At 43.2% G+C, this 144,179-nt stretch overlaps 1 protein-coding gene across 1 annotated transcript; it reads left to right on the top strand.

Annotated features, from left to right (window-relative positions):
• The first annotated feature begins 45,015 nt into the window (after positions 1 to 45,015).
• LOC132887035 (collagen alpha-6(VI) chain-like) lies at positions 45,016 to 111,696 on the top strand. Its single transcript, XM_060922342.1, has 39 exons — positions 45,016 to 45,094; positions 45,837 to 45,924; positions 46,232 to 46,840; positions 46,954 to 47,538; positions 47,645 to 48,262; positions 48,509 to 49,117; positions 49,234 to 49,791; positions 49,881 to 50,468; positions 55,863 to 56,438; positions 58,652 to 59,236; positions 59,551 to 59,915; positions 60,114 to 60,192; positions 60,409 to 60,554; positions 61,050 to 61,142; positions 76,579 to 76,632; positions 76,859 to 76,930; positions 77,030 to 77,056; positions 78,079 to 78,123; positions 78,271 to 78,324; positions 78,455 to 78,517; positions 78,800 to 78,865; positions 80,410 to 80,463; positions 80,563 to 80,598; positions 81,062 to 81,124; positions 86,933 to 86,995; positions 87,082 to 87,144; positions 101,738 to 101,800; positions 102,143 to 102,193; positions 102,304 to 102,339; positions 102,568 to 102,630; positions 102,722 to 102,784; positions 102,866 to 102,901; positions 102,988 to 103,024; positions 103,116 to 103,127; positions 103,236 to 103,729; positions 103,848 to 103,941; positions 104,095 to 104,763; positions 104,877 to 104,997; positions 110,426 to 111,696. The coding sequence occupies exons 2-39, from the start codon at positions 45,849 to 45,851 to the stop codon at positions 110,547 to 110,549; spliced, it is 8,010 nt and encodes a 2,669-aa protein (XP_060778325.1). The 5' UTR covers positions 45,016 to 45,094; positions 45,837 to 45,848; the 3' UTR covers positions 110,550 to 111,696.
• The last annotated feature ends 32,483 nt before the right edge of the window (positions 111,697 to 144,179 follow it).

The raw sequence follows: 144,179 nt of genomic DNA, 5'->3' as shown, positions 1-144,179 counted from the left end.
TCATTTGAAATTTCATGATAGCAACACATCTCAAAGAAGTTGGGACAGGGGCAATAAGAGGCTGGAAAAGTTAAAGGTACAAAAAAGGAACAGCTGGAGGACCAAATTGCAACTCATTAGGTCAATTGGCAATGTGTCATTAACATGACTGGGTATAAAAAGAGCATCTTGGAGTGGCAGCGGCTCTCAGAAGTAAAGATGGGAAGAGGATCACCAATCTACCTAATTCTGCGCCAACAAATAGTGGAGTAATATCAGAAAGGAGTTCGACAGTGTAAAATTGCAAAGGGTTTGAACATATCATCATCTATAGTGCATAATATCATCAACAGATTCAGAGAATCTGGAAGAATCTCTGTGCGTAAGGGACAAGGCCGGAAAACCATACTGGGTGCCCGTGATCTTCGGGCCCTTAGGCAGCTGGACCATAGAAGGTTCACGCTGCACGCTGCATGCTGCACGCTGCACGCTACACGCGTGTAAAGAAAAGTGGACAAACGTAGCATGACTTGCTCTGGGCCATAGAACGGCGTTCACGTTGCACGCTGCACGCTGCACACTTCACGCGTGAAGCGAGAAATGAACATGCACACTTTTTTCTAGGCGTGAAGATGGAAATTCCAGTCAATGCATGCGGTCACCGCCGCGCCAGCCAATCAGAACGGGTCTAGGGAGATAACTCTATGCTTTCAGGGGAAAACTTCAGAAAAAATATAATTGAATGGTATAATTGAAAAATAGTTCTTCATCGGGATTGTCAAGCAGATTATAGAATGTTCGGTGAAATTCACCACGGGTTTCTCTCAGAAGGAAGTGTTCTCGGCTCCAAATTCTGTTCCTTTTTCTCTTCCTCTGTCTCAGTAAAAGCAGAATGAGGCAATCGTCGTCATCCGAAGAGTCCATATTGTTGGTTACTCGGTCAAAGTAGAACAGGCGCAACACGTGAACATCCAAGCATGAAGTTTAATGGCCCAGGGTCCGGTTCTTCACGTGAACGTGTAGCATGTAGCGTGCAGCATGCAGCGTGCAGCGTGAACCTTCTATGGCCCAGCTGCCTTAGACGACACTGCATCACATACAGGCATGCTTCTGTATTGGAAATCACAAAATGGGCTCAGGAATATTTCCAGAGAACATTATCTGTGAACACAATTCACCATGCCATCCGCCATTGCCAGCTAAAACTCTATAGTTCAAAGAAGAAGCCGTATCTAAACATGATCCAGAAGCGCAGACGTCTTCTCTGGGCCAAAGCTCATTTAAAATGGACTGTGGCAAAGTGGAAAACTGTTCTGTGGTCAGACGAATCAAAATTGGAAGTTCTTTATGGGACGCCATGTCATTCGGACTAAAGAGGAGAAGGACGACCCAAGTTGTTATCAGCGCTCAGTTCAGAAGCCTGCATCTCTGATGGTATGGAGTTGCATTAGTGTGTGTGGCATGGACAGCTTGCACATCTGGAAAGACACCATCAATGCTGAAAGGTATATCCAGGTTCTAGAGCAACATATGCTCCCATCCAGATGACATCTCTTTCAGGGAAGACCTTACATTTTCCAACATGACAATGCCAAACCACATACTGCATCAATTACAGCATCATGACTGCGTAGAAGAAGGGTCCGGGTACTGAACCGGCCAGCCTACAGTCCAGATCTTTCACCCATAGAAAACATTTGGCACATCATAAAACAGAAGATATGACAAAAAAGACCTAAGACAGTTGAGCAACTAGAATCCTACATTAGACAAGAATGGGTTAACATTTCTATCCCTAAACTCTGGGCTGCCAACTCTCACGCAATGAGCATGAGACACACGCATTTGATTGTCTTCACACGTTCACATGCCATACCTCCGATTTCTCATGCTAGAAAAAAATCTAGTTTATCTATCTAATCTAGGCTACCCATTGCATCGCACCAACCACTCACGATCGATCAATTACGCCTTATGCACGGCTAAACAGGCAGAGAGGTGTTCCCTTCTGTACACACTCCCCTATGGTAGGTTGCGCATCTAATGATGCTGTACTCACCAGAAGTTGGACAATTGCCTACCATCAATTTAGAGGAAGAGGAGAGAGAAGAAGGTATCCGAGTTGAAGACGGGTGTCTCAGACAGGTTTGTACATATGCACGCCAATGTGTGGTGTTACTGGCGTAATTATGAACTTATATAAAGTTTCCTAATCCTTTTAGCCTATAAGTGTTGTGAGAATATTTAATGCCATATCGAGAGCTGTGTACTAGGCATGCTAAATCATTATAGGCCTACTGCCATGCCACAGCCTCTATCTTCCCCAACAAGCAGCACGGGAGAGCACCTCCTTAGCACACGTTTATTAAGGCGCATTTTTAGTTTGTTTACTGTATGTTATCATACTTTATGACTTTATTTGAAGCCATACTGGAAATGTTGTAAAATAAAGCAAGTAAGAGATAATATTACAAATGCAAGAAGAGCCATTAGCCACCATACCTATTGTTTATTTACAGGGTATTTATTTTTAATTATTTATGATGTATGTAATTGCTCAGTTAAAGTAAATAAAGCATGGTCACCTGTAATATCAAAGAACTTGAACTTGTGAATAATTAAAAAAAAAAGACAGAGAACAATATACTGAGGAGACAGGGTTTCAAAGAGGGCAAGACAGGTAGAGAATATTTGTCAGATAACAGGCCCTGACGAATGCTCTATTATTAATAAGAAACATAGATAAGAAATAAATTAATAAGAAATATATTAATATAGCTTGTTTAAGTCTCATCTCATTATCTCTAGCCACTTTATCCTGTTCTACAGGGTCGCAGACAAGCTGGAGCCTATCCCAGCTGACTACGGGCGAAAGGCAGGGTACACCCTGGACAAGTCGCCAGGTCATCACAGGGCCGACACATAGACACAGACAACCATTCACACTCACATTCACACCTACGGTCAATTTAGAGTCACCAGTTAACCTAACCTGCATGTCTTTGGACTGTGGGGGAAACCGGAGCACCCGGAGGAAACCCACGCGGACACGGGGAGAACATGCAAACTCCACACAGAAAGGCCCTCGTCGGCCACAGGGCTCGAACCCGGACCTTCTTGCTGTGAGGCGATAGCGCTAACCACTACACCACTGTGCCGCCCGCTTATTTAAGTATGACCAAAATTTTTAAGCCCAACTTTGTGTGCACATTCCCACCTATGGCCAAGGTTCAGCTTTTTGTGTTTCAATACTGTTCAAACTTAATCATTTTAATGTTTCTTGTAGCACATGCACATTTTGCTTACTGTTTAAGCATTTTATTTGTTCTTTTGCTGTTGATATTTTTCCCCATGCCAATCTTCTGCTGAACCCAATGGTGGGGAAAGCCCTTAAATGCATAATGAATAGTCAGTGAGGGACAATCTTATTTTTGCAACAGTTATTAAAAACTTAACATTTAGTTTCAATTCAGAAGGTGTTTAGGCTTAGCTGATGAAATATTTTCAAACATGAACTTGCCTTTAAATCTGAAACACAGGTCTATAGGGCTACAGGAACATTGGCGGTCATCTGTAGTTTTCTAGTGTGGGGGCTTTTAAGCCAAAACTTGGTGCTTTTGTTGGCCACAAGCTGAAGGCCTGGCAAGTCAGGGTGTGTAAGAATGTAGGTATGGCAGAGCAGGCCACTCCAAAAATCCACCAGAATGCAGGAACATCTACTAAATCCAAAATCTCACACTCCCCCCCCCCCCCCCCCCCCCTTCATTGTCCATCTCCAGCTGGCCAACCCACAAACAAAACACCAGAATGCAGGGGGACAAGTGAATATCAAACTGAATACAAAATTCCCACTTACTGCGTGGTGTGCGGAAAAAAAGGGGATGTCTCACAGTGGTAAACATGGCCTTGTCCCAACTTTTTTGAGATGTGTTGTTGTCATGAAATTTAAAATCACCTAATTTTTCTCTTTAAATGATACATTTTCTCAGTTTAAACATTTGATATGTCATCTATGTTCTATTCTGAATAAAATATGGAATTTTGAAACTTCCACATCATTGCATTCCGTTTTTATTTACAATTTGTACTTTGTCCCAACTTTTTTGGAATCTGGGTTGTAAATGAGCTGGATGCAAGACGGATTTTACAGAGGAAACAAAGATATTCAAACCAGATTTGACGCTTTAGTAGCTTCCAGAGTCAGTGTCATTCATGCCATGACTCTCAAAAAAAAAAAGAAAAGCTCGGATTTATAGAGTGCGGCACTTCACACTGCCAGTAGTCTCTGTAAACCTCTCACCAGTAATGGTTTCCTTCGCAACACTGACTGCGTTAAAGAAATGATGCGTACATTTTATGAGTAAATACGGCGTGAAACCCGAATTAAATCCGACCCTTTCTGCAGTGCTCAGTATCCAGCTGCTGCCAGCTGCTGCCAGCTGCTTCTCGTAAGTCTCTGCCTAATAATTCATGTACCATCGGTTGTCAGAATAGATTTAGCACATTGTAATTATTCACATTGAAATTGATGAGTAAGCTGAGAGCATTACTGTAGGTGCGCTATATATGAAATGTGTGTGTGTGTGTGTGTGTGTGTGTGTGTTCGTGTTCGTTCTACTTTTTTCTCTGATTTCCTAGGAACAAAATGAAGGGAAAACAATATACAATCAAATATGTTTAAAACACGTAGATTACCTGCATTTTACTATTAAAGGAGGCTAAAATAAATGAAATTCACAAGTCAAAAACATAAAATTGCTTGCAGAGAAAACTATCCCTTTCATGTCCAGCTGTTGTAAAGACAGTGGAAGTGACAGTGTTTCCCACATTTACAGTTATACCAGACTACACTTTCCTACAACGATTTCTGGATTTGTAGCCTATAGAGTTTACCTCAGAAGAATAGAAAAAAAAAAGTCCTGAGCCGATTTTTAAAAAGGGACAATGTGCATTAATTAACATGAACACTCTGATTTGTCATGTAAATGTGCCAGATTTAGCCGTACAGGCTCATTTTATCTGCAGACTCTGACAGGTTGATGGCATAAAAAATTAAAGAAAATATTAAAAGCACATACAAATAGTAACACAATAACATAACCATATGGTAGGTAGAAGCCATTAAAAATATACAAAAGCACATATACAGACAATTAATAGAACAATGTCATAGCCACTATTTATGACAGTATGATTGTCCAGTAACCAATGTATTTAAATATACAAATATATGCAAATACATTAAAAGAAAGAGTTGAAAGACCTAACGTTCCTCACTTCTATGGGTATGGTGTTCCTGGTATGTGCTGTGTGATAGGAAAAAGCTCACTGCTACGACACTGGTACGTTTTCTATATGTAGTATTTTACAATCCCCTCTGGCAGTAGCTGTGGTAATAAGTTTTGAGCTCATCTGCTGTGGCTCAGTAGCTGTGATAGTCAGTTCTTAAATGTGCACTCCAATCTCAAAATCCTCTATATTTTTTCTCTCATGAGAATGATTTGTTGTTGTTAGAACAAAGACACTGTTTTGAACAACAGCTAAATAGGGAAGAGCAGGGAGACTAGGGACAAGTTTTCAGCTTTTGTTTTGTGAAATTCTTCACAGGTAGCAATCACATTCATATTGCATTAGAGAGTAGAGTATTACTATATCCTTTTACCATAACTTTAATTTCTCAGGTTGTCACATATACTGGCCTTCAGGCTTCACTTTTTCTGTGATTTATTTATTTATTTACTTAATTTTTATTTTAATATTTATTTATTTATTTATTTAGCAGGAAGACATGGGACATTATGTTGGTAGATTTGTGACATAGTGGGGAGACATGGAACAAAAATAAAATGCCTAGGCCTACATATTTAATTTTTATTTATTATCAAACTTGTAACATATGAACTGCATGAACACACAGTGCTGGTACAGCTATAGAAAATGTCAGTTTCCACAAACCTGACTAGTCAAAACAATTCTATTCTCAAGAAGGAATGAAATAAGCTTAATCCTCATGTAGATACACTCACATTTTTAACAAATATTTGAAAAACAATTTTATATTTGTAAACCACAAGAAAAAACTTGTAACATGAACTGTCCCAACTCTCCCCATCTGGCCATTTTGAGGAAAAACTCCTTATATGGTTTTCCCCAGAATTTAAGTTTAATAACTAATACTATATATCAGGGCTGGAGTGGGCCCTGTTTTCAGTCCGGGAGTTTAATTCACATTCAGGCCACTTTGAAATGGAGGAGGAATTTGAGTACATTAAAAAAGATAAAACAAATAACTGTTCTTTCACAATGCTTTTTATTTGGTTTAAATTCAGGTAGTGACAATGTATGTTGTTCGTCGTTCTCTGCATTACTTTAGGGTTAATAAAACTTCCATTACGCGGTAGTTTAATGACCACAAACGTAATGCAGAGACCGACAAATGATTTCATCTAGTATGAGACGGGGCTCCACTTAAAATTGGATGGTGTGTGGCCGCATGTCTAATCCGCATATACATTTATCTGTGTCACCAACATGTCCCAAAGTTCCTTAGTGAAAATATTTGAAAACACATCCAAAGGACATGCATCTTCAGAAATCGGCATCTTCGGCCCGGGTGTGGGAATGAACTTTTACGTCGGGGGCGAAATCCTGCTGACTGCCACTCCAAATAGCAAAGCAGCGAGTATGGCTGATTTTTTCGCGTTATTTAAGACGAATTACACAACACATTTTTAGTCACATAGTCTTAAAATAACGAAAGCACCCATCTCGCGTGCATTTGAACCAATGCTTGTGCATTACATGCCGCATACGCCTCGAAAATAATGGCAAATCAACAATGCTGGGTACTCAGCAACCGGCAGATAAAGCGTGAGGGCGCATTAGGCAACTCAAAAATGGTTAAATGAAATGTAGGCTAAAGCAAGTGTTCGATTCTGCTTAGAATATTGGCATACGCATACACCTCTTCTAAGTTATATATTTAACAACAATTACAGTGGTGCTTGAAAGTTTGTGAACGCTTTAGAATTTTCTATATTTCTGCATAAATATGACCTAAAGCATCATCAGATTTTCACACAAGTCCTAAAAGTAGATAAAGAGAACCCCGTTAAACAAATGAGACAGAAATATTATACTTGGTCATTTATTTATTGAGGAAAATGATCCAATATTACATATCTGTGAGTGGCAAAAGTATCTGAACCTCTAGGATTAGCAGTTAATTTGAAGGTGAAATTAGAGTCAGGTGTTTTCAGTCAATGGGATGACAATCAGGTGTGAGTGGGCACCCTGTTTTATTTAAAGAACAGGTATCTATCAAAGTCTGATCTTCACAACACATGTTTGTGGAAGTGTACCATGGCACAAAAAAAGGAGATTTCTGAGGACCTCAGAAAAAGCGTTGTTGATGCTCATCAGGCTGGAAAAGATTACAAAACCATCTCTAAAGAGTTTGGACTCCACCAATCCACAGTCAGACAGATTGTGTACAAATGGAGGAAATTCAAGACCATTCTTACCCTCCCCAGGAGTGGTCAACCAACAAAGATCCCTTCAAGAGCAAAGTGTGTAATAGTCGGCGAGGTCACAAAGGACCCCAGGGTAACTTCTAAGCAACTGAAGGCCTCTCTCACATTGGCTAATGTTAATGTTCATGAGTCCACCATCAAGAGAACACTGAACAACAATGGTGTGCATGGCAGGGTTGCAAGGAGAAAGCCACTGCTCTCCAAAAAGAACATTGCTGCTCGTCTGCAGTTTGCTAAAGATCATGTGGACAAGCCAGAAGGCTATTGGAAAAATGTTTTGTGGATGGATGAGACCAAAATAGAACTTTTTGGTTTAAATGAGAAGTGTTATGTTTAGAGAAAGGAAAACACTGCATTCCAGCATAAGAACCTTATCCCATCTGTGAAATATGGTGATGGTAGCATCATGGTTTGGGCCTGTTTTGCTCCATCTGGGCCAGGACGGCTTGCCATCATTGATGGAACAATGAATTTTGAATTATACCAGCAAATTCTAAAGGAAAATGTCAGGACATCTGTCCATGAACTGAATCTCAACAGAAGGTGGGTCATGCAGCAAGACAACGACCCTAAGCACACAAGTGGTTCTACCAAAGAATGGTTAAAGAAGAATAAAGTGAATGTTTTGGAATGGCCAAGTCAAAGTCCTGACCTTAATCCAATCGAAATGTTGCGGAAGGACCTGAAGCGAGCAGTTCATGTGAGGAAACCCACCAACATCCCAGAGTTGAAGCTGTTCTGTACAGAGGAATGGGCTAAAATTCCTCCAAGCCGGTGTGCAGGACTGATTAACAGTTACCGCAAACGTTTAGTTGGAGTTATTGCTGCACAAGGGGGTCACGCCAGATACTGAAAGCAAAGGTTCACATACTTTTGCCACTTACAGATATGTAATATTGGATCATTTTCCTCAATAAATAAATGACCAAGTATAATATTTTTGTCTCATTTGTTTAACTGGGTTCTCTTTATCTACTTTTAGGACTTGTGTGAAAATCTGATGATGTTTTAGGTCATATTTATGCAGAAATATAGAAAATTTTAAAGGGTTCACAAACTTTCAAGCACCACTGTATTTAACATCAAATATGACTTCTAGGCCTATGTGTTCATAACCACAATGTGCGCACGCCTGTGGAAATGCACGGTGTGACAGCGAGATGAAATAGGCTGGATGAGGAAATAACGCGCAACAGCACATTTGGGACCTGTTCATCTAAAATTGTTAATAACTGGGATGTAAAGCAATGTCCGGTTCTTCTTAGAATTAAGACATACACCACATCTATACCGTGTAAATTGCGAGATTTCACATGACAGCAAAAAGCTGAATTGACATCGCAAACTATCAACACATTATAGGCCTAGCATAGACTGATAAAATCGAAAAACAGGGTTATCATACTCCATATCTTTCGTAACCTACCAGCTGGTCTTGAGAACATATCTGTCAATTTGGCACATTTTGCTGCCACCTCCTTCCTTTTTTTAAGCTTCGCCCTTTCGGTTCCACCTGGCCTCTTTCTGCCCTCCATCACTGACGCGCGCTGTTTCGCGCCAATGTTGTTTAAGTTCCCCGCAATACAGAGGAGGAGTCTTGGACCAAACCAACTGCAATAGAGGTGAGGGGAGAATTTCCTTATTTGGTAGCGCCTATTTAATCTGCTGCGATGCTGTCGGCGTCTGGGCTGCCATGTGAAAATGCAGAGTGCAGTTGAATTGATGATTAATGCAAGAATAAGATCAGTGACCAAAATTAGTGAAAATTATTTTCCCCATGCTCCAAACAGGCCACCATTGATGGTTTGGGCCGGGGATGGTCCCGGCTAAATATAGGGCCACCCCGGCATTGCTATATATGGTAACTCTAGGCTACATAATTTAATTCCTAATAAATCCCTAATTCACCAGCATACATTACACCATGGAATGGAGGTGAATTGTGAAATAGAAAATTCAAGTTTTGGTTGATAAATATTTAACTGCACATTCTTTGCTGCAGTGTTCAGCTTATGGCTCCAAAGGAAGTAGGTCACTCTAAGGGGCAATATGTAAATTCTTATGTAATCTAAAACCTGATTGATTGAAATTAATTTATAGGAATACAAACTGTCCCAAGTCTCCCTGCTCTCCCCTACACTGTAGAGTGGTCTAAAGCATGCAAAATTGTTCTGTAAATGAACTGCAATACATACTATAGATGTGCGTGTTTGTCTGCTGAGAGGTGGACAGGTGGATGTACAGTGGATATAAAAAGTCTGCACAACCCATGTCAGATCTTTTTCCACTTTTATTGTGATACTGCAACCAACAAAATTCAAGTGAAAAACAAATTAAACATTTGGGGGGAATGGGGCATGAGCTCAAAATTAACTTGAAAAGCATTGCTCAGGTGTGGGGTGCAGCAGAATTTTGATAACATTAAATGTACAATGGAACACCATTAAAGCCATCGTCTACAAGTGGAGAAAGTGAGGCACCATAGTCAAGTTTATTTGTATAGCACTTTTAACAATAGACATTGTCACAAAGCAGCTTTCCAGAAAATTAAAAGCTTTAAACATGAGCTAATTTTATCCCTAATTTATCCCCAATGAGCAGGCCTGTGGCAAAGGTGGCAAGGAAAAGCTTCCTCAGACGACATGAGGAAGAAACCTTGAGAGGAACCAGACTCAAAAGGGAATCTATCCTCATTTGGGCAGAGGTGGAAAGAGTACTAAAATATTATACTCAAGTACAAGTACTGTTACTCTGATGAAATTTTACTTAAGTACAAGTAAAGTTACCAGACAAAAAATCTACTCAAGTAAAAGTAAAAAGTAGATCATTTAAAATGTACTTTGAGTAAAAGTAAAATGTTACTTTTAACAATGGGTGTTTTCTGCCTCCATTGTGTTGTGCAAAAATGAAAAAGAAGAGAAAACAAGGATATATGTACATCTCAACCCAGATGTTTTATTTAAAGGAAGTGTATCAAATTGAATGCTTAGGATAATGCTGCATTAAAACTGAGACAAACAAAAAAGGTCAATACACACAGTCATGTCGTTTACATCGCCCTGACCACACACAAAGCATTGTACACGAAATATGAAAGTGAAATGTTGCACCGAAATCTCATAGCTTGCCTGTGTGCACTGTGTGTTATTGAACAATTCAATTCAAACATTATTTGTTTTGCTTAGTATTCCTTTCTGGCCTGTTGGATGTAGAATGGTAGGACTGATCACGTCAGGTTGGCGAGCTAACTTGCTTGCATGATTAGCCAACCGAATAACAGACTACTTACCATTATGTTACAGTACCAACAGGTTGCTACTTCAACATTAGCAATGCCATCCACTATTTTTGGAATATAACCAGCCTATTGTCGGTTTTACTATGGAAAGGAAACATTATGATCAGGGGCGCAGATACGTTTTTTGAACTGGGGGGGACAAAAAACTGGGGGGGACAAAAAACTGGGGGGGACAAAGCTGCCAGCAAACCAACCCCAACCCCGATATGCCTGTCAAACTTGTTGTGGGTAACCATAGCAACCAAGCTCGAGCTCGCAACCTGTGCAGTCTGCGCAGCTCAACCAACCGAATATCAGTCTTTGTTTTGTTTTATGTGAGTTGTTGCAACTATGTATACACTGCTGTGCACCTCAATAAACTGAATGGTAATTAGTCTTTTGATTTTTCCGTGAGGTTTGCCTTATGCAAAGAAAGACAGCATAGACGTTTTTTCCTCCCTATAAGTGGGGGGGACCGAACGAGGTGAATTTAAATCTGGGTGGGACGAATCCCACCCGTCCCACCCTCTATCTGCGCCCGTGATTATGATGCCAATGACAATACTTACCTCAACATGCTTGCGCAGATTAGACGTTGAATTTTTGTATGCCGCAATGGTTGTCTTCTTGGGCACACATAATCTGCATTGCATAATGAAACTGTCACCCCTTTTCTCTACGAAGCTGAAGTGATCACGTATGTAGGGCCAGGGGTGCACTTCATTACTGGAAGAAATTGCGTTTTCTGCAGGGTCGTCCACCACAGGTTCCTCGGTCTCCTCCATGTCCGCAGGGGCGCTTTATCAACACCTGTGGCCCAGGGGCTAGGCCCCTCATAGGCTACCTGTCAACCCTACCCTTACCGTTGGCCAGGAAAACACTCTTATTTTATTTGCAATACGTGTCAAGCATTTACAGTGTAAGCGTGTAATTAGCCTAGAAGCCTACGATAGGTTATGTTTGGCTCAGCGTAGCTGCGCAAGGCCCACGCTCACATCGCTCAACACATCCGACCACAGAGGGACAGAAGAACGCGCGCATTATCATTACAGAGCCGGTTCTGATTATTACCACGGACAGGACAGTGATACTGCGTAACTTTCACGCAGGGGCATGGCCAGAGATAACCACACAAGCGCGCGTGCGCTAATGTAGACCTATGTGTTGTAAACATAAAACACACACACCTACAGACAAGTCCTTTTAAAAAATAAAATACATAAAAATAGCTCGGCGGCATGAAAACAAACATTCACTGCAAGACAAGGTGCCCTTGAATCGCCATCAGTTTTTAATATCTATATGAACTTTGTTGTCAGGATTGCACAGCATGAGATATCAAAACTGTACCCAGATACAGGCTTCAAGTTCAGATATTGCATTCCAAATGAGGTATCCATAAGAGAAATGCGTACAAAAGCACGAGCATCAGGAGAGGGTTGCATAACAGAGATTCTATACGCAGATGATCAGGCCATACTCGCTGGATCCATCGAGGAGCTTCAGAATATTCTTCAGTTGTATGATAAGACCTACACCCACTTTGGTTTACAAATATCATATGTCAAAACAGAAACAATGGCTTTTAACGTCAATGAGGATATCAAATGTAAACCAAGTATCATTTCCCTTGGCGGCACTAATATTAAAAACGTCCGCACCTTTAAATATCTTGGTTATAATGTCAGCAACTGTGATGAATCCTCACACTTCCTGCATGCTAGGATAAGTGCTGCATTCATGAAATGGAATGAACTGAAACACGTTCTAACCGACCACCGAATACTACTAAAAACCCGTATAAAGTTCCTAGTGGCATGCGTTCGATCTCGTCTCCTGTACAGCACACAGGCATGGCAACTATCATCCAGTGAAATTCACAAAATTGAGGTAGTGTGACATGGCTTCCTAAGGAAAATGATTAAAGGTGGATATAAACGAAAGAATGCCCCTGACCAAAAGAACACTATAAATGAAGATATAGACTGGAGCTACAAGATGTCCAATGCTGACCTCCGGAAACTGACAGGAAGCCAGGATATAAAACTATCCTGCTATGTACAACAACTAAAATATATTGCTCACATTTGCCGGATGGGCAATAACCAAGTGCAAAAGCAGCTCCTGTTTGACAAAAATGGTTACAAATGGACGAAATGGGAAAATCTGCTGGGCATTGACACCCAACAGATAAGACGTATGATGATGGACAAATCAAACTTTGAGCAACTGCTGCAACTGCTACAGCAGAAGCACCCCTAGAGAGTTTAACTTTTGACAGGGGAACATGATGATGATGATGAAGGTACTTGGCTCGGCGGCCACATGAAACGTAAACACCATGGACAGCGGCCAAACTCATAACTCTACAGACCAAAATACACGAAACCAAGTCCTACTAGGGTCTATTTTACCGATCTATGTTCAAGCATCATGCAAGTCTTCCTTCTCCTTGAATAAGACCGTGCATTCAACTGCCTTTTTGACATGACTGCATAGAAATACCACTTGCAACAATATTTCATGCGCTCCATCAAGAAAAAAGTTAAACATGATGAACACGGGCATACTGTTTTGAGCATACGATTTTTTAAAAAGAAACTAGCTACATCAAAGTCCTTCAATAAACCCATCCTTTAGCGCAAATGAGCTTAACCTAGTTCAAAGCATGACGCTAGCAGTAGCTGCATAAGGCAAAATCATGTGGGCCTTTCGTCAACAACAAGCCACGGCGGGCAAACAATAATCAAGTGTTCTTACCTTAAAACGTTGTCTTGACCACAGAACTTCTCAAGTATTTCACTTAAATCCACACGGGTTAACAACACACCCAACACAGCTAGCGAGAAATGTGGATATGCGCTAGCTTTGTATTGCTATTCCCCTCAGTATGCTTACTCTGTCTGCTGCCCGAACTGTGAAAATTATAGGCTACAATCTTTTCATCAATTTCTTCAGTAGATGCCGTTTTAGACAGGGGCGTCAGAAGCATTTTTAATTTGGGGGGGACACACTGGCGGGGGGTCCTCCGCCAGAAAATTTTTAATTAATTTTCAACAATAAGTCCTCATTCAACTAGTCCATATATTCATCAGCCTGTTTTTAAACCCACCGCTACGCCTAAAATAATGAGATGAATGTGACACAATTTATCACCAACAATGACTTTATGGGTGCATTTTACTTTTTATTTTGTGTTTTTTATTTAGTTTTAGATGTAACACAACATGCCACTGGGCCAAGCAATAGTGACACTCAACTGCATGTTTAAAAATAAGAATATTCATAATCTCACACAATGAACAGGCATGACATGGCATCATGCAAACTTCATAACACAAAATCACACTGTGTCAAGCAACGGTGACACATAAAAAATAACTTGACACAATGAACAAGTGCAGTTTTGTCAACCTACATGCAATGGTGGTACTACAGTAGCATTTACAGATTAGTATAACAAATAGATTTATAGATATAACTCTCTTATATTGGTGCCACCGCAATTTCTACCACTTCATAACTTTTATCCCCCTTTCCTTCACAATCCACCTGGAATAACATCCATCTCTCTCCATCGCTTTCCTCTCTACTATTCCTTCCCCATACACTGATTTCCCATCTTACTTTCCAGAAAACTGCCAAAGACCAGACAAAACAAGGAATCAATAAATATCATCAGAGCAGACTTGACCTCATTCTTGGCATTACAGTAAGGCAGGCCTACTGGGTTTGAATTAAATGATAGCTAACGTTAAGCTAGCTGATACATCTCCTAACACTGACTAGCCAGCTAACTGCACTAACATTTCCATTGGGACAAAAAAACCCTGTCCTGTGGGGAAATTTTGACTGACTTTCCGCTTCTTTGTAAAGAATGTCCTTATGTCCATTGTGTCTGGGGAGGGAGCAAATACTGCAAACAATTTATCATCAACCAAGAATACCCCATTAGGCTAAGCTTATTTCACTGTTTAGTTGAATATTAATTTAACGTGTCCTAGGGTTAATTTTGGGGGCAGATAACAAAAGAATACGGTTTAAGCAAAAGCTAGACATTGTGAGGTTGCAATGGGGCTGACGTCACCTCCTCCACTTTCCAGCAGCTGCACCAACATTTCTGTGCTCGCGCTGAGATTCACTTCACTCGTGCGCTGTGAGCTGTTGTCGGTAACGCCCGGAAAACCTGGAGAGGATTTTCAGTGGTCTGTGTATTCTCTTATCGATCAAGTGGAATGGATCCTTTCACGAAGCAATAGAAACGGCGCTGGGTTAACTAATATTTTATGTTAAATGGGGGGGGGATCCAAACGAAGAATTATGAAATGTGAGGGGGACATGTCCCCTTCACATTCAATGGTGGCGACGCCCATGGTTTTAGACATTTTATTATCCCCATCGAAATATGCTATTATACTAACAGGATTATAACTCAAATCACACGACACGTATTCAAATCACAACTGATTTATTTTACTGTTGGACAGATCATAGCATATCTAGCCTAGCTACACATAGCCTAGCTGCTGGTAGGCTGATAATTGATAAGTAGCTGATATTCTGAACAGATTGGTGATCCTTACCTTAAAAAAGTCTGTGACTTTAGGCAACGATTCTATCATTACCTGCATCTCTCTTTTTTCCTTTTATGCGCCCCGCTAACATGTGAACGCTTCATCTTTCAAAGCCTCTAAATTTGTGTCTCTGCAGTCTTTGGCGCGCTTTCGTGCGTGACGTTACATTTTGTTGCATTTTATTCTGGTACAGTTGTGGGTGTTCGTTTCGCGAACCACATCCACCATGTCTCTTACAGCAGGCTACTGTGCGCTCATTTACTTCTAACCTTATTTCTATCCGTACATTAATGTAGGCCCACGATTCCGACAGTTTATTATATGATTAATATTACAAGGCCCCTGATTGGCTGTGGCCCAGGGGCTTGAGCCCCCCCTTAAAGCGCCGGTGCATGTCCGCCATCATCTGTGTGAGACTCGTGCGCGCGCCAACTGTCCTTCCCATGATTCATTTCCAGAACCCATTTCCCCTTCTCCGTTTTAGCCTTTTTTATTTATTTATTTATTTATTTTTTACTCAGTAACAGTTGTGATGTAAAATGTACTGAAGTACACTACTTAAAAGAAAACATACTTAAGTAAAAGTAAAAGTACACTCTTTAAAAATTACTTGAAAAAGTATAAGTACACAAAAAAGCTACTCAAGTACAGTAACGCGAGTAATGTAATTCGTTACTTTCCACCTCTGCATTTGGGTGATAACAGATAGCGTGATTATAAATAACTCACTTCTATAACTGTGTTCTACATAGTCAAAGTATAACTGTGAAAACAGGAAAATCGTAGTTTTAACATGAAGTCTGTTTTGTTGAAGTTATAAACTGTTCATTGATGGAAATTAGTGCAAAACTGTTCATGACATCTTCAGTCCTAAAGTTAGCAAGTCAACTGTAGCCCTCAGACATAAATGCATTCCTGTAAGTGTCCAGCGCCATCTTCCAAGTGCAACTTTCGACTTTCCATATGGGGCCGTCCTCCACAGGAGCAATGTAATGAGACTCCAGCCAGACGTAGGTCATCAGGATGGATCAGGCAGGTCCGAGGATCAGAAGAGGTCAGCGTCTTTCTGGTGTCTCAGGATCAACATGTAACTCAGAAGGACAGACAGAGGGAATGGGGGGGAGAAAGAGAGAGAACACAGGCTGTTAGGTATGCCCAATGTCACCTAATGAGTAAGAACAGGATACATTTTGCACTGAGTACAAGCAGGGACTCTGGCAAAACTAAATATGACAGTATGGACCCTTTTCACGTGACGTCACGACAAATGCAGCCGCCATCTTGGACATGTACTACCAGTAGTTTACCACAGCCAACATTGAGGAACGGCAGCAAAGAAAGTGTTTATTTTCAGCAAGACTTCCATCATGCCACTATGTTGTTGTGCACCTGGATGTAGTAACCATCAACAAACAAGGCAAGGGTTATCATTTTATCGGATCCCGGTAGATGCTGACCGACGGAGAAGATGGATAGCGGCATACCAGCGCTTGTGTAGTGACCACTTTGTTGGAGGTAAGAGGAATAAAATTAGCCAGAAAAGGCATTACATTGCTGTTAACATTCCATTCTAGTTTACTGTAATTATGATCTGGCAGCTATTTACACCGGATCCAGTGTAAATAGCCGCCGGAGCCAACGTCCGAGGTTCCGGAGCGCGCTTGCTTGTGGCCCGGCCGGAGCCGGCGGCTGCAGAGCCGGCGCGCGCTCGCTTGCGGCCCGGCCGGAGCCGGCGGCCGCGGAGCCGGCGCGCGCGCTCGCGGCCCGGCCGGACGTTGGCTCCGGCAGCTATTTACACTGGATCCGGTGTAAAAGCTGCCAGATCATAATTACAGTAAACTAGTAAATACAGTTTTCTGCATCTCGCTCCTTTTTCTTTTATGTTTGTCGCCTTCCTCGCATTCAAACCGATTTGAGCCGAAGTCCACTACATGTCCAAAATGGCGGTTGTGTTTACGAAGGTCACGTGACTGAAAAGGGTCCATAACTAAAAGGGGAGAGCCAGAAGGTAATGCAGACATGAGGGCACCCTGGGACATAAAGCAGCCAGCCACTACACCATCAACAAACGTGAGTGAGTGAGTGAGTGAGTGAGTGAGTGAGAGAGAGAGAGAGTGACAGCAACCATACATCCCAGTTTACCAAAACACTATGCCTGAGGATCCTCAAGATCTACTCTACCTAATAAAAACTATTAACAAAAGGCTTGACTAAAAATATATGTTTTCAGCCTAGACTTAAACACTGAGACTGTATCTGAGTCCCAAACACTACTTGGAAGGCTGTTCCATAACTGTGGGGCTTTGTAAGAAAAGGCTCCACCTCCTGCGGTAGCCTTCACTATATGAGGTGCCAGCAGATAGCCTGCACCTTTTGATCTAAGTAGGTATGGTGGGTCATAAAGGACCAGAGGTTTGCTCAGATACTGTGGTGCAAGACCATTCAGTGCTTTAAAGGCCAGTAGTAGCATTTTATAATCAATATGAAATTTGATTGGGAGCCAATGCAGTGTGGATAAGATAGGGGTGATGTGGTCATATCTTCTACGTCTGTAAGGACTCTTGCTACTGCATTTTGAACTAGCTGGAGCTTGTTTATGTACTTATTGGAACATCCAGACAGTAAGGTACCGTATATATAATAATCCAACCTAAAGGTAACAAAAGCATGAACTAGTTTTTTATCTTAGCAATATTTCTGAGATGAAAGAAAGCTATCCGGGTAAAGTTATTGATATGAGTTTCAAATGAAAGACTGGAGTCAATGACCACACCAAGGTCTTTTACTGCTGCACGTGAAGAAACAGAAAGGCCATCCAGAGTTACTGTGTAATCAGAAAACCTACTTCTTGCTGCATGTGGTCCTAGTACAAATACTTCTGTCTTGTCAGAGTTAAGCAGAAGGAAGTTAATAAGCATCCAGTGTCTAATGTCCTTTATGCATTCCTCAGTTTTGTTAAGCTGGTGTCTCATCTGGCTTTGCATAAACATACAACTGTGTGTCTTCAGCATAACAGTGGAAACTAATACCATGCTTACGAATTATATCACCCAGAAGTAACACATATAAAAAAAAAAGCAGTGGGCCTAAGACAGAACCTTGTGGAATGGCAAACTTTACCTCAGTATGTCTAGAAAAATCACCATTTACATCAACAAACTGATAGCGATCAGTCTATCCAGGAGAATGGAATGATCAATGGTGTCAAAGGCTGCACTATCCATCCATCCATCCATCCATCCATCCATCTTCTACTGCTTATCCATATCCGGGTCGTGGGGGTAGCAGCCTAAGTAGAGCAGCCCAGACTTCCATCTCCCTGGCCACCTCCACCAGCTCTTCTGGGGTAATACCGAGGTGTTCCCAGGCCAGCCGAGAGATGTAATCTCTCCAGCATGTCCTGGGTCTGCCCCGGGGTCTCCTGCCGGTGGGGCATGCCCAGAAAACCTCCCTTGGGAGGCATCCAGGGGGCATCATAACAAGGTGCCTGAACCACCTCAACTGACTCTTTTCAATGTGGAGGAGTAGCGGTTCTACTTTGAGTCTCTCCCGAATGACCAAGCTTCTCACCCTGTCTCTAAAGGAGAGCCCAGCCACCCTGCAGAGAAAACTCATTTCTACCACTTGTATCTGTGATCTTATTCTTTCGGTCACAACCCATACTGTAGCTTGTGACCACAGGTGAGAGTGGGAACGTAGATGGACCAGTAAATTGAGAGCTTTGCCTTTTGGCTCAGCTCTCTCTTTACCACAACAGACCAGTTTAGCGTCCACATCACTGCTGATGCTGCCCCAATCCGTTTGTCCAACTCCTGCTCCCCCCTACCCTCACTCATGAACAAAACCCCGAGATACTTAAACTCCTCCACTTTAGGTAGCAACTCCCCCCTGACCCAAGGTAGGCACTCCACCCATTTCCAGCTGAGCGCCATGGCCACAGACTTGGAGGTGCTGATCCTCATCCCAGCTGCTTCGCACTTGGCTGCAAACCATCCCAGCGCATGCTGTAATTCACAGATTGATGAAGCCAACAGGACCACATCATCCATAAAAAGCAGAGATGTGATCCTGCTGCCACCAAACCGGACACCCTCCGCCCCTTGGCTGTGCCTAGAAATTCAGTCCATAAAAGTTATGAACAGAACTGGTGACAAAGAGCAGCCCTAGCGGAGTCCCACATGCACCGGGAACAAGTCCGACTTACTGCCGGCAATGCGAACCAAACTCCTACTCCAGTCATACAGCATTCGAATGGCCCTCAGTAGTGGGCCCTGAACCCCATACTCCCAAAGCACCCCCCACAGGGCACCATGAGGAGCACAGTCGTAAGCCTTCTTCAGATCCACAAAACACATGTAGACCAGTTGGGCAAACTCCCATGCACCCTCCAGTACCCTTGCAAGGGTAAAGAGCTGGTCCAGTGTTCCACGACCGGGATGAAAACCGCATTGTTCCTCCTGAATCCAAGGTTTGACTATTGACTAGACTCTCTTCTCCAGCACAGGCTTTCCCAGGGAGGCTGAGAAGTGTGATCCCCCTATAGTTGGAACACACTCTCCGGTCCCCCTTTTTTAAAAAGGGGAACCACCACCCCAGTCTGCCAATCCAGAGGCACTGTCCCCAACCTCCACACATGTTGAAGAGGCGTGTCAGCCAAGACAGCCCAACAACATCCAGTGCCTTCAGGAACTCAGGACGAATCTCATCCACCCCCGGAGCCCAGCCACTGAGGAGCTTTTTAACCACCTCAGCAACCTCAGCCCCTGTAATGGGTGAGTCCTCCCAAGCACCCTCAGACTCTGCGTCTTCCTCGGACAACATGAAGGTGGGATTGAGGAGATCCTCAAAGTATTCCTTCCACCATCGGATGATGTCCCCAACTGAGGTCAACAGCACTCCATCTGCACTGTAAACAGTAGGGAAAGAGCACTGCTTCCCCTTCCTGAGGTGCCAGACGGTTTGCCAGAATCTCTTCGAGGCCAACCGAAAGTCACTTTCCATGGCCTCACCAAACTCCTCCCACACCTGAGATTTTGCTTCAGTGACTGCTAGAGCCACATTCCGCTTGGCCCATCAGTATCTGTCAGCTGCCTCTGGAGACCCACAGGTTAACCAAGCCCGATAGGACTCCTTCTTCAGCTTGACGGCTCCCCTCACCACAGGTGTCCACCACTGGGTTCGGGGATTACCACCATGACCGGCACCAACAACCTTGCAGCTGCAGCTCTGTACGGCTGCCTCAGCAATGGAGGTGCGGAACATGGTCCACTTGGACTCAATGTCCCCATCATCCCCCGGTATGCAGTTGAAGCTCTGCCAGATGTGGCAGTTGAAGAGCCAACAGATGGGAGCCTCCGCCAGACATTTCCAACATACCCTCACTACACATTTGGGCCTGCCAGGTCTGTCTGGCCTCCTCCCCTGTCATCTAATCCAGCTCGCCACCAGGTAGTGATCAGTTGACAACTCTGCTCCTCTCTTCACCCGAGTGTCCAAGACATACAGTTGTAGATCAGATGAAACGACTACAAAGTCAATCATCAACCTATGGCCTAGGGTGTCCTCATGCCACATGCACTTATGGACACCCTTATGCTTGAACATGGTGTTCATTATGGCCAAAACGTGCATGGCACAGAAGTCCAACAACTGAACACCTCTTGGGTTCAGATCGGGCAGGCCGTTCCTCCCAATCACACCCCTCCAGGTCTCACCATCATTGCCCACATGAGCATTGAAGTCCCCCGGTAAAACAATGGAGTCCCCCCATGGTGCACTGTCTAGGACTCCAAGGACACAAGGACTCCAAGAAGGCTGGGTACTCTGAACTACCATTTGGCACATAAGCACAAATGACAGTCAGAGACTGTTCCCCGGCCCATTCTCTTAACTCCCACAACATTTTCTAGTCTATCCAGGAGAACTGAATGATCAATGGTGTCAAAGGCTGCACTGAGGTCAAGCAATACAAGCAGAGAGACACAGTCCTGATCAGATGCCAACAGTAGGTCGTTTACTACTTTAACTTGCACTGTCTCTGTGCTATGATGAGGTATAAATCCTGACTGATACATTTCATGGATGTTATTCCTATGCAGATAGGAGCATAACTGCTGTGCCACAGCTTTTTCTAGGATCTTGGAGATAGAGGGGAGGTTTGATATTGGCCTATAATTGGATAGCTGACAGGGGTCGAGGTCAGGTTTTTTAATCAGGAGTTTGATAACTGCTAGTTTAAAGGATTTGAGTACATAGCCAATTCTAAGGGAAGAATTAATCTTTAGAAGTGGTTCGATTGCTTCTGGCATTATCTGTTTGAATAATCATGTAGGTAAGGTATCTAGTACACAAGTTGAACATTTTGATGTGGAGATTAATTAAATTAGTTCAATTTATCTAAGGGGAGTAAAACGTTCTAATTGCTGATCTGATAGAGTTATATTGTTAACTACAGGTTTACTTAAATTGTCTGGCAATATTAAATTTAAATTAATAGTTTGAATTTGTGGGATATTTTCAATTTTGTCACTGAAAAAATTCATGAAGTCATTGCTACTACATATTGCAGGTGTGCATGTGTCTGTAGTGGTCTTTTTCCTAGTTAATTTTGCTACAATATTAAATAGGAATCTAGGATTATTTTTTTATCCTCTATTAGGGTGGAGAGATACATTGATCTAGCAGCACTAAGAGCTTTTCTATACTTCAGGAAGTGCTCCTTCCATGCTAATTTGAACACTACCAAATTTCTTTGATGCCATTTACATTCTAATTTTCAAGTGGTCTGTTTTAAAGTGCAAGTGTAATCATTATACCAGGGTGCTAATTTTTTTCTTTCTAATCATTTTTCTTTTAAGTGGAGCTAAATTATCTAAAGTATAGTGGAACGTTGACTCTGAGCATTCAGTTGCCTGATCAAGTTCTGTGGGGGCTGACAGTGATTCAATCAAAATTGATAACTCTGGGAGATTATTTATAAAACTGTGCAGTAGTTGACATGAATGTATGCTTAATACAGTAGCATGGTGAGGTGCATATATTATTGCTCAGATACATTTTGAATAAGATGAGAGGTAATTTCAGACTGTGGAAGTGTGACTATATTTTCTATATTTAACCCAAATGTTAGTGTTAGATCGAGACTGTGACCACCATTGTGGGTAGGTCCTATGACGGTCTGATTAGCCCCTACTGAATCTAAAATGGGGGTGGCACGGTGGTGTAGTGGTTAGCACTGTAGCCTCACAGCAAGAAGGTCCTGGGTTTAAGCCCAGTGGCCAACGAGGGCCTTTCTCTGTGAAGTTTGCATGTTCTCCCCGTGTCTGTGTGGGCTTACTCTAGAGGTCGGAGGTCGATCGATCAGCAAACAGAGCAGTGCAAGGCAGACGAGAAGACAAAGTCAAAAATGAACAGGAACAGTGTTCGTAAACAGAAAGTCAGTCAGTAAACAAACGGCTTGGTAAAGTCAGGGACGGGACACAGAACAATACTTCATGAGTTGTGTTTGTGACTGCTGAGCTTATATGGGGTTGGTGATTGCAGGGTAATTGGCTGCAGGTGAAGTGATTAGAATTCTGATGATGTGGGGTGCTGTTGCTCTTGGGAAGTGTAGTCTGGAGTGGTCATGTTTGGCGGCTGCTCCAAACTCAGGTTTTCAGTGCTGTTACTGACAAATAATCATTATAAATAACCACGATACCTTCTCCTCTGCCAGTTAGACGAAGCTGGTGTATATAACTGTATCCAGAAGGACTAGCTTCATTTAATGCTATGTATTCATTTGGCTTAATCCATGTTTCTGTTAAATACAGTACATTAAACTCCTGATCAGTAATAAGTTAATTAACAGTTAGTGCTTTATATGTCAGAGATCTAATATTTAAGAGTCCTACCTTTAGATCAAAGGTTCTGGCAGTGGCTGTACAGTTAGTATGATCCAACTGTATATTAATTAGGTTACTAGAACAAACTCTGAGTATTTCTACTTTTTCGTTTAGCTCAGGGAACAGACACAGTCTCAATATTATGGACCCTGAGTGACGACTCTGTGCAGCTAGCAGACAGTTGGTTTAGCCTGTTCATCTGTTCCCTGGTCTTGGTTCCAGATTGTCAAAAGTTAACTAGGCCTGTTCTGAGACTATGAACTATGCTGCAAGAAATGAGAGCAGCACCTTCCCGAGTGGGATGGATACCGTCCTGCCCTAACAGGCCAGCAGTGCCCTCAAAATTAGTCCAATTATCTATAAAGCCCACATTGTTTTCAGAGCACCACCTGGACAACCAGCAGTTCAGCAACCATACCCTGCTGTAAGCTACATCGCCATGCCACACTGGGATGGGGCCAGAGCATACTACATACACCATAGTGACATTACCAAAAAATCCTCAAAAATGGATGAGAGGACAAGATGAAAACTTATCAAGGATGTTGCAAAGAGACGTATGACAACATTTAAGGAAATGCGGGACTTAACTTGGTTTGAGGGTGCTTGGCCACCATCATGTGATCATAGCAATCAGATGCCTATAGATTTGGTGATCCTGAGATGAGGAGGTCAGCCATTGGGTGTACTTCTGTAACCTGGGACATCCAAGTGAGATGAAGGCATCCCGGGAGTGACAACAGCCCTCTGAAGACAGACAGGGATCTGCAGTGAGCACTCACTTCACTGAAATCTCATCCCAACATGCAAGACATGGCCCAAAAGCTGAAATCTGCCCCTCTTTATGGTGATGGATAGGGGGGTAAGGTTGCCCACTCTTGAATAGACCTCATCATTTGTGATGTGGTGGTACCAGTGGATACCAAGGATGTAATGTAGGCAGGTTCAGTGGTAGGCATCCAGACAGCGACTGGTTGTAGCAGAGAGGGTCCATGTTTCACAGATGTAAAGAAGGACACAGGAGTTGAAGATGCAGATTTTGGTGGCACCGTGGATCTTGCCACTGCACCACACTTGGACAAGTCGGCTGTTGGCCAATTGGAGACAATGGTCAGTCTCTTAGATCTTAGATCCTCTAAGACTTTGATCTTACAGCTGAAGTAGACAAACTTGTCAAGTACCTCAACTTCCTAGGTGTTCACATAGTTCACCTTTTATGATGGTGGCAGGAAGTCAGACAGGGACTGAGGTTTTGACTTTGCCCAGCTGATGTGAGGCCCAAGGGCAATGCCTCCTCCCTGAGTATGTCTAAGGACTCAATCAGGATGTCCAGAAGTATGGTGAAGAGCACAACATCTTTGTATAGCAGAGATCATAGAAGTGGAAGTGGTACTTTTAATGCTAAGATCAGGGCAGCACTTTGTCATCCTGTTCAGCAAGTAGACATTGAAAAGCTTCAGTGTGGTGATGCAGCCCTGTCAGGCTTCAGAGGTGGTAAGGAATGGGTCCACCATTCTGCCCTCTACTTGCACTCTGCAAGTGGGATTGGAATAGAGGTTCTGGAGAATTCTGTCTTTTTTTTCGGGGGGGGGCTCTGACACCCTGGAGAAGGAGCCAAAGGGCATTCCTGTCAAAGGCAGCCTTGATGTCCATGTAGGACATGTACAGTGGCTGGTGGTACTCCTTCCATTGTTGTGCAAGGATTCTTAGAGCAAGGATGCAGTCTGAGGTAGAGCACCTCAGTGTGAAGCCAGCTTGTTGCCAAGAGCACTTGGCTATCAGTAGAGGCTGAATTTGTCTGAGGACAATGTCTGTAACAATCTTAGAGGGCATAGAGAGCAGCGTGATGGGACGATAGCTGAAGGTACTCTGCCTGTCACCCTTGTTCTTACAAAATGAAAGGATGGTGCTCTCCTTCTGCTTAGCTGAGACTCACTCTTTATGTGTCCACTTTGTGCTGGAAAAGTTGTTGAAGCTGAGGGGCAAGTAAATCAGCTGCTGCCTTTGGCATTTTCCCTGAGATGCCATCCACACCTGGGGCTCAACCAGGTTGGAGCTTCCTGATGGTGGCCCTGATCTCTCTGATGTTAGGCAGGTCTAGTGTGATAGATTTGTCAAAGGTACCTGAATTAGCAAACAGCTGCAGTCAATCAGATGGAAGTGGTGGAGGCTTCCAAAGTGTGCTGGAATAATGTTGGCATCAGCGATGTAGCTTGGCCAAAGATTCATTAAGCTGAGTGCCTTCATCTGCAAGCCAAGGGGATCACTGATGTTGGTTGTTGGACTGGCACAGCTCTCTGATGGACTTGTAGGCAGGCTGAAGAGTCCCTGCCTGAAAGTTGACTTCAGCAGCATCTGTGATCCGATGGAGCCAAGTACCTTGGTCCTGTTGCAGGCTAGGTCTTCTTTGCCTGTTCAGCACACAATAGTCCTCCACAGATCCCTGGAGCCTAGCTTGCTGGCAACCATCTACTAGGTCCAGGGAAGCATCAGGAATATCCTTCTTTTTTTAGGAGTGACATTCACCAAGCACCTCTGCGGCTGCGGGGATGAGGATGAAGCGGATCCAGTTCCAGTCATCCTTGAGACGCTGGGGCTGATTGAGTGCAGCAAAATGGTTGGTGACTTCAGTTGAGTAGTGGTGGGCAAAGAGAGGGTTATGAAGCTTATCAATATCAAGAGTGTGACAGAGGGTGGGACCCAGAGGAATGTTTCTGTGAAGGTGAAGATGTAGGGTGGCAGCAAGAAGATGGTAGTCAGTGCTGCTCAGCTCAGCACTGCAGTAAACCTGGCAGTCAGAGGCAACCCTCCAGAGTGCACTGATTAGATCTATGGTCTTGGATGTAACCAGTGTTACTATTCTAGGTGGTACAATGGAACTGACAATGCTGGAACCAGGTGCCCATGACCTTCAGTTTGTGTGTAGCACAGAGCTCCAACATGCAGTTGTTAGTGGTGGTGACAAAGGGGAGAGGGTGTGGTCCAACGATGTGCTGAAGACCAATATGATCAGGGCCAACTGTGGTATTCATACCCCCGAGCATGATTGCAATATCATGCTGGGAGATGTGCCTGAGCTCGCTATTCAGTTGGTGGTAGAAAACATCCTTAGCTTCGTTTTCAGTGATGTCCATTAGGGCATATCATAAAAAGACAGAAATATAGTCTTGGGAATGCTTCAAGCAAGCATAGAGTATACATGGGCCAAGTGGCTTTTAGGAGGCGATTGACAATGCATGGCAGTGGTGGATGGTGATGACTATGCCTTGGGTGCAGAAGTGGTCATGATTGCTCCATAGCAGCTAGTATCTATTGACATCTGTCTCATCACTGCCAGCCCATCTGACATTCTGAAGTTCGGCAATGGAGATTTCAAGATGGGTGAGTTTGGCAGGAAGAAGCAAGGAAGGGCCGAGTGTGTTCAGGGTAAGAATGTTCCAAATGGCTATGCGGAGAGGAGGGACCCCTTCCTTACAGGTTTGGGGGCAGTTTGTCATTGCGCCTACATGGAGGCAGTCAACAGAAGCTGAAGCCAGGACCATCAGACTAGATTGGACAAAGATGGAGACAGCAGCCAAGACCGATGTAAATGGCAGGTGATAGTGAATGATCTATATGCTCCTCAAAGGGGTGAAGAGATTAAGTCAAGTAAGTCAAGTCTGTCATTATGCCTGCTTGTGTGCTTCTGTGGGGGGTGAAGCTTGTTTCCAGGATTGTAGGAGCCAGGTCGTTTTTGTCATCTGATGTTCACAGTAGTAGGTTTATAACAGGAGAATTGGGTTGCTAGACCCATGACCCCAGGCTGAAGCATTTGCACTGGTGACCAAATCTGGATACCTGATGGGATCAAAGTGGGGATCCATGTTCCACCCTTTTCATCAGAGGCTGCACCAGCCATGTGACACCTATGAATGTGAAAATATCATGTATTGTCTCATATTGTTGAAGCCCTTTCTCACCAAAGTAAAACCTTTTGGGCATAATTCAAAAAGATATGTTTTTCATTTAAAAAATGACAGGATATCATCCAGAAAAAAAACAACACTACCCATGGTTAACCATGATAATGGCAGCATTGTACTATGGGCTGCTTCTCTTCAGTTGGGACTGAAGTCAAGATAGAGGGAATCATGGATAGCTCCCAATACAAATCTCTTTTGGTACATAACCTGCAGACTTCTGTTGGACAGCTGAAGATGAAGACAAAGTTTACCTTCCAGCACAATATTCTAAATCCAAGTCAACAAAGGAATGGCTTCAGAATGAGAAGATCAGCATTTTGGAATGACCAAATCAGAGCCCAGCTTTAAATGTGAATCAAAAACCTGTGGAATGACTTGAAGAGGGCTGTGCACATGAGCTCCCCTAGCAATCTGATGGATCTGTGGTATTTTCGCTAGGTAGAGTGGAATAAAATTGCCAAATCAAAAGATGTGCTAATTTGGTTGATTTTTACCCTAAAAGACTGTGTATTACAAACAAAAAGTTGCTTCAACAAAGTAGTAATTAAGGAGTGTGCATTTGTGTGAAAATGTTTTTTCCTTAAAGCATATACGCAGAGCCATGGCCTCACTTTTGTTTATAAATGCCTCAAGACCTCAAGAATGGCACAGGAATAGTTTTAAGCATTAACAGTAAAGCTAATATCATAATTTTTATGATTAAAGTGATTCATATAGATAGAGGTCTGAGTGAATGACCTTGACGTCCATAACGTCACAGCAGGAAGTCTATCGGTCTCATCGCCATTTCTGCTATACTAAAACACAGAGCTGACTGCAACTCCGATCCTCCATTTTGAGCTAATTTATCGCCATGCCACGTAGATGTGTTTTTAGCTGGTGCAGCAACACGACAGAAGGTGGATTTATGTTGCATTCACGGCCCAAGAATGTTCAAACTGCAAAGATTTGGACGCATTTTGTGAGAAGTTCACGGGCACATTGGGCGCCTACGAAGTGGTCTCTCCTCTGCTCTGCACATTTTACTGAAGACTCGTACAAGACCTCTGATCTGTTGAGGAGCGTTGGCTATAAGCCGTATTGAAAGAGGGTGCAGTACCAACAATTAAAGAAAAAGAAAACAGAAAAGTATTTATTTATTTATTTATTTTTAAAGTGAGTTCAGTTGCACCAGTTCTCCCAGAGCATGAGCCGAGTGGATTGTTGGATTGTGGAGTGGTTGTTGGTAAAACCCGGGACAGAACGGGACGGGACATATTGCTTGGGCAGTGACCTCCCCACAGTTGTTGCTAAAACCGGTGACATCCCGTTCAGTCCCAGGTTTTAGTAATTGCCTGAGCCGAGCAGTAATGGCAGAGCACTCCGTATGGAGTGAATGAGTGGAGCAGCCATCTGATTTTCTCCACTGGATATTGCTGCCATCTCGCCCTTACGTGGAAGAAGTGAACGAACAGAGAACTGAACGAACAACTGAAAGTCAGATTGTTTTGAAACAATCAGCCACAAGATCGGCCTTCAAGAAGCAAGAACACAGACGGGCAGAGGCGTAGCACCAAATTCTGGGCCCTATGCACAAGCAGTGGCCATGGGCCCCCCCCCCCCAAAAAAAAAGCTCAGCAGTTAACAATGCTGAAAGTATCTAACAACAAGGGCATACTACCAGTCTAGTCAGTTATGTAGCCACACATTAATCGAACAACTCTTAAAGGGCTGATGACACGTTTTTGACATCTTTGGCGATGTTTTATAACATAAAAAGTAATTCCCGATGATCCATATATTAATTCACGAAGGCGCCTATTTTACAAGTTATGATAAAAAACGCGGCTATTTGGGCAAATTTGACGGGGCTGCAGCACCCAGGAGACGAAAGAGGAGGAGGGGCTATATGACGTCAGAGAAAGAATCTTCCTCCTAACTTACCAGTTTGTTGTTGATGCGACAGGTGTTCAGTTTATCATTATTAGTATTATTATTATTATACATTATTATGCATTATTATAATATATATATAGTTATTATGCCTTCGCGTTGTGTTGCCGGCTTTTGCTCCAAAACCCACAAGGATGGGGTAAGTTTATTCAAGTTTCCCAGAGATCCCGAGCTGCATGTGAAGTGGGTGAAGCAAGTCAGGCGCACTCGTGACAAGTGGGAGCCCTCACCAACATCCGTCCTGTGCTCTGAACACTTCGATTTGGATTGTTTTGACACCCTTCCCAGCTTAAAGGAATCTCTTGGGTGTTCAGTTCAGCACAAACATGTGCTGCTACCATCAGCAGTGCCTACAGTATTCCGGAGGGGGTCTACTAGTAGCTATGCCGGATCCAGCAGTCGCCTGGGACAAGGCAACTCCTCCAAAGACAGTCCTCCTGTCAGAACATGTGTTGAGAAATGACATAAGATAAAAGGTACGTAGAGCTATAGAGTGCTCCAAGATGATGCTAAAAATAGTAACCATGCGGTCTGCGCGGCCATCTTGGAAGTGACTCGCTCCAGAGCGCTCATAGAGTACACATCATAGAGTACACATTCATGATAATCATAAATGTAATCATAAAGTCGGCGTGATATCAGTCATGTATTTGCTTGTGAAAGCTTGCACTGTCTTCGATGGTGTTGGATGGTTTGTTTACGTCTTCTTAGTACTAATACAAAAAAAACTGATCTATGGGTATGGGCATCATATCGCCTAGTCTTCCTCCTCACTTGCTGGTTTGTTGATGTGACAGATTTGTAGTAGCAGTTGTAGTATTTTGCCTTTGCATTGTGGTCTCTTATTGCCAAGTTGAAATAATTTGTTTCTCAAAGCAAACACTGAGGGAAAGCTAACTTAGCCAGACAAGTAGGCTACAGATTGTCATTTGCTTACGCTGATGTAGGTTGTCAAATATTTTGCTTCATTCAAGGATAAAACTAAGAAGCCATAAACTAGAAGACGTGCCTGCCAATATTATCCTAAATGTATCACAGATCAGGCATAGTCGTAAGCTTATTATGTTAGCCGTTTGCATGCTCCATTAGGAACTGTATTCAGTGTAGCATACGGCTTACATGATATAAGCAGTGTTTACACATGCAAGACAACAATACACAATATTAAAATATTGATTCCGTAACATTTTGAACAAATACGGGTTGACCTACCAATCCTTGTTATCCAACCTTGTGGTGTTCAATGCTGGGCTGTCTGCCTGTCCGCTGTCCATCTCGGAGTCGGAGTCGCTCTCAGATTGCACAGTAACAGGTTCAAACCTGTACGGTTGGATGCACCTGTGTTCGTCATCACTTGATTCTTCTGATCTATCCCACTCACAACACAATTCTAGACTCCCAGAAGAGGAAGAGCTAGAGAGTTCACCGGCGTTTTCATGCGCCATTTCCATTGAGTAGACAGCCAGTGAACCGCAGCGTGTTCTTCCGCTGACGTCACAACATGCCCGCGAGCCACGGACCCAGTTTTCTTGCGCTGTGCAATTAAAAGTTGGATATTCACGTAACAACAGCTTCTTTTCACGTAATTATAACAGAAATCTAACATGTTTGCCATGTTGTATAGTTTATTTAAGAAATTGCATAGAGTCATGTTTGTGTCATCAGCCCTTTAAATGAATAAAAAACCCTAATCACACAATACTTCACTGAATATTTGTTTTATATGCAGAATGATTAAAAGTTGTAACAGTAAATGCCACCAAAGGTCACCAAATATAATAGGCCTGCATGAAAATTGAGCACCTTTGCATTGGGCTGAAGAGAACAGATGTTTATCTGTTATTCTATTTTATTTTTAGTCTCTTATTCTAATTAGGCTATAGCCAAACATAGGCTTCAGTAAAACACAGAGCATGACTTTAGTGTTGCTTAACACATTACAGTAAAAATAGCTAAAATGATTTGCTTTCATTTTAAGCTAAAGGCTCACCTTGTCTCAAATCCACAGTCAGAGGATGAGGGGTCTGTTGCTGCATCACCCTCTGTGACAGTCTCTGAAACTGAGTGCCATGCATTTCACAAGTTAGCTTTGCTACTAATTTGACAGCCTACCCTTATGAACCTATGACATTGAGACTAAATTAGGCTATTAGCCTAATTATGTTATGGCCCAATAATAAATATTAATTTAATTTTCGATTAGTATACTATTGCAATGCAAACAAAAAAGGCATCATGTTATTTCTAATTTTGTGTTGTGCAGTTTTTAGCACTGACAATCGTGGTGGTATTGAAGCATTTATAACCACGGGTGTTCATTTAATGTAGGTTATTTGCTTTCACATTTGGGCTCACCTTTCTTGGGAAAGAAGTTTGTGAGCAGTTGCTTTCCCTCATTTCTTTTCTTGTCTCTTTCCTGCCTCTCTTTTTGTTTCTGAAAACCAGATTTTGTTTTCTTGTGCATCATCTTTCATAGCACAGATAACCTACAATGTGCAGTGCTGCTTCAGCAGAATGAACGCTACGTTAGGCCCCGGTCACACCGCCCGAACTTTGCTGGAGCGTTCCTGGAGCAGTGAAAAAAATTCATCACCGCTCGTAACCGTTCACCACCGTTTAACAAAAGTTGGCCCCCATTAAAGCAACGCCGTATACGCTCGGCCACCGCTGATGTTTCTCGAGGGGCCCTCCTACCGCTCCGAAAGTTTTGAGCTGCACAAAATATTGTGAGCGGTGAGGAGGGGGCAATTTTCCGCCCCGGCAAAGTTCACCCCCGCTCCACCAACGCCCAGTCAAAGTTTGGCACCGCTAGACGCAAGTTCGTGGACGCTTGGGTCCGCTAGGCCAACGCAGAAATCTTGAATGCTGGACCACCGCTGCTTCGCCAGCGTTGCCCGGGCAGCGATTAAACGTTGCACAAACTTCGGTGGAGCGGTTGTAAGCATTTTACGAGCGGACACGGGGTTGCTGGAACGGTGTCGGGCGTTGAAGCAGCTATCCATGGCGGCGATGAACTTTGGTTTGGCGTTGGTATAGAGGTGTCGGCGCGGGACCAGAATTTGGCTATAAATACGGGGAGAAATGGACCAGGAGCTCATTTGGAATCGAGCTGCCGTTGAGTTCAGACCTCATCTATATCGAATTTGCTCAAAGTTACAGTAAAACTGTATCACCATGGATGCTGAGAGACTTGCTATGATTGGTGCTAAACCAACTTTATACCCCCGCCGAGCCAAAGCCCGCATGCGCAGAACGCCGCTATACCAACGCTCGCGTCACCGCTAAACCAACGCTCGCTACCGCTCACTACCGCTAAACCAACACTAAAGCAACGCTGGCTTCAGCGGTGCACCGCTAAGCCAACGCCCGTGTTTTCTATTTTTTTCCCATTTTGTGTGCGGTGATGAGCGTTGTCAAAATTCGTCCCCCCCTCCCTACCGTTCAAGGAATGCTCCAGCAAAGTTCGGGCGGTGTGACTGGGGCCTTAAATGTGCCTAGTTAAAAAGCCCAGTGAAATCGGACTAAACCATTTCGTGCAAAGGGTGGGGGGGGGCTGTCCCCAGACACTATATGTAGGCTAGGACACACAATTCAATCCATTAACCAAACAATTTATTTACCCAAAACATTACATTTACATTAGTTAGCAACATATATTGTGATCTTTAAATGGTATTGATATTTAAAGGAAAATAAAATTACAGACTCCTCAAGGGCCCTCCCCCCACTTGGGGCCCTGGTAACTCAGTCCCCCTTTCCCCCCACTACGATGCCCCTGCAGACGGGTAAGCTCCGACTCTCATTTGGATATAATGTCATGCTCCGCCCCGGACATCCACTCCAGAGATTATGGATCTCTCCCGCCAGCACCGATCCGGATCCTGTCTCGTCTCGTCTTGTCTTCATCCACTTATCCGGGGCCGGGTCGCGGAGGCAGCAGTCTGAGCATGGAAGCCCAAACTTCCCTCTCCCCAGACACCTCGGCCAGCTCCTCGGGAAGAACACTGAGGCGTTCCCAGGCCAGCCGAGAGACATAGTCCCTCCAGCGTATCCTGGGTCTTCCCCGGGGCCTCCTCCCGGGGGGACATGCCTGGAACACCTCCCCAGGGAGGCATCCAGGAGGCATCTGAAAGAGATGCCCGAGCTACCTCAGCTGATTCCTCTCGATGTGGAGGAGCAGCGGCTCTACTCCGAGCTCCTCCCGAGAGACTGTGCTTCTCACCCTATGTCTAAGGGAGCACCCAGCCACCCTGCAAAGGAAACTCATTTCGGCTACTTGTATCCGCGATCTTGTTCTTTCGGTCATTACCCAAAACTCATGACCATAGGTGAGAGTCAGAACGTAGATCAACCGGTAAATCGAGCGCTTCGCCTTTTGGCTCAGCTCCTTCTTCACCACAACAGACCAGTAAAGCGACCACATCACTGCGGAGGCTGCACTGATCCGCCTGTCGATATCATGCTCTATCCTTCCCTCACTCGTGAACAAGATCCCGGGATACTTAAACTCCTCCACTTGAGGCAGGATTTCTCTACCAACCTGGAGAGGGCAAGCCACCCTTTTCTGGTCAAGAACCATGGCCTCTGACTTGGAGGTGCTGATTCTCATCCCAGCCGCTTCACACTCGACTGCAAACTGCCCCAGTGCATGCTGAAGGTCCTGGTTTGAAGAAGCCAACAGGACAACATCATCCGCAAAAAGCAGAGATGAAATCCTGTGGTTCCCAAACAGGATTCCTTCCGTCCCCTGACTGCACCCAGAAATTCTGTCCATAAAAATTATGAACAGAACTGGTGACAAAGGGCAGCCCTGCCGGAGTCCAACATGCACTGGGACTTACTGCTGGCAATGCGAACCAGACTCCTGCTCCGTTCGTACAGGGACTGGACAGCCCTTAGCAAAGAGCCCCAAACTAGAGCCCTGCACTCCTGCGGGACTCCCGCGGGACCCGCGGGACCCACCGCAAAGCAGTGCGGCACGGGACAAATTTTGAAAGCTCATTGCGGGCGCGGGCGGGAGGGGGAGTGCACAATGCGGGTGCAGGCGGGAGAGGTGATAAGCTGCAGTCCCGCTAACTAAAAACGTGTTTAAAATAAAATTTATAAATTATTAATTTATGTCTATCGTATATAATTTGGGCTGGATATTTTATTTGGCATTAATAAAAACATTTTAAGATGCCTAAATTTGCGGATGTGGTCTAATCTCGTGTCCGTTTCCGATTCCTTTCTGCTCTTCCGTGTTTGAGCTCTCTGATCATGGCAGAAGAGCAGAGCTCCTCTAGTGAAGCTCACAGTGCTTCAGAAGTAAGTGCTGCTTTAAAAAGAGGTACATTTACTGTTAAAAAGTCAAGAGTATTAGTCCTAAGTATTAAAAAGTATTAAAAAGTATTTAAAAAAAGTATTAAAAAGTATTAACTAGTATTAAAAAGGACTGTGTATCGCACAGATTGTTCAATTTAAAGCTAGAAATAGACAGTGTATAATCTGAGGAGCTGGTTGTGGTTGAGCAGCATTTCATATGAGAGGAGAATGAAATCGCAGTTGGAATCATAACGCCAGAGACTTGGAAGTGGGAGTGCGCAAAGCAAGAGCTGTCAATCAAAGCGAGAGCTGTCAATCATGAGCGCATGCAGCACTCAACTTGGAATGTGTCAGCAGAATGTCAGAGTCTAAACAATAAACTTACAATAAATGAAGGATCGGTCAGTGGAGAGCTCAGCTAAGCTCAGCATGTTTAATTCCCCAAGCCAATGACAAGAACTTTCATGAGAAATAACGCAAACGTCTGCATCATGCGGGATTTGCGGGCGGGAGCGGGACAAAATATGGTAGGCACGGGTGGGATCGGGACTGAAAATCATAATTCTTTGCGGGAGCGGGCGGGAGCAGGACTGCACAATGCAGGAGCAGGCGGGAGCGGGACTGAAAATTCTGTCCCGTGCAGACCTCTACCCCAAACCCCATACTCCCGAAGCACCCCCCACAGAATACCATGAGGGACACGGTCGAATGCCTTCTCCAGATCCACAAAGCACATGTGGACTGGTTGGGCAAACTCCCATGAACCCTCGAGCACCCTATGAAGGGTATAGAGCTGGTCCAGTGTTCCACGACCAGGACAAAAACCGCATTGTTCCTCCTGGATCCGAGGTTTGACTATTGGCCGAATTCTCCTCTCCAGTACCCTGGAGTAAACCTTCCCGGGGAGGCTGAGAAGTGTGATTCCCCTATAATTGGAGCACACTCTCCGGCCCCCTTTCTTAAAAAGAGGGACCACCACCCCGGTCTGCCACTTCAGAGGCACTGTCCCTGACCACCATGTAATGTTGCAGAGGCGTGTCAGCCAAGACAGCCCCACAACATCCAGAGACTTGAGATACTCAGGGCAGATCTCATCCACCCCCGGTGCCTTGCCACCGAGGAGCTTGCAAACCACCTCAGTGACTTCAGCTTGGGTAATGAATGAGTCCACCTCTGAGTCATCGGCCTCCACTTCCTCAATGGAAGACGTGACGGTGGGATTGAGGAGATCCTCGAAGTATTCCTTCCACCACCCGACAATATCCCCAGTCGAGGTCAACAGCTCCCCACCCGCACTGTAAACAGTGTTGGCAGAGTACTGCTTCCCCCTCCTGAGGCGCCGGACGGTTTGCAAGAATTTCTTCGAGGCTGACTGATAGTCCTCCTCCATGGCTTCACCAAACTCCTCCCAGTTCCGAGTTTTTGCCTCCGCAACTGCACGAACTGCAGCATGCCTGGCCTGCTGATACCCGTCAGCTGCCTCAGGAGTCCCGGAGGCCAACATGGCCTGATAGGACTCCTTCTTCAGCTTGACGGCATCCCTTACTTCCGGTGTCCACCACCGGGTTCAGGGATTGCTGCCACGACAGGCACCGGAGACCTTGTGGCCACAGCTCCGAACAGCCGCGTCTACAACGGAGGTAGAGAACATGATCTACTCAGACTCAATATCCCCCGCCTCCCTCGGAAGCTGGGAGAAGCTCTCCCGGAGGTGGGAGTTAAAGACCTCCCCGACAGAGTGATCGGCCAATCCAGATCCGGGACAGGAATTCCTTCTCCCCTGAACTCACTTCCTGGTTTTCACTGCTGCTTATTTAAAGGCCATTCTCAGACTCTGTTTTTGCCAGAATGTCTCGTTTGCTTCTCTCGCCGTTTCTGTGCCTCTGTCGCTCCTCGTGGTTTTTCTATCTAGCGATTTTTCTCTTGTCCATGGTTTTTGCACTAGTGTTTTTCTGGTTCATGGTTTTTGTACTAAGGGTCTTTTCTTGTTTATGTTTTTTTTGCGCTAGCATTTTTGTCTTTGACTATCTCATGTTTTTGTCAAGTTGTTTTTTCTCATTTTGCCTGGACTATTTTTGCTGTTTGTTTTTCGTCCTGTTTGTTTATCTTTTGCCACACCCTTTCTTCCCTGTATTAAATCATCTTATTTATTGGATTACTGGCTGTGTTCTGTTTTTGGATCCTAACTTCACCATACCTCCACCAGCCCTAACATATAAAACAACACGTTGTTTACCTATATTTAGATTAATACATGTAACTTGGACTCTAAATTGACCGTAGGTGTGAATGTGAGTGTGAATGGTTGTGTCTATGTGTCAGCCCTGTGATAACCTGGCGACTTGTCCAGGGTGTACCCCGCCTTTCGCCCGTAGTCAGCTGGGATAGGCTCCAGCTTGCCTGCGACCCTGTAGAACAGGATAAAGCAGCTAGAGATAATAAGATGAGATGAGACATGTAACTTGTATTGTGTGTTTAAGTTACCGCTATAAGATTATTTAATTTGCTTCAGAATGTGATTGTCTCAGTTCATCTGATTATTTAATTAGCCTTTTACGTTTTATCAGTGAAAATGCATGCATGTACATGTATGTTGCATAAGTTATAACACCTATCCTGCTTTAATGAGAGTCAACCCACAATCAATGAAGTCAAATCAGTCTTAGTTGAGCAAGTCGGTAATGGTATTTCTTACTTTCACCATAAATTTTTATTTATATGACTTTGGTCTATAGCTGTAAAAGGCCTTGGCCATAAAACCGGTTACTGCTGTGACGTCACGCACTCACGGCTGGCTGGCTCAGCTCGGTCGATTTTAACTCTCAAAAATATATATTTGTTTAATTCTCATTTATGCAGCATACAAGAGTCAAGGATGGAGATACTATCCACTCAGAAATGTATTTAAAAATAAAGGTTCTGTGTATATCCTTTAAACATTTCTATTTGTATTTCATGTTTTGTTGGTTGCTATATATAACATTAATGGTGGAAACCTGGCGGCACAGTGGTGTAGTGGTTAGCAGTGTCTCCTCACAGCAAGAAGGTCCGGGGTTCGAGCTCAGCAGCCGATGGGGGCCTTTCTGTGTGGAGTTTGCATGTTCTCCACGTGGGTTTCCTCCGGGTGCTTCGATTTCCCCAAAGACATGCAGGTTAGGCTAACTGGTGGCTCTAAATTGACTGTAGGTGTGAATGTGAGTGTAAATGGTTGTTTGTCTCTGTGTCAGCCCTGCGATGACCTAGCGACTTGTCCAGGGTGTACCTCGCCTCTTGCCCATAGTCAGCTGGGATAGGCTTCAGCTTACCTGTGACCCTGTAGGACAGGAAAAGCGGCTACAGATAATGGATGGATGGTGGAAACCTTTATCTTGGTTTCATTTTTAGATACCTTTTTTTATATGAGATATATTTTATATCCACTGTAAAATTAGAGTACATCATATGTGGTGTCATTTACTGTTTTGGTTTCACATCTAAATCTGGCTCAGCTGTGCACGGCTTTCTTAAAGCTTATGACTTTACAAACAACCACAATGGATAGTTTAACTCTGTGAAGTAAATTTGTGAGGATTTTCAATACTCCATCTTCTCTGTTTTAACTTGGGAATCACATATTATTTAGACCTTGATGTATTCACACATTGTAAAAATTGTGAGAAAAGCACTTTAATTGCTATTTTCTACACTGTCAACTAAAATTGAAGTGAAGTTTTTTTATTCGAGAAACACTGCTGTTTTGCCTTTATGGAGTCATCCAGAGGGACTACTGAAGAACCCTTAACGGTTCTAAATTTTCTAAAGCCCTGTTTACGCTTGATTTTAAAATGTGTTTTGGGTGGTTAGACAGCTGAGTGGACAGCTGAGACACACTACTGTTTACACCTGTGTCTATCCTGCATCTCCAAGGTGTCCAGCCAACTTCTTGTGTTGAAATTTTGTTCCTGCTTACATCACTTTCATGTTACATCCTTGTTGTGGACACATCAGGACACAAAAGAAAAGTGGTGAAATGCATCCCAGACTACCAGAAAGTGGTTTGAATGAATATGTCTTCAATACTTCTTAGTGGTCATTTACACTTATGCCGCTTTTCCACTACAAACGCGGCTGAGTCGGGCTGAGCCGTGCCGTGCTGAGTTGGGCTGAGTCGAGCTGAGCGGGGCTGTTGGAGTTGCATTTCGACTACAACCGCGCTGAACCGTGCTGGCTGGAAGTGGGTGGACACATTGGGTGGAGTTAGCGAAAGTGGGTGGACGTCACGTGATGTCGTTAAGCAGCGCAAACAGTGACATCAGTGAGCTTTTAAGTGGTAGTCTCACGACCCGGATAGTAAACAATAAACATGGAGGACATGGAGTCGTTAGTGTTGCTGGTCTTGGTTCTGTGGCTTGTAGTCACCGACAACGCCAACAGATACTGGCAAGAGCGTATAGATGAGGCGAGGCGCATAAGGCTTCAGAAATTCTCGTAATTCGTAATTCTTCTTCTTCCGGGTTTACAGATCCCAGCGTGCTCATGGGGCGTGTGTGGGCATGTGAGGACACTCCTCCTCACCAATCAGTGCACAGGGGAGTGTCTGCTCACGCCCCCAGCCTCACTCGGCTCGGTTTGGCTCGCTTCAGCCCCACTCCAAAACGGTGCGAGTTTTAGGGGCTAAGCAGGGCTGAAGCGAGCTGAGTCGTGCTGTTCTTTGGTAGTCGAAACGCGAGCCGTGTCGGGCTGAAGTGAGCTGAAAAAGGGTAGTGGAAAAGGGCCATTATATTTAGTGCTGTCCACTTGTGATCCAGTTGCCCAAAATGCATTTTAAAACCAACTGCAAACATGCTCTAAGAGTGCAAAATTATATTATTGAATAAAAGCAACGTGATCAGGACCTGGTGGTATGGTGGTGCAGACAGCAAGCAGGTTCTGGATTCAACAGGGGTCCTTTCTGTGTGGAGTTTGCATGTTCTTCCTATGTCTGTGTGGGTTTCCTCCTCCTGCTGCTGCAGTTTCCTCCCACAGTCCAAAGACATACAGATAAGGTTAACTGGCTACTCTAAATTGCCCATAGATGTGATTGTGAATAGCTGTCTGTCTCTCTGTTAGCCCTGCGATAGACTGGCCAGGGTGTACCCTGCCTCTCATCCAGTGTCAGCTGGGATTGGCTCCAACTCAACCATGACCCCCGATGAATGATCAGGACCAAGAATACTTCAATTTGTTAGTCAAACTTGCCACCTTGATCCAGTTATCAGCCCATTTCATAATAAACTTTCCTACACTCTTTTCACTTCACTTTGTTTAGCTTTCAGTGAGGGCAGCAATGCACTTTTTGTTCTGCACTGGGTCCTGCTTTTTCAGAGTGAGCTTCATTATTCCTGCTAGAATTTGCTTGGAGGCTATATGTTAATGATTAGCTCCCGGAATGGTAAAATCCTAATTCCTATGGGTTTATATTTTCTGAACCTCTTTATTGTCAGCCATTAATGATGTGAATGTCACATTGAACGGAGCTAAAAAAAAAAAAAGGATAATTTGTGATGAATGCTATGTGGTTGAATCTGTTTATTAATAAAAATTTTAAAAATCCCTTCACTAGATATGATGACATGAGAATAGAATTTTCCTTTGGGCTTTCAATCTGGATAGCTTTTCAGAATAATGAAAATGAAAGTACAGTAACTTAACAAATGGTAACAGATGTGTCCATTGGCATGTTTACATAGGAAAGAGGATTCTGGTTCAATTTTAACTGACTGGCAAAAGAAAAAAGACACAAAGGATGGGAGTCAGACAGGGCTAGAAGGAATTTCTTAAACTGACATCAGAATTGTCTGGAAAACAGTCTTGGCCCTTGGTCCCAGTTTGGTTGGGTTTTTTTTTGTTTGTTTGGTTGTTTGTTGTTGTTGTTGTTTTTGGGGGGGTTGTTTGTTTTTTAATGTAGGAGAATTCCTACATGCCATACAGTGACAGCTGTGAAAAAAATGTCTATGTAGATATATCCCCTTAGCAAAAAGTAGTATACTTAAAGTTCATTTTATTAAGTATGCTTCAGGATAAGTATAGGAAGTATACTACAGACCATGTACTTTTAGTGTACTAGAAAGTATACAAATTTAATACTTTTTCGGACTAAATTGGAACATTTCAAGTTTATAAAAGTATACTTTAAAGTTCATTTTAAGTTTGCAAAAGTACACTTTAAAGTATACAACAAGTACACTCCTATATGTACTTGGTATATCCTTCTCGTATGCTTAAAGTATACCACAAGTACACTTATCTATATACTGCCATTGTACTAGCTATATACTTCTTTTTAAAGATTTTTTGGGGGCTTTTTTCACCTTTATTGGATAGGACAGTATAGAGACAGGAAATGAGCTGGAGAGAGACAGGGAGGGATTGGGAAATGACCTCAGGTTAGAATCGAGCCTGGGTCCCCGGATTTATGGTATGGCGCCTTAGTCAACTGAGCCACAACACCCCTTATGAAACATTGGTTATTTTAACTTGGTACTTTAAGTTTGCTTGGCATATTACTTGTAGCTTACTGTTTATATACTGGAAATATTCTCCTTAAAGTATTCTTAAAGTTTACTCATACTGTATGTACACAAGAGTGTGATGCATTTACAAAATCACAAGACAGAATGTTGAAAACAAGTTTGATATATTTTCAAACATCTCAAAAACAAAGACCTATGAAATCAAGTCCTTCCTTACTGGAGAAAATGAAAGGAAAAAGTGCACATTTGCATGTAAAAATGTAAACATAATGGTCTCTTGATCAATAAAGTCAAGTCAAAAGTTTTTCTGTTTTTGTGTATGATTTTAAGGTACATAAAGATAATGCAATTGAGCACACATACTATATACTGTAAAGTTTTAAACTCCAGCATTATATTATATTAATATATAAATTAAATGTTGGCGGCACGGTGGTGTAGTGGTTAGCGCTGTCGCCTCACAGCAAGAAGGTCCGGGTTCAAGCCCCATGGCCGGCGAGGGCCTTTCTGTGTGGAGTTTGCATGTTCTCCCCGTGTCCACGTGGGTTTCCTCCGGGTGCTCCGGTTTCCCCCACAGTCCAAAGACATACAGGTTAGGTTAACTGGTGACTCTAAATTGACCGCAGGTGTGAATGTGAGCGTGAATGGTTGTCTGTGTCTATGTGTCGGCCCTGTGATGACCTGGCGACTTGTCCAGGGTGTACCCCGCCTTTCGCCCGTAGTCAGCTGGGATAGGCTCCAGCTTGCCTGCAACCCTGTAGAAGGATAAAGCGGCTAGAGATAATGAGATGAGAAATTAAATGTTAAGCCTGAGTCAATGACTTGACCTTATTATGCACTTGGAGCAAGATATACTAAGTATTAGTACTTTGTGGCAGAAAAACGTAAAAAGTATACTAAAGTATGTTTTAGTATTAAAGTATAAGTGTAAGTCTTAGTATCAATGTACTTAGTCTTAGACTTTTGTTTATACTTTTCAGTATAAGCCAAGTATACTTCACTATACTATTCTTAAGTATATAAAATATAGTTTATAAAAAGTCAACTTCAAGTATACTTCATCAGTTTTAGTTAAAAATAAGTATACTCATAGTACACTTGAATAAACTTCTTTTTGCTAAGGGATACCTACATCTCTACCTGCTAACGGTGTTTATACAATATTTCCATGGATTTATTTTAGTCAGTGAATTAAAACCCTTCATCTTAGTGCCTTTTGTTTCTGATAATTATACAGTATGTCTCACAGCTCCAGGATTCCTGAATTTGATCCTGAGCTTAGGTTACTGTCTGTGCAGTTTTCCATGCACTCCCTGTGTTTGCTTTGGTTTCCTCTAGGTGTTCCAGTTTCCTCTCACTGTCCAAAAAATGCAAGTAGGTACAAATTGGGTGCATTAAAGTTGCCCCAGTTGTGAATAAGTGTATGAATGTGTGTGTACATGGTGCCCTGAGATGGACTGACATCTCATCCAGGGTGAATTCTACTGCCTTGTGTACAGTGTTACACAGATAGGCTTTGGATCTTTGATGACCCTGACTGGGATAAAATGGTTACTAAAGAAGAATGATGTTTAAATATTTTACTTATAAAATACATATTTTACTTGGTATTTTGTGGATATTAACACAAATAATGAGTGTCATTTAGGAGTAGGATGTGGGTAAGATTAGGTTAAGATTTAGGTTCCCAAAAGGTTAAGAAACAGTTCTGGTTATAAAGTATAAAAACAGGGAGAATGTTAGCAAACAGAAAGCTGTAGGTAACATGGAAGTTTAAATACATTGTCTTGCAAAAGTATTCATCCCCGGTGGTATTTGTCCTGTTTTGTTGCGTTACAATATGGAATTAAAATGGATTATTGGAGGGTTACAACCATTTGATTTACACAACATGCCTGCAACTTTAAAGGTGAAAATTGTTTTTTATTGTGACGCAAACAATAATTAAGATGAAAAAACAGAAATCTAGAGTGTGCATAGGTATTCACCCCCTTTCATATGAAACCCCTAAATAAGAGCTGGTCCAAACAATTCACTTCATAAGTCACATAATTAGTTGATTAAGATCCACCTGTGTGTAATCAAAGTGTCGCATGATCTGTCACATGATGTCTGTATAAAGCAACCTGTTCTGGAAGGACCCTGACTCTGCAACACAACTAAGCAAGCAAAATGAGAACCAAGGAGCACTCCAAACAGGTCAAAGTTGTGGAGAAGTATAGATCAGGTTTGGGTTATAAAAATATCCCAAACTTTGAATATCCCAGGGAACACCATGAAATCCATTATATAAAAATTGAAAGAATATGTCACCACTACAAACCTGACAAGAGAAGGCCGCCCACCGAAACTCATAGACCAGGCAAGGAGGGCATTAATCAAAGATGAAACAAAGACACCAAAGGTAACACTGAGGGAGCTGCAAAGATCCACAGTGGAGATGGGAGCATCTGTCCATAAGATCACTTTAAGCCATACACTCCACAGAGTGGGGCTTTATGGAAGAGTGGCCAGAAAAAAGTCATTGCTGAAGAAAACATGTTTGGAGTTTGCCCAACAGCATGTGGCAGACTTCCCAAACACATGGAAGAAGATTCTCTGGTCAAATGAGACTAAAATTGATATTTTTGGCCATCATGGGAAATGCCATGGGTGGTGCAAACCCAACGCCCTGAGAACACTATTCCTACAGTGAAGCATGGTGGCAGCATCATGCTATGGGGATATTTTTCATCTGCAGGGACAGGAAAGCTGATCAGGACTGAAGAAAAGATGGATGGCACTAAATACAGGGCAATTCTGGAGGAAAACCTGTTTGAGTCAGCCAGAGGATTGGGACTGGGATGAAGGTTCACATTCCAGTGACAATGACCATAAACATACTGCTAAAGCTACACTGGAGTGGTTTAAAGGGAAACATTTAAATGTCTTAGAATGGCTTAATCAAAGCCAAGACCTCAATCCAACTGAGAATCTGTGGCATAATTTGAAGATTGCTGTACACCAATGCAACCCATCTAACTTGAAGGAGTGGGAGCAGTTTTGCCTTGAGGAATGGGCAAAAATCCCAGTGGCTAGATGTGCTAAGCTAATAGAGACATACCCCAAGAGACTTGCAGCTTTAATTGCAGCAAAAGGTGGCTCTACAAAGTATTGACTTTGTGGGGGTGAATATCTATGCAGACTCCAGATTTCTGTTTTTTCCATCTAAATTATTTTTGTGTCACAATAAAACAACAAATTTCACCTTTAAAAGTTGTAGGCATGTTGTGTAAATCAAATGGTGCTAACCCCCCAAAAATCCATTTTAATTCCAGTGTGTAATGCGACAAAACAGGACAAATGCAAAGAGGAATGAATACTTTTGCAATACACTGTACAGTGTATTCCTCAATAAGAGTACTTTCAAACAGACAGGTTTGAACAGGTGTGTTCTAAGCATTGGTGTTGTAGTCAAAACAGGGGTGAAAGTAACTTTTATTTCTTGCCGGTACTATTATTTTGAGTCCTAATTATTTATTATTGTCTACTTATCAAGCATTCACTAGGACTTCTTATCACTCAGTAGTACTAGTATAGTACTTTTTTTATCACACTATCACTCTTTCATCCACCTGTATCAGTTTTTGATTATAAATAATTGCAAACATCATTTCAACAACACAATCGTTTTAATAACATTTTTTTAGCTGAACAGTTGAAAACTAACTTTTCATTTTGGACATTCTGTCTGCTAAAACACTTTGGATACCAGCTGCGCACGTTGGCGCAAGATGGTGAAGCAGTGGGCTCCGCGCAATATCTCGCACGCTGTCTGTCGAGTGAAACATGGAAGGAATTCACTTCAGAGATAATTCAGAGACAGGTCAGAACGAGTTATATGCAATGTATATTGAGGAAAACGTGTTGCTTTTGGTAAATTGACGTTAGCAGGTATGTTGTTATGCTGAAAGTGCATTTTTTTCAGAGACAGTATATTTTTCTTTCCGGTACGGCCAAATCTTTTAGTGGTACGCCAGACCAGCCAGGACCGGCTTACTTTCACCCCTGAGTCAAGATCACTTAAACTGAGACCACGTCATGACCAACACCAGAGGGTATCGAGACCAAGATAAGACCAAGACTTTGAGAGGTTGAGACCAACTCAAGACCAAGGAAGGGTAAGACTTAGTCAAGACCAGAACCAGACCAGTACGTGTGAAGGGGAGTAGGGAGAAAAAGATCAATCTCATGTACTACAACACTACTAGACATCTACTGTTAGGAGAGCTGTATGCAGATGGTGGGTATACAAGGTGGGCATTTGAGAATAACTCACAATCAGAAAGAAGAATGCAAAATTTAGTTCTAATATGTTCTGATATTAGATTTTTTATTGTTAATTAATCTTAACATACACTATTGTGATGACAGTGACATTGACTGTCTCAGTCTGTTGACCAGCTGTGTCTAATTCAAAATATTTATTAAAAGCATATTTAAATATGGATGTTTTAGAGAATATGTTATTGAATTGCACTAAGATATTTTCTGAAGGTTTTTTTTTTTTCCCCCATGTACATTCCATGACTGTAAATTCCCCAGATCACACAGATGGCCAGGATGTGGACACTGATTTTGTGCCTTTTCATGTCACTGTTAACAAACATAAAATGTATAAAGTGTGACAAGGTGTTTAAAAGGTCACTTGTCTTGGTTTTGCTTTTGCATTTCTATCATGCTGTCTTAAATGCCAAGCAGTATATACCCATTTTAACTTGCTAAACATCAAGTGTTTTATTACTATTTGAATAGTTGATGTGGTTTAGGTTTAATTATTAATCAGCACTGCAAAATTTGATTATAGTGATAGGTTATTATTAAAAAAACAATATCTATAATTATTCTGTACTTGTCCATTAGATTACCAAAGCCATGGGGAAAATAAAAGGACTGCTGCATCTCTTTATTTTACCAGCAATTTTCCTCATGAGCAGTGCACAAAAAACAGGTATGCATAGTTCACATGGCTGAATACAATGTTCAGGTTGACTCATTTTAATTTAGACTCATGTTAATTTAATTTAAGGATTTAAAATGGGGGAAGCCATGGCCTAGTGGTTAGAGAAACAGCCTTGGGACCAAAAGGTTGCTGGTTTGATTCCCTAGACCAGCAGGAATGGCTAAAGTGCTCTTAAGCAAGGCACCTAACCCCAGGCTGCTCTGGATAAGAGCATATACTAATGTATGTAATGTTAAATAACATAAAAATGCATAAATTATATCATACTATACACAATATTTTTTTCCTTTCCCAGTATGCACACAGGAAGCATTAGCTGATATTGTCTTCCTGGTGGATGGTTCTTCGAGTATTGGCACAGAAAATTTCCAAAAGATCCGTGACTTCCTCCTCACTTTGGTGAACAGTTTCGATGTGATTCCTCACAAGGTTCAAATCGGCCTAGTGCAGTACAGTGATTCTCCCCACTCTGAATTCTACCTTAACAGCTTCAAAACCAAGCAGAAGATTCTTGACTACATCACAAATCTCCCATATCGAGAAGGTGGCACCAAGACTGGATTAGGGTTAAGCTTACTGCTGAAGCAGCACTTTGTAGAAAAAGCAGGAAGTCGTATTAAAGACGGGGTGCCTCAAATTGCTGTGGTTATCACATATGGACCGTCACAGGATGATGTGGAGCCACATGCACAGGACCTGAAGCACCAGGGAATCATACTTTATGCCATTGGTATTAAAGATGCCAATATGGAGCAGCTGAAGAAAATTGCCACTAAACCACATAACCAGCACATCTACAGTGTGTCTGATATCACAGCTTTGCAAGGAATGTCCCAGAGTTTCATCCAAGTGCTTTGTAGAACTTTGGAGGAAGACAAAATTCCAGTGTCTCAGGTACCAGAAGGTAAAGTAGAACTTTTGTTACAAGATATGGTTGTAATAATCTGTCAATATACAGAGATAAATTAACAAAATAAATATATAATTTGCCTTGCATTATTGTGTTTTCATTTCTAGGGTGCAAGGCTCATTTGATTGACATTGTATTCCTTTTGGATAGCTCTAGTCGCATTGGTGATGACAACTTCCTGAGGGTGAAGCAGTTTCTGCAAACATTCATCATGGATCTTGATGTTAAACCTGATAAAGTCAGAGTAGGAGTTGCACAGTTTAGTAATGAACCTCAACAGGAGTTCCTGTTGGGAGAGTATGAAGACAAGAATGAGCTGCTAGAGAAAGTAGACAAACTTGCATACCTAACAGGACACACTGAAACAGGAAAAGCTCTCCGCTTTATCCGAAATAATTACTTCACAGAATCAGGTGGCAGTCGGATCAGTCAGAATGTGCCTCAGATTGCTGTGGTGATCACAGATGGTGTCTCAGCTGATGACATAGAGATTCCAGCCATGGACCTTCGGAGAAAGGGGGTGTTAATCTTCACTGTTGGGGTTGGTGAAGTCAGCATTATGGACCTGCAGTCCATTGCTAACAAGCCACATCAGCATTTTGTACTAAGTTTCACTAACTATGAGGAGCTGCTGAAAGCAACCACCAGCACAGTAAACAAAGTGTGTATTTCTATGGAGGCTCAGCAGCAAGGTAATGTTGTCCTCGCTTTTGCAAATATATCTTCTTAATCATTATCCACTTTAATAATATATTTTGAAAATTTGCAGTCCACCACTACTTGTTATCCATCTTTCAGCTCTAGCTCCAAAGTTTGCAGATGTGTTTGTGTTGGTCGACAGCTCAGTTGAACAGACCCAAAAGGTGACACAGTTACTTAAGCGCCTAGCCAATCAACTGAAAGTGGCGAGCACATCTAATCGGATGGCTTTGGCTCAGTTTGGTGAAACCACTTCAGTGGAATTCCGCTTTGATGCTTACAAAACTGAAAATGAAGCACTTGCACTCATCCGCAAATTCCAACTCAGAGGCACTGGGCAACGCAAGCTTGGAAAAGCAATGGATTATGTGCGCACTCACCTCCTCACCAGTGCAGCAGGCAGCCGAATTGCTCAGGGCTACAAGCAATACCTGATGGTGATAAGCAATGGCGAATCAGATGACAATATACTTAGAGCAGTTCGTGCATTAAAGGATGAGGGAGTGATCCTTGTCAATGTTGATCTAAGTGAAGAGCTAATTTCACATGCTCTACCTGATCCATCTCATGGATCTCTTCCACCTGATGTATCTCTCGTGCTTGAAGCTCCTCAGAGGTTACCTACATTTGTCTATTCTGCAACTGGAGATATTCAACAAATATCAGACAATGTGATGACTATCATGGATACTAAGGATGAGTTTACTGCACCTCCAGGTTAGTTTGTCACTGGTATTGACTTCAAAACGGAAGTTTGCTGTTTAACCATATACCACAAAACTATAACAAGACTATAATGTTCCTTTATTTGTATCAATATAAGAATTTGTGACTGTAGCAGCCTCTGCCTCTGTTTGATTACCTAGGATTGATTTAGAGAACAAAATTATATACAGTCTAAACAAGAAGTAGATTCGTATTAAAATGACTTACAAATTGTTTGTTTCTTTGTTTGCTTCACAGATTGCAAGTCATTGGCTGATATTGTGTTTATTGTGGACGTGTCAGAAAGTACCACAAGTCCAGAATTGGTCCGTGGTTTCCTCTACCGCATGATTAATCGCTTGCCAATAGAGTCTGACAGTGTGCGTGTGGGAATTGTTTTGTACAGTGAAACACCCACAGCTGATTTTTACCTAAACACATTTAATAGCAAGTCTGAGATTTTGCCTTACATTAAACGATTATTATTTGGGGATGGAGAGTCTAAAACTAGCAGGGCTCTGAAGTTTGCAAGAGAGAAGGTGTTTGTCAAAAAGATGGGCAGCCGACATGCCATAGGGGTGCAGCAGATTGCTGTGGTAATAACAGAGGTGAAGTCCCTGGATGATGTCACAATTGCAGAAGCTAATAAGTTAATAGACTCTGGAGTCAAGGTCTATGCTGTTGGAGTCTCAAATGATAATGAGGAACAGCTGAAACAGATCGCATCTTATCCTCCAACAAAATTTGTGTTCAGTCTTCAGAGTTTTTCTAATCTTGATAAAATGGAAAAAATATTGAGGGAGACTATTTGTCACAATATTGTCCATTCAGCTGTTTTGAAGTCCAGGAAATATGATTTAAAGCAAGGTAGATTGTTTCAGTCACTATTAATGTAGCACAACAATTAAGTTTACTATTTAATAAGATTTATTTTTATTGCACTTATCTCAATCTCATACATCATTTTTAATATTCACTTTCAGGATGTGTACAGACAGAAAAAGCAGACATCTATTTCCTCATTGATGATTCCACTAGTATTAAGGACAACTTTCAGGAAGTAAAAGAGTTCATTCTAGGCTTTCTGTTGATGTTTACTATTGGACCACAACAGGTTCGTGTGGGTGTGGTGAAATTTGCAGATGAACCCTCACTAGAATTTAGCTTGAATACATATAATAATAGAAGCTCACTTAAAAGAGCTGTGAACAACATTACATTTGTTGGTGGAGACACATTTACAGGAAAAGCCCTGTATAACATGACAAAATACTTTGAGGAGGCCGAAAAGACTCGAGGCACTAAGGTTCGCAATATTCTCATGGTCATAACTGATGGACAATCTTGGGATACAGTGGACAAACCAGCAGCACAATTAACAGCACAAGGGGTGTCCACCTTTGCTATTGGAGTGAAAGATGCAAACAAGACAGAGCTTGAAAAGATAGCAGGTGACTCAAAGAGGATGTTCTTTGTCACCAACTTTCATGCACTGACACACCTGAAGGATGAAATTGTTACTTATATTTGCTTAGAAGAGGGTAAGTGTTTGAAATGTGTTTTCAGTGTTTTCCCCCCAGAATTTTTAACAAGGCTTATGCTGACGCTTATTTATCTTTCCATTTTATAGCTTGCAAGAACATGTGGGCAGATGTCATCTTTTTAGTTGATGGCTCAGGAAGCACTACCCCTGAGGACTTCTCAAAGATAAAGGAATTCATGAAGAGTGCAGTGTCCACGTTTATAATTGGCAAGAATAGTGTACAGGTTGGAGTTGTGCAGTTCAGCTCATACTCAAAGACTGAATTTGCTCTCAACAACTTTTCTGATAAAAGTCAAATGCAGCAGGCCATTAATGATATGCAGCAACAAGAGCAGCCCATTAAGAAAATGAAGCAACTGGGAGAAGGCACTAAGATTGGGGCTGCACTCCAGTTTGTGTCAGAGTACTTTGATCAACCAGAAGGGGGTCGTTCCAATGCCCCACAGTTCCTCATTTTGATCACGAATGGCATATCGACAGATAATGTTGCTCAGCCTGTACAAGCCCTCAGAAACAAGAGCATTACTATATACTCCATAGGAATGGGTGATTCTAACAGCAAGCAACTGAGAGACATCAGTGGGATTCGGGATATCGTTTCTCTGGACAGAGATGATGAGCTGTTGAAATTCTTAAATGAAGTCTTATTGCTCAAGATCTGCAAATCTTCTGACAGTAAGTCATACTAATATAATCTTATAATATTATCAAACAAAGATTCTATGTGTAAGCAGCATTTTAGTATATACAAATGAGCCAAAATATTATGATCACTCATGGATGAAGCAAATATGGTAAAGTGTGGGATATATTAGATGGTAAGCAAACAGCTGCTTCTTGTATTTAACATGTTGGATGTGGGAGTAATGAGCAGGTATGAAGACCTGAATGACTTTGACAAGGACCAAATCATAATGGCCAGATGACTAGGCTTGTGGTCCTGGTCAGCAATGGGGGAGTAGCTACTGACAGTACTCAAGGATGGACAAACCACAAAAAGGCAAGACAGTGTTGGGTGCCTAAGGCTCATCGATTTATGAGTGTAATAAAGGTTAACCCATCTGCTCTGAACTGAAGGGCTACTGTGGCACAAGACAGAAATCTTTAATGATGGTTATGGGAGGAATATGTCACAACACACAGTGCATCACACCCTACTGTGTGCGGAGTTGCATAACCTCAGACCAGTCAAAGTGTCCATGTTAAACACTGTCCATCATCAAACGTGCCTCCATGATCATCTGAACTGGACCTCAGAGAATTAGAAGGTTTACTGGCCTAATGAGTTGCATGGATGGCCAGGTATGTGTGCACCTCTTACTTGTGCACCTCTTACTACACCTGTGGAAGTGATGGCACCAGGATGCACAGTGGGGAAAGGACAAGCTGATGAAGTGTGATGCTCTGGGCAGTGTTCTCATGGAAAACCTTGGGTCTGGCTGTTCAAGTGGACTTCAACATACCACCTACCAAAACATTGCTACAGACCCCTTTGTGACAATGATAATCCTCAGTGGCAGTGGGCTCTTTCAGCAAGATAATACACCCTGCCATAATGCACTCATTACATACGTACAGACATCGTAGGGTCAAGCCATCAAAAATCAGATTGATGCATTACCATATTCTCTTAAGTATGGGGCTCCGCTCTGCTATTAATAGCACTCAGTTAGTGTTTATTAGGAATATACTAGTGCATCTCAAACAATTAGAATATCATGAAAAGGTTTGTTTTTTTTCATAATTTAATTCAAAAAGGTAAATTTTCATATATTCTATATTCATTACACGTAAAGTGAGATATGTCAAGCCTTTTTTGTTTTAATTTTGATGATTGTGGCTTATAGCTCATGAAAACCAGAAATCTCCTATCTCAAATTACCATAAGAATATATCCTAAGATCAGTAAAAAATAAATAAATAAATAAATAAATAAAGGATTTACAATACAGAAATGCCCAATTTATGAAAAGTCTGCTCATTTATACACTCAATACTTGGTTGGGGCTCCTTTACTATGAATTACTGCATCTATGCGGCATGGGAAGGCAATCAGCCTGCGGCACTGCTGAGGTGTCATTGAAGCCCAGGTTGCTTTGATAGCAGCATTTTGTATTCTGTATTTTTGGGTCGAGTGTTTCTCATCTTCCTCTTGATAATACCCCATAGATTCTCGATGGGCTTCAGGTCAGGTGAGTTGGCTAGCCAATCAAGCACAGTAATATCATGGTCAGCAAACCATTTGGTAGTTGTTTTGGAACTGTGGGCAGATGCTAAGTCCTGCTGGAAAAGGGAATCAGCATCTCCATAAAGCATGTCAGCAAATGGAAGCATGAAGTGCTCTAAACTCTCCTGGTAGATGGCTGTGTTGATTTTAGACTTGATTAAACATGGTGGACCAACATGAGCAGATGACATGGCACCCCAAATCATCACAGACTGCAGAAACTTCAGAAATTCAGATGTTTTTTTTTTTAGATTTTTTTTTTTTGCACTGTAGGCAGGGCTCGAAATTAACTTTTTTTCTTTGTGTCCCCCAGTGGTCCCGAATTCTGTGTTGTATTGTCCCGAATGGAAGCAATAGTGTCCCCATTTTTTTCCTCTCTGAAATAACCAGTGGTTAATATTATCATATGAAGTTACTATTATATTTGTAACTATGCGATTTTGAACCCTTTATATCATTTTTACAATAAGTCACAAAACACAAGTGACACATGTCCAATACATCATCTACTTCAAAATTACAGTTATTGCATTTTCAGTTTATTAAACTTTGGTGATCTCACTGTATGAATAGATACCCGTTTATTTAAAAGGGGCCAACTAGCTCATTCAGAAAATGTTTCAACTCACTACATCTGCAGTACACTTTAGCTGAAAATAAGACCCCTTTTATGTTCATTTCATCTACTTATACCTTGAATATCTGTTGGCATATATAAGGCCAACTTAGCATTTTCACCATTACCGTTATCCATTTTTATGTAATATACCTGTTGCCCCATTCAGAGATGTTTTGAAAGCCATCAGCCATACCATCAATGGATGAAATGCACACCCATGTTGCAAGCAGTACAATAGAAGGTTTGACCCAAAAAACGAAATATTTTAATCCAGTCTACAGTGTAAAATAAAGGAAAAACGCCATCCAATCATATCGAGGTACCACCTCAAAATGATTGGATACTGACACGTCAATCAGACTGAAGCCCGCGACTAGCCCGTCCCTTCTGTGTGTGTGTGTGTGAGAGAGCGAGCAGAGTGTCACACAGAACGCAGGATTCTCACAGTGCGCTCCTTCCAAACAACGGGGATTTACACGAAAACGGAAGGAGATATTCACAAAATTCTTTCACAGTGAGCGCCACAAGGCTCTCCTGAACACACGGATGTAATTTTTTTTGTCTGTAGTGTAAAAAATGAGGTCACTAGAGCGAGTTAAAAACGAGTGACTTTTCTGCCACGTTTATAATGGGAGTCTATGGGGCTGCGCGGCTGTGCTCTCGTTACTTTCAGGCTTCTCATTCAAAAACAGTAAATCCTATCGCTCAGGTAGACACATTGTGTGAATCAGGACAAGTGTGGCGACTACTTTTGAGAAAATTGTGTGTGGAGTGAAAATTGGGGCTGAAAACGCAGTTTAAATGAGAAAGTTTGAGCTATTTTTCCAAGCTCTCTACACTCTAACTTAACGAGCTCCACTGGTGTGTAACGCAATAGACACCCATTATAAAGCCGGACTTTCTCAGGCTTTATAAGGGGGAGGAGGGGTGGAGACGCGGGGGGGTGGGAGTGTTTCTTTTCAAAATATGGCTTGCGGGAACCGTTATTCCAAAATCTTGTACTGCACCTTTAATGTAGAACTTTTTTTTCTAGATCTATTTTTTCCATTGTCCCGGGATTGTCCCAGATATGATAATTTTGTGTCCCGATGACATTTTTTATGGTCCCCGGGACATCGGGACACCGTTAGTTTCGAGCGCTGACTGTAGGCCATAATTATCAAAATTAAAATAGAAAAATGCTTGAAACATTTAATTTACATGTAATGAGTCAAGAATATGTTAAATTTTCACTTTTTTAAATAACTGATGGAAAATATTGAACTTTTTCATGATATTCTAATTGTTTGAGATGCACTAGTTAATTTACCACATAATTTACCAGATGTCATTATCCAGAGTAACTAGTGTTTTGTAGTCTCATGGGTAATAACATATCCTCATGCTAGTGTAACATGGCTTTTCCTAAACTGCTTTTAAAAGTTTATTTTGGGTCGTCGGAGAAGAGAAAACACGAGGACAGCTTTTCTGCTCACTCGATTCACTCTAATGTCCGCCACAACTCTCGGACAACTCACAACTCAACAATGTGATACATGACCTCCTAACCTTACACCATATCATTCTGCCAACCTTAACCATCACTAATTTTACAGGCAAATTGTACCATATTACCGTAAGTAGTTCCTGATCTAAATAAAGGAACAGGACACAACCTCCACATATACAGTATGCAGTATGTGCTGTAATTGCCATTAATGAAATTATACCAACTCTTTCATTAAAAGAGGAAAATTAGATAATTCACCAAACAAATTACACAAAAATAAATTTCATCTTACACTACTTCACTAGGACAGGGACTAAGAATGCCACTGAGAAAATTTTGTGAAAAACAATCGTTTTATACCAGTTTAGATTTATTTTTGGCATTAATTAAAGAATATAAAATAATAAAGAAAGCGCTCCAACATAAATCCATAAATTAAGACAAATTAAACTTCATTCAATTATGAAAAAAAAGATATGCTGCCATGTAAATGGAGTATGGGCCGGTATGTTTATAGTCTCTAAGCCATAAACAAATGCCTCAACTGAAAGGATTTAGCACCCACTTATTATTATTAAAAGTATACATGTATATTATTAAGTATTTTTATTGGTATATGAGTTGATCATTTAATGCTCCAACCTGTATGTGCAACTCACATACAGGTTGGAGCATTAACCTAAACCCTAATCCTTTAACTTCTATGTGCACTTTTGTGGGTGTCATTAAATGCAAATGGGTGTGTTGGGATCTGCTACTAAAATCTTGGTGCCAGTGACCACAGGGCACCTTCAGAGATCATGTAGAGTCGATGCCTCAGTGAGTCCAGGCTGTTTAGGTGGTCATAAGATTTTGGATCATCAGTGTATGCTTTTGGTTGTTATAGGCCACTTGTAGGTCTAATGCTTGCGTTTCTCAGCCAGAGTAATGTTAGTGGGCATCTAAGTGGGTATTAGACTATATCAGACTCAGCAATCTTGCTGCTGTTTTAAGCAGTGTGTATTTATACCTTGTCTGTTCAGGACCCTTAGTTGTGTAGATATTTGTGAAAAATTAACTTCATATAATGAAGCTAAATAAAGAAGCATATAAAGAAGGTTCATCTGTCCTATTTCAAAATAATAAATATGAAATTTGAATGTTCTTTGTTTCTTTGTTGTGTAGCACTCAATCACTGAACAAACATGTCACCTCAGGATTTGTTTCAGCCTGCCGGAACTGGTCAGGGCTGTGGGAGTTTCATTACACTACTAGTATACTAGAAATACAATTTAGTTTTCTAAAGATATGCACAGTTATTATCTTGTTTGTACCTGTGCATAATATTTTCTGTCAAATTTAGCTGGTTCTATTTCTAGTATACTCGTAGTGTAATGAAACCCCCACATCCCTGATCAGTTCTGGCAGGCTGAAACAAATCCTGAGGTGACACATTTGTTCAGTTATTGAGTGCTACACAACAAACAAAGAACACTCAAATTTCATATTTATTACTTTTAAATTTAAATTATTAAATTTCATATTTATTACTTTATTACTAATTTACATATTTATTACTTGAGTGATGTAGTTAAGATGAGGAACTGTCAGAGCCAGCATTTAGATACAGATAGCATCATACTTGTTAAACTGGACATTTCTTTTGGCATTTCCATTTTACATGGCATTTCATTTTAATTTAATATGTTCTATTTAAATATTGTCCTAATTTGACATTATTCTTTCCTTATTTAGATTGCCAGAAATCACAGGTGGCAGATGTTGTCTTCTTAGTGGATGGTTCTACCAGCATTGAAACTAAGAACTTTGAGAGTATGAAGTTCTTCATGAACTCATTAGTAAACACCACACAGGTTGGACAAGACAATGTCCGTATTTGTACCATTGTCTATTCTACTGAAGCTAAGGTCCATTTCCCTCTTAACCAATACTATAGCAAACAAGAGGTGCAGGACGCTATCAATGCTATGGATTATCCCACTGGGGATACATACACAGCCAAGGCACTACGTTACTCACTGGACTACTTTGATGAAGCCAAAGGTGGGAGAGGTGCAAAAGGTGTCCCACAGATGATGTTTGTCATTACAGATGGTGAGGCTACAGACCCATATTACTTAGAGGAAGCTGCAAATAAGCTTCACAATTATGGAGTTAATATTTATGCTATCGGAGTTGCAAATGCAAGTAAACAAGAACTTCAGAAAATCACCAAAGACAAAAACAAGGTTCACCATGTTAAGAACTTCGAAGCTTTGAAAGACCTTTGGCAGAACATTTCTAAAGAGATCTGCAAGAAAACAAAACCAGGTAAATATATAACATTTTAAATATCAGCAATAAAAGCAATAGTCCTAAATTCAATTTTACACATTCATTTTCAGCTTTTAAGTTCAAACAAAACAGGATATACTGTTAAAAGCAATGGTTGCTGCAAGACAGTGCCAATCTTGGTTTGAGCCTTAAAGAATTCAAATGTTAAGTAAAAACAATTGAGGTAAAAAGAATTGTCCTAATTTTCTGTCATACCCTGCCACAAATTAGTTTTTGCCCCATCTGGATTTCCTCCATTTGTGCATTTTTGTCACACGAAATGGTTTCAGATCCTGACACGAATATATTATATAAGATAAGGAGAACATGAGGAAACACAAAACAGTTTTGAAATGATCATTTAATTTTGTGAAGAAAAACAATTATGCAACAGCTATATCATCTGTGTGGAAAAAGTAATTGTCCCCTAAACCTTTAGCAGGAACAATTGCAACCAAATGCTTCCAATAAGTGGAGATCACTCTTTCACAGGGGCGTAGCCATCATTTTAGAAGTGAGGGGGACAAATTGTTCAGAGGTCTATTGAGTGATTTATCATCCTCTCGCATTCAATTGCACCTCTCCTTAGCAGCTAAAGAACCACATAACTACAAACAGCACAGCACCAGGGAACCGACTTTAGTTCTTTAAAATGATATACTATCAAAATCTAAAGTCAAAATCTATAAATTAAAATTTATAAATAGAATTAAGAATAGTAGTAGTGACATAGCTAGTCATATTCTCTTCTCACCTGTGACCCTGCATAATCATCCCTGTTGGCCTCTGGTCCACTGTCTCCTCTCTCACCCTGCTCTTTCTATTGTGGCAATAAAGATTAAAAAATATGTGGAAAGCAACATTTTGAAATAGAATTAGGAATACAGTAATAATAATAATCAGCAAATTCATGTACTTTAAACTTTAACTACCACAAAAATAAATTAAATCTTTACAAAAATAACAGTCAAAGGAACACAAATACATTTCTATTCTTATTTTCTACCCAGAAGTGAGTAATCTTAGAGTAGCCAAAATAGTAACATTACTCAAGTAAGAGTATTGTTACTTTAGAATAATATTACTCAAGTAAAAGTAAAACATATTTTGCAACAAAACAACTCTTAAGAGTACAATTTATCCAAAAAGTTACTCAAGTAAATGTAACAGAGTAAATGTAACTAGTTACTACTGCCTCTAAGTTAGCTAGCTAGCTTAACTAACTAAACTGACATCTATTTGTCATATTTTAGCTAAACATTATCTACATTCAACAGCATTACTCAACTTACATGGTTTGTTTGGAAAAAACTGTCTAAAGTCTTTAGCCTCTTGGCTGGTTTGCTAAACATACAGAAGCACTGCCCAGATCCTGATTTAGAGGCAGCTCGGAAAAACGCGTTTCCACTTGTTAAAAATGAATTGAGTGGTTGTAATGGCTGTAAAAAGTGCGGGGGACAGAGGGCACAAATACGGGAAGTGCGGGGGACATGTCCCCCGCGTACCCCGCGTCCGCTATGCCCATGCTCTTTCACATCACTGTGGAGGAATTTTGGCCACTCTTCTTTAAAGATTTGCTTTACTTCCACCACAATGGATGTCTTTTCAGCATGAACTGCCTCTCTAAGGTCCGGCCACAGCAACTCTTTGGGGTTCATTTGATTATGGACTGATGCAAAGACATTCTCCATCAGGATTTTCTGGCAGAGAGGAGAACACATAGTTCCATTAATTATATCAAGATACCCATGCTCTGAAGCAGCAAAGCATCCCAACCCTATTATTACCATGTGTTTACTGCTGGTATGATGTTCGTATGATGTTCTTATTGTTGAACATTATGATAGCTTTACACTAGATTTTATGGGACATAAGATGGCTTCCAAAAGGTTCGACTTTTAACTCATCATTCCATTGCACATTATCCAAAAAATGCTTGTGGGTCATCTAGGTATTTTTGGCAAATGTGAGATGAGTCTGGGTTAGCAGTTGTTTTCACATTGCAACTCTATTATGGATACCATTTTTGCTCACTCTCTTTTTAAAAATCTTTTTAACTTCAATAAATTACATGGCCATTTAAAAACATTGTTTGAAGATCTGAAACAATATGACAACTATACAAAAGTATGAGAATTCCTGAAGGGGCAAATACTTTTTCATAACATGGTATGGACCTTTGATCTTAGTCTGACCTGACTGTTTTTCAGAGTGCAAGAAAGAGGCAGCTGATTTGGTCATTTTGATTGATGGTTCTGAAAAAACCCAAGGATCTCTCTGGGCCAACATGAAAATTTTTACACTGGGCTTTGTAGACAATCTTCGTATCAAACGAGACCTCTTTAGAGTTGGTGTAGCCCAGTTTAGTTCAAAATACAAAAAGGAATTTTACTTGAATGAACATTTTGATGAAGGCAATGTGACATTGGCCATTAAGAAAATGACCCCAATGAAATATAAGAGAAACATTGGAGCAGCATTGAATGAAATACAAGAATTCTTTAAAAGTGATAAAGGGAGCCGCATTGAAGAAGGAATTTCACAGAACCTGCTTCTGATCACTGTTGGGACATCGTCTGACAATGTCACTGATGCAGCAAATGTGTTAAAAGCCATGGGTATTCAGATCTTTGCAATCGGAACAAGTGTAAAAACTGAAATTCAGCTCACTAGCATTACTGGTTCACATAACAGGGTTTTTGTACTGGACAGCTTTGACCATCAGACTGTGAATCATACAACACAGATGTTGATAAATGCCATTTGCACGTCTCCCTCAAATGATATAAAACCAGGTGAGTACGTAGAACATAGAATTTTGGGATATAAATATTAATATATAAGATGCAGGTTATTTGAATAGCATTAACATAAGTATTAACATTTGCTGTGCTAATGTGGTTAAAATATTAAAAATGCATGCAAACTGCAATCAATATATTCCACTACTTAAACATTTAAGCTGGAGTATTTGGAAAACAGTGTTTTGTTTTTTGATAAGCGGTGTACCGGGGATAGCTGACGCACTGCTTATCACATGACAAAAAAACAAAACAAAAAACAGCCATTGTCACTAAAGGGTTAACACTGTATTTGCTTCTTCTTACAGGTTGCAGTGTAGATAATGGTATTGGTATTGGTATTGGATTTGATATCTCACATAGTAGTTCAAGCTCACGTTCACTCTTCAGTAGCCAATATAAGCTGCAAGCCTACCTGCCTGAGATTATTGAATACATCTCTACTGTGCACAACTTGTGCTGTCTACCCCAGCAGCCTGCTCTGCAAACCAACATTAGTTTCCATTTGGTTGCTAGTGATGGCAAGATATTGTATGACACTAATTTTGAGCATTACAGTAAAGACATAATGAAGAAAGTGATGGCATTACAGATTACCCAAGTTGTGGCCTTCAACACCCAGCTCCTGCATTCTTTTCAGGATAAGTTTGTAGGATATAGATCTGGTGTGAAGGTAAGCAATTTATCATTATTTCAGAGGACTGGGTTTATATACACTAACAGACTTTCATAGTGTAGACTGTATAATTTAACAAATATCTTACAGGTCAATGACATTCTTTCAAAGTGTGAAAATAGTAACATTAGTGATCATTTCATTTTGACATGATTAGTGATCAAATATTTAAACTGCACTGGCTGGCATGCTTAGGTAGTGATCATTTTCACTGATGGCCTGGATGCATCTGTTGATGACCTCATGGTTGCCTCAAAGAATCTAAGAAGAAGTGGTAGGGGGACTACAACTTTCCACATATTGTTATTGTTTCAATCTTTTTATTATATATGGGTTGTTTAACAGTGTGTCTGTCCTAATCATTTAAAGAAGATATAGTTTAAGCTCTAGTTTTCTTTCTTTTCTTAATCAATAACATTAATTGCACCTTTGTGTGTGTGTGAGCCAGTGGACCCATAGTGTGTTTTTATTTATTATGCTTGTACAACAGGAGTCCATACACTGATTCTAGTAGCTCTGGAAGGAGTCAAAAGTATCACAGACCTCCAGAAACTAGAGTTTGGACGAGGATATGACTATAGGGAGCCTCTCATGATTGGCATGCAAAATGTAGCCAATGTCCTGCAGAAACAGATTGTGAGTCAAATCTATTCAACGATATATCCTGAGGAAATTCACAGATATCCTGAATGCTGCAGATTTATAAATATAGGGTCAAGATTAGGCTTCTGAATGACAATATCAGCTAGAAAAACAAAGCCAGCCCTATGGAATCAATTTGGTGTAAATATATTTTTACCAATCTTGCCACTAAAGCATACAAATGAATAGAAAAGTTTTTTTTATAATTTTATCATAATACACAGTCAATAATATATCTGTTTTATTATAACAATTATACGAGAATGTAGCTCGATTCAGATCTGAGATAACTCAAACCTGTCATGAATCTGGTGTGTATAAATGGACAGCTTCTTTGAGGATACAGTTCTCCGCTTTGCTGGGAGAACAGAAAAATCAATGTACATAATGTTGGATTTCTGATTTCAGCAGATGTAGATTGTATAGAGCATTAATTTGTGTAAAAATATGTACATATCCACAGGTCTTTTACATTCTACCTCTTTCTAGGATGCTGTGGCCTCACGAGAGTGCTGTAATGTGATGTGTAAATGCACTGGTCATGAAGGGGTGCAAGGACCACAAGGCCATCCAGGGACAAAGGTATCACATCATATCATGTATGCTTTTTACGTACTTTAAAATTAGTTTGTTTATAAACAAATAAAGGTAACATAGAACAATGTATATGTCAGTAAACCTGCTGAGAGTAAACAAACTACAAACATGGACACTGAAATACAGCTCCCAAGATTCACAGGGCCCTCTGTCTCCCTCCTACTGAAAGTCAGCTGTCTCTCATTTCCTCAATTACCTGTTCACCTATTTAAGCTCCCCTAACAAGCACTCCAGTGCAAAATATTGTTGTCTTTTCATTTCATACCATGTCTCTTCTGACTGTCTCTCGTTTATTCTGACCCTTTCGCTATTTCTCACACGTTTTTGCTCTTGCCTTATCTATCCTGTGTTGTTCGCTGATCGCCCGACCCTTGCTTGTTTACCGACGCTGATTCCTGTCCCTCGCTTTGGCTTTGTTGACAGTCTGCATCCCGCTCTCCTCCGCACATACATCTGTAAGTGCCTGCATTCTAACAGGATACTTTGCTGCAACATGGATGTAGCAGAGGATTCAAAACAGACTGCTCTCAATGCGCAGGGGTGTTTGCTAAAGGAACATCAACAGATGCTCACCAACCTCAATACTTGGATGACACAACTCACAACTGTGATGTCTCAGGCCCTCCTAGCACGCCCCGAGTCTCCTCCTAGCCCTGCGTTACAACTCCCCGCACTGGAGAAGTTCACTGGAGACACCATCGCATGTAAAGATTTTCTACTTCAGTGTTCTATGTATTTCACCACCATGCCTAATCTGTCCGATGAGCACAAGATTGGTAAGTTTTTGTCTTTTCTCACTGGCAAAGCACTCTGCTGGGCTACTGCCATTTGGAACAAGGGCAGGAAACAAACCACTTCATATGAGCAGTTCCTTTCCCTATTCAAAAGGGTTTTTGATCATGAGCCTGAAAGGATTGAAGTGGAAAAGTCTACTTGCCTGCTCTCAAGGATCTCGAAGTGTTGTTGAGTATGCCCTGGGCTTCAGGACACTAACAGCAGCCAGTGGATGGAATGACCCAGCGCTGAAACCGCTTTTTTGCCAAGGTCTGCGCCCAGAGATAATCAGTGAACTGGCCTGTAGAGACGAGAACCTCACGCTGGACTCCCTCATAGACCTAGCTATTCATCTGGACCAACTGTTAGAACATCAACCCTCCATCCACGAGGGGGCTAGGCCCGTTCAGCCATCTGAAGATAGCTCACCCATGGAGGTACAGGTTAGCCCGTACCAGGTAGCCCGTACCAGGTTAACCCGCGCTGAATGTGCTTAACGGCGCAAGGAGGGTTTATGTTTCTACTGTGGGAGTGCCGAGCATAACATTCAGCAACGTCCGTCCATCCCGAGGGCCTCTAGCAGAAATTTCTGCCAGATCTGAGTCCAGTAAGAAAACTCGGCTCTTAATCCTTTAAAATTCCCCTGTTACCCAAAATAGCATCCTCCACACATGTCCTATCTGCTTTTGTTGATTCAGGGGAAGAGGGGAACTTTATCAGCAGCAACATCGTACAGAAGCTCAACCTGCCTACAACCCCTTTGCACAGCACACTCAGCATCAGAACCATCGATGGAGGACCCATAGGCAACGGGCTCGTCACCACTTGCATCCAGGGGTGCCGCCAGAAATTTTGGGCCCCATGAAAGATTAGAATTTTGGGCCCCCCAACTTTGCCCACCCTCGTCACAATTGCACTATTCAGTTCAGTTATTAAAATGGAAAAAATGTCACTGTACAAACTGTAAAAGTGTTCTCTTGATAGGCTAATCCAACCATGTTCATACTGTTCATTTACCATTCGCTAATATTTTGAACACACATGTGAGTGATAGCTACCTTTCTTTGGGAAAAACTGAGTGACCAGTTGCCTGCCTCTCCAGTTCCTCTCAGCTTTCAGCTGCCTTTCTTTACGTTTTTGACAGCCACTCTTCATATTTAGCGATCATAGACTGTACGCACACCACTGCTGGCTGGCTGGCTGCTGCACCGCGACACAGCAGCAAATAGCGTTGCACTGATCAGCACACTCCAACACTCCAACACATGGCGGCTGAGCTGGGGAGCTATAAGCAAGCCCACACCAGCCCGCCGCCGCTCACCACGGGCGACTCCAGAGAAGTGGAGAGTCCAGCCCCTCTCGAGGAGCTGGGTTCCAGAGCCCAAGCTGTGCGTGGAGGTGAGCCCGACTATCTCTAGCCGGTACCTCTCAACCTCCCGCACAAGCTCAGGCTCTTTCCCCCCCAGCGAAGTGACATTCCATGTCCCAACAGCCAGCCGCTGTGTCCGGGGATCAGGTCGTCGAGGCCCCTGCCTTCGACTGCCACCCAATCCACATTGCACCAGTCCCCTACTGCTACCTCTGTGGGTGGTGAACCCACAGGAGGTCGGGCCCACGTCACCTCTTCGGGCTGAGCCCGGCCGGGCCCCATGGGCAAAGGCCCGGCCACCAAGCGCTCGCATACGAGCCCCAACCCCGGGCCTGGCTCCAGGGTGGGGCCCCGGCTGCGTCATCCCGGGCGACGTCACGGTCCTCGGATTTTTCTCCATAGGGGTTTTGGTGAACTGCTCTTAGTCTGGCCTGTCACCTAGGACCTGTCTGCCTTGGGAAACCCTGACAGGGGCATAATGCCCCCGACAACATAGCTCCTAGGATCATTCAAGCACACAAACCCCTCCACCACAATAAGGTGGCAGTTCAAGGAGGGGATAAGGTGGCAGTTCAAGGAGGGGATAAGGTTTGTGTTGGAGTTTACCCCAGTGAACGAGAGGGTCGCCTCGCTGCGCCTTCGGATTGGGGAGAGGGCTCTTGCTGTTGTTTGTGCCTATGGCCCAAATAGCAGTATAGAGTATCCGGCCTTCTTGGAGTCCCTGGGAGAGGTACTGAGGAGTGCTCAGACTGGGGACTCCATTGTGTTACTGGGGGACTTCAATGCTCACGTGGGAGATGACAGTGACACCTGGAGGGGCGTGGTTGGGAGGAACGGCCTCCCCGATCTGAACCCGAGTGGTGTTTTGTTATTGGACTTCTGTGCTAGTCACGGTTTGTCCATAACGAACACCATGTTCGAGCATAGGGGTGTCCATAAGTGCACGTGGCACCAGGACACCTTAGGTCGGAGGTCAATGATAGACTTTGTAGTCGTTTCATCTGATCTCCGGCCCTATGTCTTGGACACTCGGGTGAAGAGAGGGGCTGAGCTGTCAACTGATCACCACCTGGTGGTGAGTTGGATCCGCTGGCGGAGGAGGAAGCTGGACAGACCTGGCAGGCCCAAACGTATGGTGAGGGTCTGCTGGGAACGTCTGGCCGAGCACTCTGTCGGGGAGGTCTTTAACTCCCACCTCCGGGAGAGCTTTTCCCAGCTTCCGAGGGAGGCGGGGGACATTGAGTCTGAGTGGACCATGTTCTCTACCTCCATTGTGGACGCAGCTGTTCGGAGCTGTGGCCGCAAGGTCTCTGGTGCCTGTCGTGGCGGCAATCCCCGAACCCGGTGGTGGACACCAGAAGTAAGGGATGCCGTCAAGCTGAAGAAGGAGTCCTATCGGGCCATGTTAACCTCCAGGACTCCCGAGGCAGCTGACGGGTATCGGCAGGCCAGGCGTGCTGCAGCTCGGGCAGTTGCGGAGGCAAAAACTCGGAACTGGGAGGAGTTCGGGGAGGCCATGGAGAAGGACTATCGGTCGGCCTCGAAGAAATTCTGGCAAACCGTCCGGCGCCTCAGGAGGGGGAAGCAGTACTCTGCCAACACTGTTTACAGTGCGGGTGGGGAGCTGTTGACCTCGACTGGGGACATTGTCGGGCGGTGGAAGGAATACTTTGAGGATCTCCTCAATCCCACCGTCATGTCTTCCACTGAGGAGACTGAGGCTGATGACTCAGAGGTGGACTCGTCCATTACCCAAGCCGAAGTCACTGAGGTGGTTTGCAAGCTCCTCGGTGGCAAGGCACCGGGGGTGGATGAGATCCGCCCTGAGTATCTCAAGTCTCTGGATGTTGTGGGGCTGTCTTGGTTGACACGCCTCTGCAACATCGCGTGGCGGTCAGGGACAGTGCCTCTGGAGTGGCAGACTGGGGTGGTGGTCCCTCTTTTTAAGAAAGGGGACCGGAGAGTGTGCCCCAATTATAGGGGAATCACACTTCTCAGCCTCCCAGGGAAGGTTTACTCCAGGGTACTGGAGAGGAGAATTCGACCAATAGTCGAACCTCGGATCCAGGAGGAACAATGCGGTTTTCGTCCTGGTCGCGGAACACTGGACCAGCTCTATACCCTTCATAGGGTGCTCGAGGGTTCATGGGAGTTTGCCCAACCAGTCCACATGTGCTTTGTGGATCTGGAGAAGGCATTCGACCGTGTCCCCCGTAGTATTCTGTGGGGGGTGCTTCGGGAGTATGGGGTTCGGGGCTCTTTGCTAAGGGCTGTCCGGTCCCTGTACGAACGGAGCAGGAGTCTGGTTCGCATTGCCGGCAGTAAGTCAGACCTGTTCCCAGTGCATGTTGGACTCCGGCAGGGCTGCCCTTTGTCACCGGTTCTGTTCATAATTTTTATGGACAGAATTTCTAGGCGCAGCCAGGGGCCAGAAGGAATCCTGTTTGGGAACCACAGGATTTCATCTCTGCTTTTTGCGGATGATGTTGTCCTGTTGGCTTCTTCAAACCAGGACCTTCAGCATGCACTGGGGCGGTTTGCAGTCGAGTGTGAAGCGGCTGGGATGAGAATCAGCACCTCCAAGTCCGAGGCCATGGTTCTCGACCGGAAAAGGGTGGCTTGCCCTCTCCAGGTTGGTGGAGAAGTTCTGCCTCAAGTGGAGGAGTTTAAGTATCTCGGGATCTTGTTCACGAGTGAGGGAAGGATGGAGCGTGAGATCGACAGGCGGATCGGTGCAGCCTCCGCAGTGATGCGGTCGCTTTACCGGTCCGTTGTGGTGAAGAAGGAGCTGAGCCAAAAGGCGAAGCTCTCAATTTACCGGTCGATCTACGTTCCGACTCTCACCTATGGTCATGAGCTTTGGGTAATGACCGAAAGGACAAGATCGCGGATACAAGCGGCCGAAATGAGTTTCCTTCGCAGGGTGGCTGGGCGCTCCCTTAGAGATAGGGTGAGAAGCACAGTCACTCGGGAGGAGCTCGGAGTAGAGCCGCTGCTGCTCCACATCGAGAGGAATCAGCTGAGGTGGCTCGGGCATCTTTTTCGGATGCCTCCTGGACGCCTCCCTGGGGAGGTGTTCCAGGCATGTCCCCCCGGGAGGAGGCCCCGGGGAAGACCCAGGACACGCTGGAGGGACTATGTCTCTCGGCTGGCCTGGGAACGCCTCGGTGTTCTTCCCGAGGAGCTGGCCGAGGTGTCTGGGGAAAGGGAAGTTTGGGCTTCCCTGCTTAGACTGCTGCCTCCGCGACCCGGTCCCGGATAAAGTGGAAGAAGACGAGACGAGACGAGACGTGATCAGCACACAGATTTAACGCATCACGCTTCTACCAGAACTGGACCGTACCATTTCGCAAAAGGGGGAGGGTTAAATGACAATATGTTGAAGAACTCAAGAAATAGACAACCTTGTTCAATTAGCTCATTTTACCAGATGGAATATTGCATTGTTGTTATTTCAAAAGTCTTATTAAAATCATTAAAAGCATATTATCAGCCCCTTAAAGGGCCCCATGGCAGTGCTGGGCCCCTAGAATTGTTCTAACTTCCCCCCCTGGCGGCGCCCATGCTTGCATCCATCCCGTCCAAATTCAAGTAGGAGCATTACACAAGGAATTCATTTCTCTATACATTACCTCAACCATTGATCATGACATCATCCTTGGATATTCCTGACTGCAGCTACACGATCCATTAATCTCTTGGCAAAGTAAAGAAATTCTGCAGTGGTCCCCCACGTGCTTCCAGAGCTGTCTTTCTTGTCCTCAGTTTAGGGTGTCTTCCACCTCAGTAGACAGTCCTCAGCCAGACTCCATAGACAATGTTCCTGACTGCTATCAGGACCTTCTGGAAGTCTTCAGTAAGGGGTAGGCCTGCGGGCTACCACCACACCAGCCATATGACTGTGCGATTGACTTACTACCAGGTATGTCACCACCACTTGGTCATATTTACCCTCTATCCCAGAAGAAGCATGTTGCTATGGAGGAGTATATTCAGGAGGCCCTCAAACAGGGATATAGCCATCCTTCCAAGTCCCCTGCCTCTGCTGGTTTCGTTTTTGTGGAGAAACGAGGAGGTGGTCTAAGGCCTTGCATTAACTATAGAGGTCTCAACCAGGTTACTGTTAAATACCCCTATCCTCTTCCATTAGTCCTTGCGGTGCTTGAGCAACTCAGATCCACAAAGATCATCTCAAAGCTTGATCTCCGAAGTGCTTATAACCTGATCAGGATCAGAAAGGGGGATGAATGGAAGACTGCCTTCAGCATGACCGCAGGACACTTCAAATACCAGGAAATGCCTTATGGCCTTTCTTCGGCACCCAGCATGTTCCAGTGCCTTATCAATGACGTGCTACAGGACATGCTGGGCAACTATGCTATTGCGTACATAGATGATATTCTGATGTACTCCTCAGATATCAAGAGTCACCAGGAACATGTCCAAGCCATTTTCAAACATTTACTGAAGAACCACCTCTACGTAAAGGCAGAGAAATGCGAGTTCCATCAAAGTAAGATCTCCTTCCTTGGCTATATTATCAGCGCAAAAGAGGTAAACATGGACTCAACCAACGTATCCACCATCACCTCCTGGTTGACACCCAAGTCTGTAAAGGACCTTCAGCCATTCTTGGGCTTCACTAACTTCTATTGCTGGTTCATTCACGGTTTTAGCACCATAGCAGCCCCTCTAACAACATTACTGAAGAAGGGACCTAAACATCTACAGTGGAACTCAGCTGCAGAGGGACCCTTCAATCAGCTCAAGCTCGCTTTCACCTTGGCTCCCATATTCCAGCATCCTGACCAGGGCCATAGCCAGCATTTTAAAATCACTGAGGTCTGTGAGGCGTGCGCAAAGTGCACACCAAAAATTTTTCGACATATTTAAATGAGAGGGGTGAATTACATGTCACACAAGAGATCTATTCCTGAAATTACTTTTAATGGTGTTTGAACTGAATATAATCAGTTTTGAAAAAAAAATCATGTATGTGGCAAGAGTAAGAATAATTTAAGCTTCTTTAATGGTTTGATCTGGCCCAAGCAATGAGGACAAAACTGCGCTGCTTCGAAAACATAAATTTAACAGCTTCATAAAAGTGCGCTGATGATTACCATGAAAAAACCATGTCTACTGCACTGTGTTCCTCCCCCAAGTCGCGCACTCATTCGTTTTTGTGTTCTTGGTCTCAGAGCCGCGCGCACGAAACAGACACAGAAGACAGAATCAACATTTAATATAATTAACAATGCACTTTTTACAGAGACGTTTTAATGTTATTCTTTATTTTTTTATCCAGTTGAATATTTAGCGTACAAATATATTTTCAGCTCTTAAAAATGACCGAGGTCCGGACCTCGGTGGCCTCATAGCTGGCTACGGCCATGATCCTGACTCTACTAAGCCATTCATCATTGAAGTGTATGCGTCTGATACTGGAGTTGGGGCCATTCTCTCCTAATGCTTTGAGGAGAAACACAAGCTACACCCAGTAGCTTTCTTTTTTATGATTCTGGACTAGTTTCATGAAAAGGTTGGGAGTATTGGTAAGCCTCACATCAAGCTATTACCCCCCAGTCTCATGGCCAAGTAGAAAGAGCAAATCAAGAAATTAGTTGTTTCCTAATAATCTACTGCATGTGTAACCAGGGGGACTGGGTACGCTTCCATCCTTGGGCTGAGTATGCACAAAACTCACTCAAACACTGAACCACCCAGTTAATGCCATTTCAGTGCATACTCAGTTACCAACCGCCCTTGTTCCCCTGGGATGACACTCCTAGCCAGGTTCAAGTGGTTGATGACTGGTTTAGACACAGTCAAGCTGTCTGGGAAGAGGTACATCAGTGTCTTGTAACAGTTTGCGCCAAGTACAAGGAGTATGCAGATAAGCATAGAGGAGAGACTCCAAACTTTTCCCCTGGTGACAGAGTTTGGGTAGCAATAAAGAACCTATGAGAACACAATACCTGTAGAAAACTTCAGCCCCATTACATCAAGCCATTCAAGGTAATATGTCCCATTAACGAAGTAGCATATTGTCTCGAACTTCCCCCACATAGCTGAATATCTCCTACCTTCCACGTAGCATATCTAAAACCTTTGCATCAGTCAAGTACCTGGTGGATTGGGAAGGCTATGGACCCGCGGAACAAAGTTGGGTCAGGGTCAAGGATATCCTACGTAGATCCCCTGTTAAAACAAGAATTTCACACCCAGTATCCCAACAAATCAGCACCCAGAGACGGGGTCATCCAAGAAAAAAGGTAGCTCCCGGAGGTAGCTCCTCGGGGGGGGGGGGGGGGTTCTGTCAGTAAACACACTGAGAGTAAACAAACTACAAACATGGACACTTTGAAATACAACTCCCAAGATTCACAGCGTCCTCTGTCTCCCTCCCACTGAAAGTCAGCTGTCTCTCGTTTCCTCAATTACCTGTTCACCTATTTAAGCTCCCCTAACAAACACTCCTGTGTGAAGTATTGTTTTGTGTTTCCAGTTCATAAAAAGCCTTGTTTCTTCTGACCCTTTTGCTATTTCTCATATGTTTTCGCTCTTGCCTTATCTGCCCTGTGTTGTTTGCCAATCGCCTGATCTTTGCTTGTTTACCGATGTTGATTCCTGTCCCTCGCTTTGGCTTCGTTGTCAGTCTGCATCCTGCTCTCCTCCGTGCATACATCTGTAAGTGCCTGCATTCTACAGTAACCGTATATAACCCAGACCATAGTGTCTTTTTATATATATATATATATATATATATATATATATATAACCCAGGACCTTCTTGCTGTGAGGCGACAGTGCTAACCACTACACCACCGTGCCGCCAACTCAATAACCATAACTCAGAAAATACAATAGCTGATGCTACAATATATTTCAGGTTAAAGGAACAAGTTACAAGATATCAGTAGTTTACATATGTCTAGTAATCATATTCATTTTCTAGTTCTTGGTCATCCTCTTCTGCACTTTCCTCATTGTCCAACAGGGATGACTGGTTGTCACAGTCTGGCAGTCAGCACATATCAGTGCACTTGAGTCAATTTCCCATACACACATTTTGGCAGTCAACACTTTTTTTTTTTTTTTTTTTGCACAGTCACAGAAAAGTAGATTCAGGACAGCCTCAGGGCCTGGCTGACCATCCATCCAGTGCACTACCAACTGTTCAGCATCTCCTTCTTCCTCCATCCTCTGCCAATAGGGCTTGGTGTTTAGGGGTTAAACTGCTCCAGACATCTCCATATTCTAGCCTGATAGTTTGCTCTTTGTGCATGTTTAACTAGGCAATCCCTACATGGCAGGAGCTGGCGACTCTCTCACCTTTTTTAGTACAGAATAGGTGGTATCTGAGATCATTGACCATGGTAAATGGTGCTTTGGTTGCAGAGAGAAGGCATGTGAATGTCTCTAGTTTGTCCATCAGTTGTGAGGAAAGGTCCCATTCCTGACCCAATTCTGTGAAAGTGTCCTGGATTTCTCTCTTGCTGGTTAATAGTTTCAAGGAATTTGTCTTTCCTTTGCCTGCAAAAGCAGTGACGGTAGCCCATCCTGTGTATGTGTGCATCCCAATAAGAGCTGTACATGCATTAGTGTCAATAGTTGCAGCAACTTTCCTGATATCAACAATCCTTGTCCTGGCTTTTGTACCACATTTCTGGAACAATGGGGTTCCTATTTTGTCACAGAAAGCCAGAGACAAAATGAAGACATCTGTATGTTCTGAGCATATCACAACTGAGTGATAGCCATTGCCAACACCATGGGCAGCATGGAGAAGCAGGCACCCATTTGCTTCTTCCTGTTGGCACTGAAGCTTCATTGCCCTGAGGTTTGATTTTGTAGCATTTATCATTCATAGTTGCATATAACACACTCTCCTGAAGCTTTTCTCTGTATTCTGCTTTTCTCCATTCACTTACTATGAAGCTGATGAGACTGGTTATGGTCACTCTGGTCAGGAAGCTCCACCACTGTCTGATCTGTGCACTTGTAATACTCTGTAACTGATGGCCAATTTTTTCATCTTGTACTGATTTCTTGATGGCATTCTCCCTATATGTATCAAACACAACATCTATTCTGTTGCTTTGGCTTCCTTCAGTGCCACAGACAAAACTGTCATGGCAATTTCTCCAAAAGTAACCTGGTCAGCTTTTACTTTTTGGACCAAGTTCATCCTATCAACCATTGCTTCAGAGTTTCCTGGGAGTTGCTCTGCCACTGTGACATTCTTTTGCAGGGCTGTGGCCAAAGTAGCTTTGTTTGTTAGTCTTTCTCAGCAACCCATCTGGTGTGGACAGTGCCCAGGATAATGGACCTAGGGGATGAGAGAGGATGTCATTCATTTGAAGATTGCATCCTTGTGCCACTACTATGATGCAACCAAAAAAAGATCTGTCTGCTTTCAAGATTAGCATTCGGACACTTGACTTCACTTTCCTCTTTGTACACATGTCTTTTTAGTTTGTGAATTTTCATTGGGTCATGGAATTTCTTTGCTGGTGGGTCTTTCTCTAGTCTCATCCTTGAAGGTTGCTTAGCTTTGCTCACCAATCTTGTAAGCCTTCAGCAGGTCTGAGGTAATATCTCTTGGGACAGCCTTTGCAGTTGAAATGCTAATAAGGATGCAAATTGGGGTAGCCTCATAAAGTGGATGAGAACACAAAAAGCTACCACCCCTGCAATGCTACATGTCACACATTTTCTAACTCTGGGGGTTCATACCTTGTCAAACCACAATGAGAATTATTCACCCCAGATGGTACTGGTGGCCAAAACTTATGGATCCTGGCTCATGGACTAGAATCATCTCAAGTTCAACCCCAAATCAGAAAAAGTTGGGATGGTATGGTAAATGTAAATAAAGAAGTGATTTTCTAAATTTACTTTGACTCTTATTTCATTGCAGTCAGTATGAACTTGATATTTCATGTTTTGTCTGGTCAACTTCATTATATTTGTTAATATACACCCATTCCTGTATTTCAGGCCTGCAACACAGTCCAAAAAAAAAAAAAACGTTGGGACAGGGGCAATTCAGGGGCTATCCATCCATTATCTGTAGCTGCTTATCCTGTGCAGGGTCGCAGGCAAGCTGGAGCCTATCCCAGCTGACTATGGGTGAGAGGTGGGGTACACCCTGGACAAGTTGCCAGGTTATCACAAGGCTAACACATGGAGACAAACAACCATTCACACCTATGGTCAATTTAGAGCCACCAATTAGCCTAACCTGCATGTCTTTGGACTGTGGGGGGGAAACTGGAGCACCCAGAGGAAACCCATGCAGACACTGGGAGACTGGTTGGAGTCTCATCGCATCGATCCTGTGGAGGATGGCCCCATGTGGACAGTTGAAAGTCACACCTGGAGGATGCTCTGGACTCTTACTGTAATGCTTTTATGGCTGAGGACTACAGTTGACTTGCTAACTTTAGGACTGCAGTTGTCATGAACAATTTAGCACTCAAGTTTCCATCAATGAAGAGTTTATAACATCAACAAAACGGACTTGTTAAAACTTAATATTATAGTCCTGCTGTCTGTTGTTGCCCAAGTGAGGATGGGTTCCCTTTTGAGTCTGGTTCCTCTCGAGGTTTCTTCCTCATGTCGTCTGAGGGAGTTTTTCCTTGCCACCGTTGCCACAGGCTTGCTCATTGGAAATAGATTAGGGATAAAATTAGCTCATGTTTTAACTCCTTGCCCCTTAAAGCAGTTGCTACAGCCACCCTTGTATATGTATATACTGTTCACCCTTGGAACATATTTACAAGGAAAAAAAGTCTAAAGACAAGGTTTTAGACAAGGCATCATATGTCGTCATTATGGGATGTACACGGGGTCGTCATGTCGTCATTAAGGGGTAAAGAGTTAAGTCGTTCAAATTGTGTAAAGCTGCTTTGCGACAATGTTTATTGTTAAAAGCGCTATACAAATAAACTTGACTTGACATGCAAACCCCACACAGAAAGGGCTTGAACCCAGGACCTTCTTGCTGTGAGGTGACAGTGCTAACCACTACACCACCGTGCCACCCAATTCAGGGCTAGTAATGAGAAAAAAAATTTATGTGATTTGAAATAGGTGATGTCAATAGCTGATTGTAATCATGATTTTGTACAAAATCAGTATCCAGGAAAGGCCTAGGATTTGAGTAGCAAAGATTGGCAATGGATCTCCAGTTTGTCAACAAATGCATGAGAAAATTATTGAAATGTTTAAAACCAATGTTCCTCAAAGAAATATAGGAAGGGATGTGGGTATTTCACCCTGTAGGTTGCATAATGTTAAATGATTCAAGGAACCTGGAGGAATTTCTATGTGTAAAGGGCAAGGGCACAAGCCTAAGCTGAACACCTGTGATCTCAGATGGCACTGCATCAAGAACATCATTCATCTATAGCTGATATAACCACATGGGCTTGGGATTTACTTTGGCAAACCTTTGTCAAGCAATATAATACAGAGTTACATCCACAAATGCCAGTTAAAATCTTACTGTGCAAAAAGGAAGCCTTATGTTAACTGTGTCCAGAAGTACCATCAACTTCTGTGGACTCAGAGGAATATGGGAAGGACCATCACACAGTGGAAATGTGTGTTGTGGTCAGAGAAATTGATATTCCAGGTCTTTTTTTGGAAGAAATGGATACTGTGTGCTCTGGACCAAAGATGAAAGGGATAATCCAGACTGTTACAAGCAACAAGTCCAAAAGCCAGGGTCTGACATGGTATGGGGTTGTCAGTGCTCTTGGCAAAGAACAAGAAGCCTTTGTCACATGCACACTCAAGCACAGTGAAATTCATCCTCTGCATTTAACCCATCTGAAGCAGTGAACACACGCACCCAGAGCAGTGGGCAGCCATACTACAGCACCCGGGGAGCAGTTAGGGGTTGGGTACCTTGCCCAAGGGCACTTCAGCCCAAGGCCACCCCATGTTAACCTAACCTGCATGTCTTTGAACTGTGGGGGGAAACTGGAGCACCCGGAGGAAACCCATGCAGACGCAGTGAGAAAATGCAAACTCCACACAGGAAGACCCCCCCCCCCCCCCCCATCAGCCACTAAGCCCAAACCCAGAACCTTCTCGCTGTGAGGCAACAGTGCTAACCACTACACCACCATGCCACCCTTACACTTATGTGCCCTTGGTGAAGAAGAAGCCTTTATTTGTTAAAGGTAACTTACAATTCTGTGATGACTGCATTACTGCAGAAAAGTACATTGAGATATTGGAGCAACATGTGCTGCCTTCAAGACAACATATTTTCCAGGGATATTTCAGCAAGACACTGCAAAACCAAATTCTGCACACATTACAAAGGCATGGCTGCAGAAGTAGAAGCTGCCTGTCCCCTCTGTCTCCAATGGAGAATGTGTGGTGAATTTTGAAACAAAAATGACAATGACCCCATACTGTTACACACCTTAACCTGTTTGCAGGAAGAATAGGACAAAACACCTGAAACGGTTCAGCAATTGGTGTCTTCAGTGTCTAAACATCTTAAGGTGGGGTTTACATTAGACCGTATCAGCGGATCATCAGATTAACGTTTTTAAAAACGATTAACGTGCACACAGCAACGCCAATACACGATTCGCATGCACACAGCAACGCCAATACACGGATACGCTAATCACATGACTAATTCGGCACGCAAGTTGAAATGTGTCAGTGCGGCTCATTGCTTCCTCCTCAGCGGCTGCGCTCCAAATCACTCCACCCTGAACAGCGAGTGCCCTCTGGAGGGTGCGCACTCCGGCCCTGTGCAGCTCACAGAGCGCGCAAGTGTAGTGCACAAGCAGTGATTCGGGACTGAGCCGCTGTACGCAAGTCACTTACCACTTGCAAGTGGAAGGATGGCAAGCCTAAAGACCATCATAACTACACAATGGGCAGTATTTGCATCAGTATTTGCAGTATTTTCATACTTTTTAATGAAAGGTGATACAAGGCGGAAGTCCGCGCCGTTTTTCAGCAATGACCAACACATGACCAACGCCAGCGAATCAGGAAGGTGGATGTCACAGTGACGTTGTCCAATGACGACGCCAGCTAGAGCTCAGCACAGCGTATCCGCGTATTCTCAATGTTTACACAGCACCGGATCAGACACAATCTGGATTGAATACGTGGACCCTGGCGGATTCCCGTTTCCCGGCGTTTCCAGGCGTTTTAATGTAAACGGACAGTGCATCCGCGAAGAAAACAAGACAGATACGGTCTAATGTAAACTTGGCCTAAGTGTTGTGAGAATGAATGGCAACATGATAAAGTGGCAAATGCTTTACCGTCCCAACTTTTTTTTTTTTTTTTTTAAATTTGTCACAAGAATCAATTTGTTTTATTAAAAAAAAACAAACTACAAAATTCATTACCTAAAACCAAATAATGTGCTGCTGCGTTGTTTTGAGTGCAATACATGTCAGATTACTTACAAATTGTTTTCAGTTTTAATTTCAATATACTGTCCCAACTTTTGATTAGTGGTTGTGTATCAGGAAGGTGGACTGGATATCTAGAATTATTCTATCCACATTCACTTGATGAGCAATTGCATGCTCTGATTGGCTACTCTACTGCTAGGATATCAGTTCATATACTGTGAGTAGAGAAAAACAAAATGGTGGAGCGTGTTGCTGAACCAACCAAGGATGAAATAAAAACTCTACTTGAAAACATAACCCAAAAAAATAAAAAAAGAGCAACAAAACATGGATTAAAAGTATTTGATGGGTTTTTTTATACACTTTTCAAGAATTATTATTCTAGCCTTTTTCAGAAATTGCTTGTCATTTTGCCAGTTTTTTACATTCTAAGTGGAAATGATTTTGTCGAACGTTTTGTATAAAGTTTTTTTTTTTTCATAAAATAAAAATGCTCTGTTCTCAGTCCAGTGAATGTGGATAGAATAAGTTATTCTACTCAATGGCTTATAACCAACGAGGCACTATGTGCCTCATTGGCTGTCAGTTTGTGTACAACTCAATTTAGTGAAATGACTGTTAAATGTAAGTTAAAAGATTCAACCAGTGTAGAGAATATTTTGTTCTATCTTCCCAGTTTAATAATACATTTTTCACCAGTGTTCATAGTGTTAATACAAATGTTTGGCACTTCAGGGATATTTGAAATAAGTCAGTGTTGTGATCATACTGTATGGTACATTGTGATCATATGGTACAGTGTGATACAGTGCAAAATGCACACTACCTAAAACACTGGAACCTTTCATTAAATTGCACATCTGTTACTATTTCACAGGGCCCTCCTGGACAGGAAGGACATCCTGGATTTCCTGGAGAAGGAGGAGAACCTGTGTGGCTATAATCAATCTATTTTACATAGCTTGTTTTTTTCAGTTTCAAATGCACAGCACACACCTTTGAGCCCTTTAACATTGTGTGTGTTCACGTAACTAAATAAATCTGAAAGTAACTTTTCCGCTTTTATTTCTATTTATAAACAAAATATCAGATGTAAAAACACCATTAAAATCTTCCTTAAACAGTCCTTAATCTGTGAATTCATTGTGGTGTTGCAGGGAACGAGGGGGCCACCAGGCCTAAATGGAATGCAGGGACATCAAGGCTGTCCTGGGAACAGAGGCCTAAAGGTGGCAGTAGTTCACATCAATGCATGCTACTTCAACTCAAACATGGGCGTGTTTGAATTTTACCTTTTTAAAAAAACCTGTTTTTATAATCTTTCACAGGGTAACAGAGGCTATGGGGGCAATATAGTAAGTACTGAAATATTTCACATATGACTATGCTACAATAATTTTTATATTTACAGAATAAATCATTAAAATCAGGTCAAAAGTGATGGTAACTATGCTACTGTCAAACTTCAATCCTTTTGACTGGGTAAAAGAACGTAAAGATCCAAAGAAATTATAATGAAAATTAGTGAATAAAATCAGTAAACTGTTTTCTGTTAATGGGCAGTGTTCTGTCAGTGGTTAGAGTGCTGTAATACTGTTTAGAAGGTTGTGAGTTCAAATTTCAGCACCTTCAAATGGCCATTCTTGGGTTTTCGAGAATGACCTCTTAACCATCATCTGCTCTAGCTTAATTTGTTTAAGAGCATCTACCAAATAAGTAAATGTTTGGTTTTTTTTGTAAAAGAAAGCTCTTATTTAATGTATGCATCTTTTTATTACATCCATGTATATAAACTATATGGCCAAAGGGTTGTGGACACGTGACCATCATACCCATATGTGGGCTTTTTCCAAACTGTTGCCACATATTTTGAAGCACACAATTGTACAGCATGACTTTTCAGTTTTCCTTCACTGGAATTAAGGGGCCCAAACATTTTCCAGTATGGCAGTTTCCCTGTGTACAAAGCAAAGTCCATGAAGATATGGTTTGCCAAGGCTGGTGCAGAAGAACTCAAGTGGCCTGCATGAAGCCCTGACCTCAACCCTACTGAACAATTTTTGGATGAATTGAAATGCTGACTGTGTGCCAAGTCTCCTCACTCGACATTAGTGGCTGATCTCATTAATGCTCTTGTGGCTGACTGGACAAATCCCCACAGCCACACCCCAAAATCTAGTGGAAATCCTTCCCAGAAATGTGCAGCTTATTATAACAGTAAAGAGGGAACTAAATCTGGGGTGGGATGATCAAAATGCACATACCAGTGTGATGGACAGGTGTCCACAAACCTTTGGTCATTTAGTGTATCTGTATGTAGTTGGTATTCAACAAGGAATAGTGAAGATTACCAAATAGTTTTGACTGTGTCTGATAGGGAGAACATGGAGAATGTGGTTTGGATGGAGTAAATGGAGAACAGGTAATATTTTTGTGTGGTCTCAAGCACAGTGACTTTATATAATCTCTTAATCACGTATTTTGACAAGCCATTAGATACAGTTTGTCTATATGATTTACATCAGAGTATTTTGACAGAGAACTATTTGGACATCTCTATTTTCTTTAGGGAGTAGTCGGATTAGTAGGAGCCCCAGGACCGCGAGGGGATTCAGGCAGCCCAGTAATGACCTCCATTCTACTGTCTGTGTTCATTCTAATGTACTCCATGCATAATTGACAGTTTTTGTCTACCATCAATATCATCTAGGGTTTTTTTTCATATGCTATTTTTTTTAATTAAAAAAATAAAGGGCAAGAAGGGTGTTAGGGGAATACCAGGAGCCCCAGGACAAAAAGGACTGAGAGGAGATCCAGTAAGCTTTTTTTTTTTTTTTTTTAAACAGCACTGCAATATTTTACATTTCATATGGGTGTTTAAATCAGTAAGTTAGTTACCTGCACATTTGACACAACTTTAAAGTCCAATTATGCATTTAATTATAACACCTACTTCTGTGAAGACTACTCACCACTCAGGCTGTGCCATGTGAAAAATAATATACCAAACCCCTGTGTCATTAATCATTACACAAAACATACTGAATACTTAGTTATGGCACTAGAGGTCTAATATTGTCTTCTGTCCTTGTAACAAGGGTGAGACAGGAGTTGACAACAACTTCCGTGGTCCTAAGGGTGAACCTGGATACCCTGGCCAACAGGTATGTCTATTGTTCCAGTTAGGTCAGTGTCACAGTGGATCCAGCGACTATTTCAGGGACACACGGAATACACCGTAGATGCCTGCAGGGCTTCACAGACACACATTTGCCCACTTATTTACACCTAGAAATAGACGAAGTCACTTTTTCCAATTTTCAACTGTCCAGTTTGGTGAGCCTGTGCCCACTGATGGCGTTTGGATGATTCCTGTTCTTCGCTGACAGGAGTGAAACTAGATGTGGTCGTCTTCTGTCATAGTCAATTTGCCTCAAGTTTCAATGTGCTGAGTATTCTAAGATGCTTTTCTTCTCACCATGGTTGTAAAGAGTAGTTATTTGAATTACCATAGTCCATACCTTCAGCTCAAACCATTATCTAGTCATCCTCCTCTAACTTCACTCATCAACAAGGTGTTTTTATCCATAGAATTCCCACTTACTAGATGGTGGGATTTTTATTATTTATTTATTTTGGGGGGTCTTTTTTGCAGGGTTTTTTTTTTTCCCCAGCATTCCGTTTACTGTAAGCTCTAAAGACTGGTGAGTAAAAATCCAAGGACATCAGATTCCCAAATACTCAGAACAATCTGTCTGGCACTAACAACCATGCAATGATCATGAAGATCTGTTTTTCCCCATTCTGATGTTTGATGTGAACATGAACCAAAATCTGCATGATTATATTCATTATGCTGCTGCCATGTGATTTGATTGGATAACTGTCAGGAGTGGCGAGCTGAGGTGAAGTGAGGACCCAAGAGCAGACTCATAAAACAAACAGTGTAAAGAGAACTTCTTTAATGAAGTAGATGGCCGAAGGGCAAAGGTACAGTAGGGCTCAGGCAAAAATCAGTAGTCAAAAAACAGGCCAGGAGGTCAAACACAAAAGGAGCAGGTAGACACGATCAGGGACAAAAAACAGGACAGAAAAATCTTCAGGAAAATTGATGAACACGGACAAGGGAAATCCAGGCAGAGGTAGCAAAAGACACCATTCAAAAGAACAGGCAGGCAAAAACAGGGACAAAAAACTGGACAGAAAAACAAGGAAAAATTCAGGCAGGGGGAATCAAGACACAATACCAATGAGCTGTAGCGAGGAGAGGGAAGTCTACAGGAGACAGTCTGGCAAATGGAGTAGCTCCAAACAGTTCTGAAAAAGCCCTGGTTGGTGGGAGAGGAGTGGTAGCAGATGTAGGAATGCCACTTCAGGAAATGGCCTTCAGCGAGGCAGGACTGAATTCCTGTCCTGGAGCCGGCATGGAAGTCCCACAATCTAAAGCATGGATGGACTGGACCGGACTGTGACAATAACTGCATAAATGAGTAGATGTACTGGTATTCTACATAAAGTAGAAGGTGGGTGTATCTGTCCAAATCAAAGTCTGATGAACAATTATATTATCTACCAATAATATTTACTACAGCAGGTACACTACCTTTTCTTGTTCACTTCAAATTTAGATCCACTCAATGGATTTTTGCAAATGCAGTCACTTATGATTTCTGTCATAGCACAATAACTCTTTCTGCTTAAATTACAGGGTGACACAGGTCCAGATGCCAATCCAGGCAGGCCTGGAGATGCTGGCAATCCTGTAGGTCCTCTCAATTTTTTTTATTTCAAAAAAAAAAAAAACATATTGGGGCATTCTAATGATTAAGGGGTTTTTTTTAATTATTTTACCCTTTTACAGGGTCAAAAAGGGAGAAGAGGCATTGCAGGTCTACCAGTATGTCCCACATTTGGAAATGCTTTTAAACTGAAACCTCAATGTTGACACCCTATCTTTCAAAAAAAAAAAAAAGTTCTTTCATCATTGGTAGTCCAATTCATCATATTCATGTTCACTGAAAAGAAAGCTTCCTGGATTGATCAGGAAGTATGCAGAACAAAAATCAGGAACAAATGGTCAAGGATGACTCACTCACTCATTCAATCACTCACTACTTCTAGCTTGTCCCACTTATGTGAGTGGGGTCACTGCCATGTGGACCCTATTAATCCACAAGCCATGGAGCATAGTTTTATGCTGGATGCTCTTCCTCCAGCAACCCTCCAATTTCTGGGCTTGGGAAACAACCATTCATGTACAACTTCAAGAATGACTCCTATGTTAAATATAAAAACATTGGAACAGGATGCAGTATGACAATAACAACATGAGATGAGCTGCTTTTTTGTTTTACTTTCAGGGTGCCAGTGGACCTCCAGGACAACCAGGGCTACAAGGAACCTCTGGCACTTCAGGACCACTGGTGCCTTATTTAACTGCCTTTTGGTTGCTGTCATTTTCCTCTGTTGAATTTTGCCTCAATTTTCTGAAACAGTTACATATAACAAGCTACAGTTGTAATGAACTTTTTTTAACCATTTTTGAATGTATTAGATTTCTTCCATCACAAAATGTTTCAAGTCCAAAGTTTTGAAGGCTTTTTTTTTTTTTTAAGTTACTAAAACTTACGATAGGCCAAAATATGAATTATGGAGTTGAGGGCAGTGTTTCAGTTTGATTTCAAGCCTCAAGAAAAAATGTACCCGGAGTCATTGTTCGAGATGAATGATATACAGTGGTGCTTGAAAATTTGTGAACCCTTTAGAATTTTCTATATTTCTGCATAAATATGACCTAAAACATCCTTAGATTTTCACACAAGTCCTAAAAGTAGACAAAGAGAACCCAGTTAAACAAATGAGACAGAAATATTATACTTGGTCATTTATTTATTGAGGAAAATGATCCAATATTACATATCTGTGCATCACAAAAGTATGTGAACCTCTAGGATTAGCAGTTAATTTGAAGGTGTAATTAGTCAGGTGTTTTCAATCAATGGGATGACAATCAGGTGTGAGTGGGCACCCTGTTTTATTTGAAGAACAGGGATCTATCAAAGTCTGATCTTCACAACACGTTTGTGGAAGTGTATCACGGCACAAACAAAGGAGATTTCTGAGGACCACAGAAAAAGTGTTGTTGATGCTCATCAGGCTGGAAAAGGTTACAAAACCATCTCTAAAGAGTTTGGACTCCACCAATCCAGTCAGACAGATTATGTACAAATGGAGGAAATTAAAGACCATTGTTACCCTCCCCAGGAGTGGTTGACCAACAAAGATCACTCCAAGAACAAGGCGTGTAATAGTCAGCAAGGTCACAAAGGATCCCAGGGTAACTTCTAAGCGACTGATGGCCTCTCTCACATTGGCTAATGTTCATGAGTCCACCATCAGGAGAACACTGAACAGCAATGGTGTGCATAGCAGGGTTGCAAGGAGAAAGCCTCTGCTCTCCAAAAAGAACATTGCTGCTTGTCTGCAGTTTGCTAAAGATCATGTGGACAAGCCAGAAGGCTATTGGAAAAATGTTTTGTGGACAAATGAGACCAAAATGGAACTTTTTGGTTCAAATGAGAAGTGTTGTGTTTGGAGAAAGGAAAACTCTGCATCTCAGCATAAGAACCTTATCCCATCTGTGAAACATGGTGGTGGTAGTATCATGGTTTGGGCCTGTTTTGCTGCATCTGGGCCAGGACAGCTTGCCATCATTGATGGAACAATGAATTCTAAATTATACTAGTGAATTCTAAAGGAAATATCAGGACATCTGTCCATGAACTGACTCTCAAGAGAAGGTGGGTCACGCAGCAAGACAACGACCCTAAGCACACAAGTCATTCTACCAAAGAATGGTTAAAGAAGAATAAAGTTAATGTTTTGGAACAGCCAAGTCAAAGTCCTGACCTTAATCCAATCAAAATGTTGTGGAAGGACTTGAAGCGAGCAGTTCATGTGAGGAAACCCACCAACATCCCAGAGTTGAAGCTGTTCTGTACAGAGGAATGGGCTAAAATTCCTTCAAGCTGGTGTGCAGGACTGATCAACAGTTACCGGAAACGTTTAGTTGCAGTTATTGCTGCACAAGGGGGTCACACCAGATACTGAAAGCAAAGGTTCACAGGCAAGAGGCAGGATACACCCTGGATAGGTCGCCAGTCTGTCACAGGGCTAACTCAGAGATGAACAACCATTCTCGCACACATTCAGATCTATGGGCAATTTAGAGTACTAGTGCATCTCAAACAATTAGAATATTGTGAAAAAGTTTGATATTTTCCATCAGTTGGTGAAAATTTAATATATTCCATATTCATTAGACAATCTAAAATGTTTGAAGCATTTTTCTATTTTAAGTTTGATAATTATGGTCTACAGCACAAATTATAAAAAAAACATATCTCAAAATATTAGAGTATTTCATTTCAAGTTTGAGTAAAGCAGTATACAGTGTATCTCTCTCTCTCTCTCTCTCTCTCTCTCTCTCTGTCTGTCTCTCTGTCTGTCTACAACCCCAATTCCAAAAAAGTTGGGACAAAGTACAAATTGTAAATAAAAATGGAATGCAATGATGTGGAAGTTTCAAAATTCCATATTTTATTCAGAATAGAACATAGATGACATCAAATGTTTAAACTGAGAAAATGTATCATTTAAAGAGAAAAATTAGGTGATTTTTAAATTTCATGACAACACATATCTCAAAGTTGGGACAAGGCCATGTTTACCACTGTGAGATGTCCCCTTTTCTCTTTACAACAGTCTGTAAACATCTGGGGACTGAGGAGACAAGTTGCTCAAGTTTAGGGATAGGAATGTTAACCCATTCTTGTCTAATGTAGGATTCTAGTTGCTCAACTGTCTTAGGTCTTTTTGTCGTATCTTCCGTTTTATGATGCGCCAAATGTTTTCTATGGGTGAAAGATCTGGACTGCAGGCTGGCCAGTTCAGTACCTGGACCCTTCTTCTACGCAGTCATGATGCTGTAATTGATGCAGTATGTGGTTTGGCATTGTCATGTTGGAAAATGCAAGGTCTTCCCTGAAAGAGACGCCGTCTGGATGGGAGCATATGTTGCTCTAGAACCTGGATATACCTTTCAGCATTGATGGTGTCTTTCCAGATGTGTAAGCTGCCCATGCCACACACACTAATGCAACCCCATACCATCAGAGATGCAGGCTTCTGAACTGAGCGCTGATAACAACTTGGGTCATCCTTCTCCTCTTTAGTCCGAATGACACGGCGTCCCTGATTTCCATAAATAACTTCAAATTTTGATTCGTCTGACCACAGAACAGTTTTCCACTTTGCCACAGTCCATTTTAAATGAGCCTTGGCCCAGAGAAGACGTCTGCGCTTCTGGATCATGTTTAGATACGGCTTCTTCTTTGAACTATAGAGTTTTAGCTGGCAACGGCGGATGGCACGGTGAATTGTGTTCACAGATAATGTTCTCTGGAAATATTCCTGAGCCCATTTTGTGATTTCCAATACAGAAGCATGCCTGTATGTGATGCAGTGCCGTCTAAGGGCCCGAAGATCACGGGCAGCCAGTATGGTTTTCCGGCCTTGACCCTTACGCACAGAGATTCTTCCAGATTCTCTGAATCTTTTGATGATATTATGCACTGTAGATGATGATATGTTCAAACTCTTTGCAATTTTACATTGTCGAACTCCTTTCTGATATTGCTCCACTATTTGTCGGCGCAGAATTAGGGGGATTGGTGATCCTCTTCCCATCTTTACTTCTGAGAGCCACTGCCACTCCAAGATGCTCTTTTTATACCCAGTCATGTTAATGACCTATTGCCAATTGACCTAATGAGTTGCAATTTGGTCCTCCAGCTGTTCCTTTTTTGTACCTTTAACTTTTCCAGCCTCTTATTGCCCCTGTCCCAACTTTTTTGAGATGTGTTGCTTTCATGAAATTTCAAATGAGCCAATATTTGGCATGAAATTTCAAAATGTCTCACTTTCGACATTTGATATGTTGTCTATGTTCTATTGTGAATACAATGAGTTTTTGAGATTTGTAAATTATTGCATTCTGTTTTTATTTACAATTTGTACTTTGTCCCAACTTTTTTGGAATCGGGGTTGTAGTTCAGTACATGCAACCACAATCATGGGGAAGACTGCTGACTTGACAGTTGTCCAGAAGATAACCACTGATGCCCTACACAAGGAGAGTAAGCCACAGAAGGTCATTGGTGAAAAGGCTGGCTGGAAAAGGTGTATAAACAACAGGGATGACCACAGCCTCGAGAGCATTGTCAAGAAAAGTTGATTCAAGAACTTGGGAGAGCTTCACAAGGAGTAGACTGAAGCTGGTGTTAGTCCATCAAGAGCCACCATGCACAGACATCTTCAGGAAAGGGGCTACAACTGTCGCATTCCTAATATCCAGCCACTCCTTAACCAGAGACAATGTCATAAGCATCTTACCTGGTCTAAGAGAGAAATAACTGGACTGTTGCTCAGTGGTCCAAAGTCCTCTTTTCAGATAAAAGTAAATTTTGCATTTCATTTGGAAATCAAAGTCCTAGAGTCTGAAGGAAGAGTGGAGAGACACAGAATCAAAGGTGTTTTAAAGTCCAGTCTGACATTTCTGCAGTCTGTGATGATTTGGGGTGCCATGTCATCTGCTGGTGTTGGTCCACCATGTTTTATCAAGTCCAAAGTCAACACAGCCATCTACCAGGAGATTTTAGAGCACCTCATGCTTCCATCTCCTGACAAGCTTTATGGAGATGCCAATTTCCTTTTCCGGCAGGACTTGGCATCTGCTCACAGTGCCAAAACTACTACTAAATGGTTTGCTGACCATGATATTACTGTGCTTGATTGGCTAGCCAACTCCATCTGCCCTGAACCCCAGAGAGAATCTATGGGGTATTGTCAAGAGGAAGATGAAACACCCGACCCAAAACTACAGACAAGCTGAAGGCCACTATCAAAGCAACCTGGGCTTCAATAACACCTCAGCAGTGCCACAGGCTGATCACCTCTATACCACGCCACATTGATGCAGTAGTTCATGTTAAAGGAGCCCCAACCAAGTATTGAGTGTATAAATGAACATACTTTTCAGAAGTTGGAAATTTTCTATATTGTAAATCCTTTTTTCATTGATCTTGGGAAATATATTCTAATTTGAGATTGTGGATTTCTGATTTTTATGAGCTATATGCCATAATCTTCTTCAAAATCAAAACAAATAAAATGCTTAAAATATTTCACTTTATGTATAATGAATATTTACTTTGTTGAATTAAATTATGAAAAAGTGAACCTTTTCACAATATTCTAATTGTTTTGAGATGCACTAGTAGATGGTTGACCTAATCACCATGTCTCTGGACCGTGGGAGGAAACCAGAGTACCCAGAGGAACCCCCTTCAGGTACAAAGAGAACAGGCAAACTCCATACAGAAAGGCCTGAGTCAGCCAAGATGTTTGAACCCAGAACATGCTGTGAGGTGACAGTGCTAACCACTGCATGCCATATCTCATCTCATCTCATCTCATTATCTCTAGCCGCTTTATCCTGTTCTACAGGGTCGCAGGCAAGCTGGAGCCTATCCCAGCTTACTACGGGCGAAAGGCGGAGTACACCCTGGACAAGTCGCCAGGTCATCACAGGGCTGACGCATAGACACAGACAACCATTCACACTCACACCTACGGTCAATTTAGAGTCACCAGTTAACCTAACCTGCATGTCTTTGGACTGTGGGAGGAAACCAGAGCACCCGGAAGAAACCCACGTGGACACGGGGAGAACATGCAAACTCGGCACAGAAAGGCCCTCACCGGCCATGGGGCTCGAACCCGGACCTTCTTGCTGTGAGGCGAAAGCGCGAACCACTACACCACCGTGCCGCCATATATATATATATATATATATATATATATATATATATAATTTTTTTTTTTTTTTTTTATAAATGGTTACGTTACTGGCATTTAGTAGACTCTCTTATGCACAGCAACATATGACATACCCAGAGTAGCCTGAGGAGCAGTTGGGGATTACATGCCTTGCTCAAGGGCACTTCAGCCATTTCTGCTGGTCCAGGGAGTCAAACCGGTTACCTTTTGGCCCCAAAGCTGCTTCTCTAACCATTAGGCCATGGCTTCCCACTTCCCACAATTAAAACTTATAACCCCAGTCAGTCTATGTTCTATGACTGATTAAAGGAATTATTTCTTTTCCTGTCCAGGGACCAGTGGGTCCTTCTGGTGCTCCTGGACAGAAAGGGATAGCTGGTTTTCCAGGACCTCAGGTGTGCTTCACAATTCAGTCCACTACAAGAATATCTTTTTTTCCACAAGGCTGTTTGTTCTTAATAATGCTAATAACTTCTACCAGGGACCACCTGGCACACAAGGAAACATTGGATCTAAAGGAAGTGTAGGACCCAGGGGACCAAAGGTATTTTTTACATAACCTCACATGTAAGAGCCATTTTTGCATTTAAAGTCAAATTGTAATATGTGTTACAGGAGCTCCCTTACCCCCCTAGTTATTTTATTTTGAAAAGGACCCTTAGTTTGATAGAGTTGGATAGAGCCTTGAAGTTAAGATGGCTGCCGCTCACCTTTGATCTCAGAAGTAGAGAACAAAGGAATTTGTTTGGAGACTAGTGGCATATAGTTCTTTACAAGCCTTTGAATTTTGATACATTTAGTTTATTTTGATCTCTCCTTGGATGTAGTTTGTACCTTTTTTAACCACCTTGCCTACTGACCATTTTGTTTGGATTACGGGATTTGTTTGGAGCATCCTTTGTCCATTCAACTATCTGCCTGCTACCCTGCCTGTCTGCCTTGCTTGATGTTCATCCATCTATCCATCCCTCTGTTATCATCCATCTGAAAAGGTACAAGTTATACTTTAATTAAAAGCTTGTCAAAGAAGTGACCAAAGTCAATTTTGAAACATGGCACAACAAAGGTAAAGAACTTTGCCATTACTTGCGCTGTTTGGCAGTGGACTTATTTTTTGAATTGTTTGGAAAGCATGGAATCCTTTGTTGACTGCAATGGAAGCAATTGGAGTTTTTGAGTTAAGTCTTTGGAATTTAAGAAGTTTTTTGATCTTTTGAGAGTTTGCTTTTGAAAGTGGTTCACTATTGGAGTGCCCTATTGCTGAACTTGAATTTACTAGTGGAGCAGATTATGATTTTGGTTCATGTTTTGAAGAGAATAAAAAAAAATATACAACTGCTGTGTGGATTTTTGAAGAGTATTTATTTTGTGTATTGTGAACTGAGCTTAAATATGGCTGATGACATTGATTTCACTTTGCGCAACGCGCAGAGGGAAATTTGGGGTGTGTACACAGAATGAGTGAACTGAAGGAATCACTGGAGAGTGGAAACATTGAAGCTGTTAACACGGGCCTTGAACAGTTAAATGTGGTATTGAATGATGTTCATCAATCTGTGCAAGTGTTACTTGATGAAGATGAAAGGAGAAGTGATTAATGATTGGTATGAAGCAAAGATGCAAACATTCAAAACATTTTTGAAGGAGGTAGACGTGGGAAAGTGCTCAAAGTGAATTTCAGCCTGTGGTTACTCCTCTAGACAGCATATCCAATGTGTCAGCCAGTAGGATAGGACCTACACGTTCTACTAGTACTGCCTCCAAGTCGTCTTCAGTGTCTTCTGCTTGCCTGAAAGCTGAAGCTGAAAAGGCAGCCCTTCTGCAACGTACCGCAGCACTTCAGAAAAAACGTCTTGCAAAGGGAACAAATTGAAGTTCAAAATGCAATGGAAAGAGTTGAACTTGAAACCGAGCTGGCTGCAGCCGATGCTAAAATACAGGTTTTACAGAGCACTGATACTCAACTAATGAGCTCCAAACTCGCATCAACAAAGCTTTTAGAAATGCCAGGAGATGCCATGAATGTATATCTGGAGAGTCAGTATAAAAGAGTAAAGGGAGATCTTCATCCAGAACCATCACCTGTGGAATATGCCCAAATTTCTGTTGTTCCCAAAACTCCACTGCAAAGAGCCTTAGTACAGGACGTAAGGCCACGGAGGTCCGACCGGCATGTTCAAACGATGCAACTGAATCCGACCAGTCAAGCTGCTGCAGGCGCTTCCCAACCGCTTGCACCCTCAAGCAACAATAACATGGGTGATTATAGCTGATCTTATTGTGCAGCAGCAAAAGATGAATTCACTTCCAACTAGAGATCTGACTGTATTCAATGGAGAACCTCTCAATTTCAGACCATTCATACAAGCCTTTGAACACCGCATTGAGAGAAATACCATTAGTAGCCAAGACAGGCTTTATTACCTTGAACAGTTCACCTCTGGCCAGCCGAAGGAGTTGGTCAGAAGCTGTCTTCATATGGGTGCAGACAGGGGCTATGCAGAGGCAAAGAGGCTACTGGGAGTTCATTTTGGAGATGAATTCAAGATAAGTGCTTACATAGACAAAGCCTTAAGTTGGGACAATATCCCATCAGACAATGGTGAGGCTCTACAGAGTTATGCTCTCTTCCTGCGTGGCTATTGCAATCTACTGCGCACTTTAAGGTACATGGATGAATTAAATCTACCATCAAATCTGAGACTGCTTGCCTCCAAGGTGCCTTACAAAGTGAAAGAAAAATGGAGAATGCATGCTTATGATACAAGGGAAAGAACAGGAGTAAGGGCCACATTTGGAGATCTCGTTCATTTCTTGGAAAGACAGGCCAGGATTCTGCAAGATTCCATTTTTGGAAGCCTTCAAGATGTCCCAGCATCTAAAAGACCATCAAGGGCAACCATCAACATCTGTAAGCCCATTCCGAGTCCCAGACAGAAGAGCAATGGGGCCAGCTTCACCACAACTGTAGCAGTGGTACCTGAGAACACTGCAGGACATTCTACTGCAGAGAATGTTGTGCAAGTGTCCAAAGTGCCCCGTCTGTCAAAACTCTGTCCTGTCTGTGATAAGCATGAGATTGTGTCATGTCAGGAATTGCTAAAAAGGTCTCATAATGCAAGAGTTGATCTTTTAAAGACTAAAGGTATTTGCTTTGGTTGTCTGATTAAACGGCACATGAGCTGAAATTGTAAAAACAGGCAAACATATTCTGTGTGCTCTAAACACCATCCCAGTATCTTACACATCACAGAATGAAATAAAAGGCCAGAATTCTTCAGGTGACTCAAAGATCTTGGAAAGATGGTGAACAGTGGCCTAGTTTTGCTGAAAGCAGAGGCGTTTGATAATAGTGATGAGCACTGCACTCTTTCAATTGTCCAAGTCAAACTGAAGAACTCAAACCACACAATACAGACATATGCTTTCCTTGACCCAGGGAGTTCTGCAACATTTTGCACAGAGCAGCTCAGAAGAAGGTTGAATGCAATGGGCAAACAACAACAAATACTTCTACGCATGATGGGGCAAAAGAAAGCTATTAACAGTCTGGTTGTCAGGGGCCTGGAAGTTTGTGCACTGGAAGGAAAAGCCTTTATAGAATTGCCTGAAACTTGTACTCAGCAGGGAATTCCAGTTAGCAAGAAACATATCCTTACACAAGATGATCTAGCAAAATGGCCTTATCTTCAGGATGTTCAGATTCCCAGCATTGATGCAGGAGTTGACTTGCTCATAGGTATTAATGCACCTAAATTGATGGAGCCTTGGAGAATCATAAATAGCCAGGATAATGGACCCTTTGCAATCAAGACTCTCATAGGTTGGGTGGTGAATGGACTTCTCCATGGTGAAGATGCATGCACCAATAAGCAAGGTCATAGGCATGTTCATGTGCATCGTATTTCCGTTGATAAATTGAGTGAGCTTCTGATCCAGCAATATAACCATGATTTCCCAGAGAAGAGGTTTGACGAAAAGAAACAAATGTCAGTAGAAGATTGTAAATTCATGCAGATTATGGACAGCTCTGCTGAGATGGTCAATGGACATTATCAGTTGCCTTTACCATTCAAGGACAACCTCACAATGCCAAACAACTGTCACCTGGCAGAACAAAGAACATTGTCATTGAAGAAGAAAAAGTTTCAGAGAAATGGTGATTTTCACAAAGAATACAGGGCCTTTATGGAAATGGTCATCTCTAGTGGGCATGCTGAGCTTGTACCCCAAGATCAGCTGACTCAAGAAGAAGGAAAGGTGTGGTACATGCCACATCATGGTGTGTTTCACCCAAAGAAGGGGAGCTTGCGTGTAGTATTTGACTGCTCTGCGGGTTATCAGGGGACCTTGCTAAATATCGAGCTTCTTCAAGGTCCGAACCTCAAGAACACCTTGATTGGAGTTTTAGTCCGCTTTTGTCAAGGCAAAATATTCTTATGCGCTTTACAAGATATAAAAGTATTTTTTTTTTTTTTAAAAACTAAAATCCGATTTACATGTTTATAATAAATAATGTTCTTTAAATAAAAAAAGTCTTTAATTTAGATTTGAAAATGTTCACGTCGCCTGAATTCCTTATATCAAGGGGAAGGCTATTCCACACTTTTGGGCCAGCAACCGCAAAAGATCTATCACCAAATATTTTACACTTGGTTCGAGGAACAGTGAGATGATGATGTCCATCACTCCGCAGTTCATAGCGGTTAGCTCGCTTCCTTTCCAACATTCCACATATGTAGGCTGGAGCAGAGCCTTGAAGAGCTTTGAAAACAATCAGTGCGATCTTGAACTTGATCCGTGAAACCACAGGGAGCCAGTGGAGTTGGAAGAGCACCGGGGTTATGTGGGCATACCATGGGAGAAGACAAGTCACCTGCGCTGCAGCATTTAGGACATGCCGTAAGTGGTTAAGTTGGTATTGAGAGACACCGTAGAGTAGAGAATTGCAGTAGTCAAGATGAGACATCATGAAAGCATAAACAAGGGTCTTGGTGGCATCTTGTGAAGGAAACTTCTTTATCTGCCTTATCTTATAAAGCCCAAAAAAGGCTTTACTGCAGACTTTACCAATGTGCACGTTCATGGACATATGCGAGTCAAACCACACCCTGAGGTTGCATACAGAAGAGACTGGCTTAATCTCAGAGGCACCGACATGCACAAAGTCAATGTTAACTTTCTCAAGTTGTTGACGGGAACCAATAATAAGAAACTCAGTTTTACCATCGTTGAGCATCAACATGTTCTGGCTCATCCAAGCACGAACGTCAGCAATACATTCCTCCATGGCCCAGATGGCTTGATCTTGGGCAAGTGACGACGTGGGATGAAACGAAAAATAAAGCTGAGTGTTGTCTGCATATCCTTGAACGGAAGGCAGGTGATTTTTCACAACATGAAACAACCGAGACGCACACACAATAAATAATGAAGGACCCAAACAGCTTCCCTGAGGAACTCCACTAAGGAGAGAAAAGTCCCTAGACTGATCCTTATTGATGGTCACATGTTGCTTCCTCCTGCTAAGAAATGATTTGATCCAAGAAAGGGCAAAGTCATTAATACCAAAGTCACTCTCTTGCAGATCAGACAAGAGCCTGTGGTCAACAGTGTCAAACACTGCACTTAGATTTAACAAAACGAGTAAAGTGACTTCCTGCCTGTCCATGCTGAGAAGCATATCGTTCTGCGCTTTGAGCAAAGCTGTTTTAGTGGAGTGGTGCTCACAGTAAGATGACTAGTTACTAGGCAGGGGCGCATATTTGAAGCAATGGTCAAGAACCTGAGGAATCGCAACCTTCTCAGCAATCTTAGATACAAAGGGTAGCTTGCTGACCAGCTGAAAGTTACTATATACAAGTTCGAGACCAAGCTTCTTTAGCAATGGTATAATGAGTGCGATCTTCCAACATTCAGGAACAAGACCGCTAGCCAGAGATGAGTTTACCATCCTTGTTATGATGGGGTCGAGCACATCGAGACATTTCTTCAACAGCCACGTGGGAATTGGATCTAGCTCACAGCAAGCGTTCGAAGATGAAGAAATTGCATTACGTACCACAGCTTCAGACACAGGCGAAAACTGTGATAAAGTCTCTTGAGGAGATGGAATAGAAAAGATGGGTTCAGAAGCTAAACAGCTGGCAACACTTTCTCTGATAAGAGCAACTTTCCGACAGAAAAACTTCATGAATTCATCGGCAAGTTGGCGTGGATCGTCATGAGGCGGAAGAGCATCAATACGTACATTGCAGGGAGAATTCACTACACCAAAATGTTTCTTTGAGCCCCCTGCACAGTCTTCAATTAGAGCAGCGTAATATTTTCTTTTTGCTTCATTCAAGCGAAAACAATATTGATTACAAGCTAAACAATAAGCCATGATGTCATAATCAAGGTTGCTTTTCCTCATTCTAATTTCCAACTTTTGCCGATTAGACTTCAGTTTCCTAAGCTCATTATTGAACCAAGGTACCCTAGGGTGGTTGACAATGACCCTATGAAGAAAAGGAGCATGCGCATCGAGAATTGAGCTCAAAATGCGATCATAACCATCAGCAAGCTTACGATCATCGAGATTTGGCAGTTCTGAGTTGGCAATATCTCTCTGAAAAGCCATGATGTCAATGTCCCTACACTTGCGAAATGAGATTTCTTTCACAGACCCTAAGATTGATGGAATAGCAAGTGAGGTAATAGTAAAACAATAGTCAGAAAGAAACAAAGATGGGCATGGCGAGACTAGAACCACATCATTGAATGACCTGGTGATAATTGGGTCAAGCCAGTAGCCAGAAATGTGCATCGCAAAGTCAATGTGCTGAGTCAAACCAAAGGTCTCAAGAAGTTCAGCAAATTTCCTTGCATCAGCGTCTGAAGAATCATCCATATGAAAATTGAAATCACCTGCAATAACCAGGACTTCAGAACAAAGAACTAAATCCTCGAGGAACATGCTAAATTCTTCCAAAAATACACTGGTAGCAATGGGGTGCGTCTCCGAATACGGCGGACGATTATATAATAACAAACTTTAGTTACGTGACCACAAGCGCTGATATGCCACTCAGATGATTCAAATGATTGTTGCCTGTGTTTTTCCTCAATCAGAGTAGTATTCAAACTGTCCCGCACAAATATTCCAGTCCCACCACCAATCCGACCATCCTCTCTTGGAACATTCCTAAAAGAATATCCAGGAGGAGCTAGACTTGCTAGAGCTGCGGTATCATTATCGCGTAACCAAGTTTCCGTGACAACACAAACGTCAATGTTCTTATCAATAGCATAGTCCACAAAAACCTCAGATTTATTTCTCAGAGATCGAGCATTAACATCCCCAAAAATGATTGACGTTTTCCTTTGCGAAAAGCGTGAAAACTGAACATGTTTAAGAGGAACAAGATTCTTGTGGTTTTGACTAGTGACGACGTATAGGCGATTTTTTTACGACACCCATGAAACTCACGGGATCGATCCCGAAATCAGCAGACGGTAAAAAACTGATTGTTGAAGTAGACAATAACATCCCTCCAGGGACCGCCACGCATGATGTTAAAAAGCCATGCGAACCATCGCCAGGCACAGGCAAGTAAGAAGCTGAAATGCAGTTGTTCGTATTTCAGCTTGCATAGGTGATAACTTGAATATTTAATAAAGTGGCTGCACTAATATTCAGACCACGTTCTTCATGATTTTCTTGATCACAAAATCCATCTTCAGTAGATATTGACGATATCGTGGTAGATATTCGGCAAGGAGAAAGGTTGCAAGATTTACTTAATCCTCCTCTGCACCCCCGGCGCATCGGCCTGTATTTCAATATCCCAAGTTGAATTAGTAACTTCCATAGTTGTCGGTTAAGTGGCTTCCTTGGCGTGCCAAGTGAAAATCTCGCCTCATCATGTCAACTTCCTTCATTTCCTCTGGTGGCCAGATGGAGACATCACTCAGCCACTAAAGGAATACAGAATGATTGCATCTTTTTGGTGCAACATCATCAGCCAGCTCAGCAAGCTATGCATTAAGAAGGATAGCTGAGGATAACAAAGGGTGCTTCTCAGCTGAAGCAACAAGCACAGTTAAGAACAACTTTTATGTAGATGACTTGCTGAAGGCTGTTGACACAGAGAGCCATGCCATCAAGCTCTGCGAGGAGTTGAAGTTACTCTGTGCAACTGGGGGGTTCAAATTAACTAAATGGATAAGTAACAACAAGGCTGTTCTGGCCTCCATCCCAGATCCTGAAAGGGCAAAGGATGTAAAAAATTTTGACCTTGACATTGAGGATCTGCCCATTGAGAGAGTGCTGGGTGTGCAATGGTGTGTCAAAGATGATGTATTCACGTTCCAGGTAACCATCAAAGAGTGTCCAACCAGTAGACGTGGAATTCTCTCCATGGTCAGCTCCATATATGATCCACTTGGGTTCCTTGCACCCATCACCTTTCCTGCAAAATGCATTCTACAGGAGTTATGCAAGCAGAACATTGGATGGGATGAGGAGTTGCCAGAGATCCATGTCCAATCCTGGAAGCGATGGTGGCAAGATCTTCCAAGAGTGAAAGAGTTCAAGGTCAGTCGCTGTTTGGTCCCAGCCACTTTTGGAAGTGTCGAGGCAGCCCAGATGCACCACTTCTGTGATGCGAGGGACATTGGGTATGGCACAGTTACCTATCTGAGGCTGACAAGTTGCAGCAACAGGGTTCATGTCACCTTTCTAATGGGAAAGGCCCATGTTGCCCCATTGAAACTGATGACTACACCAAGGATGGAGCTCACTGCTGCTGTTCTTGCAGTACGTATGGATGAGATGCTATCTGAGGAGATACATATGGAATTGGAAAGGTCTCTATTCTGGACAGACAGCACGATCGTTTTGAGGTACATACGGAATGAAAGCAGAAGATTTCAGACCTTTGTAGCCAACTGCCTTAACGTCATCCGAAGTACATCAGAGGCATCTCAGTGGAAATACATAGGCACAAAATTGAACCCAGCTGATTGCGCCTCTTGGGGACTGCACATTGAAACCTTTCTGAAAAGACAGACCTGGATCAGCGGTCCAGATTTCTTAAAGGAATCACCTGATTGCTGGCCTGACCCTCCGTCTGAACTTGTCCTCCCTCCAGACGATCCTGAGTTAAGAAAGTTTGTTACAGTGAACGTTGCTGTAAAGGACAGCTATGATGTCACTACTTACCTGATGAATTACTTCTCAATATGGATGAAGCTGAAGAAAACCGTAGCATGGTTCCGCAGGTTGAAGTCCATTCTTTTAGAACTGGCCAGGAAACACCAGGCAGGGATGGATCAAAGCAGGCATACAATGGTCACAAGAAAAGGAAAACGAGAAAACTGGTCCATATGTGTTATCAGTCAGTGATATGGAAGATACAGAGATGGCTATTGTGCAGTTTTGCCAGAGGCAGGGATTTCCACAAGAAATGGTGTGGCAGCAGGGGCGTGGTCAAGCGGCGGTCTGTGCAGGGAGGGTGGAGTCAGGGAAGGTAAGTGGCAGAATCACTGCACCTGACGGGAATTAACCTGTTTGTGTGTCTTCCTCAGTGACCGCGCCCTATAAGAGGAGAGGGAGAGCAGAGGAAGGGAGCTCTCCCGACCAGAAGACGTGTGTGTGTGTGTGTGTGTGTGTGTGTGTGTGAGCGAGCGAGCGAATGCTGAAAAGCTTGAAAATAAATTATTGAGAATTCAGTTCTGGCCTGCTGTGTTTCTGTGCTACACCCACCTGGTATAATACGACAGTGGTGCCAAAACCCGGGATAGTGCAGAAGGGAATGGCCACATGGAGTCCTCCCCCTTCCAGGACCTGGTCCGTGCCCTCATCACGGCCCAACAGAGCTAGCACCAGGCACTGATCACCCTCCAGAAGGAGCAAGAACAATGCTTCGAAGCCTTGGTGCTGGCTCAACAGGAAGATTGCCAGGCGTTCTGGCACCTGCTTGCATCAGCGGGTGCCCCAATCACCACCACCGCAGACCCTCCCCACATCACCCTAACGAAGATGGGTCCGCAGGACGACCCCGAAGCCTTCCTCGCTCTTTTCGAGCAGGCAGCCAAGGTGTGGGGTTGGCCGGTGGAGCAGTGCACCTCCTCCCCCTGCTAACGGGCAAGGCGCAGCTGGCTGCACTATAGCTGACAGCCGACTGGTCTACGCAGACCTCCGCAGGGCCGTCCTCCAGCGCGTGGGTCGCACCCCGGAGCAGCGCTTCTGCGCGCTGTGCCTGGAGGAGGTCGGCTGGCCGTTCGCGTTTGGCCAGCAACTCCGGGACGCCTGCCGGCGATGGCTGAGGGCCAACAACCGCGACACCGAGGGAATCATCGATCTGGTGGCGCTGGAGCAATTCGTCGCTTGACTTCCGGAAGGAACCGCAGAGTGGGTCTAGTGCCATCGCCCGGCATCGCTGGATCAGGCCATCGAGCTGGCGGAGGACCATATGGCGGCCATTCCGATGGCAGGACAGCGTGTCTCCCCTTCTCCCCCCTTCTGTTCCTTGTCCTTGCCCCATTCCCCCACTGTGGCAGCAGGGATCGGCTCCACCCCAGCCGGCCCGCCGCACCTGCGGTGTCCTACCGTTTCCTGCTTCTGTGTCTTCACCCCCTCAGGTGAGTGATCTCCAGAATGCCAGTGCAGAGAGCGAGCCTGGGCTGGTATGCTGGCACTGCAGGGAACCGGGGCACCTCCAGCATCAGTGCTCGGCGATGGAGGTGGGCGCGGTGGTCCGGATCCCCGACACGCCAGGGACCGCCCTCGATCGGGCCGGAGCGTATTGCATGCCGGTGAGTGTTCAAGGGGCTGCATATCAGGCTTTGGTGGACTCCGGCTGTAATCAGACCTTAATCCACCAAAGCCTGGTGCAAGAGTAGGCATTGGGGAGAGCACAATTGGTGAAGGTGTTGTGTGTATGCACGTGGATGCTCACAACTACCCTTTAGTGTCGGTCCACATTCTATTTCGAGGGGAGAAATTTGGAGTACAGGCGGCGGTTAATCCTCGCCTTACCCACTCGATAATTTTGGGGACTGATTGGCCGGGATTCAGGGAATTAATGACTTATCTAGTGAAGAGTGGGGCCTGCCATAATTTAGCGGGGGGAGGTCCCGGTGTGGCTTTGGTGGGAGCAGCTGTCACAGAGCCATCCACGTCATCACCGCGTCAGAGTGAGGAGCAGCAGGCTCCTCCTCCGTCTCTCGGGGAATCCCTCGCAGATTTCCCATTAGAGCAGTCACGAGACGAGACTCTGCGGCATGCGTTTGACCAAGTGAGAGTAATCAATGGTCAAACACTCCAGCCAAACGCCACCCCGTCCTTCCCCTATTTCTCCATTTTTAAGGATAGATCATACCAAGTGACGCAGGACACTCAGACTAAGGAGCCAATAGCTCAGCTTTTAATCCCAAAAAGCCAACGGGAATCTATATTCCCGGCGGCTCACTTCAATCCCATGGCCGGACACTTGGGGCAGGATAAGACACTAGCCCAAATAATGGCCGATTTCTATTGGCCAGGGATTCATGGCAATGTCCATAGGTGGTGTACGGCGTGCCGCGAATGCCAATTAGTAAATCCAGCGGCCATTCCAAAAGCGCCTCTGCGCCCTCAGCCATTAATCGAGACCCCGTTCGAAAGAATTGGGATGGATCTTGTTGGGCCATTAGATTGGTCAACACGAGGATATCGCTTTATTTTAGTTCTGGTAGACTATGCAACGCGATATCCGGAAGCAGTGCCTCTTCGCAATATCTCAGCACGCAGTATTGCGGAAGCACTCTTCCGTGTCATTTCCCGAGTCGGAATCCCCAAAGAGATTCTGAATGAACGAGGCACTACGTTTATGTCATGCACACTGCACGAACTGTATGGGTTACTGGGAATTAAGCTTATCCACACCAGCATTTATCATCCACAAACGGTTGCCTTAGTCAAACGGTTCAACCGCACCCTCAAAAACATTAATTAAAAAATTTGTAAGCAAGGACGCACGCAACTGGGATAAATGGCTCAAGCCCCTGTTATTTGCAGTGTGAGAGGTCCCACAAGCTTCCACGGGATTCTCCCCATTCTAATTATTATATGGGTATAAGCCACGTGGCATTCTAGATGTGCTGTGTGAAAATTGGGAGGAGGGACCTTCAACAAGTAAAAATGAAATTCAGTATGTTATCTATCTGTGCGCCAAACTCCACACCCTCATGCACTTAACCCAGGAGAATTTGCTGCAGGCCCAAGAACTTCAAGTCTGTCTGTACGACAGGGGCACGCGCCTTAGGGAGTTCACACCGGGAGATAAAGTACTCGTATTGTTGCCCATGTCGAGCTCCAAATTAATCGCCAGGTGGCAAGGACCCTTTGAGGTCACACGGCGAGTCGGGGACGTCGACTATGAGGTGAGGCGAATGGACAGGGGTGGGGCATTACAGATTTACCACCTCAATCTGTTAAAACTTTGGAACGAGGAGGTCCCCGTGGTGTTGGTGTCAGTGGTTCCAGAGAAGGCGGAGCTGGGGCTGAAGGTTCAAAAGGGAAAATTGACATCACCCACCGCTCTGGTCCTCTGTGGAGACCACCTCTCCCCGACCCAGCTCACGGAGGTAGCCTAGTTGCAAACAGAATTTTCTGATGTGTTCTTGCCCCTGCCAAGCTGCACCCACCTCATAGAACACCACATTGAGACGCCCCCGGGGGTAGTAGCGTGCAGCCGCCCTTCCAGACTGCCCGAACACAAGAAAAAGGTGGTTCAGGAAGAACTCAAGGCCATGCTCGAAATGGGCATCGTCGAGGAGTCCCACAGTGACTGGAGCAGTCCGGTGGTCTTGGTTCCCAAGGCTGATGGGTCGGTCCGTTTCTGTGTGGACTATAGAAGAGTCAATGCGGTGTCTAAGTTTGACGCATACCCAATGCCTCGTATTGACGAGTTGCTCGATCAACTAGGCATGGCTCGCTTTTATTCAACACTGGATTTGACAAAGGGATATTGGCAGATGCCTTTGACTCCACTATCCCGAGAGAAAATGGTCTTTTCCACACTGTTTGGCTTACACCAGCTTGTCACACTTCCTTTTGGGCTGTTTGGGGCACCCGCTACATTCCAGCAGCTTATGGACGGGGTCCTCCACCCCCACGCCACCTATGCAGCTGCATACCTGGACGACGTTATTATTTATAGTAATGACTGGCCGCGGCACCTAGAACACCTAAGGGCCACCCTTGGGTTGCTGAGGCGAGCGGGGCTCACAGCCAACCCAAAGAAGTGTACAATTGGGCAGGTGGAAGTATGGTATCTGGGCTTCCACTTGGGCAATGGGCAGGTGCGTCCCTAGATCAATAAGACCGCAGCGATTGCGGCCTGCCCGAGGCCCAAGACCAAAAAGAGGGTGAGACAGTTCCTGGGGCTGGCTGGCTACTATCATAGGTTTATACCTAATTATTCAGATGTTACCAGCCCTCTGACTGATCTCACTAAAAAGGGGGCACCAGATCTGGTCCAGTGGATGGAGCAATGCCAGCGGGCTTTCTCTAAGGTAAAGGCTGCACTGTGTGGGGGGACCACTATTACACTCCCCTGACTTTTCTCTCCCCTTTGTTTTGCAGGCAGATGCATCGGACAAAGGGCTGGGGGCTGTTCTGTCCCAGGAGGTGGGGGGGAGGACCGTCCAGTGCTGTGCATAAACCGCAAGCTGTTGGTGCACAAGGAATTGAAAGAAGCTTTGAAATCCTTGAACCTGCAACAGATAGAACAGTCTACTCCAAAAGGGAGTGAAATGGACCTTTAATCCTCCCCATGGTGCACATCATGGTGGAATATGGGAGAGACTCATTCGCATGGTTAAGAGAATACTACAGTCCATGACCAGCCAACAGTATCTGGATGATGAAGGCCTTCAAACAGTGATGTGTGAGATTGAGGCCATTCTTAATAGCCGTCCACTCACAATGGTCTCTGATGATCCGAATGATTTAGAGCCACTAACACCTAACCATCTCTTACAGCTTAAAGTTCAGCCTGTCTTACCTCCAGGGTTGTTTATAAAGGAAGACTTGTCTGTGAGGTGCCGCTGGAAGCAAGTACAGTACATTGCCGACCTATTCTGTAAGCGTTGGATCCAAGAATATCTCCCCCCTTTTGCAGATACGGCAAAAATGGACTCGTGTCAAACAACTTCCAATGGGGAGACATTGTACTTGTAGACGCCACGGCACCACGAGGATCATGGATGTTGGCCAGAGTTACTGAAGCCCTCCCTGATTCTAAAGGCTTGGTTTGCAGTGTACGACTTCAGACCAAAACAAGCCAGCTTGAGAGACCTGTTAGCAAGATTTGCTTGCTGGTAGAAGGCCAGCAACCTAAAGCTGAATAAGCCTGTATGAACTTGCGCATGTGCACACACTCACACAGATGCATGCACTGATTCTTTGCATACAGTAGATTTTGTATAGTACATGGATCTTTAGAAAATTTACATTTTTTTGTTATAGCTTGCTTCCCTTGGTAGCTATAAGGGGCGGGCAATGTAAGAGCCATTTTTGCATTTAAAGTCAAATTGTAATGTGTTACAGGAGCTCCCTTACCCCCTAGTTATTTTATTTTGAAAAGGACCCTTAGTTTGATAGAGTTGGATAGAGTCTTGAAGTTAAGATGGCTGCCGCTCACCTTTGATCTCAGAAGCAGAGAACAAAGGAATTTGTTTGGAGACTAGTGGCATATAGTTCTTTACAAGCTTTGAGCTTTACAAGCCTTTGAATTTTGATGTATTTAGTTTATTTTGATCATTCCTTGGATATAGTTTGTACCTTTTTAACCACCTTGCCTACTGACCATTTTGTATGGATTACGGGATTTGTTTGGAGCATTCTTTGTCCATTCAACTATCTGCCTGCTTGCCTGCTACCCTGCCTGTCTGCCTCGCTTGACATTCATCCATCTATCCATCCCTCTGTTATCATCCATCTGAAAAGGTACAGGTTATACTTTAATTGAAAGCTTGGTAAAGAAGTGACCAAAGTCAATTTTGAAACGTGACACATCACATATTTAATTCAGTATTACAGGGATGCTCATGCACAGTTTATTTCTAGCATTTGGCCAATCAATGTACAAGTCCATATGTTTATACAGGGTCAACCAGGGGCACCTGGAAATAAAGGAGCACCTGGGCCCCAGGGCCCCAGAGGCCTTCTGGTATGTATGAATTTACGTGATAATTTGGCACGTTAATAAGTTGATCCAAAAAAAAAAGTCCTGATTTCATCATATGATAATGTTTTATTTATTAAGACACTTGAGTGTTATTTCATTGTAGTATAATATCCAGATTTTTTTTTTGCAGCATCTCACAGAAAGTAGCTTCATGTCAGTTTACTGGTCCTCATTTTTATCTTCCCTCATTCATTTACCTTTCTTGCAAATTTAGTTCCAATTATGCTAGTTTTATCAAGACATGATGTGCTCTTTCTCTGGCAAAAAGTGTGTTCTGGCTTATTTCCTTCAAATCTATGTATCTCTGATGGACCTCTACAACAGGGAAATGATGGTCCAGATGGATTTGGGTTACCAGGACCTAAAGGACTGAAGGTTCATCTATAATGTTTTTTCTTGTTGCTAGTACAGTTTTAGAAAAGTTGTCTGGTACGAATTGAATTTCAAACAAAACACTAAACTAAACTTATTCTGCTTACTCCAAGGGAGATCCTGGTTTTCCAGGACATCCTGGATTTCAGGTATGTTTTCTTTTAAAGATTTACTACTTCTGAGTTTGCTTAGACCCTGACATTTAGTGTCTCGCATTTTATCTGCCAATTAAGAGTTACTGAAATTACAACAATCACTCTAATACCATTTTGTGAGACAACTAACATATGGTAATTACAGGTACTGAATATTTTGGTGGAAGCATGTCTAAGTAGCTATGTGAGTTTGACAAGATCAGTCTCCTTTTTTATGTTCAGGGTGAACCTGGGGATTCTGGGCAAAATGGTGATAAAGGCCCTAAGGGTGTAAGAGGAGGAGGGGTAAGAATAGTTGTCATTAATGATCTATAACTCACAATAGTTCCTTTCTCTGACTGGTTAGTTTGTTCAATATTGGCCTGGTGTATTACAGGGAAATGCAGGCAGGCCAGGAGCACCGGGTAATCCTGGTGATGTTGGACCAGCTGGACACAAGGTTTACAAGCTTTAGTGATATGATTTGTCATTCAAAAAAAGGTATTAATTTGATCAATATTCATTATGCTTTTCCTAAAAGGGGTCTAAAGGACCACCAGGAACCAGAGCAATGTCTGTAAGTCTTTTTGTTATTATTGTTGTTGCTGTTGTTCACTGATCAGTTTCTTTGTCATTGATAACTATTACCTTGTATTCTTTTAGCCTTGTCAACTGATCAGCTACGTGCGAGACAACTGTGGTAAAGTTTCATAATGCTGTACTTTGATTCAATGCTATTAAATTAGTTTATACTCTCTCTAACTTTAATTTACCATGTTTTACTCCCACAGTCTGCTGTAAAGGTAGGTATTGCTATGCAACACACCATTAATAAGAACGATAAGGATTCAGTGTTTAAATGGACATCAGTGAACATGAACACACCTTCTTTGGCATGTTTTCACCTCTAGATAAAGCAGCTTGCCCTGTCTACCCCACTGAACTGGTGATTGGTTTGGACATGTCTGATGATGTGGATCCTGCATTATTTGAGAGAATGCGCTCAACTCTGCTTTCTTTGCTGGACAGCATTGATATCGCTGAAACCAACTGTCCCACAGGGACACGAGTGTCTGTGGTTTCTTACAATTCTGACACCAAGTACCTCATTCGTTTTTCTGACCATCGTCATAAGAAGGACTTGGTGGAAGCTGTGAAAAACATCCCTCTGGAACGTACATCCAACAGACGCAACATTGGTGCAGCCATGCGCTTTGTGGGTAGAAATGTCTTCAAACGTATTCGTCAGGGTGTTCTGATCAGGAAGGTGGCAATTTTCCTCTCTGGCGGACTGTCCGAGGATGTGACATCTATAACCACGGCTGTTCTAGAATATAAAGCTCTGGATATAAACCTTGGTGTTATTGGTTTTAAGAACACTCGTAATGTTCAGCGTGCTTTTGAGGTAATATGAAATGATAATAGTGATGTTTGAAGAAGATGATGCTTCAATTATCAGGTTGATTGCTGTGATGCACCTTTTTAGACTTGTCTCAACTTTACTTCTGTTGTGTTGGTATAAGGTGGATGAGAGCAAAAGCTTTATTAATGTGCTCGAGAGCTCAGAGACCCGGAATGCAGCACTTAAGAAGATCCAGCAATGTGTCCTCTGCTTTGGTAATATGTAAAATTGGGTGATGTTTATCTGAATAATAAATTTTCTTGTGAACTAATAAAATAGTAAAAGGCATGTGGATGTTTAGTTAGTAACAAAGACACATAGAGAGGATTAATAACAAGGTTTTATTGTTTTATCTGCTGTCTTCTCAGATCCTTGCGATCCAGCTACAAATTGTCCCGGCACCAGTGAGGTGTCCTCTCCAGAGCAGGTAGATGTGGACCTGGCGTTGCTGGTGGATGGTTCCCAGAGCATCCAGGCAGATCAGTATGAGGGAGTGAAGCAGGTGTTGGGCACTGTGTTGGACCAGCTTGTCGTGAGTGATCAGCCCAGCAAAGCTGACAGACAGGCGCGAGTGGCGCTTTACCAGCAGAGCTCCGCGTACAGTGAGGCCCAGGCTCCAGTCAAGCAGATCTTTACTTTCCAGCAGTTCCAAGGCCGCAACCTGATGAAGCAGAACATATTCAAAAATCTACAGCAGACTGGCGGCTACTCCAGGCTGGGTCACGCCATGGAATTCGTAATCATGCAGGGCCTTCTCACTGTTTCCAAGCCTCGAAAGAACAAGATGGTGCTGCTTATAGTTGGAGGAGAGACAGAATATTCTGATAGAGAAAAACTGAACTTCATCTCCATGAAAGCAAAGTGTCAGGGTGTGGTGCTTTTCACTCTTACAGTCGGGGATCATTTCAAGAGCACTCAGGTGGAGCAGCTTGCCAGCTTTCCCACAGAGCAGCACGTAGTTCACTTGGGCCATGTAAAGCAAGGAGAGCAGGAGTACTCTCGACGTTTTATAAGGACTTTCCTACATGTTCTAAGACGTAAGGGATTTTTTTTTTTACAAAAATATGAGTATCAGTACTTTTACTCTTTTTTTGGTGCTGTCAGGTATTATGTGAATGTATGGTTGAGTTATGGTTGTTATTGAATACAGGAGGAATGAATACCTACCCTGATCCACTGCTCAAACAACAGTGTAAGACTCTTCAGCAACAGCAAGGTCAGGGTCATGTCACTGATTTCTTTGTGGCTGCTCAGAGACCACCCATTCACAGGTAACATTACAAATATCCTTTATTTCAAATTTATTACATTTTAGTTACGAACACATGCATTTTTATAAGTGAAACTTATAATGTGACTGTGCAATTGAGAAAAGTGAGTCTGATTTCATGAAAAAGATAACTAGATATCTTATCTAATCCTTTTATGTACATTACCATTCAAAAGTTTAGGGTCAGTAAGAAATCTCCTCATTTTTGAGAGGAAACAATTGTTTTGTCCATTAAAATAACATCAGATTGATCAAAAATACTGTCAGACATTGTTAATGTTGTAAATGACTATGGTAGCTGGAAATGGCTGTTAAGAAATGGAATATCTACATAAATGTAGAGAGGCCCATTATCAGCAACAATTAGTCTTGAGTTCCAATGGAATGCTGTGTTCACTAATGCAAGTCTGTCACTTTAAAAGGTTAATTAATCATTAGAAAACCCTTTTGCAATTATCTTGGTACAGCCGAAAACAGTGCGCTCCCTTAGAGATAGGGTGAGAAGCACAGTCAGTTGGGAGGAGCTCGGAATAGAGCCACTGCTCCTCCACATTGAGAGGAATCAGCTGAGGTGGCTCAGGCATCTCTTTCGGATGCCTCCTGGACGCCTCCCTGGGGAGGTGTTCCAGGCATGTCCCCCCGGGAGGAGGCCTTGGGGAAGACCCAGGACATGCTGGAGGGACTATGTCTCTCAGCTGGCCTGGGAACGCCTCGGTGTTCTTCCCGAGGAGCTGGCCGAGGTGTCTGGGGAAAGGGAAGTTTGAGCTTCCATGCTCAGACTGCTGCCTCCGCGACCCGGCCCCGGATAAGTGGAAGAAGACGAGACGAAAACAGTTGCACTGATTACAGAAGCAATAAAACCAGGCTTCTTCAGACTAGTTGAGTATCTGGTGCATCAGCAAATGTGAGTTCAACTACTGACTCAAAATGGCCAGAAACAAAGAACTTTCTCCTGAAACTCATCAGTCTATTCTTGTTCTGAGAAATGAAGGCTATTCCATGTGAGAAATTGCCAAGAAACTGTATCTCCTACATCTTCATGGTGTGGTTTGCTGGGAGACCAGCATCTCCATGGCTGACAAGAAGAGACTGGACAAACTGATCAGGAGGGCCAACTCTGTGGTGGGATACCCCCTGGAGCCAGTGGAGGTAGTGGGTGGGAGGAGGATGATGGCTAAGTTGTCATCTATGATGGAGAATGACTCCCACCCCCTACAGGACTTACTCACTGGACTGCAGAGCTCCTTCAGTGGGAGGTTGCTCTACCCAAAGTGTGTGAAGAAGCGTTATCGCAGATCATTCCTTCCTGCAGCTGTTAGACTGTACAACCAGCACTGCTCACAGTAGACTCACATCTGTATGTCTGTCAATAGTTGTATTGTTTTTCCGTTTTTTTTCTGTTTTATCTTTTGCAATTACGACCACCCGATATGTGCAATAAGTGTGTTTCATCAACTTCATAATTCCTCTAATTTAGAATTTATCTTGGGTATAGTTTTTATATATATATATATATATATATATATATATATATATATACACACACACAGTGGTGCTTGAAAGTTTGTGAACCCTTTAAAATTTACTATATTTCTGCATAAATATGACCTAAAACAACAGATTTGCACACAAGTCCTAAAAGTAGATAAAGAGAACCAAGTTAAACAACTGAGACAAAATTATTATATTTGGTCATTTATTTACTGAGGAAAATGATCCAATGTTACATGTCTGTGAGTGGCAAAAGTATTTGAACCTCGACGATTAGCAGTTAATTTAAAGGTGAAATTAGTCAGGTGTTTTCAATCAGTGGGATGACAATCAGGTGTGAGTGGGCACCCTGTTTTATTTAAAGAACAGGGATCTATCAAAGTCTGATCTTCACAACACGTTTGTGGAAGTGTATCATGGCATGAACAAAGGAGATTTCTGAGGACCTCAGAAAAAGCATTGTTGATGCTCATTAGGCTGGAAAAGGTTACAAAATCATTTTGAAAGAGTTTGGACTCCACCAATCCACAGTCAGACAGATTATGTACAAATGGAGGAAATTCAAGACCATTGTTACCCTCCCCAGGAGTGGTCGACCAACAAAGATCACTCCAAGAGCAAGGCGTGTAATAGTCAGCGAGGTCACAAAGGATCCCAGGGTAACTTCTAAGCAACTGAAGGCCTCTCTCACATTGGCTAATGTTCATGAGTCCACCATCAGGAGAACACTGAACAACAATGGTGTGCATGGCAGGGTTGAACGGAGAAAGCCACTGCTTTCCAAAAAGAACATTGCTGCTCATCTGCAGTTTGCTAAATATCACATTGACAAGCCAGAAGGCTATTGGAAAAATGTTTTGTGGATGGATGAGACCAAAATAGAACTTTTTGCTTTCAATGAGAAGCATTATGTTTGGAGAAAGGAAAACTCTGCATTCCAGCATAAGAGCCTTATCCCATCTGTGAAACATGGTGGTGGTAGTATCATGGTTTGAGCCTGTTTTGCTGCATCTGGGCCAGGACGGCTTGCCATCATTGATGGAACAATGAATTCTGAATTATACCAGCGAATTCTAAAGGAAAATGTCCGGACATCTGTCCATGAACTGAATCTCAAGAGAAGGTGGGTCATGCAGCAAGACAACGACCCTAAGCACACAAGTCGTTCTACCAAAGAATGGTTAAAGAAGAATAAAGTTAATGTTTTGGAATGGCCAAGTCAAAGTCCTGACCTTAATCCAATCAAAATGTTGTGGAAGGACCTGAAGCGAGCAGTTCATGTGAGGAAACCCACCAACATCCCAGAGTTGAAGTTGTTTTGTACAGAGGAATGGGCTAAAATACCTCCAAGCCGGTGTGCAGGACTGATCAACAGTTACCGGATACGTTTATTTGCAGTTATTGCTGCACAAGGGGGTCACACCAGACACTGAAAGCAAAGGTTCACATACTTTTGCCACTCACAGATATGTAATACTGGATAATATTCCTCAATAAATAAATGACCAAGTATAATATTTTTGTCTCATTTGTTTAACTGAGTTCTCTTTATCTACTTTTAGGACTTGTATGAAAATCTGATGTTGTTTTAGGTCATAATTAGGCAGAAATATAGAAAATTCTAAAGGGTTCACAAACTTTCAAGCACCACTGTAGTTTAGTTGGTGAATATTGCATGTTTGTTTGAGCATTATGCAGACTCCAATAAATCTTCCCATACTGTCAAAAACATTTTATTTATTTGAATAAAGAGCTGACCTGAAACTTTTTTTTTTTTGGAAGAGTCATGTGGACAATCAATTTCAATTCACAGCACTGATTCATTTCCACATTTACTGTGGCACTGGGCTAAAACACTGCACTACGTTATGTCAGTGGGTGGTGCAGAGGTTAGCACTGTTGCCTCATGGCAAGAATGTTCTGGGTTTGAATCTTGTGGCTGACTGGGACCTTTCTTTGTGAAGTTTGCATGTTCTCCCCATGCTTGTGTAGGTTTCCTCCCACAGTCCAAAGTCATGTGGATTAGGTCAGCTGGCTACCCTAAATTGCCCAAAGGTGTGTGAGAATAGTTGTTTGTCTCTGAATCTGTAATGAGCACTTCTTGATGCAGGGACATGCAAAAAGCAAAACATTCATAACCTACAGAGAGCCAAACACATGCTTTTTGCAGCTCTATTAATTTGCTAGTCAATTTTTTTTAAGGCACTCAAAAAATATGGATTCATCCTTAGTGGGATCAATTTTATCAGTGTTCCAGTCAATACTATGGAAATGTGGACTTAAGAAGCAAAACTATGCCCTTATATACATACACTACCGTTAAAAATTTGTCAGTTAGAAATTTCCTTGTTTTCCATGAAAAAAAACATGAAATGAGTTCGAATAGAAAATATTACAAAATAAATAAGAACTAGTCATTGACAAAGTTAGAAATAATGATTTTTATTTGACTTTTTTTTTTTAAACTTTCGTCAAAGAATCCTCCATTTGCAGCAATTACAGCTTGGCAAACCTTGGGCATTCTCTGTCAATTTGTTGAGGTAACCTGACAAGATTTCATCTCATGCTTCCTGGAGCACCTCTGACAAGTTGGATTGGCTTGATTGGCACTTCTTGCATACTATTTGGTCAAGCTGCTCCCATAACCGCTCAATAGGGTTGAGATCCGGTGACCGTGCTGGCCACTCCATTATAGACAGAATGCCAGCTGTCTGCTTCTTTTCTAAATAGTTCTTGCATAGTTTGGAGGTGTGCTTTGGGTCATTGTCCTGTTGTAGGACAAAATTGGCTCCTATCAAGTGCTGTCCACAGGGTATGGCATGGGGTTGCAAAATGGAGTGATAGCCTTCCTTCTTCAAGGTCCCTTTCACCCTGTACAAATCTCCCACTTTACCACCACCAAAGCAGCCCCAGACCATCACATTGCCTCCCTCATGCGTGACCAATGGTGTCGAGCACTCCTGCAGCATCTTTTCATTTGGTCTGCATCTCATAAATGATGTTCTTTGTGAGCCGAACACCTCAAACTTGGATTCATCTGTCCATAACTCTTTTTTTTTTTCTCCAATATTCCTGTGTCCAGTGTCTGTGTTGTTTTGCCCATCTCAGTCTTTTCTTTTTATTGGCCATTCTCAGATAGGGCTTTTTCTTTGCAACTCTCCCTAGAAGGCCTGTTTCCCGGAGTCGCCTCTTCACTGTAGATGTTGAGACTAGTCTTTTGTGGGTCCCATTTAATGAAGCTGCCAGTTGAGGACTTGTGAGGCGTCTGTTTCTCAAACTACGCACTCTAATGAATTTATCCTCTTGCACAGTTGTGCATCGGGGCCTTCCACTCCTCTTTCTGTTGCAGTTAGAGCCAGTTTATGCTGCTCTGTGAAGGGAATAGTACACAACAGTAAGATAAGACCACCATTGTTATCCTACAATGGGGAAATTTTCCTGTTTGCAGCAGCACAGTGGATAGCAGCAGAAGAGGACATATCAAGCCACTCAAGTAAAAGAAAAATAAATTAATTAAATATATACACACACACACGTACATCTTTACCAGCTGTGAAATTTAGTATTGCCAGCCATGTAGTTAAAATAGTGTTGTCATGGCAGTACTGGCAACACTGAAAATGAAGGCCCTGAGTTAGTCACTGAATACAGGTGAATTAAAACATTATTGCATGTCAACATCACGTTTATTTGTTTTATTTGCCACATAAAATTCTAATGTAACTTCTCATATCCACATCAGGCACATTTAAGGTTTATCCAAGGATTTTCGTTGTACATATGTCTTATTTTATTTTATATTAATGATTCTGTATTAGGTGCTTGGATTTATACTGTATGCTTGTGTCATGTGCTATAATATGGAACATCGTGGCTATAAACATCTGCTTTTCAAATCAGAACCATGTATACTGAAAGACAAATTGATTTTCCCTCAGATTTCCTCTCACAACAATCAGTTACTCTGAGGATACAGAGAAAGAAGACGTGGAAGAGAAGGAAAAAGGCAGAGTATGCTCAACAGACAAGAACACAGAGAGACTGAGTATGGGCACCTGCTGACCACAGGACCTGGAGAGCCAAGTAAAGTGAATTCTGTTTCACTGTGGAATTCAGTATGTCCAAAAAATATCTATTATTATATCTATAATTATAATAGTAATGCAAGTGTACATCAAGTGTTTGAGATTATGTCTAAGAACACTACAAACCTAGGCTTACAATCTGTAACAATTAACAACACACATTTAACACTGATGTCATTATACCAAAAGATGATGCAATGACACTTGTGTATGATGCATAATGAGTAATGCAAATGTAAGCATGTGTAGTATGATTTACTGTGTCCTGCATACACCATGCATGTTTGTGTACTGTTTTGCTTCTAGCCAAGTGTTTACTGCATATGGACAGTGGTACTGTGAGTGGAGAATATGTCCAAAGGTGGTACTATGATGGTGCATTTGGTGCATGCTTAACCTTCTGGTATGGCGGGTGTGATGGCGGCAACAACAACCAATTTAGTATAGAAATTGAATGTCAAAAGACGTGCATCATGAACACTAAGTCATCTGTGTCCATAAACACTGCAGTATTAATGTTATAATCTATCGTTAAAGCTTTCTTGCTTAACCAGCCTCTCTCTCTCTCACTCACACACACACACACACACCAACCAAAGATGTGTGCTCCCTGAAAAAAGATGATGGGCCCTACAGAAATTATGTACTCGAATGGTTCTATGATCAAAAACAGAATCAGTGCTCTCCATTCTAGTATGGAGGATGTGATAGGAACCTTAACAGATCTGACAGTCAGAAGGACTGTGAAGCCCGCTGTGTGGAGCTTCCTAGTGTACAGTGACTTTTTCAAATACTGATAATACTAACCGCAAGTTACTCTCTCAATTTTTCACAGTGAAATAGTGCCACAGTAGTATATGAACAATACTTTTATTGTCATTTTGGCCAAATAACTGACATACATTAAATCGCAGGTAATAGCATTTAAATATTCCATATTCACCTTATGGTGGCATTTTCATATTTTCTGCAAAACAAATGTTGTACTCCTGACACTGTCCTTGTGTAGCTTTATAAATGAAATGTGACTCACTAGAATCAATTTTCAGTTCATCCTGAAAGAAAATTACATTGAAGGTATATTTTAATAACTATATGAATTATATGGTACCTTATTAACTTTTCTATGTAGTTACCATTTTAATTTTCTGTTTATATTTGATATACTATGTGCACTATGGACACATTTCACATATTGTAAACCATATTTACTGCCTATCTTTGTATCATAATACTGATGACCAAAATCAGCAGCTATAATCAGTATCATTACCCACCTACATTAAAACTGCTGACTGCTCTGATTTAGAATTTTTATGAGTGTTCTCACTTCCAGACATTCAATATATTGTACTTATAATCTTCGGCTTGTCTAGAAGGTGGCAATAGCAGTTAACAAAGTTAAGGAAGTGTCTCCCTTTGTCACCACATGTCTCACCTCCAATGTCATTTGGAACATTAATGCACTCATTCGTTCATCAGTAACTGCTTTATTCTGATCAGGGTGCAAGGTGAGAATACTCTCTGGAAGGTATACCAACCGGACACTGCACACACATGCACAACCTCAACTCAATAAGTGGATTGGCTACAGTAAATCTGCCCCTTCGTATGAATAAGTATGTGAGTGTGTCTATGCTTAAGGATCTGAAATAGGCTGGTGTCCCATTTAGGGTATGTTTCCACCTTGCACCTAGTGTTCTTGTTATATGTAGGCTCTCGAGCGACCACAACAGCGACCAGGATAAAGCAGTTATTAAAGATAAACGAATGAGTGAATGAATGTTAATAGCCTGCATAGCAGTTGTAATGACATTCATATGATAATTTAAAGTAAAGAGTCTGTTACAGGTTGTTAATGTGGAATACGGAAAAATAAAGATTCCTATACTGAGCCCCAAAGGGTCACAATTTGCTTTTGTGTGGTTTATTTTTCAAACTTTTGCATTCCTACACAGTAATTTAACATTTCCTGGCAATAATTTTTGTGTTCCCTCACAATTTCACTTTAGTGCTTTAGTTGCTCCATGCATTGCAGTGTCATGGTACTCATCCAGCAGTGTCCATACCACTGGGAATATTACTTTGAAGCTGGATTAAAATATGAAGCTATCATCATTGCTTAGTAGACATGGTTATGTAGCCTAATTAGTGAGCACACACTATTTTAAGTCAACAAACATAGAAATACATTTTGAAATAGATGTGTGCTATATGAAAAAAAGGCATAGGGCCCTGCAGAAATTATATACACAAATGGTTTTATAATCAAGAGTATAATGAATGCTCATGCTTCTGGTATGGAGGATGTGATGGGAACCTTTAACACTTGACACTAAGGAGGATTGTGGAGCTTCATACTGTACAGTGGCTTTTACAAAACACTCCATACACTATACACCAAACCCTTATATGTATCAACACCCTCATACTTCTCAGTTATTCTATAACATGATTGCATGGTAGGATATGAACAATTCTTTTATATCAAGTCAATATCCTCACCACAGAAAAAAGGATTTGAATGCTTCATACCTTTAAGTGTATGTAGTGTTAAAAATAAATTTAATGCCAGCTATTCAAAGCAAGATGCATTGTATATAATGGGTTTCAGTTGTGTGTTATGTAAAATAGCACTGTCATTTTTTGTTTTCGTTTCTACAATCAGAATCTCCTATTTGATTAGTGTCAGTATAGCGGCAAAAGTCTAAGTTCAGACTGGCATCCAAACATGGCTGCTTCGGACTACATCTACCAAGCACCACATTGCCCCGTCTCTCCTGAGTATTCGGAGCGCACCTGTTCTCCATCATCTCCATAATCGCCGCTCTGTTTAACCTCAGCAAGCACTCACCTCAGTGCAAAGTATCATTGTGTCCTTGTGCCTGATCATACCGTGCCTCCTAGTTATTGTGCCTGACCTCCTGTGACTTTGACTTTCTTTACGTTTATACCCGACCTTGACTTCTCGCTTATCCTTTGATATTCCATCTGCACATCGATCGACCTTTGCCTGGCCCTGACTATGTCTTCAGTCTTTCAAGTTGGATCTGGTTTCCAGTTTGCGATGCACCCACTCTCCCCTGCACCTGCATCTGTAAGTGCCTACACCCTGACAGGATACTTTGCCTGAATGGATGCAGCAGAAGAGGTGAAGCAAATTGGTCTCAATGCGCAGGGACGATTGTTGGGAGAACACCAACAGAGGTGAAGTGAGTTGAATACTAGAATGTTACAACTAACAGCTGTTGTCTCACAGGCCCTCCTGACACACCCCACATCCTCCATGAGCACAGTCATAATGGTGCCCTGACCAGAGAAATACTCCAGTGAGGTTTCCAAGTGTAAGTGCTTCCTTCTCCAGTGCTTGTTATATTTTTCAACCCTCATAGGTGCGACTCAAGAGCAGAAAATTGTGCAATTCATCAATCTCCTCCCCGGCAAGGCCATGATGTGGGCAAGCATTGTTTGGGAATGTGGGGGTGAACATACTTCTTCCTATGATCACTTTGTTGAAATGTTCAAGCAAGTTTTTGACCATCAGCTTGAGGGTGCTGAAGTTGGGGAGAAGTTGCTTACAATCTTGTAGGGAGAGAGAAGAGTTGCAGAGTACGCTCTGGAGTTCCACACATGAGCAGCAAGAAACGGGTGAAACAAGCCAGCACTAAAAGCAGCATTCCAACAGGGATTAAGCCCTGAGGTACTCACTGAGTTGGCGTGCCGCAATGAGCAACTCACTCATTGACCTGGCCATATGACTGGATCATCTGCTCCAGAACAGATCTTCAATGCAGCACTCTCCAGCCCTTCCTCAACCTCCACAGCCCCTGATGCTGATAGAAATCTCACACACCTGCATGCCATGTTCAGAGAGGGAGAAAAGGTGTCACGAGGGTCTGTGCTTCTACTGCGGGGAACATGGTCACCTTCTTGCTATGTGCCTGATCAGACCGCCTAAACTCCAACAGGAGGGTCACCCTTAGAATGAAAACAGCCTGGTGAGTTATGAACCCACTTCTACTCATTCACTTAAGATTCACATGCTGCTAAAACTCCAAGACTCAACCCATGTTCTCTCTGTACTTATAGACTCCGGGGCAGAAGGCAGTTTCATCAGTCTTGAGATCGTCCAGAAATTCAACCTGCCCACAGAAGAGCTCCAACAACCCATGAGTATTAAGGTCATCAACGGCGGTCCCATTGGGGAGGGGCTCGTTACCACTCATTCTCTGCCACTAGACATTCAGGTTGGAGCCCTTCAAGTAGAGAGCATTGCCCTGTTCATCACCTGCACCGCTAACCATACCATTGTTTTGGAGTTCCCCTGGCTCCCAATCCATGATCCCCTAATATCCTGACAACACTGAGAGATCTTACAATTGTCATCCTCCTGCTTTCAAAGGTGTTTGCAGCTCCCATGTATTACCATGGCACCCACGTCCATAGAAAGTCCCTTACCTGGAGGTATCGAACACATTCCTGCCTGCTACCACGAACTGAAAGAAGTGGTTAGTAAAGGTAAAGGCAGCAGTCTCTCTCCTCATTGACCCTACGATTACATGATCAAGCTCCTCCCTGGCACTACACCTCCATGTAACCACATTTACCCTCTTTCTATTGCCAAGCAAGCTGCTATGGAGGAGTATGTTCAAGAAGTGCTGCAATAAGGATACATACACTTCTGCTAGTTTTGTTTTTTGTTGAAAAGAAAGGGGGGGGGGGCATCCACCCCTGCATAGATTACAGGGGTTTGAACCAGATCACCATTAAGTACCCTTGTCTGCTTAGCTCTGGAACAATTAAGATCTGCCTGGATGCTCACCAAGTTAGAGCTCTGAAGTGCATATAATCTGGTGAGAATCCGTGAAGGCAATGAATGAATGGAAGACAGCCTTCAGCACCACTTCTGGGCATTTTGAATACTGTGTCATGGCTTATGGCCTCTCTTGCACTCAAAGTGTTTTCCAGTGTTTCATAAACAATGTCCTGAGAGACATGCTGTCAAATCAATGTTAACCTGTCTCCTTGAAAACCACCTGTACGTCAAGGCAGAAAAGTGTGAATTCCATGTCACTCAGATTGCATTCTTCAGGTATATCATTAGTGCAGAAGGTGTCACTATGGACAACAGCAGGGTTTCCGCAGTCACCGCCTGGCCCACTCCCACAATGGTTAAAGAGTTGCAACATTTCCTGGGTTTTGCCAATTTTTAGCGTTGTTTTGTCAGGGGCTTCAGCACTATAGCCTCACCCCTCACTGCTCTACTCAAGAAGGGTTCCAAGCATCTTCAATGGAACCAGGCCACTGAAGAGGCCTTTAAACAATTCAAGACCGCTTTCACATCTGCCCCTATTCTGACACCCAGACCTGAGTATACCTTTCACTGTAGAGGTAGATGCATCTGAGACAGGAATGGGAGGAGTACTATCACAACACTTTGGTGAGAGACCCAAGCTACACCCCATAGCCGCCTTCTAAAAAAAAAAAAAAAACACCTAACTTTATCTGAACAAAATTATGACACTGGCAACTGGGAACTCCTTGCGATAAAGTTGGCACTCAAAGAATGGAGACACTGACTAGAAGGGGCAACACATCCATTCACCATCCTCACCGATCATAAAAATCTTGAGTACCTGAAAACAGCTAAGCAAATCAATCCTCGTCAGGCTAGATGGGTACTATTCTTTACCCACCTCAGATTTTCTATCTCTTATCATCCAGGTTCCAAAAACACTAAGGCCGATGCCCTCTCACAAATCCACACTGCTTCCAACCTCAGTCCAGAATTCAGTCCTATCCTACCACCTGAGTGCTTCATTCAGGTGATTTTATATGGGAAGTGGACAAGGAGAGAACCCAGGCCCGGCCATGTAATCCTCCTGCTGCAGCCTGTCCTCCCAGTCTCATGTATGTACCTGCACAATTGTGAGGCAAACTCATCACCTAGGCTCACGCATCCCCAGCCACAGGACATCCCAGCAGTTAGTGCACCTATCAGCTCCTCCAAAACAAATACTGGTGGGAAAACATGACCTCAGAAATTAATGACTTTATATCCTCCTGCTCCACCTGTGCCCAAGCCAAGGTACCTTGGGCTCCTCTAACTGGTAAACTCTGCCCATTACCCATACCACAAAGACCCTGGTCACATTTGGCCATTGATTTCATCACTGATCTACCCAAGTCACAAGGGAATACAGTTATTCTGGTAGTCATCGACCAATTCTCTCAAGCACTTAAATTCTTAAGCGTTCATTCCCCTGCCAGGCCTGCCCACAACCTTCAAGACTGCTGAACTTCTATTCACTCATGTTTTCCAATACTATGGCCTTCTAGAGGACATTGTTAGTGACCGGGGTCCTCAATTCATATCCAGGATTTGGACTAAGTTCATGGACAAACTGGGGGTATTGGTCAGCCTAACATTAAGGTACCACCACCAGTGTTGGGCACGTTACTTTCAAAAAGTAATTAGTTATAGTTACTAGTTACTTTTCCCAAAAAGTAACGGAGTTAGTAACGGAGTTACTTTGTCATAAAAGTAACTAATTACCAGGGAAAGTAATTATTCCGTTACATTTTGTTCCCCCTAAAAAAAAAATCAAATTCAATTAGTGTAATCATAATAAAAGTGAATGTTAAATGTGTTTAATGACTGAAATGGACACTTAACAGAACCAATTAGTAATGTTATCTACACTATATTAATATTTTTGTGGGACAATGTGAGAAGACATCTATCAAATGTAATATATTTTTGTAGTTATTAAAATTATGTTACTAATTACTGGCCACTGACGAGGACAAACGCTTTGTTCCTCGACATAATGTGCATTGCACGTAAACACTCTTGCCTTTTATTTCAAGTAATGAAAAGTAATGGCTGTATTTCCAGTGTGAAAGCGCAGTGCTGGGCTGACCGCTCGCCGTCGCTGGGTCTTCTGATTGAAAGAGCGCGCAGTAGTGCAGTAGGCGGGGCCTACCTACGTATGTTGTCCAAATCTACTCTGATTGGCTTACTGTGCCGTTGTCTCATGTCTCCCCGCCCCACACTAAAGCAGAGTAAAGAAAGGCTGAACGAGCAGCGTGCCAGATGAGAACAGCTTTAATAAAGTAACGCATAGTATTTTATTGTAAGTAACAGGAACGGTGTTATAACGATGTAAAAAGTAATTAGTTAGATTACTCGTTACTAAAAAAAGTAACGCCGTTAGTAACGCCGTTTATTTCTAACGCCGTTATTCCCATCACTGACCACCACCAATCCAACAGCCAAGTGGAATGTGCCAACCAAGAGATCGGGTGTTTCCTCAGAGTGTACTGTATGGACAACCAGAAAGATTGGGAGCAGTACCTCCCCTGGGCTGAATACATCCAGAGCTTCCTAAAGCACTTGGCCACCCAGTTAACACTATTCCAATGTATCCTTGGTTACCAGCCACCTCCCTTCCCTTGGGATGATTCACCCTATCAAATCCCAGCAGTTGACTCATGGTTCAAAAAAGCAAACAAGTATGGGAAGGAGTTCATCAGCAATTAGAACAGGCAGCTCTCAGGTACAAATGATATGCAGACAGACACAGAGGGGAAACACCCATCTACTCTCCCAGCGACTGAGTGTGGGTGCGACTGAGTAGCCCGTCATGAGGTGCGGGGCACGCGCGCATGCACACAGCTGAAGTGAACCTGTTTTTATTCTCACAATAATCACCGTTCATCCCACCGTTCATACCTGAGAGCTCCCATTTCAACTGTATTGGTCAATTAGTCATTTTAGGTTGCCAAGGGTGCACACTTGCCTTCCTAAATAACCACTTTACTTGCCATAAAATCATCTTTGGTGTTTACTCAACACTTTGCTCTATAATTCATCTGCCATCTGTACCGCATTTATTTAAACAGTGCAAACCTCATCATCACGCTTAAAAAAACCTCATTGGCGGGGTGCTCGTGGGTGATGTCAGTATAATTTTGTAGGGTTTTTTTTATTATTATTTTGTTGATTTCTTACTGGCTTTATTGGTTAGAGTGATGTTGGGACCTGAATTGTGGTTGTTTTTTTTTTTCTTTTTTTATATTTTGTTTATTAGAATTAGGCATGTCTGGATTAAATTATTATGGATTACAATGGTTATAGGAGGAGCCTGGGGCCTGTAAAAGGGAGGCTACCTCCAAGCTAGAAAGTAGTGGCTGGAGTTACACAGGAGGTAACATCTCTGGAGAGACTTTGCCAGAAAATGAAGTAGTGTGTATAAATAGCTCTTCTCTCTCTCTCTCTCTCTCTCTCTCTCTCTCTCTCTCTTTTATGGATTTTTGCATTTTTCTTGTATATATTTAAAAAAAAATTCACTTATTTCTTGTTGTACTTGGGAAATGAGCACAATAAACACCACCAAAACTGGAATTATGACTATGCCATTGGGTTTTTTTTGTTGTTTATTTGTTTTTGGGGAAGAAGAGATCAAACCTCACAAAATTTGGTGTCAGAAGTGGGACGGCTAGTCGTAAGAAGACAGCTCACCTTCCAGTGCAACAGACTGGATTACGCTTTCAGCAGCGAGCAGCACAGGAACAGCCACCACCTGATCTAGCTTGGGAGACGGTGCCTTCTGATTCGTCTAAGGAGGAGGTTAGACCTGATCATTCCTGGTTTGAATCGGCCCTCCAGACCTGATCCTGCCCCTGTCCCACCCAGTGCAGCTGGGAAGGAGCTGCTGGCCCTGATGAGAAGCTTTCTCACAGCCCAACAGCGACGAGAAGAGGACTTGCTACATAAGCAACGTAATTTACGGGTCTCCTTGCAGCAAGGTCAGCCAGGTCCTCAGGCAGCGACTGCAGCTGAAACCCCAAGTACAGTGACAGCAAGTAGTCCCCAGATGGAACTGCCAACATCAGTACCACGGCAACGTTGGAAACGGGAGTCATCACAATCCCTGTTTGCCGATGAGGACTGTGATGCCGCAACCAGGAGCCACAGGTGCAGAGGCCATATGCTGCTGAGCCTAAGATTCCCCCACATTAAATGGGCAAGGACATTGAAAATTACCTGCTGTGGTTTGAGCGCATTGCCAAGACATGGAAATGGCCAGAAACCGAGTGGGCCTGCCAGCTTGTCCCTCTTCTGTCTGGGAAGGTGTTGGAGGCCTACACTGCCATGGATGAAGATAACGCCCATTGCTACAAAGACCTAAAAACACCCTGCTGACCAAATTCAACATTTCACCAGAGACATACAGGCAGCAGTTTTGTGCTACTTCAGTGCCAGCAGGAGAAACCCCCACTGAGACTTATCATTGCCTGAGGGGTCTCTACCAGCACTGGATTCGACCAGGTCAACTCTCCAAGGAGCAAATCGGGGTGCAGATCATCTTGGAGCAGCTGCTGTGTGTCTTCCCACCAGACGTGAGGACCTGGGTGAAGGAGCGTGAACCTGAGGACGGATCTTCTGCAGCAAAGTTGGTGTTGCAGTTCCTGAATGCACAGCAGGGAGGAGGACTGACGTGCTTCACCAGCACAATGCCCTGACCAACTGTGCAGTCCTCACAGGCCCAGCATGTCAAGGGGGAGGGGAGCCAGGAAATCAGAGGTAACTCTTGCAAGAGGTAGACTGTCATTTTGGGGAAAATGTAAATGAGAATGTGCCATGTCCTGTGGTCACTAGGGCCCAGGCCAAGGCCGGCTTGCAACCTCTCCCAGATCTGGATGATAGTCTGTGTGAGGGTGGCATCAAAAGGCCAAGAAAGTCAAGGTGCCAGCATTGCTTTGAAAAGCAGTTAGTTACCTGAACCTGATGTCAAGAATTTGAATTGTGATGTAATGTGGAGGGTACCTGAGAATATTGGAGAACCTCAGAGGCAGGATGAATCTTTGAAACCTATTTGCTAAAGTAGTTGAGAAAGCTAATGTGAATCTGGGGGTAAGAGAACAGTTCATTGTTGAAAATGATGTGTTATATGCACTTGACACCCACAAATGTCTCATTATCCCTGCTAGTTGTCACCCGTTGGTAATGCACTTAGCACACACCCTTCCATGGGCCAGCCACTTTGATCATCACAAAACATTCTTACACATCAGTTCACAATTTTATTGGCCCAGCATGTACAATGACATTAAGACATATTGCACCACATGTCCCACATGTCAAAAGATGTGCCCAACTTACAGTTCTGTCAGGGCTCTCCATCCATTGCCCATCATCACCCCTTTTCGAAGGATTGCCATGGACATTGTGGGCCCTCTAGTAAAGAGTGCCAGGGGCCACCAGTATATTCTTGTTGTGTGATTACACCACAAGGTTCCCAGAGGCATTCCCACTCTGCACCATCACCGCTCCAGCTGTCCTTCAGGCCTTGGTTCAGCTCTTCTCCAGAGTGGGGATTCTTGATGAGATCCTGACGGACCAGGGCATCAATTTTACCTCCTGCCTGCTGCAGCTATTTTATAAGCAGTTGGGCATCACAGCCATCTGGACCACACTTTACCACCCTCAGACCAATGGACTGGTGGAGAGGTTCAACCAGACACTAAAAAGGATGATACAGACATTTGTGGATGACACCGGGAGAGACTGGGACTGCTGGCTGCCTTTCTTACTATTTGCTTACAGGGAAGTGCCACAAGCATCCACTGGGTTTTCTCCCTTTGAACTTCTGTACAGCTGGGATATTCAGGGCCCTTTGGACTTACTCCAAAAGAGCTAGGAAGCACCTGAGCCAGAGCGGTGGTCCAATTTGTGCCGCAGGTGAAAGATCGGTTGGCCCAATACTGTGAGGAGGCTGAGGAGAATCTGAGGGAGGCCCAAAAGAAGCAGAAAACCTGGTATGACCAGCATGCACAGCATCATGACTTGCAGCCAGGGCAACAGGTGCTGCTTCTGCTGCCTTCCTCCAGCAACAAGTTGTTGGTTAAATGGCAGGGTCCTTATACAGTCATCTGACGGATGAGCCCAGTCATGTATGAAGTCCATCATCCTGACAAGAAAAGCCCAAGCAGACCTACCATGTGAACCTGTTGAAGGAGTGGAAAGAGCCAGTCAGCTGAGCACTGGGGGTTGCCTGTCTGGTGAAGGAGGTAGAAATGGAGGAGGAAGATGACTGAGGTGTGTCTATAGTGACTGAAGCTTCTTGCCCTGTGCTGGTTCATCTGACTGCTGAGCAGGCTGTTGACCTTCGCCTGGTGTTCCAGGAGGTGCCGTCCCTCTTCGCTGCCAAACTGGGGAGGAGCACTCTCATAGAACACATCCGACTAAAGGAGGGTCAACCCATCCACCAGCAACCATACCAGGTTCCACTGCAGCTGGTGGACAAGTTATGGCAGGAGGTGGATGCCATGCTGAAACTGGGGGTGAATTGAGCCATCCAGTTCCGAATGGTGCAGTCTGGTTGTCATTGTCTTCAAGAAGGATGGTTCTCTGAGGATCTGCATTGACTCTGAAAACTCAATGCCATCTCAGAGTTCGATGCATACCCCAGGCCCAGGATTGATGACCTGCTAGAGAAAATCAGGTCAGCAACATACATCACTACCCTTGACCTGTGTAAAGGGTACTGGCAGGTGCCCCTGGAGCCTTCCAGCAGACCATACACTGCATTTCGCACACCTGTGGGCCTGTTCCAGTTCACAGTGATGCCTTTTGGCCTTCATGGAGCCCCAGCCACCTTTCAGTGGTTGATGGACAAAGTCCTCCAAGGGTGCAAAGACTGTAGTGCTGCCTACCTTGATGATGTGGTAATCTTTAGCAGCACCTAGAAAGAGCATGTCCATCATTTAAAGTGGGTCCTGGAGAGGATCCAAAGTGCTGGGTTAACCCTCAATGTTACAAAGTGTGATTGGGCTCAACAAGAGACAAGGTACCTGGGCTACCAGCTAGGAGGAGAAGTACGACCACAGGTGGATAAGGTGGAAGCTATCCAAAATTGCCCTCATCCTCAGACCAAAAAGGAGGTGCGATCCTTTCTGGGACTAGCTGGGTGGTACAGAAGGTTTGTATCCCAGTTTGCCACAATTGCAGCCCCACTTACTGCACTCACTGCCAAGGATCAGAAAAATCCAGTGGCCTGGACAGAAGAATGTGCGAGGGCATTCTGCACCCTCAAAGCCTGTCTGTGCTCTTCACCGGTGTTTCAAAGCCCTGACTTCAACAAGTGGTTCCTGGTGCAGGTGGATGCATCTGCTGTTGGCCTGGGAGCTGTTCTGGCTCAGGGAGAACCAGAGTATGAGCGACCCATCCTGTACTTGAGCCGCAAACTTCTGCCCCAAGAAACCAGGTACTCAGCAGTGGAAAAGGAAGGCCTGGTGATCAAGTGGGCATTAGAAAGCCTTCAATATTACCTGCTGGGAAGAGAATTTGACCTGGAGATGGACCATCGTGCGCTCACCTGGATCAATTCAATGAAGGATCACAACAGCCGCTTGACACGGTGGTGCCTGTCCCTGCAGCTGTTCAAATTTACCATTCGACACAGGTCTGGCAAGTCCAATATAGTTCCAGACTACTTGTCCAGATTGCCAAACTTTGCCAATCACCGGGAGGAGGGCGATGGTGTGACAGAGTAGGCCATCACGAGGTGCGGGGCACACACATACACACAGCTGAAGTGAACCCATTTTCATTCTCACAATAATCACCATTCATCCCATTTCAATTGTACTGGTCAATTAGTTACTTTAGGTCACCAAGGGTGCACACTTGCCTTCCTAAATAACTGCTTTACTTGCCATAAAATTATCTTTGTGTTTTACTCACCACTTCATTCTATAATTCATCCGCCGTCCATACCGCATTTATTTAAACAGTGCAAACATCATCGTCGCGCTTAAAAAGCCTCATTGGTGGGGCGCTCATGGGTGACCTCAGTATAATTTTGTAGGGTTTTTTTTTAACTTTTATTTTGTTGATTTTCTTACCAGCTTTATTGGTCAGAGTGATATTGGGACCTGAATTATGTTATTTTTTTTCATATTTTGTTTATTGGAATTAGGCATGCCTGGATTACATTATTATGGATTATGATGGTTATAGGAGGAGCCTGAGGCCTATAAAAGGGAGGCCACCTCCAAGCTAGAAAGTAGTTGCTGGAGTTACACAGGAGGTAACATCTCTGGACAGACTTTGCCAGTAAATGAAGTACTGTGTATAATTTTTTTTCTTGTATATATTTATAAATATTTTTTCCACTTATTTCTTGTTGCACTTGGGAAATGAGCACAATAAACACCACCAAAACTGGAATTACAGCTACGCCTTTTTTTTTTTTTGGAAAGGAGAAATCAAACCTCACAACATTTGGTGTCCACCAGAGACCTATGGGATCCCAGTACATAACGTGAGCTCCATGCCCGATACATTGGCCTGTTCAAAGTCCTCCATAGAGTCAGTGAGAGCGCCTATAAATTAGAACTCCCACCTCATTCTAGTATGTCACCCACATTTTATGTGTCCTGCCTAAAGCCTGACATTCAAGGACCCCTGGCAAGTAGTGCTCCCACCAGTGAATCTTCCTCTCCCCTAGAAGTTGACGGGGACCTGGTATATCAAGTGCACAAGATTCTCAACTCCCATTGTAGGCAAGGACACTCACAATATCTGGTGGACTGGGAGGCATATGGCCTGGAGGAATGCAGCTAGGTTAATGTTAAGGACATTCCAGACCCACTACTCAACCAGGAGTTCCATGCTGCATGTCCCGACAAGCCAGCACCCAGGAGAAGAGGTTATCCCAGAAAGGAGATCACTCCCAGAGTGAGCACCTCGGGGGGGTATTCTGTCAGTAATGGCACCAAAAGTCTGAGTTCAAAGCAGCATCCAAACATGGCCGCTCCAGACTACATCTCCCAAGTGCCATATCGCCCCACCTCTCCTGAGTATTAGGAGCACATCTGTTCCCTATCATCTCAGTAATCACCGCTATATTTAAGCTCAGCAAATACTCACCTCAGTGAGAAATACTGTTCTGTGTCCTTGTGCCTCATCATACCAAGCATTCTGGTTACTGTGCCTAACCTCCCGTGACTTTGACTTTGTTTACATTTATACCTGACCTTGACTTCTCACCTGTCCTTTGATATTCCGTGTGCACATCGACTGACCTTTGCCTGGCCCTGACTGTGTCTTCAGTCTTTCAATTTGGATCTGGTTTCCAGTTTGCAACGCACCCGCTTCTCCCCTGCACCTGCATCTGTAAGTGCCTGCACCCTGACACTTAGTGTTTGGAATGTTGGAGGGGTTTTTTTTGGTCCAAAATTAATTTCAAAATGGCCTACGGTATTCACTTACACATATTTCACTTAAACCAAAGAGCTTTCAATACAAAAGAGTCAGATGGTTGTTGACTATGCTTACAGTGGTGCTTGAAAGTTTGTGAACCCTTTAGAACTTTCTATATTTCTGCATAAATATGATCTAAAACATCATCGGATTTTCACACAAGTCCTAAAGGTAGATAAAGAGAACCCAGTTAAACAAATGAGACAAAAATATTATACTTGGTCATTTATTTATTGAGGAAAATGATCCAATATTACATATCTGTGAGTGGCAAAAGTATGTGAACCTCTAGGATTAGCAGTTAATTTGAAGGTGAAATTAGAGTCAGGTGTTTTCAATCAATGGGATGACAATCAGGTGTGAGTGGGCACCCTGTTTTATTTAAAGAACAAGGATCTATCAAAGTCTGATCTTCGCAACACGTTTGTGGAAGTGTATCATGGCATGAACAAAGGAGATTTCTGAGGACCTCAGAAAAAGTGTTGCTGATGCTCATCAGGCTGGAAAACATTACAAAACCATCTCTAAAGAGTTTGGACTCCACCAATCCACAGGCAGACAGACTGTGTACAAATGGAGGAAACTCAAGACCATTGTTACCCTCCCCAGGAGTGGGCGACCAACAAAGATCACTCCAAGAACAAGGCGTGTAATAGTCGGCAAGGTCACAAAGGACCCTAGGGTAACTTCTAAGCAACTGAAGGCCTCTCTCACATTGTCTAATGTTAATGTTCATGAGTCCACCATCAGGAGAACACTGAACAACAATGGTGTGCATGGCAGGGTTGCAAGGAGAAAGCCACTGCTCTCCAAAAAGAACATTGCTGCTTGTCTACAGTCTGCTAAAGATCATGTGGACAAGCCAGAAGGCTATTGGACAAATGTTTTGTGGACAGATGAGACCAAAATAGAACTTTTTGGTTTAAATGAGAAGCGTTATGTTTGGAGAAAGGAAAACCCTGCATTGCAGCATAAGAACCTTATCCCATCTGTGAAACATGGTGGTGGTAGTATCATGGTTTGGGCCTGTTTTGCTGCATTTGGCCCAGGATGGCTTGCCATCATTGATGGAACAATGAATTCTGAATTATACCAGCGAATTCTAAAGGAAAATGTCAGGACATCTGTCCATGAACTGAATCTCAAGAGAAGGTGGGCCATGCAGCAAGACAACGGCCCTAAGCACACAAGTCGTTCTACCAAAGAATGGTTAAAGAAGAATAAAGTGAATGTTTTGGAATGGCCAAGTCAAAGTCCTGACTTTAATCCAATCAAAATGTTGTGGAAGGACCTGAAGTGAGTAGTTCATGTGAGGAAACCCACCAACATCCCAGAGTTGAAGCTGTTCTGTATGGAGGAATGGGCTAAAATTCCTCCAAGCCGGTGTGCAGGACTGATCAACAGTTACCGCAAACATTTAGTTGCAGTTATCGCTGCACAAGGGGGTCACACCAGATACTGAAAGCAAAGGTTCACATACTTTTGCCACTCACAGATATGTAATATTGGATCATTTTCTTCAATAAATAAATGAGCAAGTATAATATTTCTGTCTCATTTGTTTAACTGGGTTCTCTTTCTCTACTTTTAGGACTTGTGTGAAAATCCGATGATGTTTTAGGTCATATTTATGCAGAAATATAGAAAATTCTAAAGGGTTCACAAACTTTCAAGCACCACTGTATGCTATAACCCTGCATCTTATAAACTTGTTACACAATACAGGGTGATGCGCTGCATGTTATTTTTGCTCATTTTCATTTACAATACCTATAACTCTGCAGCAGACAAAATAAATCTCATGACATGTAGTAATTCTAATCCATTTATAGCTAATTCATTAGCGACTAATTTGATTCTGAACATGCCTTTCTATAAATACTTTTTGACTTTCAAATTGTTTTATACATAAACCATGTACAGATTATATTATAGCTTGTATGAAAGTGAGTGGCATCTATTAAAATCGAGCAGGACTCTCCATAAGCAAGATGTACCTACAGTGGTGCTTGAAAGTTTGAGAACCCTTTAGAATTTTCTATATTTCTGCATAAATATGACCTAAAACATCATCAGATTTTCACACAAGTCCTAAAAGTAAATAAAGAGAGCCCAGTTGGACAAATGAGACAAAAATATTGTACTTGGTCATTTATTTATTGAGGAAAATGATCCAATATTACATATCTGTGAGTGGCAAAAGTATGTGAACCTTTGCTTTCAGTATCTGGTGTGACCCTCTTGTGCAGCAATAACTGCAATTAAACGTTTCCGGTAACTGTTGATCAGTCCTGCACACCGGCTTGGAGGAATTTTAGCCCATTCCTCCGTAGAGAACAGCTTCAACTCTGGGATGTTGGTGAGTTTCCTCACATGAACTACTCTCTTCAGGTCCTTCCACAGCATTTTGATTGGATTAAGGTCAGGACTTTGACTTGGCCATTCCAAAACATTAACTTTATTCTTCAACCATTCTTTGGTAGAACAACTTGTGTGCTTAGGGTCGTTGTCTTGCTGCATGACCCACCTTCTCTTGAGATTCAGTTCATGGACAGATGTCCTGACATTTTCAGTGAGAATTTGCTGGTATAATTCAGAATTCATTGTTCCATCAATGATGGCAAGCCATCCTGGCCCAGATGCAGCAAAACAAGCCCAAACCATGATACTACCACCACCATGTTTCACAGATGGGATAAGGTTCTTATGCTGGAATGCAGTGTTTTCCTTTCTCCAAACATAACGTTTCTCATTTAACCCTCTGGAGTCTAAGGCCTTTCAGAGACTTATGGCCCTTTTCCACTACCCTTTTTCAGCTCACTTCAGCTCGCTTCAGCTCACTTCAGCCCGACACGGCTCGCGTTTCGACTACCAAAAACCAGCATGACTCAGCTCGTTTCAGCCCTGCTTAGCCCCTAAAACTCGCACCGTTTTGGAGTGGGGCTGAAGCGAGCCAAGCCGTGCCGAGTGAGGTTGGGGGCGTGAGCAGACACTCCCCTGTGCACTGATTGGTGAGGAGGCGTTTCCTCACATGCCCACACACGCCCCGCGAGCGCGCTGGGATCTGTAAACACCGCAAACCCGGAAGGAGAAGAATTATGAATTACGAGAATTTCTGAAGCCTTATGCGCCTCCCCTCATCTATACGCTCTTGCCAGTATCTGTCCGCGTTGTCGGTGACAACAAGCCACAGCACCAAGACCAGCAACACTAACGACTCCATGTCCTCCATGTTTATTGTTTACTATTCGGGTTGTGAGACTACCGCTTAAAAGCTCACTGATGTCACTGTTTGCGCTGCTTAACGACATCACGCGACATCCACCCACTTTCGCTAACTCCACCCAATGTGTCCACCCACTTCCAGCCAGCACGGTTCAGTGCGGTTGTAGTCGAAATGCAACTCCAACAGCCCCGCTCAGCTCCACTCAGCACGGCACGGCTCAGCCCGACTCAGCCGCGTTTGTAGTGGAAAAGCGGCATTTGAGGCTGTTTGCAACACCCTGACATTTTCAAGTACTTCAACTAACTGTAAACATCTATGCAAAAGTGGCACATATGGTTGTATTCTGAAAAGCCTAACAAAAAATAATATGAAAGTAAAGTGAATGTAATACAAACACGTTTTATTTAAATTGAGTGTAAACACAACTGTACAAAAAACAGGTTTTAGAGGTCTTCAAACAGTGCAAGAAAACACAATAAATATATCTAGCCAAGACTTTTGAAGTTTGAACCTTGTAAACAAAAGTGTTGGCTGCATAAAAGTAAAAAGAGCATTTAGAAATGTTTTGTTGTTTCCATACAAAATGTAAAAAAGTAATTGTATGTCAAGCCAGTGTCTCTGTTAGTCGAATACTAATTAGATGGGCGTGAAACACCTCTGATGGCCCCCACCCCCCTGTCACTTTCCATGTGCTCTGGCAGGACATTGCCTTTGCCTTCTGGCTGAATGGGGCGTGCTCTCACCTCTGAATAGCCACTCAAGCTTTACATGTGAATAGCGATAGGTGTGGCCTCGGGGGCTGCTGCAGTCAGACAGTACAGAAAATCCAAAGATTTCTTTTCACTTTCTTTAAAAAGGGCCAGCTATATAATTTATTTCATATATATATATATATATATAATTTGAAAACTAGAAGTTTCAAGGTTTTTAATGGTGTCACTTATATGTTTGAATGACAAAAACTCACAGGGTTACAGATGTGTTTTTGGAGAAGTGTCAAATTGCCCACCGGCGGGCACTTGGACTCCAGAGGGTTAAACCAAAAAGTTCTATTTTGGTCTCATCTGTCCACAAAACATTTTTCCAATAGTCTTCTGGTTTGTCCACGTGATCTTTAGCAAACTGCAGACGAGCAGCAATGTTCTTTTTGGAGAGCAGTGGCTTTCTCCTTGCAACCCTGCCATGCACACCATTGTTGTTCAGTGTTCTCCTGATGGTGGACTCATGAACATTAGCATTAGCCAATGTGAGAGAGGCCTTCAGTTGCTTAGAAGTTACCCTGGGGTCCTTTGTGACCTCGCCGACTATTACACGCCTTGCTCTTGGAGTGATGTTTGTTGATCGACCACTCCTGGGGAGGGTAACAATGGTCTTGAATTTCCTCCATTTGTACACAATCTGTCTGACTGTGGATTGGTGGAGTCCAAACTCTTTAGAGATGGTTTTGTAACCTTTTCCAGCCTGATGAGCATCAACAATGCTTTTTCTGAGATCCTCAGAAATCTCCTTTGTTCATGTCATGATACACTTCCACAAACACGTGTTGTGAAGATCAGACTTTGATAGATCCCTGTTCTTGAAATAAAACAGGGTGTCCACTCACACCTGATTTGTCATCCCATTGATTGGAAACACCTGACTCTCATTTTACCTTCAAATTAACTGTTAATCCTAGAGGTTCACATACTTTTGCCACTCACAGATATGTAATATTGGATCAGTTTCCTCAACAAATAAATGACCAAGTATAATATTTTTTTCTCATTTGTTTAACTGGGTTCTCTTTATCTAGTTTTAGGACTTGTGTGAAAATCTGATGATGTTTTTGGTCATATTTATGGAGAAATATAGAAAATTCTAAAAGGTTCACAAAATTTCAAGCACCACTGTACGTATACATTAACCTTCATGCAGGCCCGGCCCTTACCAATTTGACACCCTAGGCAAGATTTTAGGTGGCGCCCCCTCCCCAACACCAGTTAAAGCCACTGATAGTGTATCTATACTAACACGAAATGGAATAGCTTTGTCTTAAAACATTCTTTTATTTAAACAAAAAAATTGCACGTTCAAAATACTTAATTAAAGGCATTAAATAAAAAAATTGCACATTCAAAATATTTAATACTGAATTAAAGAAACAAATACAAAATATGAACTGAATATATGAAACATAATATAAATGGCTTACATATTACATTTACAGTACTCCCAAAATAAAAATGTAAACAAGTGTTGTAATTCGTAAATGCAATATAAATAAGGCATTGCACAAAATAAGATATTAAAGAAACCAGTGTGCATGAAAAATACAAGGATTTAAATAAAAATAAAAATATATAAAATTGTGATATTAAAAAGACCTCTAGTGGTGTTTTTTGGTACTGCCTTCAACTTCAACTATTGAAAAACTAATGTAGAACAGGGGGAAAAAAAACTGTTGATGATATGTAACTATATGTGTATATGTTGATATTGAATATAGTACAAGGGAAATACTAGTTTACTATATGTTGATATGTTGTGCTGCTTTCCTATTTTTTTTCTCAGCACTTTGATGTCTGTCCTGTCTCTGTCCACGTATGGGAGAGTAAAAAACGTAATTTCAGCTCCTTTGTATTTATGCTATTTGTAAAGAGAACACATCTGAGTGCTTGTTTCGTTTCCTTGCAGTCTTGACGCACTGAGATTGTTTCTTGTTTTCAACGCGTTTATTATATTTTCCTCCAGGAAGCTCTTCGCAACATGGTTGCTTGAATGGGCCGCTAAACTGTCATTTTAATGAGAACACAGATCAACAAAGCAACTTTGTTTTATTAAAAAAAAAATGTGCCAGGCACCATTGGAATATCTCGCTGCGAAACGTGTTCGGTGCATAAAAGACCTTTACTTCAGCCCAGACTGCTCAACGACACCGACAGACTGCTCCAAGTGCAGCCATATTCAAAACAAGCAACAGATCTGTCAGTTATCTACGTTATGCAAAAACACTCTTTAGCCAACAACACTTAGGCTATTACATGGCCAAAACAGAGAATAGCTGCGGATGCGCGCTTGCGCGCCCGAAGACACACTATAGACAGGGCGAACCACTGTTGAGCACTTATTGTTTCATGATTAACAACCACCACCCCACCCCACCCCGCTTTTTTTGACAAATCGCACCCTGACTACATGCTTTGCTGTACAATTAAATTAGGCTAAGACATTATAATGCTGACTCGTTTTCAGAATAGTGGAAGTCATAATTTTTCTCCCCCCATTTCTGCACCCCTGGATGGACACAGCGCCCTTAGCATTTGCCTATATTGCCTATGCCACGGGCCGGCTCTGCCTTCATGGCATAATGTGCTTATCCAGAGGGACTTAAAGAACTGTTTAAAATCTCTAGCAACAAACACATCCTCATATTAAGTCATCAAGACAGGGACTAAGAGGACTATCAGTCTAAAAACCCTGCTGGGGAGGTATGGAAAAAGAACAAGGATTTTTTTTTAAATAGTGTGAAGGAAATTTAGTGAATGAACATTTCTATTCTCTGTGTTTGTGTGTTGAGCTCAAGTGACCTAGTGTACTGAGAAGTTGTTTTCCCACATGCTGTAATCGCCTTTCTGTGCCCTTGGCTGGTGATAAGCAGGGTGTCTGGGTTCTCCCTAACCACGCATACGCCTGCACATCCCAGAGCACACCAGGTGCACACTTTAACAAAGCTTCATAGAAAGTCTCGAGCCAATCACGTGAAGACGCGAGCAGTAAGCGAATGCCTTTAGAGTATAATAGATAACAGCCACTAAGATACAACTCAGAGTGCATACTCTTGGCATCACCTGAGGTGGTGTCGTCGTCTTCTTTCCTTTTCATGTTTTATATCTCTGTTTTATATGATCTACTATAATAAATAACTGAAAACATAACTGCTAAGCATTCTGAACTGTTTATTAGAAGTTTCCATTACAATAGCAAAGTGCTAGTTTAAGTTCCTGAAGAGGTAGGTCTTTAGTCGTCATCATTTGAGGACAGCTAGTGATTCAGCTGGAGTTCATTACTGCAACCTGGGTGCCAGAAGAGAGAAGAACCTTGATGCTTTCCTTGTACCCTGAAAGATGGTGGGTTCAGCAGAGCAGTGCTAAAGGATCGGTGGGAGTGTGGTGAACACATGCTCAAAGGTAGGTGGGTGCTGGGTCATTGATCTCATTATAGACAAGCATCAGTGTTCTAAACCTGGACAGCTACAGGAAGGCAGTGGAGGGAGCATAGCAATGGGTGGTGGTGGTGTGGGAGAACTAGGGAAGGTTGAAAACAAGTCATCTAGCTGTGTTCTGGATCAGTTGTAGAGGCAAAATGCCATGCAGAGGCAGACCTACCAGGAGCAATTTGCAGTAGTCCAGTTCCGAGATAACAAAGGGCTGAACAACCTGAGTAGTGTATCTGTGGATAGAAATGAGCGAATTCTCTTGAGGTTGTAGGAAAGTGTGCCTGTCTCAGAAAATAACTGTAATAGGTGAGATTATATCCTGGGGTGGCATGGTGGTGCAGTGGTTAGCACGGTCACCTCACAGCAAGAAGGTTCTGGGTTTGAGCCCAGTGGTTGGTGGGAGCCTTTATTTGTGGAATTTGCATGTTCTCCCTGTGTCTGCGTGGGGTTCCTCCAGGTGCTCTGGTTTCCCCCACACTCCAGAGCCATGCGGTTAGGTTACCTGGATACTATAAATTGTCCATTGGTGTGAATCATTGTTTCCCCAGCCTGGAAATGGGAGGGTTGCGGAAGGAAGGGCACCTGGCATAAAACTGCACTCCAATTAATGTGATATGTGGATCAACAGGATCCACATGGCAGTGACCCCACATACATAAGTAGGACAAACTGGAAGAAGTGAGTGAGAGAGGTGAGATTACATCCTAATGTTGCAAGCTATGTTAAAAAATGGAACAACACTATGAATTAGAAGGAATCATTAACATTGTATATTCTTATATCCATCCATCCATTATCTGTAACCACTTATCCTGTGCAGGGTCATGGACAAGCTGAAGCCTATCCCTCGCTGACAGTGAGAGGCAGGGTACACTCTAGACAATTCACCAAATCATCACAGGGCTGACACATAAGAGACAAACAACCATTCATACCTACGGTCAATTTACAGCCACCAATTAACCTAACCTGCAGGTCTTTGGATTGTGGGGGGGGGGAACCAGAGCACCTGGAGGAAACCCGCATGGACACAAGGAGAACATGCAAACTTCACTCAGAAAGGGCCCCGTTGGCCACTGGGTTCAAACCCAGGACCTTCTTGCTGTGAGGTGACAGTGCTAACCACTACACCACTGTGCCACCTGTATAGTCTCATATGTATATTCTAACTCATATGCCAGGTGGTTGGGGTATGTAATATAATTCAGATAGAGCAATGTTTGTAGCATCAGTTAAGGTTTGACCAAGCATTGAAATGGCAAAATAGATGTCTCTGAATTTGGCATGATGATTAATGTTATATTATTAATGACAGACGCTCATCAACACACATCTGAATACAGTAGCTCAGGAACATGAAAAATTTTTAATTCTAAGTTAAGCACAGTCTCCAGATCTCAACCCTATCAAGCATTTCTAACAGAAAGAATAAAGGGAAGTTCACAACAAAGCTTCACAGCGTTCCAATTTGCAGCAATTGTATAATGCAACCATTTTTGTGTAGTACAACATTTCTGCATACTGCATGCATACATGATTAGATTAGATTAGATTAGATAAAACTTTATTGATCCCTTTGGGAGGGTTCCCTCAGGGAAATTAAGATTCCAGCAGCATCATTACAGATAAACAGAGAAAAGAAATAGAGGAAAACTTCTAGATAAATTAAAATAAATTAAGTATTTACATATACAAATATAAAATGAATAAGATATGGGGAAGAGAGGAAGGGGGGAGAGGGGGGGAAGGAGGGAAAGAAAAAAAACGGGGGGGAGAAGGGGGGCGGCAGGAGAGATATTGCACATTATATTGCACATTGTCCGGTATTGAAATGTGTTGTGTGGCTTATGCCACAGGGTGTTGTGATGCGCAAGTGTGAGTGTACTGAGCGTATGTGTATGTCTTGTACTGTCCATACCTGTCCTCGCTGCTGGCTAGGTTTGGTCCCAAGCCGAAAAGGAAGCCGAGTGTGCAAGTCTTCCCTGCCAGTACATAGCCTCTCCAACATCAAGACTCTCACTGGACCTCCTCGTGGTGACACGGTAACTGGGTACCCAGCGGCCCCAGGCTAGTCAGTGTGGGATCTCGGTGTACTCGGGGACCCCAGAAGTGCAGTATGTAAGGCCCATCAGCGTATGGACACGCCCTGCTACTCACCAACCCCGGGTCCGCTGTCTTGCGGGTAGGCTTTTGAACCAAAGGCTAAGGGAGACAACCCTGACAGAAAACATAAGGGCAGGCCAGGCTCTTCATCCCAGCAAAGAAAACTGACCTAAGGGAGTCAACCCCGAAAGAAAATCTGGAGTGCAGTCCCACAGGCAGTCAAGAGCTGAACTCAGTCTTGTTCTGGCATCTGCTGCAGTCAACCTGGTCCCAGACGTATTGGCCCGTCCATTCCTCTGGTTCCTACCAGCGAGACCGAGAGGGGGATTCTGTTGCTTGGGCAACTCTGTTTCTCCACAATTCTGCCCAGGCTTGCACCCTGGAGAAGCCAAGTTCAGCTACAACTACACTGTAGAATCAAAGCAGGGAACGGCAGTTACCGGTTTTAAGTCACAGCTCAATTGGCGTAGAGCTAGGCGCCAGGGGTCGATCCCGACGGTGGGAGAGGTTATTTAACTTAATTGGACAGCTACCGCCTGCCTTAAGCTGAGCAGCCCTCAGCCAATAGGGTGTTGTCCCCCCACTGGTCACTTGTCTTACTGGGTGCATAGAACTTAGGTTTCCCCCAAAAAGTGGTCAGTAATGTTTGCACCAAGCGACAGAACTATCAATTCAAAGAAATCAACACTCAAGCTAGGGTGTTGGAATGTCAGGACAATGCTGACAGGCCTTTCAGACAATGTTCAAGCTTTATCAGACTTAATAAAAAACGCCGTTATCAACAGCGAGCTCTCACGTCTAGGAATAGATATAGCAGCACTACAAGAGACCCATTTAGCGGACTCAGGTAGCCTTAAAGAGTCCGACTACACATTCTTCTGGCAGGGTAAAAAAGAAGACGAACCAAGACAGCATGGTGCACAACACTCTACTTGACAAAGTACAGCTGGGTCATTCAGCGACAGACCGCCTCATGTCTATAATCTTAAACACTACCAATGGCCTAATCAATCTCCTATGCGTATATGCACCGACACTTACAGCATCCGATGAAACGAAAGATACATTCTATAGCGACTTAGAATTATTCATCCAGGGCATCAGAAGATGAGAAAATCTCATCATTTTAGGCGATTTTAATGCTCAGGTAGGCGACGACAATGAAGCTTAGCCAAACTGCCTTGGTCAATTTGGAATAGGTAAATGTAATGACAACGGACAATGGCTATTAGAACTGCGCACCTTCCACGATCTATGCATAACAAACACCTTCTTCTGTACAAAATATCACCATCGTGTGTCATGGAGACACCTAAGATCGAAACACTGGCACCAGCTAGACCTTATCCTCACTAGGAGAAACTTCCTCCCCAGCTTCACCATCACCAGAACGTACCATAGCGCCAACTGCGACACAGATCATTCACTAGTGTGCTGCAAAGTCAAACTTTGACCAAAGAAATTTTATCATACCAAGCAACCAGGGAAATCAAAAGTCGATGTCAGTAAAACTGGAAATCCAGACAAAGTCGCAGAATTCACTTCCACCTTTACCTCTCTATTCAAGAACACAGACAACCAGACCTCAGATCCATTGTGGAACAATCTTAAGACAGCTACATACTCTGCAGCTATCACAGCTTTTGGAAAGAAAAAAAGTAGGCAAACAAACGACTGGTATGAGGAAAATTCAGGAAAACTCGAACCCTTCATTGTAGCAAAACGTAATGCCCTGAAATCTTAAAGATCATCCAAGTCAAGCAACACTAGCATCTTTAAGATCAGCTAGGAACACCGTTAAAAACACAGTGAGAAAATGCTCAAACAAGTTCTGGATCAACAAGCGTCAAACACAGGAAATATAAAAGCGATGTACGATGGAATTAAAAAAGCAATCGGTCCCACCATAGCCAAAACAGCTCCCCTTAAAACTAAATCAGGTGAAGCGATTTCCGACAAAACAAAGCAACTCGAAAGATGGGTCGAACACTACTCAGAACTTTATTCGGCAGAAAACACAGTTAGTCAAACCGCCCTTGACGCCATAGAACGCTTACCTACATTGACCGAACTAGACGAACCTCCATCGTTAGAAGATGTCTCCAAAGCAATAGATAAACTCCCATCGGGCAAGGCTCCTGGCAAAGACTGCATATCTGGAGAAGTCATCAAAAGCTGCAAAGCTTACCTCCTAGAACCGCTACACAAACTACTACTTAAATGCTGGGAGGAAGGTGCTGTTCCCCAAGATATGAGGGACGCCAACATCACACTCTACAAAAACAAAGGTGACTGCAGTGACTGCAACAACTATAGAGGCATCTCACTTCTGAGTATTGTTGGTAAATTGTTCGCACGCGTCATTCTGGTGAGACTTCAAGTCTTAGCAGAGAGAATATATCCCGAGTCACAGTGCGGATTTTGCTCAAATAGATCTACTGTTGATATGATCTTTTCCCTACGTCAACTCCAAGAAAAATGTAGAGAGCAGAATCAACCCCTCTATCTGGCCTTCATTGATCTGACCAAGGCCTTTGACCTAGTGAGTAGAGATGGCCTGTTCAAGATGCTGCCTCTTATTGGATGTCTGCCTAGACTTCTCAGTCTTATTCGATCCTGGCATGACGAGTACCGTGCAGTCCAACGGCAGCATCTCCAAAGAGTTTGGGGTAAGAAGCGGGGTGAAACAAGGATGCGTACTAGCACCAACCCTCTTTGGCATTTTCTTTGCTCTTCTGTTGAAACATGCTTTCGGTACATCAAACGACGGCATTTTTCTCCACACAAGATCAGATGGCCAACTCTACAACATTACTCGTTTGCGCGCCAAGTCGAAGGTGCAAAAAGTCACTATTAGAGACATGTTGTTTGCCGATGATGATGCCATCGTCTCTCATTCTCAAGGAGGTCTCCAGAGGCTAATGCATGATTTCTCTAGTGCATGTGACCTGTTCAGTCTACGAATCAGCCAGAAGAAAACGCAGATCATGAGCCAAGCAGCACCAGCACCACCAAATATCACAGTTCATGGGGAAAACTTAGAAGTCGTCCACCAATTCCAATATCTTGGGTCTACTACAACCGACACACTCTCGTTGGACATTGAAATCAACAAACGTATCGGAAAAGCTTCAACAACGATGGCTAAATTATCAAAGTGTGTCTGGGAAAACAAACACCTCACTGTCTCCACCAAAAGCAAAGTCTATCAAGCTTGAGTCATAAGCACTCTGCTCTATGGCAGCAAGTCCTGGACCACTTATGCACGGCACGAAAAGAAACTTCATGTTTTTCACATGAGATGTCTGCGTAGGCTTCTCGGCATCACTTGGAAAGACAAAGTAACCAACAACAAAGTGCTAGCTAAAGCAGTTATACTGAGCATGTACACCTTGCTTCGCAAGCGACGTCTTCGCTGGTTGGGCCACGTTCACAGGATGGATGACGGGCAAATCCCCAAAGACCTGTTATATGGGGAATTGTCAAGTGGTAAGCGCAAGGCAGGCCGGCCCTTCCTTCACTTCTCAGACATCTGCAAAGGCGACATGAAGGCGTGTGACATCAACACCAGCAACTGGGAGACCCGTGCGACAGACAGGTCAGTCTGGAGGTCTCTGGTGCGCCACGGATTGACCAAAAGTGAGGGGAACGTGAGAGCCAAGGCAGCGGAACAATGCCAAAGAAGAAAGGACAGGTAATTCCAACAGCAGCCCATCAATAATGCAACATTCATGTGTCCTCGCTGGAATCGACAGTGCCGATCAAGGATCGGCCTCTACAGCCACAGTAGAGGTTGTACCTCCTAAAGCGCAACCCCATAGTCATCACTGACTGACGGATGCCAACAACAACAATGTCCGGTATTGCTTATTGTTAGGCTAGGCTACTGCTCCTTCCCGTCCTCTGTCCTCCTGTTACCCCTCCTCCCCCCCAGAGAGGAGTTGTACAGTCTGATGGCATGAGGGACGAAGGAGTTTTTGAGTCTGTTCATCCTGCACTTGGGAAGGAGCATTCTGTCACTGAACAGGCTCCTCTGGTTGCTGATGACGGTGTGCAGAGGGTGACTGGCATTGTCCATGATGGTCAATAGTTTGTCCATAGACCTCTTCTCTGCCACCATCACCAGAGAGTCCAGCTTCACGCCAACCACAGAGCCAGCCCGCCTGATCAGTTTGTCCAGCCTAGATGTGTCCTTCTTGGATGTGCTGCCCCCCCAGCACACCATGGTGTAAAACAGGACACTGGTGACCACAGACTGATAGAACATCCACAGGAGTTTCCTGCAGATGTTAAAGGACTGCAGCCTCCTAAGGAAGTATAGCCTGTTCTGTACCTTCCTGTATAAGTGTTTGGTGTTGCAAGTCCAGTCCAGCTTGCTGTCCAGCCACAGCCTGAGGTACTTGTAGGAATCCACAGCCTCCACCTCGACTCCCTCGATCAGAACTGGTTGTGACCTTGGTCTGGACCTCCCAAAGTCAATGACCAGCTCCTTGGTCTTCGAGGTGTTGAGCTGCAGATGGTTCCTGTTGCACCACACAGCAAAGTCCCTCACCAGGCTCCTATACTCCTCTCTGTTGTCACTGATACACCCAACGATGGTTGTGTTATCGGCAGACTTCTGAATGTGACACAGCTCCGAGTTGTAGCAGAAGTCCGCAGTGTACAGGGTGAAGAGAAGAAGGGCCAGCACCATGCCCTGGGGTGCTCTGGTGCTGCTAATCACAGTGTCAGATGTGATGTCCTTCAGCCTGACATACTGCGGCCTGTCAGTGAGGTAGCTGGACATCCAGGTGACCAGGCAGGGGTCCACTCACATCCTGTTCAGTTTGTCCTGAAGCAATAGGGGCTGGATGGTATTGAAGGCACTCGAAGTCCAAGAAGAGGATTCTCACTGTGCCATTTTCCTTATCTAGATGCGAGTGGGCTCAGTGTAGCAGGTAGAGGATGGCGTCTTCCACACCAACACCTGCCCAGTATGCAAACTGCAGACAGTCCTGGGCATGTTGTACCTGGGGTCTGAGGAGGCTGAGGAAGAGCTGCTCCAACATCATCATCAGATGTGAAGTGAGTTCCACTGGTCGGAAGTCATTCAGCTTGCTGGGCCGATTCTTTTGGGGAACTGGAACAATACATGATGTCTTCTAGAGGGTGGGCACTCTCCCCAGCTGCAGGCTGAGATTGAAGATGCATTGGAATGGTTCACCCAGTTCAGCAGCGCAGGTCTTCAGTAGTCGGGGACACACCTTGTCCGGGCCTGCTGCTTTCCTGGGGTGAAGCTTCTTCAGCTGACCTCTGACCTGGTCTGCAGTAATGCATGGAGGAGTCTGTGTTGAGGTGGGGGAGGAGGGGGCTGCTGTGATGACTGGGGGGAGGTGTGTTGAGGGAAGAAGGAGAGATGGCTGCAGTGAGGGGGGGGGGACGTGGGCTGGTTGAACCGATTGAAGAAGTCATTCAACTCATTCACCCTCTCCACTGTCCCCTCAACGACTCTGGTCTTTGTATTGTGGCCTGTGATGGTTTTCACACCTTCCCAGACCTCCCTCATGCTGTTCTCCTTCAGCTTCTGCTCCACCTTTCTCCTGTAGCTGTCCTTAGCTTCCCTCACACAGCATTTTACCTTCTGCTGTGCTGCTTTCATCGCCTCCCTATCCCTGCTCCTGAAGGCGGCCTTCTTCCTATTGAGGACAGCTTTGACTTCCTGTGTTACCCATGGCTTGTTATTAGGGTAACACCGTACAGTCTTAGCGGGGGAGACCACGTCTGCACAGAAGTTAAGGTAATCCATCAGACAGCGTGTCAGCCCCTCTATGTCCTCACAGTGTGGGCTAAGCAGCACATCCCAGTCCATGATGTCATAGCAGTCCCTGAGGGCATCTTCCATTTCAGGGGACCACCTCCTGATGGAGCTAGTTGTTGCAGGCTGCCTTTGAACCAGGGGGGTGTACTTCGGCTGTAGATGAACCAGGTTACGGTCAGACTTCCCTAGTGGGGGGAGGGGTGTGGTTCTGTATGCATCCCTCACATTAGCATACAGCAAGCCAATTGTCCTGTTGTTCCTTGTTGGACAATCCACAGCCTGGTAAAAAGCAGCCAAAGTAGAGTCCAAAGTAGCGTGATTAAAGTCCCCAGAAATGATGATAAATGCCTCAGGGTGCTGTGTCTGCAGTCTTGCTGTGACAGAGTGAATCCTCTCACATGCAGTGGCTGCGTCTGCCCTCGGAGGGATGTAAACACAGATGGTGATCACGTGACTGAACTCCCTCGGCAGATAATATGGCCGCAGGCTAACGGCTAGTAGCTCCAAGTCCGGGCAACATAAAACTGTCTTTACGGAGATATGTCCCGGGTTATACCAGCGGTTGTTAACATAAATGATGAGTCCCCCACCTTTGCTTTTCCCGCATGTTCGTGTCTCTGTCGGCTCTCACAGCAGTGAATCCCCGCAGGTCCACGTTAGCATCCGGTACGAGGTGTGTTAGCCATGTTGCCATAAAGATAAATAAGCTGCTCTCCCGGTAAATCCGCTGGTTGTTCAGAGCGGAAAGCTCGTCGACTTTACTCGGCAGCAAGTTCACATTCCCCATGATAATGGAGGGAATGGATGGTTTGCAGCACCGCCGGTTGTCCGCTAGCCTAGCCGTTAGCTTAGCTCCAGCTTTGCAGCCCCTGGGTTTCCTCCTCAGCTCAGCCGGGACGGGGTGTCGTATCCCAGCTCGTCCCATTGTTTTCAGGGCCAGCAGCTCCTCTCTCGAATAAGTGAGAAAACTGGCTCCTGGTTGCGTGTTAAAGTTAAAAATATCCATGTTATATAAGTAAAACACACTATGTTTTCGTAAGAAGAGCAGAAAAGTAAAAAAGGTGGAAAAAAGGTTTAAAGACCTAAAAACTACAGAGCTACTGGAGAGGCAGCCATCTCACATAGTGCCCATTTCTAACATGATGCAGTCTTCATGCGGTCACTACTACAGACTTGAGTATATGTGAAGCAAGTGTTACTATATGCCATTATAGAAGCAGAGCCCATAGAGTGAACGTCATTGTTTTCCTTGTAAAATGCAGTGAACCAAATGTTTGTGTTTTATTTTAATGAGCTCCAGATGGATCAATGCCTAATCAGATCTCCTTTAATACAGTCTTAGAACATTACCAAAAAAGCCACATTTGCTCACTTTACAAGTATTTAGCAGACATGTTTACCCAGAGCAATGTACAACATACCTAGAGAAGCTCAGGGAGCAGTTGGGGGGTTAGGTGCCTTGCTCAATTCCTGCTGGTCCAGGGAATCAAACCAAAGGCCTTTTGGGCCCAAAGCTGCTTCTCTAACCATTAGGCCATGGCTTCCCCACTTGCTTGCACTTATGTTCATGCAAATTTCTCACATCTGATTAGACATACGGATGAGATACTGGACAATTAATATACTACAGTCAGTCATGACACATCAGTGTTGATCAAATATGCCACTCCATATGCCCTGACTGTATATTTCCTGTTTTGTGTTCCCTTTTAGGATGCTAGTTAGTTAACTTCAATTTTTTTATTTGTTTGGCACAGTAAAGCAGATGTATTTAGGATATTTTCTGTAGTCCTGCCATTTCCATTTCTGTGTAAATACATTAAGGGATAGAATTATAATCGCCATGAATGAGATAAAAACACTGGCAGACAAAAACAGGCGGGGAAACAAGTTCCCATTTCCAGAAAAAAACACAAGTAAGTAGCAAAAATACAGGAAATGATAAACACTAAATAGCATAGTTTAGTAACACAATAAACGCACTGTGGCACAGTCAACAAACACAAAGAGAAGCATTGGGTGTCGACAGGAAAAAAAAAAAACAGGGTAACAAGCAAGAGGTAGGACTAACTAGATACCATAGCAACACAGAAAAGAGAGAAAAACATGCAGCCAGGACATAATGATCAGTACACTTTTTATGTGATCACAAGTTGCACTGGCTTACTGAATTATTTTTATTGTTAATCATAGCAGAGCTGCACGCAAAGCCGAGCCCCATACTTAAGAGAAATGCATCGACCTGATTTTGATGGCTTTTGAGACTGTACGACATCTGTACAAACGATGTATGTAACGTGTACCACCACAGGTTCCTGATTAATGAGAACAAGGCAGCATATCCCATAAACACTTGACCACCGGACAACGAAATTTGTATCTTTATTTACCTAAGATAGATGGGGTTTTATCCAGTGCTTATTTTTAATTTGCTTTTTCAAAAAATACTTGCACCCAGTGTTGCCAGGATAGGCTCTCCATCCACTGTGACCCTGAACAGGGGTTAGAGTTCAGATAGGGTTAAGAACTTCTGGGAGTACTTTTGGCTATTAGCACGCATTATCTCAGGGGGTGTCCTATGGTAAAGCAGATGTGTCTTCTTGTCCCTTCTCAAATTGTCAGAATTTCATTTATTTAATTTTCTGCCCCCTAGTGGACATGTTCATATTATGTGCAAGTATGAAGGCAAACACCTGTGACCACCCTTCCATGATTTCCTCATATGTATGCATGTAAACCATGCCATTGTTAGTTCACACCCCCTCATCAGTTCTCTGCTATCACAAAACAGTTAAAAAAAATATTCTCAGGTGACCAAGATGGCGGCGTGCACACGCAGCGGCTCCTCTCTGTCCCAACAGAATGGTGTTTGTGTTTTTTGTGTTTTAAAAGTGTGTATCTGTTCGTCTTTGTCGCGTCCATCAGTCTCAAGGCACACATACTCCTGTGAGTTTCTGCTCGACATCCGCAGAACTATATTCACGGATATAAATCCAGCGGACACGGAAGTGCTATGCAGCTACGGTTTGCTCCAGAGGCCTGCTCAACCACCGACCCCCACTCCTACATCCAGCCTGCAGTGGAGGCACCACAGGCGGAACATGCGGAAGCATAAGAGGGGCAAGCGCGGCGGTATCCGGGCTAGGCTAGCGGCTAGCCCTCACCGGCCAGCTATCCCTACCATCACTCTGGCCAACGTACGCTCGCTGGACAACAAGCTGGATTATGTCTGCCTGCTCCACTCATCTTTTAAGTCTGTGAGTGAGTGTTGTGTCCTTGTGTTTGTGGAAACATGGCTTACCGACAGCGTCCCAGACTGTGCCATTCAGCTAGCCCGGCTAACATTCTACCGGTCAGACAGAGCGCTAGTCGGGGGGGGGAGACTCGCGGCAGAGGACTCTGTGTTTACATCAGTGATGCCTGGTGCCGTGATGCTGTTGTGGTCTGCAAACACTGCTCACCACTGGTGGAGTTTATAATTATTAAGTGCCGGTCATTCTATCTGCCGAGGGAATTTACAGCCATATTGCTGGTAGCATTATACATCCCTCCTGGCTCCAATAACAACAGGAGTGAAGCACTGAATGAACTCTATCAGCACATCAGTGAGCAGCAGACAGCCCACCCAGATGCTTTCCTCATCCTGGCTGGGGATTTCAATCATGCAAACCCCAAGAGCGTGTTTCCAAAACTCTATGGACATATCAACTTTCCCACACGTGGAAACAATACTCTGGACAATGTTTACACCATGCATAAAGACGCCTACAAAGCCCTACTCCTCCCCCACCTTGGGGCCTCAGATCAATCCACTGTTATGCTAATCCCAGCATACAGGCCGCTGGTTAAAGTCACCAAACCAGCTACAAAACAGTTACGTGTGTGGCCAGAGGGATCCTCAGAGGCACTCCAGGACTGTTTTTCCACCACTGACTGGAGCATGTTCAGACAGGCGGCCACCTACAGCAACATCACAGATCTCCAGGAGTACACGAAGACCGTCACTGCCTACAT

This window comes from Neoarius graeffei, chromosome 5 (genome assembly GCF_027579695.1).
Source record: "Neoarius graeffei isolate fNeoGra1 chromosome 5, fNeoGra1.pri, whole genome shotgun sequence".
Lineage (NCBI taxonomy): Eukaryota > Metazoa > Chordata > Actinopteri > Siluriformes > Ariidae > Neoarius > Neoarius graeffei.
This window is presented reverse-complemented; position numbering and strand designations above follow the sequence as displayed.

What these genes read in the sequence shown, in the direction of transcription:
- LOC132887035 (XM_060922342.1), top strand. Translation starts at nt 45,849, where the DNA reads ATGGGGAAAATAAAAGGACTGCTGCATCTCTTTATTTTACCAGCAATT. An exon ending in TAGGACCCAGGGGACCAAAG is followed by an intron (nt 87,145 to 101,737) that starts GTATTTTTTACA and finishes ATGTTTATACAG; the next exon opens with GGTCAACCAGGGGCACCTGG. An exon ending in CAGAGACCACCCATTCACAG is followed by an intron (nt 104,998 to 110,425) that starts GTAACATTACAA and finishes ATTTTCCCTCAG; the next exon opens with ATTTCCTCTCACAACAATCA.